This window comes from Somniosus microcephalus, chromosome 6 (genome assembly GCF_052327205.1).
Source record: "Somniosus microcephalus isolate GS21.2 chromosome 6, FLI_Smic_1.0, whole genome shotgun sequence".
Taxonomy (NCBI): domain Eukaryota; kingdom Metazoa; phylum Chordata; class Chondrichthyes; order Squaliformes; family Somniosidae; genus Somniosus; species Somniosus microcephalus.
Genome location: NC_140992.1, coordinates 170,285,294 through 170,429,472, shown reverse-complemented (window position 1 = coordinate 170,429,472; position 144,179 = coordinate 170,285,294). Strand labels below are relative to the sequence as shown.

Below are 144,179 nucleotides of genomic sequence, written 5' to 3'. Positions count from 1 at the left end.
CTTCGAATAGTAAAGTCCTGTTAAAGTTTACTCTTGTGGTCTGTGTAGTAATTCGCAATATACACACACAGATTTTACACCTTCTTCGGATTAAAAATGGAGACAAGAGGCTGGTGATCAGTCAGCAAGGTGAATTTCTGCCCGTGATTGAACTTTTTCACTCCCCACACTAGGCTGAGGGCCTCCCTGTCAATCTGGGCGTAGTTACACTCGGCTGAGGTTAGTGATCGTAACGCAAAGGCTATTGGCCTCTCTGAGCCGTCCGAGAATTAGTGCGACAGCACCGCTCCAATGCCATAGGGTGACGCATCACATGCCAACCGAATTGGTAATGCCGGGTTGTAATGGGCCAATACCTCTTTCGATGTGATTAGTGATTTGCTCTTCTGGAAAGCTCGTCTACATTCGTCACTCCACTTCCATGGCACCCCAGTTTGCAGTAGGGTGTTCAGTGGGTGTAGTATTGTAGACAAATTTGGCAAGAACTTATGGTAGTAGTTTACCAGCCCGAGGAACGACCTCAGTTGTGACACATTTTCCGGTGCTGGGGCCTTGACTACTGCCTCAATCTTCTCTGGGGACTTATGTAACCCCTCTTTATCGATAACATGGCCACAATACGAGATCTGTTTTCTAAAAACTCGCATTTGGGGCGGTTAGCTCGGAGCCCATATTCCTGCAATCTAGTGAGCACCTGCTCCAGGTTGGCAAGGTGATCACTGTCATTTTCGCCCGTGACCAGGATGTCGTCCAAATAACACTGGGTCCCTGGGATCCCTTGCAGGACTTGTTCCATTGCCCTCTGCCAAATAGCCGGAGCTGATGCTACCCCGAATACCAGCCGGTTGTATTGGTAGAGACCTTTATGGGTGTTGATTGTGAGGTATTTTTTTGATGCTTCTTCTACCTCCATTTGCAGATACGCCTGGGCTAGATCAATCTTAGTGAAGCGTTTCCCTCCAGATAGCAAGGCGAAAATATCTTCAATCCGCGGAAGTGGATATTGTACGGTGTGATGGACCGGGTTCACTGTTACCTTAAAGTCCCCACAGATGCGAACCTTCCTTGGTTCCCCAGGCTTGCTGCTCAACGACTTTTTCATCACAGGGACGATGGGTGTAGCCCACTCGCTCCAGTCTACCTTGGACAGTACACCTGAACGTTCCAGACACTCCAGCTCTGCTTCGACGGCTGGGCGGATCGCATAAGGTACCGGTCTGGCCTTAAAAAATTTTGGGCTTGCGTTTTCTTCAATTTTAATCATCGCTGTCATGCCTTTTAATGTTCCGAGTCCTTGCTGGAACATTTCTTTCGTGTCAGTTAGGATCTTTGACAGTCGCCCAGGTGTGACGTCGTCATCCTTTTTGTCAGCCACAGTCAGTGCCTGTATGGAATGCCAATCCAGTTGTATTTTCCGGATCCATTCACGTCCCAGTAATGGTGGTCCTCCATCTTGCAATACATACAGGTCTAGTTTTGGTGTTTCCTTACCGTTATATATAATGGTTGATATGCCTATCAATTAGTCCAATAAAAGGCGACGAGTTAAGAACGTAACTGAAGGTTTTTATTGGCTAAATAACAGAGCCCACCCTCGTGGGTGATCCGATCCAACAGGGAGGAATACTAGCCAGTCAGCTACCTTTATACCTGGGCAGGTAATGGGCGGAGTCGGAGGTGGTCAGCCCAGGTATAACAGTGCGACAAGAGGCGACCTCGTGTAGTGATGTGACAGTGAGAACAGTGAGAACAATATACAGTGATAACTATAACAGTGGTTTACCACATTCACCCCTTGTTTAGATTAGAGTCCGGCGGGGTGAAGTGTATTACCAGCTCTGGTATGTCAGTCTGTCCGGAGGCTTCGTTAGCCTCTCCGATCGTCGCAGCGGCGGTGTTACATTATCCGGTGTTAAAGCTGGTGTCTGCGTAGTCGGCAAAGGCTCGTGGGGTTCCGGCATGCCGTCTACCTCGGCTGGACTCGGGGGGTTGGGAGGGGGGGGTGAGGGTGCGAGGTCTCGTAAGGAGACAGTGTCCTCCCGTCCGTCTGGGTAAGCCACATAGGCGTACTGGGGGTTGGCGTGCAGGAGGTTCACCTTCTCGACCAGGGGGTCCGTTTTATGGGCCCTCACGTGCTTTCGCAGCAAGACGGGTCCCGGAGAGGTCAGCCAGGTTGGTAGGGTGGTTCCCGTAGTCGACTTCCTGGGGAAGACAAACATTCGAGCATGGGGGGTGGTGTTAATGGCAGTGCAAAGTAGTGACCGGATGGAGTGCAGCGCAATCGGGAGGACCTCTTGCCAGCGGGAGGTTGGGAGGCCCTTAGACTTTAAGGCTAAGAGGGTGGCCTTCCATACCGTCGCGTTCTCTCTTTCCACCTGGCCGTTCCCTCGGGGGTTGTAGCTGGTGGTCCTGCTTGCTGCAATACCCCTCTCCAATAGGAACTGACGGAGTTCCTCGCTCATGAAGGAGGCGCCCCGGTCACTATGTATATAGTTCGGGAACCCGAACAAGGCGAAGAGTTTGTTCAGGCATTTAATGACCGTGTTACTGGTCATGTCTGGGCAGGGGAAGGCAAAGGGGAAACGGGAGTACTCATCAACGATGTTGAGGAAGTACACATTACGGTCGGATGACGGTAGGGGCCCCTTGAAGTCGATGCTCAGACGCTCGAAGGGGCGGGTGGCCTTGATCAGGCTTGCTCTGTCCGGCTTATAGAAGTGCGGTTTGCACTCAGCACAGATCTGGCAGTTCCTGGTCATGGTCCTGACCTCCTCGATGGAGTATGGCAGGTTGCGGGCCTTAATGAAATGGTAGAGTCTGGTGACTCCGGGGTGGCAGAGGTCATTGTGGAGGGTCTGAAGTCTATCACTTTGCGCGCTGGCGCATGTAATGCGTGAAAGAGCATCAGGGGGGTCGTTCAGTTTACCGGGCCGGTACAAGATCTCATAATCATAGGTGGAAAGCTCGATTCTCCACCTCAAGATTTTGTCGTTCTTGATCTTGCCCCTCAGCTTGTTATTAAACATGAAGGCAACCGAGCGTTGGTCGGTGAGGAGGGTAAATCGTTTGCCTGCCAAGTAGTGCCTCCAGCGCCGTACTGCCTCCACAATTGCCTGGGCTTCCTTCTCGACCGACGAGTGTCGGGTCTCGGGGCCCTGTAGGGTCCTTGAGAAGAAGGCTACCGGCCTACCCTCCTGGTTAAGGGTAGCGGCTAGGGCGAAGTCGGATGCATCGCTCTCCACTTGGAAGGGGATTGACTCATCCACTGCGTGCATTGTGGCCTTGGCTATGTCTCCCTTAATGAGGGAGAAGGCCGCGCACGCCTCTTCCGTGAGGGGGAAGGATGTGGTTTTCAGGAGGGGTCTGGCTTTGTCCGCATAATTGGGTACCCATTGGGCATAGTAGGCGAAAAGCCCCAGGGTTCTCCTAAGTGCTTTTGGACAGTGGGGGAGGGGTAGCTCCATGAGGGGGCGCATTCTTTCGGGGTCGGGGCCGATGACTCCGTTCTCTACTACACAGCCAAGGATGGCAAGGCGCGCTGTGTTAAACACGCATTTCTCCTTATTGTAGGTGAGGTTCAGCCGTTGGGCCATACGGAGGAATTTCTCCAGATTCACGTCATGGTCCTGCCGGTTGCGGCCGCAGATGGTGACGTTATCGAGATAGGGGAAAGTGGCCTGTAGTCCGTTCTGGTCAACCATCCGGTCCATCTCCCGTTGGAAAACCGAGACCCCGTTGGTGACACCAAAGGGGATCCTAAGGAATTGGTAGAGGCGGCCATTCGCCTCGAAGGCGGTGTACTGGCTGTCCTCCGGGCTGATGGGGAGTTGGTGGTAGGCCGACTTGAGGTCGATGGTCGAGAATACGCGGTATTGTGCAATCTCATTGACCATGTCCGATATGCGGGGGAGGGGGTATGCGTCCAGCTGGGTGTATCTGTTTATGGTCTGGCTGTAGTCGATAACCAGGCGATTTTTGTCGCCGGTCTTGACTACCACCACCTGGGCACGCCAGGGGCTGCTGCTCCCCTCAATAATGCCCTCTTTCAGGAGTCGCTGCACCTCAGAGCTAATGAAGGCTCTGTCCCCAGCGCTGTACCGCCTGCTCTTAGTAGCGACAGGTTTGCAGTCGGGGGTGAGGTTAGCGAACAGGGAAGGTGGCGGTACCTTGAGGGTGGATAGGCTGCAGGTGTTACGCGGTGGGCGGTTTAACTTTCGCTGGTTGTCGACTGTGAGTGGGGGGAGGGGTCCACCGTATGCTAGGGTTACACTTTGGAGGTGGGATTGGAAGTCCAGCCCTAGTATGACGGCAGCGCACAGCTGGGGGAGTACGAGGAGTTTAAAATTTTTATACTCTGTCCCTTTAACCGACAATGTCACGACACAGTAGCCGCTGATGTCTGTGGTGTGCGACCTCGATGCCATCGAGATGCGGCTGCGCGTTGGCAGGACGGGGTGGGAGTAGTGGCTCACCGTGTCTGGGTGGATGAAGCTCTCCGTGCTTCCGCTGTCGAACAGGCAGGTCGTGGCGTGGCCGTTGACTTTGATGTCCATCATTGAGCTGGCCAGGTGGTGCGGGCGGGCTTGATCCAGGGTCACGGAAGCTAGGGTGTAGATGAGCGCGTCGTTGTCATGACAAGATGGCGGCGAAGATGGCGGCCCCCGTAGTTCACATGAGGCTCTGTTTAAATCGTTTGCCCCGCACAAAGATGGCCGCCCCTGCTGTTCCCATGAGGCTCTGCAGGCTTCGGCTGCCCCGCACAAAGATGGCCGCCCCTGGTTTTCCCATGAGGCTCTGCAGGCTTCGGCTGCCCCGCACAAAGATGGCCGCCCCTGGTTTTCCCATGAGGCTCTGCAGGCTTCGGCTGCCCCGCACAAAGATGGCCGCCCCCAGGGTTCGCATGAGGCACTGCTGGCTTCTGAGGATTTGCTTCTGCAGGCCTTGGAGAAGTGGCCTTTCTTGAGGCAGGTTTTGCAGGTCGAGTTTTTGGCTGGGCAGCGCGACCTCGGATGCTTCTCCTGGCCGCAAAAGAAGCAGCCAGCGGCCCGATCGGGGTTGCCTGATGTCGGGGCCGGTACCGGGGCTAGCGGGCCCGGTCGGATCCGTGATGCAGACGCTGAGGTAGGTCCCGGGGGCAGCGCTGTGAAGGGTGGTGGGGTGGGGGTCGGGCCCGAGTCCCAGGGTCGCGAATAGTACCTGGCAAACGCTTCCTGGTCTTGCTGGGTGGCCTCTAGGGTGAGGGCGAGGGCTTCGGCCTTGTCCAGGTCTATGTCCTTAGCTTCAAGCAGTCTTTGCCGTGTGTAGTCGGAACGTAGGCCTCTCACCAAGGCGTCGCGGACATTGTCTTCCATGTTCGCAGTAGCCGTCACCGCTTTAAAGTCACAGTTCCTGCCGAGTTGTCTCAGCGCTCGTGAAAATTCAGCTATCGATTCTCCTGGCTGTTGCTGGCGAGATCTTAAGAGATGCCTAGTGTACATGTAGTTTACCGGGCTCCGGTACTGCTGTTTCAGTAGGTTGATGGCGTCGTCGTACGTAGTCATGTCCTGGATGAGTGTATATACTCTCGGGCTCGCTTGGGCTTTCAGGACTCTTAGTTTGGATCTCTGAGGGACGACGGCTTCCTCCAGGTACGATTCGAAGCAGTCCAGCCAGTGTTTGAAGTCGTTGGCTGAGTTTGGTGCCTGTGGGTTTAGATCCAGGTATGGTGGTTTCAAGGCTTGCAGCCAAGCCGGCTGGTGTGGCCCGTTGTCTGGAGGCTGCTGTTGCTGTGCTGCTGGGTGAGCTCCTTGCTGTTGCTGTTCATTATCAGACATCTTTAAAATTTAGCCAATAAAATTGATATGCCTATCAATTAGTCCAATAAAAGGCGACGAGTTAAGAACGTAACTGAAGGTTTTTATTGGCTAAATAACAGAGCCCACCCTCGTGGGTGATCCGATCCAACAGGGAGGAATACTAGCCAGTCAGCTACCTTTATACCTGGGCAGGTAATGGGCGGAGTCGGAGGTGGTCAGCCCAGGTATAACAGTGCGACAAGAGGCGACCTCGTGTAGTGATGTGACAGTGAGAACAGTGAGAACAATATACAGTGATAACTATAACAGTGGTTTACCACAATGGTCACCCTTATTTTTCCTTTGGGGTAGACTTTTTGCCCCGTGTACGTCTTCAAAATAATTTTTGTGTCTCTCAAGGGTATGTGTGAGAATAGCCGCTCGTAGTCCCATCGGTTTATGACTGTTAGGGCTGATCCTGTGTCCAATTCCATCTTTATCTGGACTCCTGCTATCTTGAGAGTGACCCAAATGGTTCGGTGATCCTCCATTGTGATCACATTATGTAGTTTCAGACAACTCAGTTCCCTGCTTTCGGAGTCGTTATCACTCTTTTGTTCATCTGAACTATTCTCCGTCATCTTATGTACCTTCTTGTACTTTTCTTTGGTAGGTTTCTTATTGCTGGTTTTCTTTCCTGACCTGCAGACTCATGCTATGTGTCCTACTTTTCCACACTGTCTACACACTTTGTCTTTGAACCAGCAATCATTCTGGTAGTGTGTTGTTCTGCCGCAGCGATAGCACTTCACTGTTCTATATGACATTTCGTTTGTGCCATATTCTTGCGGTCTCTGTTGTATCTCTGCAGCGCCCCGTGCTGCTGCTTCATATGATACCGCAATGCTGAAAGCCTTTTCCAGCGTAAGGTCCTTTTCAGATAAAAGCCGTTTCTGGGTTCCTTCACTTTGAAGCCCACACACAAACTTGTCCCTTAAGGTATCTGCCAGTCCCGCTCCAAACTGGCAGTGTTTCGATAGTTTGCGCAGTTCTGTTAAATAATCAGCATTGCTTTCATCCTTATGCTGGTTCCCTTTGTGAAACTTGAATCTTTCTGCTATCAGCAGCGGTGTGGGGTTTAAATGTTCCTGTAGTATCGTTACTATGTCTTCAAAACTCTTTTCCATTGGCTTCGTTGGGGTTACTAGATTTCGTAATAAACCATATGTCTTTGCACCCATTAAATTTAACAATACCAACGCTTTCTTGTCATCTGACACCTCATTTGCCTTACAGAATACCTCTATTCGTTCGACATATGTAGTCCAATCTTCGACTTCATTGTCAAATGCGGTCATACTGCCACTCTTCGGCATTTTGGGTGTGGTTTAAAATGGCTTAAAATGGCATCTCCCGCGCTTTCCTTCCTCCCCCGCTGCTGCCAACGCCGCTCTCGGCGGTCCTCGTGGCAATGGCGGCGCCCTGTAGGTTTTGCGCGCTTCTCCTGTGCTGCTGCCAACGCCGCTCTCGGCGGTCCTCGTGGTAATGGCGGTGCCTCGCGGGTTTCTGCGCGTCTCTCTCCCTCTCCTCGACGCTGCTTGGCCCCTGAACACCAGCTGTGCCCTGTGCGCTCTGCCCTCTCTCTCTCTCTCCCGTCGACGCTGCTCGGCCCTTTGCTGTGCCGCTCGGTCGGGCTCTAGCCCGCCGCTGTCCGGGAAGGGTCTGTGCACTACCTGTTGCCAGCCCATTTCGCTGGACCACCTCGACTGGAAAGCCAAGCCTGGCTCTCAACAGCCTCCCCCGCAATTACCGAGTCTCTGCTGGATGACTGGGCGGTTGCCCGTGGTCGATGCCCGAGTCTCTGGCCTTGACCTCCAATCCACTGATCTCCAGGAACAAATCCCCGGGAGGTGATGCAGAGTTACAGGTAGGTTCGAACTTGCCTTGTCGCCAATGTTGTGTCTGTGTATAATAAGACACAGACTGCAGGAGAACGGTACAACAGGTGTTTACTCAACATGGCTCACAATGGAACTGATCTGTACAGATTACTACTCAGTGCTATATACAGGTGTGGTCACTGCCGGTACTGCAGTGTACATGAGCTGTAAAAGATAGTTCCCCCCTTAAAGGTATATACATTACAAGAATGTTTCCAGGAATGAGGGACTTCAGTTACGTTGATAGACTGGAGAAGCTGGGATTGTTCTCCTGGGAGCAGAGAAGATTGAGAGGAGATTTGATAGAAGTTGTAGGGGGTGGCGTGTGGTGGTGTTGTTTGGCGCGTACATATGCCCAGTCAGTTATGCCCCTGACTGTTTTGTGAGCGGTTCGAATCGCTCCCATGCCCCTGGGTTCTAGACACCAGACTTAGGTACAAGGCGGCAGTACAGAGAAGACTCGAGTAGACAGGTGGTTGGATGTAAACAAAAAACAAGATTTTATTCACAGAAATCACAGAAACCCCACAGTGCAGATAAAGGCCATTTTGGCCCATCGAGCCTGCACCGACACATATTCCACCCGATCCCCGTAACCCCTGCACCAACACATATCCCACCCTATCCCCGTAACCCCACGTATTTAATCCCCCTAACACTAAGGGTCAATTTATCATAGCCAATCAACCTAACCTGCACATCTTTGGACTGTGGGAGGAAACCGGAGCACCCGGAGAAAACCCACGCAAACACGGGGAGAATGTGCAAACTCCACACAGACAGTCACCCGAGGCCGGATTCGAACCCGGGTCCCTGGCGCTGTGAGGCAACAGTGCTAACCACTATGCCACCGCAAAACTTGATACAATCTTATGGGAAAAGTTACTAGTGTACACTTCTACAGGCAAAAATACAAATGCAAAAGAATAATAACTATACTTATACAGGGAATGGGGAACGCACGGCACATCGAGGGAAAACAACTATCTTAACAATCCCCTTATCCTTATCCACCCACTATACCTAACTAGATTAAGCTATGAGGGGTCAGAAATTCATACTCACCAATAAAAAAGGTTTGTTAGACTCAAAACAGCGGTTGGGTTCGGGGTTCGCTCTTGCTGCTCTCTGGAGCTTGTCGTCGTCACGTGGCCTCCAGGCGCTGCAAGGGCATTGTCCAGGTTCGAGTACCCCAAAGTTAAAGTCTCTGTTTGGGTACTTTACCTTGCAGGGATGATTCTTCGTCGACACCCGCCAGATTGAGTTGGTGTGCAGTTATTCGAAGATCGGCCGAGGCTGAAGGCCCGATAATTCAAAGCCTCCCCTCAGTTCATCTTCTCAGTTGGTCTTCCTCGGTTGGTCTTCTTCAGGTGGCCTTCCCTCCGGTGGTCTTCCCTCCTCCCCTTGTCGCGTCCCGCCTCGCCTGGCCTGAATTGTCCGTGTCCGCCCGACCCGGTGCCGGGGCTAGTTCCAGATGGTGTGGGAAAAGGGCACTGGCAAAGGCCAGGGGGTAAGCGCGGGACGGGGGAAGAGCGGCAGCCACGAGGGCGAGGGGCCGAAGAGCAGCACCAGCACACCAACCAACACGATCACCTGACTGAAAACTTGAACTCACCTCCTTGCTACCCAAGGGGGCCTTCAATTATACCTTCGTCGAAAACCCTTATCTGTGCGCCAAATCAGGTTAGTTCTTTGTTTTAATCTTGGCGGGCTATTTTAAATAATGGTAGCAATCCATACTAACTGGTTTTAGATGGCCAGTGATAATTGACTTGTATTGTCCTGAAAGTTCCTTGATGGGCCTTGTCCGGCCTCGATGGCTCTGTTGATCTGTTTCCGATAATATATGCATACTGCTCGATGGCCTTAACTATCGGCCTAAACTGAATTTAGATTTGCCTCCAATTCGGTCTAATGCATAATTCAGAGTCCTGTCTGGTTCCAAAATACAAAGTCTCTCTTCACAGAAGCCTGCAGCTTGGTTTTGATTTCTCCAAGCTGTCCGCGTTGCAGAGTCCATTTTAAAATCTCACAGGCTTGCTGCCACGAGGCACGGATGCCATTTTGCGTACCCTTTTTGATTTTCACGCAGAGTCCCGTTTATTAATAACAGCCTTCGGGGAAATGCAGAAATTTTGCAAATCTTACAAGGTGTTCAAAATCATGAGGGGTCTGGACAAAGTAGATAGAGGGAAATTGTTCCCATTGGCAGAAGGGTCGAGAACCACAGGACACAGATTTAAGGTGATTGGCAAAAGAACCAAAGGCGACGTAAGAAAAACCTTTTTACGCAGCGAGTGGTTAAGATCTGGAATGCACTGCCTGAAAGGGTGGTGGAGGCAGACTCAATCACTGCTTTCAAAAGGGAGTTGGATAAATATCTGAAAGAAAAAAATTTGCAGGGCTACGGGGAAAGGGCGGGGGAGTGGGACTAGCTGAGAGTCGGCACGGGCTCGACGGGCCGAATGGCCTTCTTCCATGCTTTAACCATTCTATGATTCTATGAGCACAGCACAGTCTTTCACTTAGGCCTCGTGGGTTGCCGTAGCATCATTTCTCTGTCCATCATACCCATACTATATAAATTTTAAAGACTTTAAAAGTGCCCATGGCAACATAAATCTGTTCTGTTTTTCTGATTCCCTTTACCACTGTCTGCGCCCAACACTCTCAAACTTCTATCTTCTCTGTCAACTCACTGAGTAATACCATGGATCTACGAGTGTGTCTGTCTGTGTGTGCGTGTTTCTGTATGTGTGTTAGTGTGTGGGTGTGTCTGTGGGTGTTAGTGTGTGGGTGTGTCTGTGGGTGTTAGTGTGTGGGTGTGTCTGTGGGTGTTAGTGTGTGGGTGTGTCTGTGGGTGTAACGTGACCCGAGCCCATCACATCTATTTCCCTTTATTCCCCCCGTTCTTTTGCTTCTTTTCTCTTTACCACTTCTAGGCTCCTCAATCCTGTCGTCCTGCCTCTTTTCACTTCTCCCCTCTCGGGTAGTCTGCCCTCCCTGCCCCAACCCTTCAGTACTCCTCATCCTTCCTACTCTCCTGCCGCTGTCCCAGGCTTGACTCCCTCTTAGATAAGTCTACAGCTTTCCTCTGTGCCTCTCTTGGCATCCTCCAAACGGCCCATCGAGGCACTCGTCACGGCCGCCTTACGAGTAGAAACCCCAACTGGCCCATCCTACTCTCTCACTGACCTCCTTGCCCAGCGTGCCCGCTGGGGGCTAATCTTTCCAACCTCCTTCCTGTCCCACTCACCCCTCCCCTGTGGACCCTGCCAGCAGATCAGCTATCACCGCCTCTCTCCGCATCTCCCTCCAGAATGTCCGTTCAGTTGTGAACAAGGCCCTTGACATCCATGACCTTATAGTGGATGATTGCATCGATATCATGGCCATGACGGAAACCTGGCTGAGGGTTGATGATACTTTCCCCCCGATGAAGCCTTCCTGCCTGGCTGTACCTTCCACCACTTGCCCCGCCCAAACTGCCGTGGTGGCGGTGTGGCTATCACCAAATCACACCTTGGTCTGTCTCCCAATTCCTCTGGCATCTTTTCCTCCTTGTTCCACCCTCTCACCTCTCATTTAAAATCTTCGTTCTCTACCGCCCACCCAAGTACCACGCCAAGTTTCTCACCGAGATATCTTCACTGCTTTCCTCCCTCAATCTCTGCACCGAACAACTTCTCATCCTCAGTGATTTTACCCTCCATCTCAAATCATCGTGCTCTCTCTCCTACCCTCCCTTAATCTCTCCCTCCATATAAACTCCCCTACCCATAATCACGGCCACCCCTTAGACCTTGTCATCTCACGGGGCCTCTCTTCTCCCATCGTGTCAATCACAGATAAGGCCATTTCTCATCACTTCCTTGTATTCCTCTCCAAAAATTTCCCCCTTCCCCCTACCAATCCCACTTCCTTCTGTATCCACCCCTGGAAAATAACTCTCCCCCAAGTAACTTACAACTGCACTTTCAAATTCCCAACTGTCCAGGCTTTGGCCCTCCATTCACCACAACATTTTAGCAGCTACTGATCTGCTCAACCACACCCTCACCTCAACCTTTGATGCCCTCATCCCCATTAAAACTATTACTCTCTCTCACCCTGGCCGGTCCCCCTGGTACAGCCCTCATATCTCCACTCCCTTAAGTCCAAGGGATGCAGACTTGAACGTTTATGGCGAACAACTGGTTTAGCCATTCATCGCCAGATCTGGCTGGACCACATAAAGCATTATTGGGTTCTGTTCTTCGCTGCCCAAACTGCTCACTATTGCAGGATCATTCTGGAATCCAAAGATAACCCCTGGCTTCTCTTCACTGCAAACAGTTTTCTTAAATCCCTCCCGTGTCTCCACCACCCTCACCTCCAACAATAAGTGTGAGGACTTTGGAGAGGAAAGGGAGGTTGAAGATGGGGCGGTAGTTTGCAAAGACAGAGGGTTGATGGGTGGGTTTTTGAGGGGAGGGGGACAATGCCTGAGGAGAGGGAACCGTTAACTTCTTTGTCACAAAGATTGAGGACATCCGTTCAGCTGCTTCCCGACCTCCTCCTAGCCCACCGGCCCAAACTTCCCCTAATGTTCCCTCCTGCCCCAGCCCTGAACACGCATCTTTCTCTAGTTTCTCTCCTATCTCTACTCAGGCTCTCTTCGAGCTCAACTTCTGCTCCTCAACCCTAATCCCACCAAACTGCTGACCACCCAACTTGCCTTCCTGGCCCCCACGTTAGCTGATATTGTTAACAGTTCCCTCTCCTCAGGTATTATCCCCCTCCCCTCAAAAACCCACCCATCAACCCTCTGTCTTTGCAAACTACCGCTCCATCTCCAACCTCCCTTTCCTCTCCAAAGTCCATGAACGTGCTTTTGCCTCCTAAATCCGTGCCCAGCTTTCCCGAAACTCCATATTTAAATCCCTTCAATCTCTGCCACAGTACTGAAATGGCCCTTATCAAAGTCACAAATGACATCCTATGTGACTGTGACAAAGGTAAACTATCCCTCTTCGTCTTTCTTGACTTGTCTGCATCCTTTGACACAGTTGACCACTCCATCCTCCTCCAATGCCTCTCCACTGTCGTCCAGCTGGGTGGGACTGCACTCGCCTGGTTCCATTCTTATCTATTTAATCGTAACCAAAGAATCACCTGCAATGGCTTCTCTTCCCACTCCCGCATTATTACCTCTGGTGTCCCCCAAGGATACAACCTTGGCCCCCTTCTATTTTTAATCTACACGCTGCCCCTCGGCGACATCATCCGAAAACATGTCAGGTTCCACATGTATGTTGACGACACCCAGCTCTACCTCACCACCACCTCTCCCGAACCCTCCACTATCTTGAAATTGTCAGACTGCTTGTCAGACGTCCAGTACTAGATGAGCAGAAATTTCCTTCAACTGAATATTGGGGAGACCAAAGTCATTGTTTTCGATCCCCGCTGTAATGATCAATAACATGTCATTCTATAGTGGACACTAGGTGGAGCTGTAGAGCTGTGTAGAGCTGTATATAGCTGTATGTATAAGACTACACTACCCAGCTGTATGTATATTAAGACTACATTACCCATGAGGCACTAGGCTACCCACAAGGCAGCAGTCAAGATGGAAGCCGCTACAGATACTGTACCTAGTCCACATGTGCTCAATAAAAGTGTCTAGCAAAAGCTAGCTGTGTTCATAATAAGAGTGTCTATTTATTAATGAACATAAGATGGTACCAGGATGGTGAAGATCTGCTGAAAATTGTGAAAAGCGACATGGAGAATTTGAAGCCACCAGAGCGTTTGAAACTTACAGGAAAAATCGACTACAATTGGCAGACTTTTAAACAACAATTCGAACTCTACATTGCAGCCATCGGATTCGGTACGAAGCCAGATGCAAGGAAGATAGCGTTGCTGCTTACGGTTGCAGGCCCACAGGCGATAGAGGTATTTAATACATTTGTATTTAATCCAGAGGAGAACAGAGAAAAATTAGAAGATGTGCTAAAAAAATTTGATGCACATTGTTCTCCCAAAAAGAATGAGACCTATGAAAGATACATCTTCCGTTCTCGGACACAGCAGCAAAATGAGACTTTTGATAGCTTTATAACTGATCTGAAATTGAAAGCACAGACATGTAATTTCTCTGAGCTGAAATCATCCATGATTCGTGACCAGATTGTGTTTGGTATTCATGATAAAAAAGTCAGGGAACGTCTGTTGAGAGAAACCGAACTAAATTTGGAAAATGCAGTGAAAATATGCCAAGCCAGTGAGCTAGCTCGAAAGCACGGGAAGACTTTCAGTGAAATCAATAATGATGCGATTGTAATGAGTGATAATGCTGCTGTCGGTGCTGTGTCCTACAAGGGGAAGAAACATGGACAGAACAGAAATGAAAAGCAATCGGAGGATGAAATTTTTAATTGTAAACGCTGTGGTTACAAACACCAGTTAAGACAATGCCCAGCATTTGGAAAAATGTGCACAAAGTGTAATGGAAAGAATCACTTTGCCAAACAATGCTTTTCAAAAGTAAAAACAATGAAAGGGCAATGAGTTAATGTGATTGAGGACACTGATTTAAGTGAGACATTTTTTGTACGAATGGTGCCATGTGACGATATCAAAAAAGATACAGAAAATGTGCAGCCCTCAGATATGGACAATGCTGAACATAACGTCAATGCAGTAAAAGTGGACAAATGGATGATCCCACTGCAGATAAATGGAGCATTAGTTACATTGAAACTGGACACTGGGGCAAAAGCAAACTTAATCAGTATGAGTGACATAAAAAATATGAAAGAAAAGCCCAAAATACAGAAAAAGTCAGTACTACTGAAGGACTATAATGGACAGAAAATAGATAGCTTAGGTGTATGCAGACTTAAAGTGACAGTCAAAGACAAAGTGCATCATCTCATGTTTTCTGTTGTGGCTGAAAGACTTGATTCGATACTAGGTGACAAAGCTTGTGAAGACTTAGAACTGGTCAAGAGAGTTTACCGTATAAACTGTGCCATAAGCAGACCAGATGACTCAGGCGATGAAGCAGAGAGCCCATCAAGGATGAAAAGGCCAAAGGGTATCCATGTCTTCAAAAAGCCTAGTTTCTCCAAGAAGAAAGAAAAAGACTTTAAGGTCAAAGAGAAGCCAAAGGAAGAAAAGCACAAAGAGGAAAAACACAAGGAGAAAAAGTCCAAAGATATAACCGCAGCAGATGTTGTTAAGCAGTGGAAAGAGAAAAAGAAAAAGAAGAAGCCTGCACCAGAGCAGGAAGCAGTTCCGGTGGATACTCCTTCTTCCCTCAGGCCAATCTTTGGTGTTCCATTAGCCAAGGCTGCTGAGAGGACTATGCTGTATGATGGGATCCAGCTGCCAGCAGTTTTTTGAGAGTGCATTGACTACATTGAGAGTTATGGCATGAAGAGTGAAGGAAACACTGAAACCCTCTCCAAGCAAAGATCGCAAGGAGACCTCGATCTATACAAGAGCAGATTGATGACAATGCCGCAACTGCATCTTGTCATTCACCGCCAGAACAATCTCATGAAGACACATCAGACTTACCCGTGTTGAGAAGATCCACACGTGAAGTAAAAGAGCATGATAGACTTAATCTTTGAGTACAATGTAAAGCTTTGAAAATGTGTTGACTGTTTTGAAAATGTTTATGTTTATAGAGCACTAACAAAAGTGTTACTGATATTATCTTTATTGTTTTCTTGAAAGTTGATTGATATTGATTTTGTTAAACCTCAAAGAAAGGGGGATGTAATGATCAATAACATGTCATTCTATAGTGGACACTAGGTGGAGCCGTAGAGCTGTGTAGAGCTGTGTAGAGCTGTATGTATAAGACTACACTACCCAGCTGTATGTATATTAAGACTACATTACCCATGAGGCACTAGGCTACCCACAAGGCAGCAGTCAAGATGGAAGCCTCTACAGATACTGTACCTAGTCCACATCTGCTCAATAAAAGTGTCTAGCAAAAGCTAGCTGTGTTCATAATAAGAATGTCTATTTATTAATGAACATAAGACCCGCCACAAACTCCGTTCCCTAGCCACTGGCTCCACTCCTCTCCCTGGCAACTGTCTGAGGCTGAACCAGACTGTTCTCAACCTTGGTGTTCCATTTAACCCCGAGGTGAGCTTCCGACCACATACCTGCTCCAACACCAAGACCATCTACCTCCATCTCCATAAAATCTCCCATCTCCACCCTTGCCTCAGCCCACCTGCAGTTGAAACCCTCATTCATGCTTTTGTTAATTCTACACTTGACTCTTCCAATGCACTCTTGGTTGACCTCCCATCTTCCACCCTCCATAAACTTGAGCTCATCCAAAACTCTGCTGCCCGTGTCCTAACGTGCACCAAGTCTCGTTCACCCATCATCCCTGTGCTCGCTGACCTATATTGGTTCCCGGCAGCGCCTCGATTTTAAAATTCTCATCCTTTATTTCAAATCCTCCATGGCTTTGCCCCTCTCTATCTCTGTAATCTCCTCCAGCCCTACAACCCTCCAAGATCTCTGCGCTCCTCTAATTCTGGCCTCTTGAGCATCCCCAATTTTCATCGCTCCACCATTGGTGGCCGTGCCTTCAGCTGCCGAGACCTTAAGCTCTGGAGTTCCCTCCCTAAACCTCTCTGCCTCTCTACCTCTCTCTCCTCCTTTAAGATGCTCCTTAAAACTTACCTCTTTGACCAAGCTTTTGGTCATCTGTCTTAATACCTCGTGGCTCAGTGTTGAATTTTGTTTGATAACGCTCCTGTGAAGCGCCTTGGGATATTTTACTATGTTAAAGGAGCTACAGAAATGCAAGTTGTTGTTGTTGTAGTACTTCCTGTAACACTTTCCCTCTTGCACTCCTCTGACTCACTGCGCAACACCATGAGAGACCCATAAGAGTTTGTGAGTTTCTGTCTGTGTCTTTGTGTATGTGTATATTTCTGTGTATATTTTTGTGTGTGTGTACCTTGTTATGGTTTGTGCTCCCCGGACGGGTACTTCCTGTAACATTTTCCCTGTTGCACTTTTCTGACTGAGCAACATTGGGGAAAATCTGCTAGTGTAACACGCACGCACATACATCTCCGAGAGGAGTGAGGTTAAAAGGTGGCACTCCTGTTGAAACAGTTTTTATTTGTGGGAACGGCGCGGGATAGGTGGTGGGGGTGGGGGTGGTGGGCGTGGAGAAGGGAGATAGAAGAGGACACGCACGGACATCTTTAGTCTATCGTTCCGAGACTATGGAAAGCAAACACTCGATTAGGCCGTGGTTCCGGCTGTAAACTATCAAACAGGATTATTGGTAATAACTGGTCACTAGCACCAGGGAGCGCTCTCTCAACCACAGCTAGGAATTGATTAACTGGACATTCACCTGGCTTGCTGTCTTTGGCACCTTGCTGTACACAAATTGGCTGCCGTGTTTGCCGACATAACAGCAGTGACTGCACTTGAAATGCAATCCATTGATCATGCCCTGCTTTATCCTGTCCTGAGGGTGTGATTGGTGCTCTGTATTAATGTAAATCCTTTCCTTTCACTGTAGGAGGCTGCCTGGACTGGACTGTGCCACAGCGGCCCAGGTGGAAATTGGGATCTCAGTGTGCGGGGATTGTGGGTGCAAACCTATGACCCACTGCCATGTGACATGACGATATTGCCCCGCCCCGTCGCCTGCACCCCACTTTTAACGGGCTACATCTTTTTTTTCTCTCACCAATTTTCACCCTCCTCTCCGGAAGGAGATAAGACTTGCCAGTGTATGATTCTACTGTTGCCAGTTGCCCTCAGTACCTTGCCATGTTTGAGCCTTGGTCCGGAGTCTCAGCAGGCTTTTCAACAATGGGAGGCATCAGAGCCAAGCCTGATCCTGCCCTCACTCAGACACTGGCTAATTTTACCACTAAAGAAGGGCGGCTCTAACCAGCTGCACTCACACACCCACTCTGGGAATAGGGGTTGCCAACCCTCCAGGAATGTCCTGGAGTCTCCAGGAATTGAAGATTAATCTCCTGGAAACTGCTACGGGCAACCTGGGAGAAAAATCATAGCTGCATTGAAAAATAAATTGTGCTTTTTCAAAATTTTCTTTGAAAACTTTTGTTTATTAGTTATAAAAATATTGGAGATGGGGAAAGAAGGTTGTTTGACTGACAGTCGAGAATCATCCAATCAGGTAATGAAGAGTCTGCTCGCTTTTCAATTGACGCTGGGAGGCAGGGTGCCGCAAGGATTGACGTGTCGGGTGACCAATGGCGGGAGTGTGGGGGCGGGGTGGTTGGAGGTCATGTGATGATACCTCCAGGAATTTGTCCAACCAGAGTTGGCGACGCTGACTGGGAACCGGGGCCATTTCAGGCCTGTGTGCTTCTGCTGCTCACTGGATAAACTCTCAGTGCCATTAGAGTGCTCACATTATGTTTTATTTAAAATTTATATGTTTAATATTTAGTTTTTAAGTTTATCCTGAAACATTCGGCAACCAGGCAACTGCTCTAAACCATTGGTGCTTTCCTTACCTGATCCCGCCGACAATTACCAAGCCTTTGTTCCAGAGCTCCCTCTGGTGGCTTGGCAGAATTGTGGGCAATGCAGGTTAGATCCAAAATATGAGCACAACACAGCAGTCCTACAACAAGAACTTACATTTATATAGCGCCTTTAATGTAGTAAAACGTCCCAAGATGCTTCACAGGGGCATTAACAAACAAAATTTGACACCGAGCCACATAAGGAAATATTCGGACAGGTGACAAGAGGTAGGTTTTAAGGAGCGTCTTAAAGGAGGAGGGAGGAGTAGAGAGGTTTAGGGAGGGAATTCCAGAGCTTAGGGCCTAGGCAGCCAATGGTGGAGTGATTAAAATCAGGGATGCGCAAGAGGCCAGAATTGAAGGAATGCAGAGATCTTGGAGGGCTGGAGGAGGTTACAGAGGTAGGGAGGGGCGAGGCCAGGGATGGATTTGAAAAGAAGGATGAGAATTTTAAATTCAAGGTGTTGCTAGACCGGGAGGCAATGTAGGTCAGCGAGCACAGGGGTGATGGGTGAACGGGACTTCACAGGCAGTAAAGAAGACCGTAATCATTTTCTGATTAAAAATATACTGATATGAGCATTCATGTATAAAAATAATTTTTTTAAAGCCCCGATCGCAGAAGAATGCGCCAGTAACACTTTGATTTCTCACAGCTGCTGTCCTTTTGGCCCTTGAGGTCGAACTGTAGAAGTTTGTATCGCAGAAAGAGGCCTGTGCTGGTTCTTTGCTGGAGCAATATAAAAACGAATCCCACTGCCCCACTTTCTGCATATAACCCTTTATCTTCCACTGCATCAAATATTTATCCAGCGTTCTCGCAACAGATGGTCTCCGCCTCAACCACTCCCTGCAGCAAAACATTACCTGCTCCAACAGCCCTCTGTGGAAGGACATTTCTCTTCATTCTCTTGGTGACAAATTTAAATTGATGACCTCTTGTCACTGACTCCCCAACCAGAGGAAATAGACTTCCCCTATTCACCCCATCAAAACACTTCATAATTTTGCATAGTCAAATATATACTTGATAGAAGCTAAGATACTTGAAAAGGAAACATTTGCAGGGTTATGGGAAAAGAGCATCCCTGATTTTCAGCACTGCGGCTGTGCCTTCAGCTGCCTAGGCCCTAAGCTCAGGAATAGCTCTTTCAAAGAGCCGGCGGCACAGGCATGATGGGATGAACGGCCTCCTTTTGTGCTGTCAGATTCTATGAGATCTCCTACTTGCCTCCAGTGTTTGAGTCCCATTATCTCAAGTTTCTCTTGCTCACTATAGCTTTTTTATTCTGGTGAATCTACACTGTATACTCTCTATAGCTTCAATGTCCTTTCTATACTGGAGTGCCCAAAACCGAGCATGGTACTCTTAACTGTGGGCTAACCATCTTGAACAAGTTTATCGTTACTGCCTTACTCTTGTACTCTATGCCTCTACTTAGAAAAGCCAAAATTAGTTGGCCTTTTTAGTGGCTCTATCTACCTGCACTTGCACGGTCAGGGTATTGAAACCACTAGGTCTCTCAGTCCATCCACACCCTTTAACAACCTGTATTTATATAGCGACTTTAATACAGTAAAATGCCTCAAGGCACTTCACAGGAGCATTATAAAACAAAATTTGACACCAAGCCACATGAGATGTTAGGACAGATGACCAAAAGTGTGGTCAAAGAGGTAGATTTTCAGGAGTGACTTAAAGGAGAAGAGAAGGGTAGAGGGGGCTTAGGGCCTAAACAGTTGAAGACACGGCCACCAATGGTGGGGTGAAGGAAATTGTGGATGCACAAGAGGCCAGAATTGGAGAAGCGCAGAGATCTCGGAAGGTTATAGGGCTGGAGATGGTTACAGAGCAGCAATTTTCATTGAGTGTATGCTCCCTCCAGAAATGTATTACCTCACACTTCTCCACATTAAATTGCATCTGCCACCTGTCTGCCCATTCTACTAACCTGCCTGTGCACTCCTGAAGTCTTTCACAGCCCTCATCAGTCTCCTCGCCCCTTACTTTTGGGATGGTCGATTCAGTTGGAGCTTAAGGCTGTGAGCCTGCTCCGCCATTCAATGAGATTATGGCTGAGCTTCTACCTCAACTCCACCTTCCCACACTATCCTCATATCCCTTGATTCCCTTAGTATCCAAAAATCTATTGATCTCTGTCTTGAATATACTCAACGACTGAGCATCCATAGCCCTCTGGGTTAGAGAATTCCAAAGATTCACAACCCTTTTAGTGAAGAATTTTCTCCTCATCTCAGTCCTAAATGGCCGATCACTTATTCTGAGACTGTGACCCCTAGTTCTAGACACCCCAGCCATTTAAACTGGGTTTAAACTGCTCAGGCTCACGAAGTCACCTCAAGAACGGACAGAAGAGGCTCCCATCCTATCAGCCTGGGTCGCGTTTGAATCCAAGTTGCATGGTGGAAGGTCCAGCACATTACCTTATAGCAACACCCAGAGGCTCAACCTTTTAAAACGTAACCTTTTCCCTCTTTTTGGAAACACTCTTGCCTCTGAGTCAACAGGTTGTGGGTTTGAGTCCCACGCCAGAGATTTGGGCACATAACCAAGGCTGATGCTCCCAGTGTAGTGCTGAGGGAGTGCTGCACTGTCAGAGGTGCCGTCTTTCGGATGAGACGTTAAACCGAGGCAGCATCGGCCCTTTCAGATGGACGTAAAAGATCCCAATGTAGGATTATTATTACTAATTTGTGCCAATGTTTAGGGAAATAACCCAGTTACTAGTTCTAACCTTGAGCGGAGACCACAACCACAAAATCTGGGGCTAAGATTATGAAACACTTTATTCGATTGCTGGACAACAATGAACAATAGATCCACACAATACTCACAACTGCGGCATATGGTTCAGAACACGAATTGAACAGATTGTTGTTCTGGGGAGGGCCAGGAGTGTCTACCGAAGCGATTCTTCCCTGTCTTCTACATCTTGCCTCTCCTCCCGATAGCACAGTCCATTCTCTTTTTATACAGTTGTGAGGATTTGTCTTCTGGTTTCCGACTCCCATAAAAGGGTCTCTTTGTCACTGTTACTTTTTGGTTTAGTGTCCAAAGTTGCAACCTTTCCTGTTCTGTGTCTGTTGTTTTCCTCAGCAGTAGACAAAATGTCTTGGTTCGTTGTTGTTCCGGTGTACCTTTCTCAGTTTTCTGCCTTACTTAGCAGTAGACAAAAGTTTGCTGTTTGTGGTTAACTTACAGGCTGGGTTTTCCATTAACCAAAGTCAAAAAGTTCATGACACTTAAATGACCCAAAACCATCCTGTACCCTACATCATGTCATTATTTTGAAGAAGAGCAGGGGAGTTCTCCCCGGTGTCCTGGTCAATATTTATCCCTCAATCAACATCACTAAAAATAGATGAGCTGGTCATTATCACATTGCTGTTTGTGGGAGCTTGCTGTGCGCATTTTGGCTGCCGTGTTTCCTCCATTCTTCTTCTTTGGCAGTCCCTCGGAATCGAGGATGATTTGGTTCCACACTAAAAATGAGTTCTCAGGTGACTAATGAGTCCAATGCAGGACCTACAGTCTCTGTCACAGGTGGGGCAGACGGTGGTTGAACGGGTGGGTGGGGTGCTTGAGTTGACATGCGTTCCTTCCGCTGTTTGCGCTTGACTTCCGCTTGCTCCTGGCGAAGAGACTCGAGGTGTTCGGCACCTTCCGGATGCTTCTCCTCCACTTTGTGCGGTCTTGGGCCAGGGATTCCCAGGTGTCGGTGGGGATGTTGCACTTTTTCAAGGAGGCTTTGAGGGTGTCCTTGAAGCATTTCCTCTGCCCACCTGGGGCTCTCTTGCCGTGTCGGAGCTCCGAGTAGAGTGCTTGTTTTGGGAGTCTCGTATCGGGCATGCAGACAATGTGGCCCGTCCATCGGAGCTGATCGAGCGTGGTCAAAGCTTCGATGCTGGGGATGTTGGCCTGAGCGAGAACACTGACGTTGGTGCGCCTATCCTGCCAATGGATTTGCAGGATCTTGCGGAGGCAGCGTTGGTGGTACCTCTCTAGTGCTTTGAGGTGCCTGCTGTACATGGTCCATGTCTCTGTAGCATACAGGAGGGCGGGTATCACTGCTGCTCTGTAGACCATGAGCTTGGTGCTGGGTTTGAGGTCCTGGGGTTTGAGCTTCCTCCATTACAACAGTGACTCCACTTCAAAAGTACTTCACTGGATGTAAAGCGCTTTGGGCTGTCCTGAGGTGATGTAAGATGCTGTAGAAATGCAAGTTTTTTATTTTCTTTTTCAGAGTGCAACAAACTACTGCACCTGCTTTAACAAATCCTTTGTAACAACACTCCACTATGATCAATTGAAAAGCCACACAGGGAATTACTGAGCACATTCTTGGCAGCCTGAGCTCCGTGAAATGAAAAGGAGCTTTCACAGGATGTGCATGAAGCACTGGGACTGAATCTACATATGAATCCATCCTACATAAAGAGGTGTGGTGCCCCCTCGTATTCCCAATGCTGCTTAATCCATATTTTTAACAAAGCTTCTATTAGGCTATCCTCATCTGCGTAGGTCTGTATGTGTGGAAAGTGGGATGTCTGATGCAAATATCACTTCAAATTTGCTAAAGGTTAGTCAGCTGCCTGTGTTTTTATATTTGCCTTTCTAAAAGAAATTCTGTAATTTGGCCACTAGGATATTCACCCTCAGAGCCACGGCTTTTCGCTGAATGAATAACCCATGTCCCATTTTTACGACCATTCAACCTCCCTGCTCATTATCTTCCTATGTTTATTTAAACTCTCCCAGGGCAGGTACAGCATGGGTTAGATACAGAGTAAAGCTCTCTCTACACTGTCCCATCAAGCACTCCCAGGGCAGGGACAGCACCGGTTAGAGACAGAGTAAAGCTCCCTCAACACTGTCCCATCACACACTCCCAGGGCAGGGACAGCACGGGTTAGATACAGAGTAAAGCTCCCTCAACACTGTCCCATCACACACTCCCAGGGCAGGTACAGCATGGGTTAGGTACAGAGTAAAACTCCCTCTACACTATCCCATCAAACACTCCCAGGGCAGGTACAGCACGGGTTAGATACAGGGTAAAGCTCCCTCTACACTGCCCCATCATATTATTCAAGAGGCCATGTTTCAGAGTTCGTTCTCCTGATCTCTATCCAGGGACTCTGTTAGAGAGTTAGCATCACATTGCACAATTCAGTTTGCTTTCATCAGAAAATTGAAACCCAATGGCCTCACGTATGACATATGAAAAGTACTTACAATGTGAGTGTAGTGGGATGCCAACTTATCATGACTTAAGCTGCAGCTATACCCAATTCTCAGTTGCATCAATCCCCCCCACCCTTGGAGTTTATGTTGGTGCTCTCCCTCCCCATTCCTGCCATCCAGCTCCCCTTTGTTTTCCCTCTTCCCTATCTCCATTATTGCCATCCATTTCTCTCGCTCCGTGCCATCCACTCTCTCACTCCCCTCCGTTCTCAGTCAAGCTGCCCATCCGACATCTATTCTCCCCCCTTCCCAACCCGAGTCCAATGGCTAATGCATTGGAACAGCTCCCAGCTTCCCCCTCCATGCCACGCCCAGTGCTAATGGCTGGGATTGCGGACTCTATACCGTGGGGAGGAATCCCTATTCCCACAAAGGTGGTAGCACTTTTGTCTGTGAGTTGGAGGTTATGGGTTCAAGCCCCCACTCACAGACTTGAGCACAAAATCTAAGCTGATAGTCCAAGTGCAGTACTGTGGGAGTGCTGCACTGTCTGAGGTGCCGTATTTCAGATGTTAAACCAAGGCTACATCTGCCCTCTCAGGCGAACGTAAACGATTCCACGGCACTATTCGAAGAAAAACAGAGGAGTTCTCCCGGTGTCCTGATCAAAATTCATCCTTCAACCAATGTCATTAAAGAAACCGATGGTCTGGTCATTTATCTCACTGCTATTTGTGGGATCTTGCTGTGCGAAATTGCCTGCTATGTTTCTTACATTACAAATGGACTTCATTAGTTGTGAAGCACTTTGCAATGTCCTGAGGTTGTAAAAGGTGCTATATCAATGCAAGTTCTTTCTTTCATTAGCCATCGGACTCAGGAGGAGCAGGTGCTGGAGGAGTCAGAAGCCCGGCTGTGCTGATTATTCACCAGTAAATTCTCTCTGCATTGCATCGACAGCATGCAGTATTTCAAAAATCTGATTTTACAATTTAAGATTGACTTTCCCTCAATTAGTTCTGCTTTACAGTTAGGCGCACGTATAAATATACAACAGGTAAGAGAATCTAAAATTGACATTTATAATGGCCAACTCTAGCAGCTAGGGAATAATGAGGCGTTAGCTTGATCCATTCATAGGAACTATTAACATATCTGACATTTGCTAAAATGAGAAGTGAGGCTGCTGACGGGTGCAGTGTTTGCTGAAAAGGGCAAGTGTGCTTTCCATTGACTGAGCTCAGTAATGGAAGCACCAGGCAGCTGTGGATTCAATTCAATTCAATTTCAATTTTATTTGTCACATAACCAAATACAACAAATGAAATCCAGTCAGTGAAATGCTTTTTTCTTATCGAGCCGAGCGCACCAAGCAGCAAAGGACACTTAGCTGCCTGGTACGCACGGAGCCCGCAAGGACGGCAGCCATCTTCATCGGCGCCAGGTGATGCAGCACTTTCTGCAGGCACTGATGATGAGACTCTTCCGTACATTCGACCTTCACACCAACGCTGGGACCGGTGTGCACGCATGTGTTGATGCGCACAAGCAACTTTTGGGGGGATTCTGGGGCGAGACTTGGTTAGAGGAGCTGGGACAGCGGGCATCCATCAGAAACTGCTGACCCACACACATCTCTCCAAAATCACAAACTTGTTTACTCAAACGTTTCCTGGTCCTCCATCATTCCTGGTTCATCATTCCTGGTCCATCATTCCTGGTCCTCACCAGTTCCTGGTTCTCCACTGCTCCTGGACTACTGCTCCTGGTCCTCACCGGTTCCTGGTTCTCCACTGCTCCTGGTCCTCACCGGTTCCTGGTCCTCACCAGTTCCTGATTCTCCACTGCTCCTGGTCCACTGCTCCTGATCCTCACCAGTTCCTGCTTCTCCACTGCTCCTGGCCCACCATCACTCCTGGCCCACCATTCCTTGTCCATCATTCCTGGTTCTCCACTGCTCATAGTCCTCACCTGTTCCTGGTCTACCATTGCTCCTGGTCCTCAATCATCCCTGGTCCACCACTGCTCCTGGTTGGCATTCATTCCTGGTCCCCCACCTTTCCTGGTCCCCCACTGCTCATGGTCCCTCATCGCTCATGGTCCCTCACCACTCATGGTCCCTCACCCATTCCTGGTACCTCACCCATTCCTGGTCCATCACCGCTCATGGTCCCTCACCCATTCCTGGTCCCTCACCCATTCCTGGTCCCTCATCGCTTGTGGTCCCTCACCCATTCCTGGTCCCTCACCCATTCCTGGTCCCTCACCCATTCCTGGCCCCCCACCACTCATGGTCCCTCACTGCTCGTACTCCCTCACCCATTCCTGGTCCCCCACTGCTTATGGTCCCTCACCGCTCATGGTTCTCCACCTTTCCTGGTCCTCTCTCTCTGTGATTGTGCGCTACCTTATCCATCATCCCTGCAATAATGGTGAGTGATGTTGCTGGCTACCATTTAGGACCGTGAAACATAGAAACATAGAAACATAGAAGATAGGAGCAGGAGTAGGCCATTCGGCCCTTCGAGTCTGCTCCGCCATTCAATGAGATCATGGCTGATCATCCAAATTCAGTACCCTGTCCCTGCCTTCTCCTCATATCCCTTGATCCCTTTAGCCTCAAGAAATATATCCAACTCTTTCTTGAATATATTTAATGAACTGGCCTCCACCGCCCTCTGTGGCAGAGAATTCCACAGGTTCACCACTCTCTGGGTGAAGAAATTCCTCCTCATTTCAGTCCTAAATGGCTTACCCCTTATCCTTAGACTATGACCCCTGGTTCTGGACTCCCCGGCCATCAGAAACATCCTTTCTGCATCTAGTCTGTCCAGACCTGACAGAATTTTATAGGTTTCGATGAGATCCCCTCTCAATCTTCTAAACTCCAGTGAGTATAAGCCCAATTGACACAATCTCTCCTCGTACGTCATTCCTGCCATCCCAGGTATCAGCCTGGTGAATCTTCGCTGCACTCCCTCCATGGCAAGAACGTCCTTCCTCAGGTAAGGTGACCAAAACTGCACACAATACTCAAGGTGCGGTCTCACCAAGGCCCTGTACAACTGCAGCAAGACATCCTTGTTCTTGTTCTCGAACCCTCTTGCTACGAAGGCCAACATACCATTTGCCTTCTTAACCGCCTGCTGCACCTGCATGCTTACCTTCAGCGACTGGTACACAAGAACACCCAGGTCTCTTTGCACTTCCCCTTCTCCCAATCTATTGCCATTCAAATAATAATCTGCCTTCCTGTTTTTGCCACCAAAGTGGATAAACTCACATTTATCCACATTATAGTGCATTTGCCATGTTTCTGCCCAATCACCCAACCTGTCCAAATCGTACTGGAGTTTCACGACATCCTCCTCACAGCATACCCTCCCACCCAGCTTTGTGTCATCTGCAAATTTGGAGATATTACATCCAATTCCCTCGTCCAGATCATTAATATATATTGTGAACAGCTGGGGTCCTAGGACCGATCCTTGCGGTACCCCACTAGTCACTGCCTACCACTCGGAAAACGACCCGTTTATTCCAACTCTTTGCTTTCTGTCCGCCAACCAGTTCTCTATCCAAGTCAATACCTTGCCCCCAATCCCATGTGCCTTAATTTTGCACGCTAACCTCTTATGCGGGACTTTATCGAAAGCCTTCTGAAAGTCCAAATACACCACATCCACTGGTTCTCCCTTATCTATTTTACCAGTTACATCCTCAAAAAATTCCAGTAGATTAGTCAAGCATGATTTACCTTTTGTAAATCCATGTTGACTTTGTCTGATCCTGTCACTGCTTTCCAAGTGCTCTGCTATTACATCTTTTATAATGGACTCTAGCATTTTCCCCACTACTGATGTCAGGCTTACTGGTCTATAATTCCCCGCTTTTTCTCTGCCACCTTTTTTGAATAGTGGGGTAACATTAGCTACCCTCCAATCCATGGGTACTGTTCCAGAGTCTATCGAGTTCTGGAAGATGACCAGCAATGCAGCAATTAAGGCATATGAAAATACTGAGAGCGTAGGATTCAATCTCTAGTTGGAAGGAGATCGGAACCATATGTCAGATATTTACTTGCGCCAAAAGTGAGCTGTGTTTTCTACTCATTTGCCAAGGTACTTTAAATCCATATTAATGATGCTTAACTCATCTGCAAACCTAGCTCTCCTTCATAGTTTGGTAGCTTCCACAGAGCAATTATTCCTGCATAATCAGAAGCTTTAGATTCTGTGGCCCAGAAATTCAGTGCCCTTAGCACCGATTTTGCGGCGCTAGAGGGCCTAGCGCTGCAATTGGCGCCGGTTCCTAAATTGCCTGGCGCCCTTCCGCGGCGGTAGACCGGTAGCGCTGCGCCGGCACCGATGACGTCATCGGTGTGCGCAGCGTCCCGGTTGCCGTGGTAACCCAGCCCCAAGCCGAAATTCAGTTGCGGCCGCCTCGCCAGTGGCAGCCGCAACTAAGACTCCGGCAAACGAGTGTTGCCGGAGTCTGCGCCGGCGCTTTAAGGAGGCGCGGCGGCCGGCCGCTTTCCCGCCGGCCGCCTGCCCGCAGCTCCCTCCCCGGACTTCTCCGCCCCCCCCCCGGAACAGATGCAAGCCCGGCACTTGTCCGAGGTGCCGGGCTCATTTTTGATGAGATTTGCGCGGGCCGCGGCCGGGTGCAGGCAGCTCCTCCTTAACGGAAGGAGGAGGCCTGCACTTCCCGAGCCTGCCGCACCGCAGCGGGCGCCGCAGCGCTGGAATAGCGCCGCAATGCGGCGCGTTGCGCCAGTTTTCAGGCGCTAAAACCCTTCAGTAGCGCCGGCAGCCATTTGGGCGCGGCGCTACTGAATTTTTGGCGCGCGCAAAGGGCTTTAGCGCCGGCGCTAACTTCCGGCGCTAAAGCCCTGGCGCAGCGCAAACTCAATTTCTAGGCCTGTGAGTGATCACTAATCACACAGCTCGGCTTCAATGCACACTGATGACATCCAGCACTACCTTTCCACCTGATGTATTGAGCCCCTATTTGGCCCTTCCCCACAGTTCTTCAACTGCCCATGAAATTGGTGGAGTGAAGCATTGTGTGTGCAAATCCAGCTGTGCTACCTTTGGTAATTTGTGCCAGTGTTGCTTTGTGATTTTGGGCAGCACATCCTATAATTTCCCCTTTTGCTTTTTGTTTTAATGCGAGGGTGTGTGGATCCAGATTGGCTTCCACTTTGGTATGGTAATGAGCTACTTGTATCAAAGGAAAAAAGCACTGACTGAGAAATGATGAAAGATAATTTCATCAAACATTTGTAAACATTTTCAAAGGTAAATGTGGATTTAAGTTGTGTAACGTGAAAGTATTTATTACATTAAAATAAATTCTATAGTCAGAAAATAATATATTAATATACAAAGTATAATCTACAAATTTTGAAATTGTACTTCTGACTCCCAAGTCCAAATCTTTTATGTAAATAGAGAACAACAATGGTCCCAGCACCGATCCTTGTGGAACACCACTTCCCACCTTTCACCAGTCTGAGTAACTAAATACCATCCCCTATTCTCTGTTTTGTAGCCAGCTTGCTTTCCATTCTGCTACTTGTCCCCTGACTCCACACGCTCTAACCTTAGTCACGAGTCTACGAAACTTAACAAAGCCCTTTTGATAATCCAAGTATATTACATCTACTAAATTACCCTTGTCTACTCTTTTTATTACTTCTTCAAAGAGTTCAATAAAGTTGGTCAAACATGATCTTCCCTTTTGAAATCTATATTGACTATTATTTACTATATTTTCAGTTTCTAGATGTTTTTCTATTACATCTTTGAGTGAGGATTCCATTATCTATCCTACCACCAATGATAAGCTAACTGGTCTACAGTTCCCTGGATTTGTTTCATCTCCCTTTTTAAATATAGGTATAACACTAACTGTCCACCAGTCCTCTGGCACTATTCCCTTTTCTAATGAATTTTTATAAATATATAATAGTGCCTCTGCTAGCTCTTCCCTAGCTTCTTTTAGTATGTACGGATGTAATCCATCCGGACCGTGGTTTTATCCTCTCTAAGTTTAACTAGTTTATCAATTATCTTCCCCTTTCTATCATAAATGTCTTTATATCTTTTCGATCTCTTCTTCTAGTGTCATGTACACTTTGTTAGTCTCCCTGGTAAATACCCAGGCAAAGTAATTATTTCATATTTCTGCCACTTTGCTGTCATTACCTGTGAGTTTATCTTGTGCGTCCCTTAGTGGCCCTATCCCTATCCTGATGTTCCTTTTGTTATTTATGTGTCTGTAGAATACTTTACTATTTCTTTTTATATTCCTTGATAATTTAATTTCGTAGATCCTCTTTGCTTTCGTAATTATTTTTTTACTTCTTGTCTAACCTCTTCACATTCCCTTTTGTCATCCTCTCCTTTGTTGTCTATGTACTCAGTGTATGCCTTTTTCTTTAGTTTCAATTTTGCCATGTTTATTCACCATGGTGTTTCATTATTGGCTAGTTTTTTCATGCTTTGTAGCAGAATATATTTCTCCTGAACTCTATTGATCACCCTTTTAAATATTTCCCACTGCTGTTCTATTTCTTTGTCTGTGAATATTTTTTCCAGTTTATCTTCCCTAGTTCTATTCTCATCCCCTCAAAATTAACTGTTTTTCAATCTATTACTTTGGTACAATAGCAAAATACTACGGATGCTGGAAATCTGAAATAACAACAGAAAGTGCTGGAAATGCTCAGCAGGTCAGGCAGCACCAAAGAGAGGAGAAATGGAGTCAACGTTTCAGGTCGAACCTTTCGTCATTACTTGGTCTTTGTTTTACTTATGTCTTTCTCAATCATTATTTTGAACCTTATTATGTTGTGATAGCTAATACCTAGATGTTCCCCTACACTTACTTCCCTTATCTGCTCTGTATATTTCCCAAGACTAGATATAGCAATGATTCCTCCCTTGTTGGGCTTCTTATTAAGAAAGGAGTCCTGTACACACTATAAAAACACCATTCCCTTTTCCCCTTTCCTTACCTCTTGCCAGTTTATTTGGAGGCAGTTGAAATCTCCCATGATTATTATTCTATGGCCTAGAAATTCATTGTAGCCACTTTTGGGGCGGTAAAGTCGGGCGGCCGGTAAAGTTTGCGCCCGGCGCAAAATCAAGGCCACTTCTCCGATATTCATTAGCTTCGCCCTAAGAGTTTGCTCGAGCGCTAAAACTGGCGCTGCACGCCTCTCTTTAGGCGCTAAGCCGGAGGTGCTGAGCGAGAGCGCCGAGGCCGGGCGCAGCGCAGGTGCGGCCATCTCGTGATTGACAGCAGACACCCTGGCGCCGGCCAGCTCTTAAGGGGGAAGGGTCGACTTGGTCTGCTGCCACACCCTGGATAGTGGAGCCCTCCAGCTAGGCCTGAACACTGCTGCTGGACCCAAATAGCGCCTGAAGCCATGCAGAAGGCCCGTGAACGAGCGCAGCACTTCTCAGAGCTTGATCTGAGTGTGCTGGTTGGTGGTGTGGAGAAGAGGCGCCATCTTTTGTACCCGGACAATGGCAGGAAGGCGCCGGTCCGCGTCTACCGGAGAGCCTGGAGGCATGTCGCCGGCAAGGTGTCAGCCAACAGCGAAGTCCCCAGGACCGGTGTCCAATGCCGCAAAAAGTTTAATGACCTCACTCGGATTGTCAGGGTGAGTACCCTTTCCAGTGTCCTCCTCATCCTTGCATGTGCACCTCACATTATGGGCAAAGGGACCTGAAAGCCCAAATGGCCAGCCCTCATCCAGCAGCTATGGGACAGGCATGAACATCAATTGCACATTCTGCACTTAACACACTGGCCAAGCTATTCCACCATGGGAGGCAGTGCACACAAGATCAGGGCTACACACTGGCCAAGCTATTCCACCATGGGAGGCAGTGCACACAAGATCAGGGCGACACACTGGCCAGGCTATTCCACCATGGGAGGCAGTGCACACAAGATCAGGGCGACACACTGGCCAGGCTATTCCACCATGGGAGGCAGTGCACACAAGATCAGGGTGACACACTGGCCAGGCTATTCCACCATGGGAGGCAGTGCACACAAGATCAGGGCTACACACTGTACTTAGAGGCCGTCCTTTCTCTTGCAGGCCAAGCTGGCCAATAATAGGAAGAGCCGGACTGCGACCGGGGGAGGCCGACCCCAGATCCAGCCGCTGACCGAGCTGCAACATCGCGTGGAGCACATCATGGGTGGCCGGGTGATTGGCCCCGTTGCATGTGGAGATGCCGACCCTGTTCTGGCACCAATGGTAAGGACATCAACGTTTGGACCTCTCTCATCCCACTTGCGCATCAGATCTACATCCTTTGCCACTGTCCGACCAATGCGCTGAATGCCACCACTCATGCATCCCTCGCTGACGCCCTCTCCTCACTCTAAAGCTACTCTTGTGCTTTGCTGCTTTCAGATGGTGAGGAGGAAGTCCCTGAACTTGCCAGTGACAGCCCCCCAGAAGAGGAGGAGGAGGAGGAACAAGAGGAAGGCGGCCCATCAGGGGAACCCTCATCTGTGGCAACCCATGCGAATGTAGGGGACACGTCTTCCCTGGAGGGGAGCATGGCGGAAGTGTCGGAGGGGAGGGGAGCTCATGGGACCTGCGGCCTGCAGAAATGCGGGAGGGGGGTGGAAGCTCAGCGGCCTTCTCCCCAGAGGGGGGAAGGGTCGGAGGGGAGTCCAATTGCTGGGCCCAGCGGCGTCCAGCAACGCAGGAAGGGTCGGCCAGCTCAGCGGCCTTCTCCCCAGAGGGAGAGTCCGGCCTCCAGTCCGGAGATGGTCTTCGCCGAGGAGATGGAACGCCTCGAGGACTTGTCCGCGGACTCGGAGCGCCGGCACACGGAGCTCATGGGGGTAGTGGCACGGTTGCCTGAGGCCATCGAGTCCCTCTCTCGGAGTGTCACCGACGTCGGGGCCTCACAGGCCATCAGTTTGGCGGAATTCGGGGCAGAGCAGGCAGCGAGTCGGGCAGCATTCGGGGCAGCTCAGGCAGCGAGTGGGCAGCTGATCAGTGGTGCCGTGCAGTCACTGGGTGCTCTGATGAGGTCACTGAACAGGTCAACACGGGCACTCACTGCTGCCGCACTCGCTGTGTCAGCCAGGCATCGCCAGGGCACCCGGCGCGCTGCAGCAGCACAGCGGTCTGTCCCTCGGCAGATTGGTGCGCATGCTGCAGTGCTGGCCCGAGTGAGTGCCAGTGTCTCAGGTGACCAGCGAGCGCCTGCCATCCGCCAGCTTGCCCCCATTCCTCCAGCCGCCACTGCCACTCCCCCAGTGGAGCTGCCAGGAGCTGCTGCAGCGACTGATGCTGGCCAGCCACAGCTGCAGCATTCAACAGCCGCCCGCTCGACGGCCAGACCTCGACTAGGCCGACCCCCAAGGGCATCTGCCGTCACGGCATGTGCCCCTCTGGAGCCTGCCCCCAGCCTTGCAGCAGCCAATGGCCTTACTTTGAGGAGGAGCAGCAGGGCGGGCAGGGGCCACACAAAGATGGCCAAGGCATCGCCCTAGCGGGCCAAAAAGTCGAATGTGTAGCCAGTTGTGTTTGTTTTTTGAGGCCGAGAATTGGATGTTTGTTTTTTGAGGCCGAGAATTGGATGTTTGTTTTTTGAAGGCCGAGGATGTGATGTTTGTTTTTTACGAAGGCCGAGGATGACGGCCATTTTAGTTGCACTGTTTTGTTAATCCTCTCCAGGTTGTGGGAGCGAGTAATGTGTTTGAGTGTTTTTTGGGGGTTTCGTCTGTTTTTGGTTTTCATGTGGGAAGGGCCCTGAGTTTGTACAATAAAGCATTTTATTTATTAACATTGTCCATGTTTGATCTTTGAAGTGTTTGTTGCCTTAACCGGCTGAGGGCTTGCGGAGCGGCTGCAATCATGTTCTTTCATTGGCACAAGCCATTCCCTGACAGGGGGCCTAGAAGTGACATTCAATAAGCCGCCGACGGGCGGCCCTTGGACCTTCTGCCTCCCTCCTGGGCTGGTACTCCTCGTCCTCCTCCTCCTCATGCTCCTTCTCCTGAGGTGGTGGTCCAACGTGAGGTGGCAGTGCCTGAGTCCTGCGGATAGCCAGGTTGTGCAGCATGCAGCAAACGACGATGAATTGGGAGACTCGGTCCTGCGAATACTGGAGGGCTCCCCCGGAGCGATCGAGACAGCGGAACCGTTGCTTGAGGACGCCGATTGTTTGTTCTATGATGTTCCTAGTCGCTTGATGGCTCTCGTTGTATGCCTCTTCAGCAGGGGTCGTGGGCGCGCGGAGCGGGGTCATGAGCCAGGTACACAAAGGATAGCCTTTGTCTCCGATAAGCCATCCTCTTGGGTGAGGCTGTGCCTGGAACATGTCAGCCACAGTTGTCTGTCGCAGGGTAAAGGCATCGTGGCTGCTGCCTGGAAAGCGGGCATTGACAGCTAGGATGCGCTGCCTGTGGTCACACACCAGCTGTACGTTGAGGGAATGGTAGCCCTTCCGGTTGCGGTAATCCTCGGCATGCTCCAGAGGTGCCCGCAAAGCCACATGCGTGCAGTCAATGGTGCCCTGCACCATGGGGAAGCCCGCTATTCTTGCAAATCCCACTGCACGCTGCTGCTGCTTGTCCAGGGTCATGGGGAAGGAGATGAATTGATGTCTCCTTCTGAAAAGGGCATCGGTCACCTGGCGGATGCAGCAATGCACGGCGAACTGGGAGATGTTAGCGATGTCCCCAGCAGCGGATTGGAAGGAGCCGGTGGCATAGAAGTTGAGAGCCACCGTCACCTTCACTGCCACCGACAGAGACGTCCTGCGCATCAGCTGTGGCTGCAGATCTCTGTGAAGCAGCTGGCAGATGTCTGCAACCACCTCCCTTCTGAATCGCAGCCTCCTAACACACATCGCGGCAGACATGGTCAGATAGGAGGACTGCTTGCCGTATACCCTGGGTGGGTAAGGCCTCAGTTGGCGACGCCTGTTGCCCCCTCTGCGTCTAGCCAGGGCTGCCACTCTCTCACGGCGTCTGTAAGCCCTTCTGGCATAAGGCTGAAAGTCAGCGTTGGCACCCAATGCAGCCCCCATTATATGCTGGCAAACACTGAGCTCTCAATGAAGGCAAAGATAATTGCTAAGCTCTGGCCTGAGCCAAAAATACCTGTCCTAGTGTTGGTCCAAACCAGTAAGCTCTCCTCCTTGGTCTCTCTCCAAAAAACCGTTGCACAAGAGTGAATGCTGCAAAATGGCTGGCCTTTATAGTGCAGGGTAAGTGCCCTTTAATTAGCGCTCCCCGCGGCCCGCCTCGGCTGTGTACCGTTCCACTTCACAGTCGTTAGGGCCGCCCGGCGCACAAAAGGCCGGCGCGAGTGAAGTTCCGGTTCGGGGCGCACAAAGGGCGTTGCACTAGTAAATGACGTCATGATCTGCGCGCGCAGCAGGGCGCGCGCTAAGACTTTGCGCCAGCGCTAAATGTGTACTGAAGTTGGGGCGAGGCGCAGATCGCGCTGCGCCTGGGCGCTAAGCGCCTAGCGCTCCAGATCTACTCCTCCAAAGGCGCTAACGGCTGGCGTGCCCAACTGAATTTCTAGGCCTATATCTTTTACTCATTTCAAAAATATGCTGACATATTTTTTGCTCCACTTCCCTTCCACTATAAGGTGGTTTGTAGAATATCCCTATTAGCGTGATCGATCCCTTCTTATCCATTATCTCAATCCATATGGATTTTGTTTCTATCTTAATGTTAGTTAGGTCCCCTTTTTCTACTTCCATTATGTTGTCTCTAATTAGTATAGCTACCTTACCCCTCTCCTTCCTTCCCTATCCTTCAATGGATTTGTTTCCATGGGTGCTCTCACTCGCCAATGCCAATCCCAAATGGCAGTCCATCATCCAGGAGCTGAGACATTGAGTGTTGGCAGATTATTGGACTGGGGCATTGCAGCCGAATCCTATGCTGTCCGTACACATTGCTCTTTCCAACAAGAGCCACTTGACAATGATTGTGAGTGGGAACCCTGGCTCACTTTCCCCCTCCATAGCCCAGTGACACTGTGGCCAATGGCTGCTCCAGATGCAATCCGCTAATTCACCAGAGACTGAGGATTGGTCAGACTGGAGATTGCAGCGGCTGTAAGTTTGGTCAAATCAGGGGTGGGGGGGGCGGGGGGAGCAGCGACTGCAGAGTCTGAAGCACACAATCTCCTCAGCATCACAAATTCCCATAAAAAGTTGGAGGAGTAGATTTCCCTTTTATTGCGTTTGGTGTAAAGGGTCTCCTGGTCGCAGTGCACAAAGGAAAATTGGGTGTGCAGAGTTACTGGTTTACAATCCTCCTGCCCGATCCTTTATGTGAAGCACAATAACATCACTGTATTAAATAAAAAAAGGTTGGCATCGCTGCTGTGAGTGGGCAAAACTATGGTAGATGGAGCTCACTGTGGGGGAGTGTGAGCTCACTGTGGGAGAGTGTGAGGTCACTGTGGGGGAGTGTGAGCTCACTGTGGGAGAGTGTGAGGTCACTGTGGGGGAGTGTGAGGTCACTGTGGGGGAGTGTGAGCTCACTGTGGGGGAGTGTGAGCTCACTGTGGGGGAGTGTGAGCTCACTGTGGGAGAGTGTGAAGTCACTGTGGGGGAGTGTGAGCTCACTGTGGGAGAGTGTGAGCTCACTGTGGGGGAGTGTGAGGTCACTGTGGGGGAGTGTGAGCTCACTGTGGGGGAGTGTGAGCTCACTGTGGGGGAGTGTGAGCTCACTGTGGGAGAGTGTGAAGTCACTGTGGGGGAGTGTGAGGTCACTGTGGGGGAGTGTGAGCTCACTGTGGGGGAGTGTGAGCTCACTGTGGGGGAGTGTGAGCTCACTGTGGGAGAGTGTGAGGTCACTGTGGGGGAGTGTGAGCTCACTGTGGGGGAGTGTGAGCTCACTGTGGAGGAGTGTGAGGTCACTGTGGGGGAGTGTGAGGTCACTGTGGGGGAGTGTGAGCTCACTGTGGGGGAGTGTGGGGTCACTGTGGGGGAGTGTGAGCTCACTGTGGGAGAGTGTGAGCTCACTGTGGGGGAGTGTGAGCTCACTGTGGGGGAGTGTGAGGTCACTGTGGGGGAGTGTGAGCTCACTGTGGGGGAGTGTGGGGTATTCCACTTTGGCTCTGAGAAAGACAAATCGGAATATTTTCTTACTGGTGAGAAACTAAGAGCTGTGAAGGACCAATGAGATTTAGGTGTCCATGTACACAGATCACTAAAAGCTAGTGCACAGGCACAAAAAACAATCAAAAATGCTAATGAAATGTTGGCCTTTATCTCAAGGGAGCGAGAAAACAAAAAGTTATGAGGCTCTGCTTCAGTTGTACAGAGCCTTGGTCAGACCCCAGTATTATGTCCGTGTATAATTGAGACACGGGCTGCAGGAGTTGATTATAACAAGTCTTTACTGAATGGAGACAACCTGGAAACTGAAACTACAGAAGCCTGCTAGGGCCTTTTATACAGGTGTGGTCACTGCCGGTACTGCAGTCTGAGACCAGTTATTCCCTTAAAGGTACATACACAACAATTCCTCCCCTTTTAGATAAACAGTACATAACATTCATTTAACAACTAAGTAATAATTAATTACAATTACGGTTGCTAGATACATTGGTTGAAGTTAAGCAATTATAAGTTCAGTCTTTGAGGAGGCTTCCTGATTCTGTCTGGATAACGCCTCTTTGGGATATCAGGTTCTTCTGGCAAGGTTGAGTCGGGATCAATGTCGTTGTTTGGTTCGTCGGCTTCCAATATCACCGATTCTGCGGAAGATGCAATTGGTACTTCGGCTTGATCGCCAGGTGTATCAGATCGTGGTGTGGAGTTGATGTTTTCCAGTGACTCTAGAATCTGGTCAGCATGGCGTCTTACAATGCTCTCTCCAACGTCCACGGTATACATTAGAGGTCCTTGCCGTGTACAGATCGTTCCTGGCTGCCATTTCTCTGTGCGGTAGTCCCGGGCCAAAACTGGTTGACCTATCTTAAAACTCCTGGTCGGCCTTTCATTCATATTCTGAAACTGCCTGTTCTCCACATCTCTTCTGACGTTTGGCTTAACCAAATCCAAGCGGCATCGTAGTCTTCGATTGAAGAACATCATGGCTGGAGTTTGGTTGGTAAGCGCATGTGTCGCATTCCGGTAGGCAAACAAGAAGTTATCCACCTTGTGTTGCAGGGGTATATCTTCATTACACATTGCCTTGATAGCCTTCTTGAATGTTTGAACAAACCTCTCGGCCAATCCATTAGTGGCTGGATGATATGGGGCGGATGTGTAATGCTTAACACCATTGTTCTTTAAGAACCTCTGGAACTCTTCAGACACAAACTGTGGCCCATTGTCAGAGCAAATCTGTTCAGGCAGCCCATTCCTGGTGAATATGGTTCGTAAGACTGTGATAGTTTTTTCTGTGGTGGTTGAGGACATTTTTGTTACCTCTGGCCACTTTGAATGTGCATCCACCGCAATTAAAAACATCGAGTCCATAAAGGGACCAGCAAAATCAATGTGCACACTTTGCCATGGAGATGAGGGCCACTCCCATGGATGTAGCGGGGCTTGTGGTGGGGCGTTTTGGACCTTCTGGCATCCTGTACAGCTCTTGGTCATCTCTTCAATTTCTCTATCGATTCCCGGCCACCACACAAACGCTCTGGCTAAGTTCTTCATTTTTACCCCTCCCAGATGACCCTCATGAAGCTCATTGAGCACTCTATCCTTCAATTTGGGTGGAATTACTACTCTGGATCCACACATCAAGGTTCCTCTGCACACTGACAGCTGTTCTCTTCTCGGCGAGAATGCTGGCAGCAGTGGTTCACCATGTGCTGGCCATCCCTTCACCGTTAAGTCATAGACCCAGGAGAGTGTCGGGTCATTTCGTGTTTCCTTTTCTATGTTTGCATTCGTCACAGGGAGACATTCGACTATAGTCGAGTGGAATAACTCCACTGGATCCACTGCCAGTTCTTCTTCCACCATCGGCAACGGTAGGCGCGACAATCCATCAGCATTCCCATGCTGTTTAGTTCCTTTGTACTCGATGTCATATTGGTGTGCCCCTAGGAAAAGGGACCACCTCTGTAGCCGTTGTGCCGTCATTATCGGTACGCCCTTCTGAGGGTTGAAAATTGAGACAAGAGGTTGATGATCAGTTATTAGAGTAAATTTCTGACCGTGCAGGTAGTGATTGAACTTCTTCACCCCCCACACCAGGCTGAGGGCCTCTCTGTCAATCTGGGCGTAGTTACGCTCGGCTGAAGTTAACGAGCGTGACGCAAAAGCTATCGGCCTCTCTGAACCATCAAGGAATTTATGTGACAGTACCGCCCCAACACCGTAGGGAGACGCATCACACGCCAGTCTTATCGGTAGTGATGGGTTGTAGTGAGCCAATACTTCTCTTGAAGTGATTAGGTCCTTACTCTTCTGAAAGGCCCGCTTACATTCATCGCTCCATTTCCATGCTACTCCCGTTCGTAGTAGGGCGTTCAGTGGATGCAGAATTGTGGACAAATTCGGCAAAAACTTATGGTAGTAATTCACCAATCCGAGGAATGACCTCAGTTGCGACACATTTTCAGGTGCTGGAGCCTTAACTACCGCTTCAATTTTGTCAGGGGACTTATGCAACCCCTCTTCATCAATCACGTGGCCACAATACGATATCTGTTTCTTAAAAAACTCGCACTTAGGGCGATTGGCTCGTAGCCCATGTTCACGTAGTCTAGTGAGCACCTGCTCTAGGTTGGCAAGGTGTTCACTGTCATCTTCACCTGTCACTAGGATGTCGTCCAAGTAACACTGAGACCCGGAATCCCTTGCAGGACTTGTTCCATCGCTCTTTGCCATATCGCCGGAGCTGATGCTACTCCGAATACCAGTCGATTATACTGGTAAAGACCTTTGTGAGTGTTTATCGTGAGATACTTCCTAGAGGATTCTTCAACCTCCATCTGCAAATATGCTTGTGCTAGGTCAATTTTTGTAAAAAGCTTCCCTCCAGATAGTGGGGCGAAGATATCTTCTATCCTTGGAAGAGGATATTGTACTGTGTGAAGGACTGGGTTCACCGTCACCTTGAAGTCCCCACAGATGCAAACCTTCCTTGGCTCCTCAGACTTATTGTTTAACGTTTTCTTCATGACAGGAACGATGGGTGTCGCCCACTCGCTCCAGTCTACCTTAGATAACACGCCTGCCTTCTCCAGATTCTCCAGCTCTGCCTCGACGGCTGGGTGAATTGCATATGGTACCGGTCTTGCTTTGAAAAACTTGGGAATTGCATTCCCCTCTATTTTTATCGAGGCGGTTACGCCTTTAAGAGTGCCCAGTTCTTGTTGAAATATCTCTTTGGCGTCAGCTAAGATTGTTGACAATCGTCCAGGAGTGACGTCGTCATCCTTTTTACCAGCCACCGTCAGTGCCTGAATGGAGTGCCAGTCTAAACTTATCTTTCTGATCCATTCACGTCCCAATAACGGTGGTCCACCATCTTGCAGAATGTAGAGATACAATTTCCGTATTTTCTTGCCGTTGTATTCGACAGGCACCCTTATTTTTCCTCTGGGGTATACTTTTTGCCCCGTATACGTCCTCAAGACAATGGATGTCTCTCTCAAGGGTATGTGTGAGAATAGCCGCTCGTAGTCTCGTCGATTCATGACGGTTAGAGCTGATCCTGTATCCAATTCCATTTTGACTTGGGACCCTGCTATCGTGAGGGTGACCCAAATGGTTCGGTGATCCTCTTTTGTGATTACGTTGTGAAGTTTGAGACAGCTTAGTCTCTTGTTCCTGGATTCACTATCGCTCATCTGGTCTTCGGAACTACTGTCCGTCATCTTTTGTACTTTCCTGTACGGTTCCTTAGTAGCCTTTTTGTTGTCGTTGGTCTTCTTCCCAGACCTGCAAACTCATGCAATGTGTCCCATCTTTCCGCATTGCCTGCATATTTTGTCCTTGGACCTGCAGTCCTTCTGGTCATGGTTTGTTCTGCCGCAGCGATAACATTTTGCAAATCCCCGTGTCATTTCGTGGGTTCCGTATTCCTGTGGCTTTTGTTGTATTTCCACAGCTTCCCTTGCTGCTGCTTCGTACGATACTGCCACGCTGAAAGCCTTATCTAGCGTCAGCTCTTTCTCTGAGAGTAACCTCTTCTGGGTTCCTTCACTCAGGAGTCCACAGACAAATTTGTCCCGTAAGGTATCTGCCAGTCCTGCTCCGAACTGGCAGTGCTTTGATAGCTTGCGTAGTTCCGTAAGGTAATCAGCATTGCTCTCATTTTTATGCTGATTTCTCCTGTGGAATTTAAATCTTTCTGCTATCAGCAGCAGTGTAGGATTTAGGTGTTCCTGTAGGATAGCAACAATTTCGTTAAAACTCTTCGCCTTCGGTTTGGCTGGAGTAATCAGGTCCCGCAATAGGCCGTACGTTCTTGCGCCCATTAAATTTAGCAATACCGATGCCTTTTTCTCATCGGCTATTTCGTTTGCCTCGCAATATACCTCGACTCTTTCCACATACGTGGTCCAGTCTTCTATTGCATTATCGAAGGCAGTGATATCGCCAGTCTTTGGCATCTTGAAAATCTAAGATGGCGCCTCCCGCGCTTTGCCTTCGTCCCCGATGGATCAAAATGGCGCCTCCCACGCTTTTCCTTCTTCCCCGCCGAGTTAAGATGGCGCCTCCCGCGCTTTCCCGCCGCTGCTGCCAACGCCGCTCTCCGCGGTATTTTTATTTTTCTATCGTGCTTCAATATTTGCTCCGTTAATTGAAGAACCATTCCCATCGTGGAGCGGACCCTCTGGGACACTTCCCTCCCACTTCTTAGGTCCGAACGCTGCCCGGCTGCGAAGCACCAGCCGCGCCCTGTGTGCTCCACCCTCTCTCTCTCTCTTTGCTTCCCAACTCGCTGCCCGGCCCCGTTGCAGAGCCACCCGATCAAGCTCTAGCCCGCCGCAGCCCAGGAAGGATCAGTGCACCTCCTGCCACCAGCCCGATTCGCTGGGAAACCACAGACTAGAGACCAAGCCTGGCTCTCGACAGTCTCTCCTGCACTTTTCAATTCGATGATTTGGAGGGCGGTTGCCCACAGTCAACGCCCGTTTCTCGAGTTTCTTCGGATTATAATTTTTTTTCTTTCTGGCTTCGACCTTCAATAACGTCGTCTGAGGTGCATCGAGTTGCAGGTAAGTTCGTTTCTTACTCGTCGCCAGTATTATGTCCGTGTATAATAGAGACACGGACTGCAGGAGTTGATTATAACAAGTCTTTACTGAATGGAGGCAACCTGGAAACTGAAACTACAGAAGCCTGCTAGGGCCTTTTATACAGGGGTGGTCACTGCTGGTACTGCAGTCTGAGACCAGTTATTCCCTTAAAGGCACATACACAACACCCAGCGTTCAGTTTTGGGCACCACACCTCAGGAAAGATATATTGGCCTTGGAGAAGGGGCAGCGTAGATTCACCAGATACATTTGGTTGTATTCCCTAGAAGGATGAGGGGTGATCCAATCTAGGTATTTAAAATGATGAAGAGATCTGATAGGGTAGATACAAAGAAACTATTTTCTCTGGTTGGGGGAATCCAGAATAAGGGGGCATAATCTTAAAATTAGAGCTAGGCCAGTTGGGAGTGAAATCAGGAAGCATTCTTTTCACCAAAAAGCTGTGGCTGCTGGGTCAATTGAAAAATTCAAGGCTGAAATCGATAGATTTTTGTTAGGTTAGGGTGTCAAGGGATATGGAAAAGAGGTGACTAAATGGAGTTGTGGTACAGAGCAACCATGATCGAATAGAATGGCGGAACAGACTGGAGGGGCTGAATGGCCTCCTCCTGTTACTATCTTTCTGTGCTGTATGTTCTCACTCACCTCAGTCTGAATCTTTTTTCTATGTAGCATGTGATATGATGACTAGTGGCATCTCTTTTTTTGCACATGGTGGAGAAAGGTGTGACTGGCTGGGTTAGCAGTGTGTTACAGCAACTGTATTAAAAATAAAATAAAACAGACGTCACTCAGGAAGAATGATTATAATATCCTTTCCCTTTCTTCCTCCTCAGAAGATCACATTTGTTGGGTAGAGTCTATGATAATGCAGATTGTACGTGGGATGTGAAAGAAATAGGCTTGATGAGTCAAAGTACCTTTTATTCTGTACTTTCTTAGATTCTTGAAATATATAAGGTAAATATAATTGAGGATATGAGTAAAGGTTTTCTACCTGTCCAGGTTTGCAATGGACAATCCATTTAAATGGACTATCGTAAAATTTTTAAGATGTACTAACATTTTTAAATGATACAATTTTATAGGGGGTGCAGGAACAGAGAGACCTGGGGGTGTATGTACACAAATCTTTGAAAGTGGCAGGACAAGTTGAGAAGGCTGTTAAAAAAGCATACAGGCTCCTTGGCTTTATAAACAAAGGCGCAGAGCACAAACGCAAGGAAGTTATGCTAAACCTTTATAAATCCTTAGTTAGGCCCCGGCTGGAGTTTGTGTTCAATTCTGGACACCACACTTTAAGAAAGATGCCAATGCCTTAGAGAGGGTGCAGAGGAGATTTACTAGAATGGTACCAAGGATAAGGGACTTCAGTTATGTGGCGAGACTGGAAAGGCTGGGGTTGTTCTCCTTAGAGCAGAGAAGGTTAAGGGGAGATTAAATAGAGGTGATCAAAATCATGAAGGGTTTTGATAGAGTAAATAAGGAAAAACTGTTTCCACTGGCAGGAAGGTCAGTAACCAGAGGACACAGATTTAAGGCAATTGACAAAAGAACCAGAAGCGAGATGAGGGGAAATTTTTTTTTACGCAGTGAGTTGTTGTGATCTGGAATGTACTGCCTGAAAGGGCGGTGGAAGCAGATTCAGTAAAAATTTTCAAAGGTGAATTAGATAAATACTTGAAGGGGAAGTATTTGTGGTACTATTATTACGAGCACAGGAGTGGAACTAATTGGATAGCTGTTTCAAAGATGAGCCAAATGGTTTCCTTCTGTGTCATAACATTCTATGGTTTCTATGTAAACGACACCAAAGTAGAATCCTAATCCGCCTTGAGCACCAACTGGAAAACCACAGGTATGTCTTCCAAAACATTGATTTCAATGGATGGAAAATTGTTTGTCCATGATTTACTGCAAATGCAGAAAATCCACCTTCAAAAGTCTTGCTTTAAAAATAGAAGTGTTTTCTCCCCCTCCCAATTATTTCTGCATCTTATAATGTGAAAGCATTAGTCATTAAGGTCTTTGATGAATTTTAATTACCGTGCTAGCTGAGAAAACATCAGAGCCCCAAAGCTGCTGTGATCAGGGAACTGCTGGAAGTTGAGATTTATGATCAAAAAAAAGCGAGACAGGTCACAAAGCTATTGAAACACATGGAGCTATGTTCATTATTGAGCGAGGTACATCAAAGTAAGACACATGTCTAAATTGGGTTTCCAACTCTGGTTGGATCTATTCCTGGAGATTTCAACACATAACCTCCTGCCTCCAACTGCCCAGCCAAGTCAGTTTGTTGTCCCCATTTGCAATATTTTAATAATTAATAAATTTAAGTATTCTCAGAAAATGAAAAAAACCCACAATTTTTTTGTAATTCTCTCATGATTTTTCTCAAGTTGCTTGCATCAGTGTTCAGGTGATTAATCTTTAATTACTGGAGACTCCAGGAAGATGCAGGAGGGTAGTCGGCCCTTGGAAAAAGTGAGACTCATTCCAAATAGGGTTGTCAACCCTCCAGAATGAGTCTCCAAGACTTAAATATTAATCTCCAAACACTGCTATCAGCAACCCAGGAGAAAGATCATAGGGGCAACAGAAAATAGTGCTATAAAAACATTATTTGAACACTTTTTTTACTAGTTATAAAAATATTGGACATGGGGGGAAAAAAGCAGTGAAGAATCATCTGATTGAGTCATCTCCAACCTCCCTTTCCTCTCCAAAGTCCTTGACCGTGTTGTTGCCTCCCAAATCCATGCCCATCTTTCCCGCAACTCCATGTTTGAATCCCTCCAATCAGGTTTCCGCCCTTGCCACAGTACCGAAATGGCTTTCATCAAAGTCACAAATGACATCTCTCCACCGTTGTCCAGCTGGGTGGGACTGCATTCGCCTGGTTCCATTCTTGTCTACCTAATCGTAGCCAGTGAATCACCTACAATAGCTTCTCTTCCCGCTCCTGCATCGTTACCTCTGGTGTCCCCTAAGGATCTATCCTTGGCCCCCTCCTATTTCTCATCTACATGCTGCCCCTTGGCGACATCATCCGAAAACACAGCATCAGTTTCCACATGTACGCTGACGACACCCAGCTCTACCTCACCACCACTTATCTCGACCCCTCCACGGTCTCCAAATTGTCAGACTGCGTGTCTGACATCCAGTTCTGGACGAGCAGAAATTTTCTCCAATTAAATATTGGGAAAACCGATGCCACTGTTTTCGGTCCCTGTCACAAACTCCGTTCCCTAGCTACTAACTCCATTGCTCTCCCTAACATCTGTCTGAGGCTGAACCACACTGTTCGCAACCTTGGTGTCATATTTGACCCTGAAATGAGCTTCCGACCACATATCCATGGCATAACTAGGACTGCCTATTTCCACCTCCGTAACATCGCCCGTCTTCGCCCCTGCCTCAGCTCATCTGCTGCCAAAATGCTCATCCATGCCTTTGTTACCTCTAGACTTGACTGTTCCAATGCACTATTGGCTGGCCTCCCATGTTCTACTCTATGTAAACTTGAGGTCATCCAAAATTCGGCTGCCTGAATCCTAACTCGCACCAAGTTCCGTTCATCCATCACCCCTGTGCTTGCTGACCTACATTGGCTCCCGGTTAAGCAACACCTCGATTTCAAAATTCTCATCCTTGTTTTCAAATCCCTCCAGGGCCTTGCCCCTCCCTATCTCTGTAATCTCCTTAAGCCCCACAACGCCTCCCCCCCTCCCCCGAGATATCTGCGCTCCTCTAATTATGCCCTCTTGAGGATGCCTGATTATAATCGCTCAACCATTGGTGGCTGTGCCTTCTGTTGCCTAGGCCCCAAGCTCTGGAATTCCCTGCCTAAGCCTCTCTGCCTAGCTATTCCTCCTTTAAGACACTCCTTGAAACCTACCTCTTTGACCAAGCTGCCCTAATTTCTCCTTATGTGGCTTGGTGTCAAATTTTTTGTCTTACAGCACTCTTGTGAACCGCCTTGGGACGTTTTACTATGTTAAAGGTGCTATATAAATATAAGTTGTTGTTGTTGTTGAAGAGTCTGTGCACTTTCCCATTGGGAAGGCAGTGCTCTGTGGGAATTGACTTGTCGGGCGACCAATTTTGCGGTGGGGGGGAAACAAGGCTGTTGGAGGCAGGAGGTCATGTGCTGAAACGCCCAGGAATATGTCCAAGCAGAGTTGGCAACACTAATTCCAAAAGGAGCAAGAGTTGGCAGGTGTTGAACTCCAGGCAGAGGCCCAAAGCCACAGGGCAGGCTTGATGCACGAACAGGGCGCCGCGTTTCCTTTCCACCCAGAGCCCAAGCCTCAGGCACTGAAAGGCCAGGCAGCCAGGGCCCAGTCTGCACTGAAAGGCCAGGCAGCCAGGGCCCAGTCTGCACTGAAAGGTCAAGCAGCCAGGGCCCAGTCTGCACTGAAAGGCCAGGCAGCCAGGGCCCAGTCTGCACTGAAAGGTCAAGCAGCCAGAGCCCAGTCTGCACTGAAAGGCCAGGCAGCCAGAGCCCATTCTGCACTGAAAGGTGATGTGCCTCAATAATTCCGAGACTCGAAGTTAGCAGAACAAAACAAGGATTTTATTAACTTAGAACGTAACACGTAAGCGAGAGAGATGTCTTCCTTCTGGAGGCTGAGGCCAGACTGAGCCAGCCTACAAACGGGGCCAGGTATGGGCGGAGCCCTACACACAGCACATTCCAGCACATTCCAGTATACAATACAGCACATTCCAGTACACAATACAATGAGGTCTGGGGGAAGGGAAATGGCACTGAAACTGATCTCAGTCACAGGCAGTGATGATGATGAATATTTCATCACAAAAGGCCAAGCAGCCAGGGCCCAGTCTGCACTGAAAGGCCAAGCAGCCAGAGCCCAGTCTGCACTGAAAGGCCAAGCAGCCAGGGCCCAGTCTGCACTGAAAGGCCAAGCAGCCAGAGCCCAATCTGCACTGAAAGGCCAAGCAGCCAGGGCCCAGTCTGCACTGAAAGGCCAAGCAACCAGAGCCCAGTGTGCACTGAAAGGCCAATCAGCCAGAGCCCAGTCTGCACTGAAAAACCAAGCAGCCAGGGCCCAGTCTGCGCTGACAGGCCAAGCAGCCTGGGCTCAGTCTGCACTGAAAGGCCAGGCAGCCAGCATCCAGTCTGCACTGAAAGGCCAGGCAGCCAGCATCCAGTCTGCACTGAATGGCCAGGCAGCCAGGGCCCAGTCTGCACTGAATGGCCAGGCAGCCAGGGCCCAGTCTGCACTGAATGGCCAGGCAGCCAGGGCCCAGTCATCACTGAATGGCCAGGCAGCCAGAGCCCAGTCTGCACTGAAAGGCCAGGCAGCCAGGGCCCAGTCTGCATTGAAAGGCCAAGCATCCAGGGCCCAGTCTGCATTGAAAGGCAAGACAGCCAGGGCCCAGTCTGCACTGTGTTGTGTATGTACCTTTAAGAGAAGAACTGATTCTATACTGCAGTACCGGCAGTGACCACCCTGTATATAAAGCCATAGCAGGCTTCTGTATTTCAGTCTTAAGTGACCCTCTGTTCAGTACCTCATTCACAGCATTGCTGGCTGTAAGCAGAAGGAACAGCCAGACTAGGAGAGTGGACTAAAGTGGTGATCCCCTGACCAGGAAGAGGAGGAGAACGCTGAACCACCACGACCACCAACTCCACCATCATAACATCAACTGAGGTGCCTGGAGAGAGAGGACAGAGGAGGAGAAGGAGAGAGGAGGCCAGCAACAACACCAACCAGGGGAGAGGCCTTTCCCATTACTGCCTCCCCAAATTGGCCTCCATTCCAGGAGAGAGGGGAGAGAAACAACCAACACACCACCAACTGTTTGGAAGGAGGGAAGAACAACATCATCTTTCAGGTGGGTGTTATTTGGTGCACTCTCCCAAAGACTTTGTATTTTAGGTGGGGGGAGAAAAGAAGAAAAAAGGGCCGGATCATCAAGGGGTGTGTGTGTGTGTGTCTCTTGTAAAACACTAGGCCACACACACCACTAATTAAGCACCCCTTCCTATTGCCTGACCTGGGATAGCTGGAGCTGCCTAGGTGAACAGCCCAATTGTACATCGTTAAGACCTGGTGTGGGACTGAGCCTGGGGCATCTCCAGCTTTCCCAGGTGAAGACATCTTCTCCCCCTGCTAGAAGACCACCTTCAAAGACTTTAATTTTTCATCAGAGAGTGCACCCCTGCTGACACCCACCCACCCACCATCCTGAGTGGCGACCCTGCCTTTGCGGCCTCCCTCCTTCCCACCCCCCCTCTCTCTCTCTCTTTGTCTTTCTCTGCCTTTCTCTCTGAGGCACCTCATTTCATTTTTATTTATTAATTGCCCATTGAGCAGAGGGGAGAAGGCCCCTCTCCCAATTACAATCAATAAGGGGGAGAGGTCTGCCTTCAATTTAAATAGCTCCCTCTGCTCAATAGAGGACCAAAAAAAAATACCTGAGGCCATTAACACTTTCAGGCCTGTGACTTGGGGTGAGTGTAGCCCTTATAAAAACACCCCATAATGGTGACTGCATCTTCGCCGGTGGCGGGGCCAGCCAGGACTTATGCGGGAGTGGCAGCCACAGCCACAGCTGCTCCCGCTACCTCTGCTGCCCCGTCACCCTTTAAACTTATAACAAAAAAGCTTGGGGTGAAGAGCTACACTCACCCCACTATGACCATTGAGGCCTGCGTTAAAGCCATGGCTGGGGTTGTCGGCCCCTCAGCCATCGTCGCGGCCTCAAAAATGTATGGGAAGGCTGTGTTCTTCCTGGGGTCGGAGCAGGCGGTGTCCCTGGCCATCGCCAAGGGGCTCACCGTGGGCGGGACCTTCCTGCCGGTGGATCCTCTCGAGGCCACCGCGCAGAGGATCGTCGTTTCTAACGTCCCGCCCTATGTTCCTGGTGAGCTCCTCCTTCCCCATTTACGCCAACTTGGGGAGGTGAGGTCGGGGATCACACCCATCCCGCTCGGCTTCTGGGAGGCCAGCCTTCGCCATGTCTTCTCCTTCCGGCGCCAGCTGTTTATCCAGCTGGCGCGGGAGGAGGACACCGACGGGGTGTTCATCGTCCACCACGAGGGGACCGCCTATCGCGTCTTCTGGATGTCGGACGGTGTGCGGTGCAACGCCTACAAGGAGGTGGGGCACATCAGGAAAAACTGCCCCGCCTCCAAGGCCGCCAGATCATCTCGTGCGGCCGAGGCTGGCGCCGCCGCCGCTCCTCCCCCTGGATCTGCCCGCGCGTCGGGAACGTCTGATGCGCGTCGACGTCGGGGGCCGATGCCACCAAGGCCTCCGGCGGGGGGGAGGGAGCGTGTCCGGCCGGAAAGAAGGCGCGGTGAAAAAATAAACACCTTAGGGCGGGTCCCCACGTGGATGGCCAGCCCTTGCCCCTTGCGCCCCTTACACCCGCGCTCCTCGCGGAGTTAATCGGGGCAGACGCGAGCGGGAGGGGCCTCGTGCCCGAGCCTGTGGCCGCAACTGCTGCAGCGGTAACGCCAATACTTGCGGCCGGGCTCGGGCCCGAGGAACCCGACAAACCTGCTCAGCCAGAGGGAGCAGAGGAGGAGGCCTCTGCAGACATGGAGGCCTCCCTCGCTCCATCCGTGCTAAAAAGAAGGCGCGACCCCCTGGAAGAGGAGGAGGACCGGGAGGAGGAAGGTCCCTCCGAGCAGGGGGAGTCATCGCCCGCCGCGGGTACTGCGCCCCCCCCCCACCGCTGTCGTCATCACCAGCGATCGGCAGGGGTCGGCTGTCCCTCGGGAGGCTGAGGCAGATGTGTCTGTCTGGCGCATACCTCCCGGGGCTGGGGACGAGACCCTGCCCATGGGGGGGGTCGCGGAACAACCCGCGGCAGAAATTGACATTCTTTTGGTGCCGTTACCCCTCGCCGGGTCGGGTGGCCTGGGGTCTGGGTCGGGCGAGCTCGAGGATAATGAGCTCGCCCAATGCGACCCGGACATCTCCCAGGGGCTGCTCGACCTGGTAGAGGTTTTAATTCAAAACACCCCATCCGCTGGGTCGGAGGTTGGTGGCGGGGAGGAGGATGGCCCCCTGGCTGCGTCTCTGGTGCTGGACGTACTGGAGGAGCTGGGAATTGTTCTCTCCCCAGTTTCTCCGGTCGTTCTGGCGTCTGGGGCGGAGGGGGGCTCTGAACTGCCACCGTCTTCTGGCCCAGCACCCCAGAGGAGCCCAGGGAGGAATCCTCTGCCACCGATCCTGGGGGTGGGATCCGGGCGGAGGCGGGGCTGGCTGGTGCGGCCGAGCCATTCGCTGCGCACTGCGTGGCGGACGGGTCGGCCGCTGGTGACGACCCCCTGGAGGAGGATGGGGACTTGGTGATGGGCACGGAGGACGATTTGGACTCCAGCGCCGACGAGGTGATGGATGACCTCATGCCCCTTGCCGAGTCTCCCTTCATTCCCGCAAGGGAACTCCGGGATTTTATGGCCACGTGCCTGGGTCGGCGCAATAAGGTCCGGCTGGCCCTCGACAGGTGGTCGGAGCTGGCCCTGCTCATCGTGTCCGTCCGCGCCGCCGTTAAGATCATGGGCGCGGACGAGGGTGTGAACCCGCTCGAGCTGTGTCGGCTCAGAACGTTTCTCACTGGGCTGCTGAGGAAGTGGCAGCTGACCAGCGGCTGCGCTTCCTCCCCCCGTTAGGTGTAGGTAGAGGTTGCACTATGCTTCTGACATGAAGATAACCATAGCCAGCCTCAACATCAACGGCAGCAGGGAGGCGCGCCGTAGATTCAATAACTTCTCTGTCCTTCGGGACGGGAAGTATGCGGTGTGCTTCCTGCAAGAAACCCACACCGTTCCGGGAGACGAAGCCACGTGGCTCCTGGAGTGGCAAGGAGGGGTCAACATGAGTCACCTCTCCAACAATTCCAGCGGGGTGGCTATCTTGCTGGCCCCGCATTTTCAGCCGGAGATCTTGGGGGTCAAGGAGCACGTGCCGGGCCGCTTGCTCCAGGTCACTGTTTGCCTGGGGGGCGTGCCGCTCCATCTAGTGAACGTGTACGCCCCTCAGACCGGTGCGCAGCAAGTGCACTTCTTCGAAGAAGTGTCCGCTCTTTTGGGCTCCGTCGACGTGGGCGAGTACGTCATCCTCGGGGGGGGATTTTAACTGCACCCTCGAGGCGAGGGACCGTTCGGGTCCCCCGCGAAGCCCGACGGCGATGGAGAAGTTGAGGGACCTGGTCGGGTCCTTCGACTTGGTGGACGTCTGGCAAAATCTCCATCCTGACTCCAGCGCCTTCACTAGCGTGATGTCTGGGGGAGGTAGGTCCAGAATTGACCGCCTTTACATTTCCTGGGCGTACGTCTCCTGCGTTCCGGCGGCTTCCATGCGGCCGGTGCCGTGCACGGACCACCACCTGGTGTGGGCGGAGCTCGCTCCGCTGCACGCGCAGGGAAGGTCCGCGTACTGGCATTTTAACAACCTGCTGCTGGAGGACGCGCGGTTCCGGGATTCGTTTCGTCGGTTCTGGGCCGACTGGAGAAGGAAGCGGGGGGGCTTCCCCTCCTTGAGGCTATGGTGGGATGTGGACAAGGCTCACATCCATCTCTTCTGTCAGGAGTACGCGAAGGGGTCGACCAAGAGGCGGGAGGCCCGGGTCGGGCGGTTGGAGAAGGAGGTGCTCGACCTGGAGTCCCGTCTCGGTCAGGTCGTCGAGAACCCGGCCCTGCAGATGGTGTACGAAGAGAAGAAGGGCGCGCTGAAGGACCTGCAGCTCATCGGGTCCCGAGGCGCGTACGTGAGGTCGCGGATCCAGCTCCTGCGGGACCTGGACCGCGGCTCCCCCTTCTTCTACTCGCTGGAAAAAAGACGAGGGGTCCGTAAGCAGCTCTTGGGGCTGCTGGCCGACGATGGATCTCTGGTCTCAGATCTGGAGGGAATCAGCGCAGAGACCCGCGCCTACTACGGGGCTCTGTTCTCTCCGGATCCATCCAGCGAGGATGCGCGCAGAGTTTTGTGGGAGGACCTGCCGAAGGTCGGCCCGGAGGGCGCCGAAAAATTGGACGCTCCGCTAAGCCTGGCGGAGCTGACCGGCGCCCTCCGCCAGCTCTCTAGGGGAAAGTCCCTGGGGCTGGACGGGCTGACCGTGGAGTTCCACAGGATGTTCTGGGACGTCTTGGGGGGCAACTACGCGCGGGTCCTGGGGGAAAGTTTGGCGACCGGGGAGATGCCCCTCTCTTGGCGCAGGGCGGTCATTGTCCTGCTGCCTAAGAAGGGCGATCTCCGCCTCCTTAAGAACTGGCGCCCGGTCTCCCTCCTCAGCACGGACTATAAAATCTTTGCCAGGGCCATGTCTGCTCGCCTTGGCACCGTGCTGGCCCACATGATCCACCCCGACCAGTCCTACACGGTCCCGGGCCGGACCATCCACGATAACATCCATCTGGTCCAGGACCTGGTCCACCACTCCCAGAGGGCTGGTCTGTCGGTTGCCTTCCTTTCCCTGGATCAGGAGAAGGCGTTCGACAGGGTGGATCACGAGTATCTCTTCGGGACTCTGCGCGCATTCGGGTTCAGGACGCATTTCGTCGCCCGGATACGACTTCTGTACGCTGCCGCGGAGTGTCTGATTAAAGTTAACGGGTCCTTGATGGCGCCCCTTTGCTTCGGGAGGTGGGTGCGTCAGGGATGCCCCATGTCCGGTCAGTTATACGCCGTTTGCGTGGAGCCATTCCTGCGCCTCTTGCGGAAGAGGTTGACGGGACTGGCTCTGCAAGGGCCGGGCGTGGAGGTGGTCCTCTCGGCTTACGCCGATGACGTGCTCCTCAGGGTCATGGATCCCGCTGACTTGCAGAGGATGCGGGAATGCCAGCAGATTTACTCGGACGCATCCTCCGCCAAGATCAACTGGGAGAAATGTTCCGGACTCCTGGTGGGTCAGTGGCGGGTGGACTCCCTGCCGGAGGAGTTCAGGCCTTTTGCCTGGAGCACCACGCACCTCCTCTATTTGGGAGTCTACCTTAGCCCTGCCGAGGACGCCTGGCCGGCGAACTGGCAAGAGCTGGAGGCCAAAGTCACCGCTCGCCTAGGACGCTGGACAGGACTGCTCCGAGTGTTGTCCTACAGGGGTTGAGCGCTGGTCATAAACCAGCTGGTGGCCGCCATGTTGTGGTGCCAGTTGGTCACTTTGATCCCTCCCCCTGCGTTTGTCGCCAAGATGCAGAAGAAGCTCATCGACTTCTTCTGGGACAAAAGGAAGCACTGGGTCTCTGCCGCGGTTCTGTGTCTTCCGCTTAGGCAGGGCGGTCAGGCGCTGGTGTGCCTTCGCACCCAGGCTGCGACTTTCCGTCTTCAGACGCTGCAGAGATACCTGTACGTCGAGAATCCTCCGAGATGGTGTGCGCTGGCGACGTTTTTCTTCCGCCAGCTGCACGGCCTCAATTACGACACGCAGCTCCTGTTTGCGAAAGTGGGCAGCAGGCGTGCCGGCCTGCGGGAGCTGCCTGTCTTCTACCAGGAACTACTATGGGTTTGGAACTACGTCGCTTCCAGGCGGAGCTCTCCCCCGTCAGGAGCGGCGGCTCTCTTTCGGGAGCCGCTGCTCAGAAATCCGCACCTCCACGAACGCGGGTTCGGGCGGCTGGCAGAGGGCAGGGCTGTGCCTGGCAAGGTGACCAGAGTTGGGGACCTGCTCGATGGCGGAGGAGCGGGCTGGATGGCGCCGGAGGAGCTGGCGCGGCGCCTGTCCTGGGCCAACGTCCGGCTCGCGGTCGAAGCCATCGAATCGGTGAAAGCGGCACTGGGCCCCAACTCCACTAGGTGTATCGAGGCGGCTCAAGCACGTGGGGCAATCCCGCCCGAGCTTACCCCCGTTCGGACGGAATTCCTCCGGCGCCTGGCCCCGAAACTCCCCTCGGGAACCGGCGCCTCACAACTTGAGCCGTCTCGAGGAAATACCCTGCATGCCTTTTCATTCCGCGCGGAGGGGTTTCCTGTACGGGCTGCTCCTGCACACTCTCCACTTTGCCATCTTCGTCTACCGTCCGGACACGCCTTGGCGTGGCGTCTTGCCGACTGGCGGTGGCGGAGGTCCCCAATGGAGGGCTCTCTATGCGGGAGTCCTCCCTTGTTCCATCGGGGACTTGGCCTGGAGGATGTTGCACGGAGCGGTCCCGTGCAATAAGGTTTTAAGTAGGTTCACGGACTCCCAGGCCACCTGCATTTTTTGCGGCCTGGAGGAGTCCGTGTTTCACGTTTATATGGAGTGTGAGCGGTTGCAGCCCCTCTTTCACTACTTGAAGGGGCTGCTCCTCGATTTTTGGTTGCACTTCAGTCCCACGCTCTTGATCTACGGTCACCCGGTGCGGAGGGGAGCGGACAGGTTGGAGGACCTCCTTGTGGGCCTGCTCCTGGGCCTGGCTAAAAGAGCCATCAATTGGTCCAGGCAGTGGGCGGTCGAGGGGGTCGTCCAGCCGGATTGCCTGCCTCTCTTCCGCGGCGATGTTTGCGCCCGGGTGGCCCTGGAGATGGAGCACGCGGTGTCCGCCGGTGCGCTTGAGTATTTCCGCGACCGGTGGGCGCCGCGGGGACTGGAGTGCATCATCAACCCGGAAAACCAAATTTTAATTTGATTTGTTAAGTTTTAGTTGAACTTTTGTTTATTTACAGTTCAATTGTTTTTTTTTGGGTCCAAACAAAAAAAGAGTCCCCTCTGTTCAGTAAATACCTGTTATTATTGTTCTCCTGCAGTCCGTGTATTATTTATACTCGGACACTACACACTGAAAGGCCAGGCATCCAGGGCCCAGTCTGCACTGAAAGGCCAGGCAGCCAGGGCCCAGTCTGCACTGAAAGGCCAGGCAGCCAGGGCCCAGTCTGCACTGAAAGGCCAGGCAGCCAGGGCCCAGTCTGCACTGAAAGGCCAGGCAGCCAGGGCCCAGTCTGCACTGAAAGGCCAGGCAGCCAGGGCCCAGTCTGCACTGAAAGGCCAGGCAGCCAGGGCCCAGTCTGCATTAAAAAGCCACGGCCCAGTCTGTACTTGTCCTGAGCCACAAACTCTGTGTCTTGCTGCGTTGCCGTGGTGACGGTTGGGGTGGGGATGGCACGAAGCCTCAGCCGGCCAATGGAACAGCCTGATGTTGGCGAGTGGAGGCGCCGGATTCCAAGCGGCGCGGCGTTGCTATGGCGACGGGTAACAGCGGCTGCTGCCGAACTGCGGGGCAAAGCCGACCGGAGGAGCGCTAAAAACCCGCAAAATAAGTGAAATAGGCCGTGGCATAACTTCCCACCCGAGTTTATTTAATCTCCTGACTTTCGAGGGTGTGACTGTCACCAGAAGGCCGGTGGGGCCTGGGCCTGACGGTGACCCCCGGCCCGCTTGTAACCCCACATGATAAATGACCAGTTCCCCGATGTATTATTGTTGTTGTTTCTTACTTTATAGGGGCCGGCTGTGGGCAAATAGAAAAGGGAATTTCTGCACTGGGTGCATCAGTCACAGTGAACAGGTAAGAAATAAAAGAAAGACTTGCATTTCTACAGCGCCTTTCACATCCTCAGACCGTCCCAAAGCGCTTTACAGTCAATTTTGAAGTGCAGGCACTGTTGTGATGTAGGAAACACAACAGCCAATTTGTGCACAGCAAGCTCCCACAAACAGCAATGTGATAATGACCAGGTAATCTGTTTTAGTGATTTGGTTGAGGGATAAATATTGGCCAGGACTCTGGGGAGAACTCCTCTGCTCTTCTTTGAAATAGTGCCATGGGATCTTTTGTGTCCGCCTGAGAGAGCAGTGAGTGCTAAAACTGGAGACCCTGAACTGGACCAGAGACAGACTGCAAGGTTTTATAAAAAGGGTGAGAATAGGGGTCAGCGCTGACACCAAGCGAGCAGGGCAGTCTGCTCTTTAAAAGAGACAAGGACAGGAGAGGCACACTGAGGTATGCGGGTCCTAATTATTTATACTTTGTTTCCATTTTACTTCTGAAACTACCAGCTTTTTATTGGGAAAGGAAAATGTATAAATATCCAAGAAATAAACCTGTAATGGAAGAAGTGACTAGCTTCATTTTGGAAGTGTTGCAGTAACTGTGTGAAGTAGTACTGTTGAGGAGGGGTGGACATATGGGGGGGGAAAATTTGGTTGATTTGCGCCTCCCGCTAACGGGGCGCAAATCAACTAGCGCCAGGGCACGGAGCCGCTAACGCCTCCTATTAAATCCGTGTGTTAATGGAGACACGGAATGCAGGAGTTGGTTTAACAAGTCTTTACTGAATGGAGACAATCGGGAACTGAAACTACAGAAGGCTGCGAGCGCCTTTTTATACAGGGGTGGTCACTGCCGGTACTGCAGTCTGAGACCAGTTATTCTCTTAAAGGTACACATACACAACAATTCCTCCCCTTTTAGATAAACAGTACATAACATTCATTTAACAACTAAATGATAACTAATTACAATCACAATTACGGTTGCTAGATACATTGGTTGAGGTTAATCAATTATAAGTTCAGTCTTTGAGGAGGCTTCCTGATTCTGTCTGGATAACGCCTCTTTGGGGTATCAGGTTCTTCTGGCAAGGTTGAGTCGGGATCAATGTCGTTGTTTGGTTCGTCTGCTTCCAATATCACCGATTCTGCGGTAGATGCAATTGGTACGTCGGTTTCATCGCCAGGTGTATCAGATCGTGGTGTGGAGTTGACGTTTTCCCGTGACTCTAGAATCTGGTCAGCATGGCGTCTTACAATGCTCTCTCCAACGTCCACGGTATACATTAGAGGTCCTTGCCGTGTACAAATCGTTCCTGGCTGCCATTTCTCTGTGCGGTAGTCCCGGGCCAAAACTGGTTGACCTATCTTAAAACTCCTGGTCGGTCTTTCATTTAGATTCTGAAACTGCCTGTTCTCCACATCTCTTCTGATGTTCGGCTTAACCAAATCCAAGCGGCATCGTAGTCTTCGATTGAAGAACATCATGGCAGGCGTTTGGTTGGTAACCGCATGTGTCGCATTCCGGTAGGCAAACAAGAAGTTGTCCACCTTGTGTTGTAGGGGTATATCTTCATTACACATTGCCTTGATAGCCTTCTTGAATGTTTGAACAAACCTCTCGGCCAATCCATTAGTGGCTGGATGATATGGGGCAGATGTGTAATGCTTAACACCATTGTTCTTTAAGAACCTCCGGAACTCTTCAGACACAAACTGTGGTCCATTGTCAGAGCAAATCTATTCAGGCAGCCCATTCCTGGCGAATATGGTTCGTAAGGCTGTAATAGTTTTTTCTGTGGTGGTTGAGGACATTTTTATTACCTCTGGCCACTTTGAATGTGCATCCACCGCAATTAAAAACATCGAGTCCATGAAGGGACCAGCAAAATCAATGTGCACCCTTTGCCATGGAGATGAGGGCCACTCCCATGGATGTAGAGGGGCTTGTGGTGGGGCGTTTTGGACTTTCTGGCATCCTGTACAGCTCTTGGTCATCTCTTCGATTTCTCTATTGATTCCCGGCCACCACACAAACGCTCTACCAAGTTCTTCATTTTTACCCCTCCCAGATGGCCCTCATGAAGCTCATTGAGCACTCTATCCTTTAGTTTGGTTGGAATTACCACTCTGGATCCACAATTCAAGGTTCCACTGCACACTGACAGCTGTTCTCTTCTCGGCGAGAATGCTGGCAGCAGTGGTTCGCCATGTGCTGGCCATCCCTTCACCGTTAAATCATAGACCCAGGAGAGTGTCGGGTCATTTCGTGTTTCCTTTTCTATGTTTGCATTCGTAACAGGGAGACATTCGACTATGGTCGAGTGGAATATCTCCACTGGATCCACTGCAAGTTCTTCTTCCACTGTCGGCAACGGTAGGCGCGACAATCCATCAGCATTTCCATGCTGTTTAGTTCCTTCGTACTCAATGTCATATTGGTGTGCCCCTAGGAAAAGGGACCACCTCTGTAGCCGTTATGCTGTCATTATCGGTACGCCCTTCTGAGGGTTGAAAATGGAGACAAGAGGTTGATGATCAGTTATTAGAGTAAATTTTTGACCGTGCAGGTAGTGATTGAACTTCTTCACCCCCCACACTAGGCTGAGGGCCTCTCTGTCAATCTGGGCGTAGTTACACTCGGCTGAAGTTAACGAGCGTGACGCAAAAGCTATCGGCCTCTCTAAACCATCAAGGAATTTATGTGACAGTACCGCCCCAATGCCGTAGGGAGACACATCACACGCCAGTCATATTGGTAGTGATGGGTTGTAGTGAGCCAATACTTCTCTTGAAGTGATTAAGTCCTTACTCTTCTGAAAGGCCCGCTTACAGTCATTGCTCCATTTCCATGCTACTCCCGTTCGTAGTAGGGCGTTCAGTGGGTGCAGAATTGTGGACAAATTCGGTAAAAACTTACGGTAGTAATTCACCAATCCGAGGAATGACCTCAGTTGCGACACATTTTCAGGCGCTGGGGCCTTAACAACCGCTTCAACTTTGTCAGGGGACTTATGTAACCCCTCTTCATCAATCACGTGGCCACAATACGATGTCTGTTTCTTAAAAAACTCGCACTTGGGGCGGTTGGCTCGTAGCCCATGTTCCCGTAGTCTAGTGAGCACCTGTTCTAGGTTGTTAAGGTGTTCACTGTCATCTTCACCTGTCACAAGGATGTCGTCCAAGTAACACTGAGTCCCCGGAATCCCTTGCAGGACTTGTTCCATCGCTCTTTGCCATATCGCCGAAGCTGATGCTACTCCGAATACCAATCGATGATACTGGTAAAGACCTTTGTGAGTGTTTATCGTGAGATACTTCCTAGAGGATTCTTCAACCTCCATCTGCAAATATGCTTGTGCCAGGTCAATTTTTGTAAAACGCTTCCCTCTAGATAGTGAGGCGAAGATGTCTTCTATCCTTGGAAGAGGATATTGTACTGTGTGAAGGACTGGGTTCACCATCACCTTGAAGTCCCCACAGATGCGAACCTTCCTTGGCTCCTCAGACTTATTGTTTAACGTTTTCTTCATGACAGGAACGATGGGTGTCGCCCACTCGCTCCAGTCTACCTTAGACAACACGCCTGCATTCTCCAGATTCTCCAGCTCTGCCTCGACGGCTGGGCGAATTGCATATGGTACCGGTCTTGCTTTGAAAAACTTGGGAGTTGCATTCTCTATTTTTATCGAGGCGGTTACGCCTTTAAGAGTGCCCAGTTCTTGTTGAAATACCTCTTTGGCGTCAGCTAAGATTGTTGACAATCGTCCAGGAGTGACGTCGTCATACTTTTTACCAGCCACCGTCGGTGCCTGAATGGAGTGCCAGTCTAAACTTATCTTTCTGATCCATTCACGTCCCAATAACGGTGGTCCACCATCTTGCAGAATGTAGAGATACAATTTCCGTATTTTCTTGCCGTTGTATTCGACAGGCACCCTTATTTTTCCTCTGGGGTATACTTTTTGCCCCGTATACGTCCTCAAGACAATGGATGTCTCTCTCAAGGGTATGTGTGAGAATAGCCGCTCGTAGTCTCGTCGATTCATGACGGTTAGAGCTGATCCTGTATCCAATTCCATTTTGACTTGGGACCCTGCTATCGTGAGGGTGACCCAAATGGTTCGGTGATCCTCTTTTGCGATTACGTTGTGAAGTTTGAGACAACTTAGTCTCTTGTTCCCGGATTCACTATCGCTCATCTGGTCTTCGGAACTACTGTCCGTCATCTTTTGTACTTTCCTGTACTGTTCCTTAGTAGCCTTTTTGTTGTCGTTGGTCTTCTTCCCAGACCTGCAAACTCGTGCAATGTGTCCCATCTTTCCGCATTGCCTGCATATTTTGTCCTTGGACCAGCAGTCCTTCTGGTCATGGTTTGTTCTGCCGCAGCGATAACATTTTGCAAATCCCCGTGTCATTTCGTGGGTGCCGTATTCGTGTGGCTTTTGTTGTATTTCCGCAGCTCCCCTTGCTGCTGCTTCGTACGATACTGCCACGCTGAAAGCCTTATCTAGCGTCAGCTCTTTCTCTGAGAGTAACCTCTTCTAGGTTCCTTCACTCAGGAGTCCACAGACAAATTTGTCCCGTAGGGTATCTGCCAGTCCTGCTCCGAACTGGCAGTGCTTTGATAGCTTGCGTAGTTCCGTAAGGTAATCAGCATTGCTCTCATTTTTATGCTGATTTCTCCTGTGGAATTTAAATCTTTCTGCTATCAGCAGCGGTGTAGGATTTGGGTGTTCCTGTAGGATAGCAACAATTCCGTTAAAACTCTTCGCCTTCGGTTTGGCTGGAGTAATCAGGTCCCGCAATAGGCCATACGTTCTTGCGCCCATTCAATTCAGCAATATCGATGCCTTTTTCTCCTCGGCTATTTCGTTTGCCTCGCAATATACCTCGACTCTTTCCACATACGTGGTCCAGTCTTCTATTGCATTATCAAAGGCAGTGATATCACCAGTCTTTGGCATCTTGAAAATCTAAGATGGCGCCTCCCGCGCTTTGCCTTGTCCCCGATTTAACAAAATGGCGCCTCCCGCGCTTTTCCTTCTTCCCCGCCGAGTTAAGATGGCGCCTGCCACGCTTTCCCGCCGCTGCTGTCAACGCCGCTCTCCGCGGTATTTTTATTTTTAACCATTCCCGTCGTGGAGCGGACCCTCTGGGACACTTCCCTCCTTCTTCTTCTTAGGTCCGAACGCTGCCCGGCTGCGAAGCACCAGCCGCGCCCTGTGTGCTCCACCCTCTCTCTCTCTCTTTGCTTTCCGACTCGCTGCCCGGCCCCGTTGCAGAGCCACCCGATCGAGCTCTAGCCTGCCGCAGCCCAGGAAGGATCAGTGCACTACCTGCCACCAGCCCGATTGGCTGGGAAACCACAGACTGGAGACCAAGCCTGGCTCTCGACAGTCTCTCCTGCACTTTTCAAGTCGATGATTTGGAGGGCGGTTGCCCACGGTCGACGCCCGTTTCTCGAGTTTCTGTGGATTATTTTTTTTATTTTTCTCTCTTCTGGCTTCGACCGTCAATAACGTCGTCTGATGTGCTGCCGAGTTGCAGGTAAGTTCGTTTCTTACTCGTCGCCAGTATTAAATCCGTGTGTTAATGGAGACACGGAATGCAGGAGTTGGTTTAACAAGTCTTTACTGAATGGAGACAATCGGGAACTGAAACTACAGAAGGCTGCTAGTGCCTTTTTATACAGGGGTGGTCACTGCCGGTACTGCAGCCTGAGACCAGTTATTCTCTTAAAGGTACACATACACAACACCTCCTGCGAAATTCAGCAGGAGAGTAGCGGCGGCGCTAACCGTTAGCGCCCCGTGGCGCAACGCCTCCGCGATCTTCGGTAGCGCCCCCTGACTTACTCCGGACGCTATGTCTGACAGGGTGAAGGGAGCCTATCTGCGGCCAGGACAGTGCAAATTAAAGGGGAGGTGCCGGGCGGCCATTTTTGTTGCTGGCCGCCTGCCAGCACCTGCCCCCGTTGCTGTCCCTGGCATCCTGTGCAGCCCCCCGCGGGGTGCCAGCTACGCTCAGTGAGCCTGGCACTTTTCTTGAGTGCCAGGCTCTTTTGCCAGCACTTCGGTCACTGGTGGCCCAGCTGGGGAGGAAGGCCTGCAGTACTGCGGCACGTAGCGCCGCGATATTCACTCGCCTCAAGATGGAGGCGGAATGCTTCCAGTAGTGCCCCGCCACCCTCTTGGGGTGCTACCAGTGAATTTTGGGCGCGGGGGCGGCGAAGTTAGCGCCCCAAAGGGGGCACGACCCAATTTTGCCCCCATGGTGTTGAGGGGTGCAAGGAGCAGAGGGGTGTTGCAGTCTGTGAACATTGAGAAAGGGGATCCTTGGATGTGGGAGTAGTGGCAGGTGGGGAGGTTGAAGCCTGAGAGTAGTAGTGTGTTTGGGTGGACCATGGTGGGATGGCGATTCTCGGTTTTGGCAGTGCCAGGAACATTGTTATGGTGTTCGATCAGGGGAGATGTCCTGGATCGTGGTAGTATTGGGGAGGTCAGAATCTTGGAGCTTTGGCAATGGTGGTAGTGGTGATCATGTGGTGGGTTGGGGGAGTGGTCATGTGGTGTATGAGTATTAGGGAGTGCAAGGTTATGAAAGACCTGGGAGGGGGTTTGAGAGATCTGGGATTGCAATGGGGCATTGATGTTTGGGAGCATTAGGAAGAGGGTTCGAGGGTCTGGCGGAAGTGTGTGGGTAATATTGGTGTATAGGACCATTGATGAGGGGGGAGGTCTTGAGTGGGAGAGGGCTCCTGGGTTGTAGGAGTGTGAGAGGAGCAGTGGGGGGGCCTGCTACTGAGAGAAGCTATAGGGGTTTTGCCAGGGATGGTTTAGCACTAGGTGGGATAGGATGGTGCTTGGTATAGGCTGGGTGCAGGTAGGAAAGGCAGGGATGCTTGGGTTGGAGTTGATGTAAGCGCTGGAGAAGCTGTTTTGGAAATCCTGTCCCTGCTGTGAAAAGCTGCATTCCTGGCTGTGACTGGAAGCTGCCTATAAGTTGTTGGAGGGAGTGGTCTTGAAATTTGCAGATGATGCCAAAATAGGAGGTTCAGGTAATTCTTTAGAAGTCCAAAGGAAACTGCAAGAGATATTGATGAGATGAGGAATGGTCTATAAAGTTTCTGTTAGAATTCAATATCAGTAAGTGTGAGGTGATACATCTTGATTAAAAAAAACCTAACAGCAGTAATTATACTCTGAACTAAAATAGGTTTGGTGCTGTGGAAGAGCAGAGGGGTTTGTGGGGTATAAATTCACAGGACATTATAGGTAGCACCTCGGGTTGTTAAAAACTAATAGAATTCTAAGTTTTAACTTAGTGGTAATAATGAGCCTATAATGAGACCTTAAGACCTCAGTTAGAGTGTTGTATGCAGCATTAAGCTGCACATTCTAGGAAGCATATTGAGGCATTAGAGAGGGTACAAAGTAGACTCACTAAGACACTGCCTGGTACAAGGAAATAGAAATATGAACGAAAGGTTGGGTCTTTTGGTTAGAACAATACAGATTATGGGGCTATATGATAGAAGTTTTTAAAATTATGGGGCAAGGTTGATGGAATCGGACTGTTTCCAGTAGTTGAGGGGCCAAACATTCAAAATTAAATGTAAGAGGTTTAGAACTGAGTGAGGAGAAACTTCTTCACACACAGTTGTAAGGCTGTGGAATTCACTTCCAGGGTTAGTGGTTCATAGAGGTCCTGGTTGAGGCAGAAACTATGTCAGTACTCAAGATTAGATTAGATAGATGGATGGATGAAGGAAACAGGGTTAAAGGAATATAGGAACAGCGTGAGTAGATATGATTAGAACTATTTGATTGTGTGGCGGGTGAACACTGACACGGACTGATTAGGCCCAGTGACAGGTTTCTGTGTTGCAACTTCTATGTGTTAAAATTTATGAAGGTTTTGATGAAGTGAATAAGGAAACACTATTTTGTCTGGTTGGGGAGTCAGTGGCAAAGGGTCATCATAGAGTCATAACGGCACAGAAGGAGGCCATTCGGCCCATCGAGTCCGTGCCGGCTCTCTGTAGAGCAATCCAGTCAGTCCCATTCCCCCGCTCTATCCCCGTAGCCCTGCAAGTTTATTTCCCTCAAGTGCCTATCCAATCTCCCCTTGAAAACATTGAGTGTGTCCGCTTCCACCACTTCCGTCGGCAGCGAATTCCAGATCTTCACCACTTGCTGCGTAAAAATTTTTTTTCCTCACATCCCCCCGTATCTCTTGCCCAAAACTTTAAATCTGTGTCCCCTAGTCCTTGTACCATCAACTAGTGGAAACAGCTTTTCCCCGTCTAGCCTATCCAAACCCGTCATAATCTTGTACACCTCTATCAAATCACCCCTCGACCTCCTTTGTTCTAATGAAAACAAATCCAGCTTCTACAACCTGTCCTTGTAGCTAAGATCCCCCATCCCCAGAACCATTCTGGTAAATCTCCTCTGCACCCTCTCAAGGGCCTTCACATCCTTCCTAAAGTGTGGTGACCAGAACTAAGCGCAATACTCCAGTTGTGGCCTAACCAGCGCTTTATAAAGGTTCAGCATAACTTCTCTATATTTGTACTCAATATCTCTATTTATGAAGCCCAAGATCCCATATGCTTTGCTAACCACTCTCTCAATATGTCCTGCCACCTTCAGGGACCTATGTACATTAACTCCCAGGCCCCTCTGTCCCTGCACACTCTTTAAAACTGTGCCATTAAGTGTATATTGCCTCTCCTTGTTCCTTCTGCCAAAATGCATCACCTCACACTTCTCTGTATTAAATTCCATCTGCCCATTCTGCTAGCCTTTCTATGTCCTGTTGCAGTCAATTGGTATTATCCTCACTGTTTGCCACACCCCCAAGTTTGGTGTCATCGGCAAATTTAGAAATTCTACTCTGATTTCCAATATCCAGGTCATTTTTATACATCTATATCAAAAAAAGCAGTGGCCCCAGCACTGACCCTTGGGGAACACCACTGTCTACCATCCTCCAGTCTGAAAAACAGCCATTTACCACAATTCGCTGTTTTCTGTCCTTAAGCTAGTTCCTTATCCAAGCTGCCACTGACCCACCTATTTCATGAGCCTCAATTTTATTAACCAGCCTTCTATGTGGTACTTTGTCAATCGCCTTCCTAAAATCCATGTAGACAACATCCATTGCATTCCCTTCATCAATCCTCCCTGTTACTTCATCAAAAAATTCAATTAGATTAGTGAAACACGATCTGCCTTTTACAAATCCATGTTGGCTCTCCGTAATCAGCTTAAACCTCACCAAGTTCTAAAACTTTACCCACCACTGTTTTTAAACTGACTGGCCTGTAGTCATTACACCCTTTCTTAAACAATGGTGTCACATTTGCCACTTTCCAATCCTCAGGCACCTCCCCAGCATCTAGTGAAGATTGGAAAATTATGACAAGCCCTTCTGCTATCTCCTCCCCTAATTGCCTGGGATGCAAGCCATCTGGACCAGGCGACTTATCCACTCTAAGCATACCCAGCCTTTCTAGTACATCCTGTCTATCAATTTTCACCCCTTTCATTGCTTCTACCTTTTCCACTTCTACTGACATTTTGTCAGCATCCACCTCCTTAGTAAACACTGATGCAAAGTACTCATTGAGTATTCTAGTCTTGCCCTGCGCCTCTAAGCATATATCACCTTCTTTGTCTCTAATAGGTCCCACCCCACCTCTTACCACCTGCTTACTGTTTACATGCCAGTAGAAGATTTTTGGGTTCCCTTTTATGTTAACCGCCATTCTACTCTCATATTCTCTCTTTGCCAATCTTATTTTCATCTTCACTTCCCCTCTCAACTTATTGTATTTGGTCTGGTTCTCCCTTGAAGAATTCACCTGACATTCATCATACACCCTCTTTTTTTGTTTCATCATCTTCTCTCTCTCTCCCTCGTCATCCAAGGAGCCCTTGCTTTGGTTCCCTTACCCTTCCCGCTTGTTGGAGTGAACCTAGCCTGTACTTGGAACATCTCCTCCTTAAAGATCACCCATTGTTCCATTACAGTTTTTCCTGTCAGTCTTTGGTTCCATTTTACCCTGGCTAGATCCTTTCGCATCCCATTGAAGTTAGCCCTATTCCAGTTTCGAAGTTCCACTCTAGATTGTTCCCTGCTTCTCTCCATTGCGAATCTAAATCTTATGATTTGGTGATCACTCGTACCCAAGTGTTCTCCCACAGACACTTGGTCGACCTGGCCCACCTCATTCCCCAGCACCAGATCCAGCAATGCTTCCTTCCTAGTTGGGCCAAGAACATACAGGTCAAGGAAATTCACCTGATCACATTTCAGAAATTCCTCCCCCTCCGTTCCCTTTACCCTAACATTTTACCATTCGATATTTGGGTAATTAAAGTCCCCAATATCACCACTCTATAGCTCTTGCATATCTCTGCGATTTCCCTGCAGATTTGCTCCTCCACCTCCCTCTCACTATTTGGAGGCCTGTAGAATACCCCCAATAGTGTGATCATACCCTTTTTGTTGCTCAACTGTAACCAAATGGATTCTGTCCTTGTCCCCTCAAGAACATCTCCCTTTCCAACACTACAATATCTTCCTGAATTAGCACTGCCACCCCATCTCCCTTTTTTCCTTCCCTATCTTTTCTGAACACCTTGTACCCTTGAATATTAAGTGCCCAGTCCTCACCGTTTTTAAGCCACGTTTCCGTTATTGTCACATCATATTGCCACATGGCTAATTGTGCTTGTAGTTCACCAACCTTATTCACCGCACTTTGTGCGTTTACGTACATGCATTCTAAACCAATTTTTGAATTTTTCATAGTCTTTCTTAGTCTTCTCCTATCTAATATGGTACTACTTCCGCCTCTAGTGCTACTTTCTTCTCTAGTAGTATCCAACACACACACTTTTTTATGCACCTTATTCCTCTTTTCTGCTCCTATATGCTGGTACCCATCCCCCTGCCAAGCTAGTTTAAACCCTCCCCAACAGCACCAGCAAATTTCCTCGCGAGAATATTGGTCCTGGCTCTGTTGAGGTGCAATACATCCGGCTTGTACACGTCCCACCTTCCCCAAAAATGGTCCCAATGCCTCAGGAATCTAAAGGCCTCCCTCCTGCACCACCTCTCCAGCCACGCATTCATCTGCTCTATTCTCCTATTCTGTACTCACTAGCACATGGCACCGGGAGTAATCTGGAGATTACTACCTTTTGCGGTCCTGCTATTTAATCTCTTTCCTAGCTCCCTATAGTCTGCCTGCAGGACCTCATCCCTCTTTCTGCATATGTCGTTGGTACCAATATTTAAAATAGTCACCAGGAGAGTGAGGTGTGAGGTTAGGAGAATTTTTTTATGCAGGCAGTTTTAGAGCTTTGAATACTTTACCACAGGGCGTGATTGACATAGAAACCACTGCATCTTTTAAAGGGAAAGTGGATAAACATTTGAAGCAGAGCAAGATACAGGATGTGGGGTAGAGCAGGACAGAGGTACTGTATTCGTTTTGGATTCCTCTAGCCAAGAGCCAGCACAGACAGAATAGGCAAAGTGGCTTCTTTTTGTGCTGTAAATATTTTTTATGACAAACTAGGTAATGACCACTCCACCCCCCAACCACCTGAAACCTCTGTTACTCCCACTCGAGCCTTCATCCCAGCATTGGCGGCCGTGCCTTCAGGTGTCCAAACCCCATTTTCTAGAATTCCCTCCCTAAACCCCTTTGCCTTTTCGCCTGCCTTTCCTACCTCCTTAACCCCCACCCCCTTTATCTTTCCTAATGTCTCCTTTGTCTTGGCATATATTTTGTTTGCTTACACCTCTGTGAAGTGCCTCGGGGAATTTTTCTACGTGTATGTGTTTTTTTGATATATATAATCATGCAAATTGGTTTGGTTTATTAGTCGCTTGTAAGCTCTCTCCCGACACCTAACGCTGTCCTGCACTGTTGGATTTCTTGTATATATTGCTTGCTTCTGTAAATAATTCTATTTTGCAAATAAATCTGACTAATAGATTAACCTGTTGGGGAAAGTATCTTGTGTAGATGATATATGTCATCTGAGGTGATGTGCAATGCAGTAGAATCATACGTACCATCCAATGGCAAGTTTACACTTAAAAGAGTAGATTGTTTGCCCGGTGACCTGCTACATCCCACTCTCCTAATGCACCAAGGTTAAGTTTCAGTTCATAGCAAGCATGGAATTGTGTGTGGACACTGCCTGTTGTAGTGACTATAAGTAAGGAGTGTTGGGAAAGAGTATGGGTTTGTTTCCACATCACCACTTCCGGGTTAAATTTTGTATTGCCTTCTAGACATAAAAACATTCAACCTTTTACTGATGCCAAAACAAATTACATTACAAGTTATCGCAGGCGGTATAGAACACTCAGTGGCAGTAGTAGTGGTAACGGTTTTCTGTCATCAGTAAACCAATAACCGAAGCCAAGTGATGATGGATTCCCAGTCAGTTCAGTTTGCTATGCAATGCACATCTGCTGTGAGACAGTGAAATAGCTCATTCTGTCTTCATTTTAAAATAAGCATCTTTCACTATCATTTTGAAACAAGAAAAGGAGAACAAGTAATATTTCCACACAGCTTTTGATATCAGATTTTATTTTTAAAAAATGCTACTTTGTAGTGGATATAAATAAACATCAAGAGGAGAAAGAGGTTGGAGAAGGACAGCGTCATAGTGGGCGAGAGGACAGACAGATTACCAAATGGGAAAATTTAAAGGGAAGGTTTGAGACCTTGCTGCTTGTATTTGCAGTGACACTGGTACACCAAAGCTTGCAGCAGCCTGAGTCACTGAAACTGTTGGATAGGGCAAAACCATTCACTGAGCGTGCCACATAACCTGCAGAGCACCCATATGCTCACCAGATACAAGGACCACAGGTAAACGGCTCCAATCTCCCTCTCTGCAGACAGATTGGGACAGTGTGATTAAAAACGTACTGTGTACTCCTGATTAAAGGTTTCAATCCACAATTGGAGTCCGTTTGAGGGGGGAAAAACCACAGCAGTGCCTATGAACAGCCAGCCAGGTGGCAGCTTTGGCTGTGTTAAGGATGGTACAATTTACCTCAGTGACCTTGCGCTAGTGAAGGGAAACATCAGGTAGGGGTTCTTGCTCTTGTACAGCACTGTATTTGACTTACAGCAGGACTGACATTTTTTTCACTCTCTTACAGATGAGCTGAGTGCTGGTGAAGAGACTACAACATGGCTGCAGGCAATGTGGAAGCAACTGATCGAGCAATGCGGAGCACCTTCCTCAAGTTGCTGGAAGGATTTAAAAGCAAGGTGGTGGAACCTGGCAATCCAAAAATGATCAAAAGAGAGGTGACAAATGTTAAGGTATGAATAAAAGTGAGCACTTTTTTCTGACAAATGCATGTGCTGTGCTAAGATGGTGATCACACCTCCACATGGGTCCTGGAGTGGATTTCATTATCCCACCAGGATCAGTTGGAGGAGAGAGGTTCCAGGTTCAGCGGGGAGGTCTGATAATGGCTTAAGAGTAGATACTATCAGCGTTGTCATTGCCGGCAATCTCTCCACCAACTGCATTGCCGATCGGACTCGGTAACTCTACATTGGCAGCTGGCTGGGCTGACAGTTTTGAATGCTTCTTTCTTCGGTAGTGTTTATTTCAGCACTGCACTGACCCAGCCTGGCAACTTCCCCTCCTACCAACACCTATGATCAGCTCTTGGCAGGAATCTGAGACAGTGGAGAGATAATAGAGTCGTTTCGGGTGAAAACCCTTTGTCAAGACTAAAGAAGCACAGGAAATGAAATAGATTAAGAGGCCAGGCTGGGAGAGAACAAAAGAGAAGAGACATTAAGAGCTATTCAAAACGAGACGAGACGGTGATAGGACAAGTGGAGACAAAAGACGGCTCTAGATTAGGTGTAAAATGCGCTGGCAGAATGGGAGACAGCTGCCATGTGGGAGAGAGAGAAAAAAAAAGAAAGGGCGGGGGGGAAAGGCCAAAACAAAGGTGTGGATAAAAAAAATAAGTAAAAATGTAATAGGGGCCGAGGTTATGATCTGAAATTGTTGAACTCGAAAGTGCCTAATCGGAAGATGAGGTGCTGTTCCTCAAGTTTACGGTGAGCTTCCGTGGAACAATGCAAGAGGCCAAGGACGGTGAGGTCCGAGTGGGAATGGGGCGGTGAATTAAAATGACAGGCGACCGGAAGCTCGGGGTCACCCTTACGGACTGAACGGAGGCGTTCCGCAAAGCCTTTCTGTTGTTATTTCGGATTTCCAGCATCTGCAGTATTTTGCTATCATAATTCTCTGCCTAACTGCTATCATTTCCTCCTCTGACCTCAACACACCTTCATTTATGAAGCCTATCACCTACTCCCTAGACCCTCTCCCCTCCTGACCACTCAACTTCGCTTCGTCAGCCCATGCTTGCTGATATCATCAACCTGTCTATATTCTCCAGCACTGTCCCCAACTCTTTCCAACCTGCTGTTATCATCATGAGTGTCAGATGTGGCTCCGTGGTAGCACTTTTTTAATTATTCGCTCATGGGATGTGGGCGTCGCTGGCAAGACCATTATTGCCCATTCCTAGTTGTCCTTGAGAAGGTGATGATGAGCCGCCTTCTGCACTGTGCTGTTGGGGAGGGATTCCAGGATTTTGACCCAGCGACGATGAAGGAATGGCAATATACTTCCAACTCAGGATGGTGTGTGACTTGGAATGGGAACTTGAAGGTGGTGGTGTTCCCATGTGCCTGCTGCCCTTGTCCTTCTAGGTGGTAGAGGTCGCGGGTTGGGAAGGTGCTGCTGAAGAAACCTTGGTGAGTTGCTGCAGTGCATCTTGTAGAAGGTACACACTGCAGCCATGGTACGCCGGTGGTGGAGGGAGTGAATGTTTAAGGTAGTGGCTGGGGTGCCAATCAAGTGGGCTGCTTTGTCTTGGATGGTGTCGAGCTTCTTGAGTGTTGTTGGAGCTGCACTCATCCAGGCAAGTGGAGAGTATTCCATCACACTCCTGACTTGTGCCTTGTAGATGGTGGAAAGGCTTCGGGGAGTCAGGAGGTGAGACACTCGTCACAGAATACCCAGCCTCTGATCTGCTCTTGTTGCCACAGTATTTATGTGGCTGGTCCAGTTCAGCTTCTGGTCAATGGTGACCCCCAGGATATTGATGGTGGGGGATGCGGCGATGGTAATGCCGTTGAATGTCAAGGGGCGGTGGTTAGATGCTCGCTTGTTGGAGATAGTCATTGCCTACCACTTGTGTGGCGTGAATGTTACCTGCCACTTATCAGCCCAAGCCTGAGTGTCGTCCAGATCTTGTTGCATGTGAGCATAGACTGCTTCGTTATTTGAGGAGTTGTGAATTGCGCTGCACACTGTGCAGTCATCAGCAAACATCCCCACTTCTGACCTTATGTTGGAGGGAAGGTCATTGATGAAGCAGCTGAAGATGGTTGGGCCTAGGACACTGCCGTGAGGAACTCTTGCTGCGATGCCCTGAGGCTGTGATGACTGACCTCCAACCACCACAACCATCTTCCTTTGTGCTAGGTATGACTCCAGCCAGTGGAGCGTTTTCCCCCCGATTCCCATTGACTTCAGTTTTACTGGGGCTCCTTGATGCAACACTTGGTCAAATGCTGCCTTGATGTCAAGGGCAGTCACTCTCGCCTCACCTCTGGAATTCAGCTCTTTTGTCCATGTTTGGACCAAGGCTGTAATGAGGTCTGGAGCCGAGTGGTCCTGGCAGAACCCAAACTGAGCATCAGTGAGCAGGTTATTGGTGAGTAAGTGCTGCTTGATAGCACTATTGACAACTCCTTCCATCACTTTGCTGATGATTGAGAGTCGACTGATGTGGCGGTAATTGGCTGGATTGGATTTGTCCTGCTTTTTGTGGACAGGATATACCTGGGCAGTTTCCCATATTGTTGGATTGATGCCAGTATTATAGCTGTACTGGAACAGTTTGGCTAGAGGCGCGGCTAGTTCTGGAGCACAAGTCTTCAGCATGACATCCGGGATGTTGTCGGGGCCCACAGCCTTTGCTGTATCCAGTGCGCTCAGCCATTTCTTGATATCACATGGAGTGAATCGAATTGACTGAAGACTGGTTTCTGTCGTGGTGGGGACCTTAGGAGGAGGCTGATATGGATTATCCATGCAGCACTTCTGGCTGAAGATGGTTGCAAACGCTTCAGTTTTGTCTTTTGCACTCATGTGCTGGGCTCCACCATAATTGAGGATGGGGGTATTCATGGAGCCTCCTCCTCCCATTAGTTGTTTAATGGTCCACCACCATTCACGACTGGATGTGGTAGGACTGCAGAGCTTTGATCTGATCCGTTGATTGTGGGATCGCTTAGCTCTGTCTATAGCATGCTGCTTCCACATACATGTAGTCCTGTGTTGCAGCTTCCCCAGGTTGGCACCGCATTTTCTTTAGGTATGCCTGGTGCTGCTCCTGGCATGTTCTTCTACACTCCTTATTGAACCAGGGTTGGTTTCCTGGCTTGATGGTAATGGTAGAGTGAGGGATATGCTGGGCCATGAGGTTACAGATTGTGGTGGAATACAATTCTGCTGCTGCTGATGGTCCACAGTGCCTCATGGATGCCCAGTTTTGAGCTGCTAGATCTGTTCTGAATCTATTCCATTTAGCACAGTGGTCGTGCCACACAACACAATGGAGGGTTGAAGACACCCTCCATCTTGTTTGAGTCAGAAGGTTGTGGGTTATAATCCCACTCCAGAGACTTGAGCACAAAATCTAGGCTGAGACTCCAGTGCAGTACTAAGGGAGTGCTGCACTGTCCGGAGGTGCCGTCTTTCAAATGAGATCTCAACACGAGGCCCTGTCTGTCCCCTCAGATGGATGTGAAAGATCCCACGGCACTATTCGAAGAAGAGCAGGGGAGTTCTCCCAGTATTCTGGCCAATATTTGTTCCTCAACCAACATCACTAAAAACAGATGATCTGGTCATTATCGCATTACTGTTTGTGGGACCTTGCTGTGTGAAAATTGGCTGGTGCGTTTCTTGCATCACAATGCTTTCCTCACTGGCTTCCCTATCTCAGCCCTTAACAACCTACAACTTAAATGTTGTAGCCCCTGCCCTCATCTGTGCCAAGTCCTGCACTGCCATTCATGGTAATCCCCAAGCTACGCTGGTTCCCTGTACCCTGTAGATTTGGCTTCAAAATACACGTCTTCACTTTTAAATCCCTCCATGACCTCAACCCGCCCTGCCATGGTGATCTCCAGCCTTGCGTCCCCACTTGTGTGCTTTACTCCTTCACTACTGGGGTCTGCTTTCCCCCTCATGCCACCATTGATGGCTGCTTGTTCAGCTACAACGCCCCTGCCCTCTGGAACTCCTGCCCCATTCCTTTCACCATGCCACAAAAATATACGCTGGGTTTAGAAATTAAAGACAAACTGATCGGTTGCAGACTGATTTAGATAGTTAGATAAACAGACCCGTGTGGAGATGTTATTTAATATAGTATCATACACTTGGGTGAGATAACTCCAGACATGTTTATACCACTTAGTGGCTCCTGTTAAAGGATCAGGGAGAGACCTGGGGGTAATCATTGGTCGCTCATTGAAAGTAAACATAGAAACATAAAAGATAGGAGCAGGAGTAGGCCATTCGGCCTCTCGAGCCTGTTCCGCCATTTAATGAGATCATGGCTGATCATCCAAATTCAGTACCCTGTCCCTGCTTTCTCCCCATATCCATTGATCCCTTTAGCCTTAAGAAATATATCCAACTCCTTCTTGAATATATTTAATAAGTTGGCCTCAACTGCCTTCTGTGGTAGAGAATTCCACAGGTTCACCACTCACTGGGTGAAGAAATTCCTCCTCATCTCTGTCCTAAATGGCTTACCCCTTAGACTGTGACCCCTGGTTCTGGACTCCCCCGCCATCGGGAACATCCTTCCTGCATCTAGTCTGTCTAGTCCTGTTAGAATTTTATAAGTTTCAATGAGATCCCCTCTCATTCTTCTGAACTCTAGCGAATATAAGCCTAATCGACTCAATCTCTCTTCATACGTCATTCCTGCCATCCCAGGTATCAGTCTGGTGAATCTTCGCTGCACTCTCTCCATGGCAAGAGCACCCTTCCTAAGATAAGGCGACCAAAACTGCACACAATACCCAAAACTGCATACAATACCCAAGGTGTGGTCTCGCCAAGGCCCTGTACAACTGCAGCAAGACATCCTTGCTCCTGTAGTCGAATCCTCTCGCTATGAAGGCCAACATACCATGTGCCTTCTTAACTGCCTGCTGCACCTGCATGCTTACTTTCAGTGACTGGTGCACAAGGACACCCAGGTCTCGTTGCACTTCCCCTTCTCCCAATCTATTGCCATTCAGATAATAATCTGCCTTCCTGTTTTTGCCACCAAAGTGGATAACCTCGCATTTATCCACATTATACTGCATCTGCCATGCATCTGCCCAATCACCCAACCTGTCCGAATCATACTGGAGTTTCTCTGCATCCTCCTCACAGCACACACGCCCACCCAGCTTTGTGTCGTCTGCAAACTTGGAGATATTACATCTACAGGAAACTTTGGTTTATCCGGAGGTTGTATGTCTGGAAACCTCGATCTAACGACAGAAATCAGCAGCCGTTTTGGTTAGGTTTTTTTGCTTCTCCTAGCATTTTTTTTTAACAGCCAGGCTCTGGAAAGCGTCTCTGTAGCTTAGCAACAGCTTCAGAGACGCTTCCAAGGTACGGGCCGAGTGTTTACAAGCTGTTGCTAAGCAACAGTGTTTGTTGTCAGATACGGAGATGAAAACCTCCGTATCCTTCAACATTAGCGCTGGTCTATCCGGAAGTTTTGATAGATCGGCAGCAGCTCGGTCCCATCGGTGCCGGATATCGCGAAGTTTCCTGTAGTTCCCTCGTCTAGATCATTAATATATATTGTGAATAGCTAGGGTCCTAGCACCGATCCCTGCAGTACCTGCCACTTGGAAAAAGACCCGTTTATTCCAACTCTTTGCTTTCTGTCTGCCAACCAGTTCTCTATCCAAGTCAGTACCTTACCCCCAATCCCATGTGCTTTAACTTTGCACGCCAATCTCTTATGCGGGACCTTATCAAAAGCCTTCTGAAAGTCCAAATACACCACATCCACTGGTTCTCCCTTATCTATTCTACCAGTTACATCCTCAAAAAATTCCAGTAGATTAGTCAAGCATGATTTACCTTTTGTAAATCCATATGTTGACTTTGTCCGATCCTGTCACTGTTTTCCAAGTGCTCTGCTATTACATCTTTTATAATGGACTCTAGCATTTTCCCCACTACCGATGTCAGGCTTACTTGTAATTATGCAGACTTATAATTCCCTGTTTTCTCTCTACCACCTTTTTTAAATAGTGGGGTTACATTAGCTACCCTCCAATCCATGGGAACTATTCCAGAGCCTATAGAATTTTGGAAGATGACCGGCAATGCATCTACTATTTCTAGGGCCACTTCCTTCAGTATCCTAGGATGTAAATTATGAGGCCCTGGGGATTTATCGGCCTTCAATCCTGTCAATTTCCCTAACACCATTTCCCTACAAATACTGATTTCATTCCATTCCTCCCTCTCATTAGACCCTATGTTCCCCGAAATCTCTGGAAGGTTATTTGTGTCCTCCTTTGTGAAGACGGAACCAAAGTATGTATTTAATTGGTCCGCCATTTCTTTGTTCCCCATTATAAATTCACCTGATTGACCTATGCTTGACTTCACCAATGTTTTTCTCTTCACATATCTATAGACGCTTTTACAGTCAGTTTTTATGTTCCCTGCAAGCTTACTCTCATATATTCTATTTCCCCCCTCTTAATTAATCCCTTTGTCCCCCTTTGCTGAATGATAAACTGCTCCCAATCCTCAGTTTTGCTGCTTTTTCTGGCCAATTTATATGTCCTCTCCTTGGATCTTATGCTATCCCTAATTTCCCTTGTTAGCCACGGTTGAGTCACCTTTTTTGTTTTATTTTTATGCTGAACAATGATGAACAAATTCTGTAGTTCATCCATGCGATCTTTAAATGTTTGCCATTGCCTATCCGCCGTCAACCCTTTAAGTAACATTCCCCAATCCATCCTAGTCAACTCACGCCTCATACCATCGTAGTTTCCTTTATTTAAATTCAGAAGCCTAGTCTCTGAGTCAACTACTTCACTCTCCATCTTTATGAAGAATTCTATGATCACTTCTCCCCAAGGCGCCTCGCACAACATTGCTAATTAATCCTTTCTCATTACATAATACCCAGTCTAAGATGGCCTGATCTCTAGTTGGTTCCTCGACATATTGGTCCAGGAAACCATCCCGTAAACACTCCAGGAATTCCTCCTCCACAGTATTGTTACTAATTTGGTTGGCCCAATCTATATGTAGATTCAAGTCACCCATGATAACTGCGGTGCCCTTATTGCACGCGTCTCTAATTTCCCGTTTAATGCCATCCCCAACCTCAGCATTACTGTTTGGTGGTCTGTATACAACTCCCACTAATGTTTTCTGCCCCTTGGTATTTCTCAGCTCTACCCATACAGATTCCACATCATCAGAGCTAATATCCTTCCTTACTATTGTGTTAATCTCCTCTTTAACCAGCAATGCTACCCACCTCCTTTTCCTTTTTGCCTGTCCTTCCTGAATATTGAATACCCCTGGATGTTGAATTCCCAGTGTTGGTCACCCTGGAGCCATGTCTCCATAATTCCAATTACATCATATCCGTTTACATCTATTTGCGCAGCTATTTCATCCACCTTATTACTCCTCGGATAAAGACACAAAACCTTCAGGCTTGTTTTTTTAACACTCTTAGTCCTTTTAGAATTATTTACTGTAGCCCTGTTTGATTTACACCCTTGATTTCTCTGCCTTCCACTTTTGCTTTTCTCCTTCCTGTCTTTTGTTTCTATCCTTGCTTCCCTTTCCTCTGTCTCCCTGCACAGGTTCCCAACCCCCTGCCATTTTAGTTTAAACCCTCCCCAACAGCACTAGCAAACACAAGTACACAAACAGGGCGAGTTACTCTAGGGAAAGCAAATAGAATTTTGGGTTGTATTGCTAGGACCATTGTGTAGAAAACAGTGAGAATCACTTGGGTTATATAAGGCTCTGGTGTATTCCCTGTTGTGCCAGTTTTGATCCCAACAAATGTTGATGTTCCAGAGAAGGTGCAGAGGGGACAACCAGAATGAAACCAAATGTTTGAGCTCTTAGCTTTGACGAAAGTTAGGGTGTTTTGGAGAAACACTGGCTTAGAGGGGATATGCTTAACAGTTTTAAAATGAAGGGATTGGACATAGACTGGTTAGGTACTTTAAATGAATAGAGATTGTAGGACTAGAGGTCATGCATATAAAATCTATGGACGTTTATGCTGGAATTTGATTGAATACCATTAGGGATCAAGGAACATTTATTGAAAAGATTTCTCTCTCTCTCCATGACTGTGGTTCCACAATTCTCAACCTGTGGCACAGTACACCAACATGGTGCTCCACAGTTATCATTGGTATTTTGTTTCTTGTACAGAAGAACAGCTTTAACTCACCTAGAGAAAGATTCTCTGTGTAAACTTTGACCGCCAGGTAGAAACAAGCAATCTGTTATTTCTTGTGTACATGCTGTGTCGATAATGATTATGCAAACTGTAAACTAGGTAAGTTATGTACCATCCCACAACTGAGGAGCTGATATCTGAAAGCATGACATATTGTGGTGTTTTAATTATTTAGGTTTTACATTTATGAATTCCCGGCCTCCTAGATTTGAGTTTGGGACAAATAACGCAATCTTTTTGCCCCCAATATTTTTGAGATTCGTACTGTATTAAGTGTATGTTCAGCTGGAGCTAGGCCTGAATTCACTGTAATGGCTGTTTTTATAGAAACAAAACCCTTCTTTATTGTGTTGGTAACACTTGAGGCCTTCATTAAAGATGGTTGCCAAATGGAACTGCTAATGAAGAGGAAGTAGAGGAGAGCTATGTGCCATTCAATAATATCAGTGCGGTGAATTGTGATACAATGGAAGCCAAACCTCGGGCTGAGACATTTCAACATAACCGAAAACAGACATGGAAATAATTGTGAGAAGAGAGTGAAGGAAAAAATAAAATATCTGAGAGTGAGGAAATATCATAATGGAATACTTCAGGTCAGAAAACCATGTGACACCGTGTTGGGTCTACGGAACACCTTGCTGCTTTTAGTTTGTCTCTCCTCATTATCCCTTGAAATCCTAATATTTATCTGAAGCTGGGAGTGTTTGATAAGGATGTGGGTGCTCTTTACAGCATTAGTCATGAAGTGGTTGGTTGCAGGTTTGTGGCCTTAACTGGTCAAATCTACAGGTTCCTAATCATCCGGTTTGGAGGTGAAGGGCCCTCCAAGGCTAAGTCTGAATTATCTTTGAGTTATATAGCGTAAATCTGCTTTGGTAATCGCTCACAAAAATAGTTTATTATTTTAAATAATCTTTAAAAGGTTTTGCTATGTTGAATTTTTAAATATAATTTCCAAACACATTTCAATTTATATTGAGCTATACAATTCACCTGACGTCATGGCCAGGGAAGATAAGGTTCCAGCTGTTAATGTTGCTGCCTGGAATTAGCGATAAGCTGAATACATCAATTTTCAGTCAAAATAATGTTATCATTGTCCAGATAGAATGATAAAGTCAAATTAATGCCAGTGAGGAGTGCTCAGCAGCAAGTAGCTCTTTTCTCACCCTTGCTTTTCCTTTAATTGCTGCCCATCAATGACGATGCTATATTGTTCTGGTGCCCTAATATGAATTTGAGATCACAATGTCAAGGATTTGGAAAGTATTCTTCGAGTTGCAAGTCCTAAATTTCTTAACTTTCCTCTCTTGTTCCTCCTAAACTCCAAATAATCCATCCCACATACTCTTCCTCCTTCCCACATCCTCACTACAGTATGTTGAAATCAGAACTCGGTGCACACTATTCTAACTCGTTGTTTTCCAGGACCGTTCACTCTGCAACTCCTTACCTCCCTTGGTCTTCCCTTCTGCTTGAAATCCATAGGCTTTTAAAATCCAAGTTTGCAATCATCCAATTGCTACTTCCTGATTTATTTTGTCTTTTATTCTTTTCAATCTCCTGCACAATGGTCTTGGTTTCTAAATTTAAAAAAAACGCCCAAATGAGGAAAAGCAATATAAATTAATGGCAACATTTTAAAGGGGGATGCAGGAACAGAAAAAGACCTTGGGGTTCACGTACACACATTTTTGAAGGTGGCAGGACAAGTCGATGTTGCTGTAGTTTTTTTTTAAAAAGCATACGTACTCCTTGGCTTTAGAAATAGAGGCATAGAGCACAAAAGCAAGGAAGTTATGGTAAACCTTTATAAATCACTGGTTAGACCTCAACTAGACTATTGTGTCCAATTATGGGCACCACATTTTAGAAAGGATGGGTGCAGAGGGTGCAGAGGAGATTTACCAGAATGCTACCAGGGATGAGGGAATTCAGTTCTGTAGAGAGACTAGAAAAGCTGGGATTGTTCTCCTTTAGAGCAGAGAAAGTTAAGGGGAGATTTAATAGAGGTGTTCAAAATCATGAAGGATTTTGATAGAGTAAATAAGGAGAAACTGATTTGAAGGTAATTGGCAAAAGAACCAGAGGGGAGATGAGGAGAATTTCTTTTATGCAGCGAGTTGTTGTGATCTGGAATGCATTGCTTGAAAGGGCAATGGAAGCAGAATTAACAGTATCTTTCAAAAAATAATTGGATATATATTTAAAAAGGAAAACATTTTCAGGGCTATGGGGAAAGATCAGGGCGAGTGGGATTAATTGGTAGATCTTTGAGAGCTGGCACAGGCATGATGGGCTGTGTGATTCTATGACTGTTTCACAGACTGACGTCATGCCTGTTAAGGCTCCAAAGTAATTTCAAATCCAGACTGCTATTTATTCAGTGTATTCAAAGAACACACAAACATTCTTCTTGAAAGCTCTCTGCACTTCCACAGGGAAGAGTAGATGGCTACATTGGGATAGGTGCTGATGACCCATTATAACATGGGTCACCTGCCCAATGTCATGGATAGTGATAGTTTGTGGTGCAGGGTGACAAACTGTACTGAAAAGAAAGAACATTGGTTTTTGGTGGGATTATTTTGCTGTGATTTTTTTTTTCAGTTCTACGTTGATTGCAATTTTCCAAAGCGACAGGCATTTTACAAAGGACATTCGACACTGCAACTTAGCTTTATGCAGGGAAACTTCAGGGAAAATTTCTTACTTTGTACTGAGTTAGAACTGAGCCATAATAAAAACAGAAAATGCTGGAGATACTCAGCAGGTCAGGCAGCATCTGTGAAGAGAGAAACCGAGTTTGCGGAACACCTCCGTTCAGTCCGTAAGGGGGACCCCGAGCTTCCGGTCGCCTGTCACTTTAATTCTTTGCACCACTCCCACTCAGACCTCACCATCCTCGGCCTCTTGCATTGTTCCACGGAAGCTCAGCGGAAGCTCGAGGAACAGCACCTCATCTTTCGATTAGGCACTTTACAGTCTTCTGGACTCAACATAGAGTTCAACAATTTCAGATCATAACCTCGGCCCCTATCATATATATATTTTTCATCCACACTTTTTGTCTGTCTTTATTTCTTCTCTCCCACATGGCAGCTGTCTTTCATTCTGCCAGCGCAATTCACACTTCATCTAGAGCCATCCTTTGTTTCTTAACGTGTCCCATTACCATCTCCTTTTGCCTTGAATATCTCTTAATGTCCCTTAACTTCTCCTGCCTTCTATCTTATCACAGAACTTCCCTTTTGTTCTTTCATCCCCTCCTCCCTTTCCCAGCCCCTGCACTTGCTAAAAAATCTATTCCATTTCCTGCTTTTTTCCAGTTCTGACGAAAGGTCATCGTCCTGAAATGTTAGCTGTGTTTCTCTTTTTTCTCTGCCTGACCTGCTGAGTATCTTCAGCATTTTCTGTTTTTATTTCAGATTTCCAGCATCTGCAGTATTTTCTTTTTGTTTTAGAATTGAGCCATGTCTCCCGAAGCTTTGTTGCCACTGTCAGCGCTCCACATTATTGGTAAAACATTAATTTGGGTTAGTTATGATGCCCAATTTGAAGGAACCTACTTTAGAAAATTCTACAGTAATTAATTCATGCCCTCACCACTTTATCTTTTTAAAATTTTGGTTTGCTTTCTTCTTCCCTAATCTTAGTGAGATAACTTGCTCTCCAATTTTCTTCCTCCCTTCTTGAGGGAACCACATAGCCTACAATCATTGGGGGAAAATTTGGGTCGCACCCCCTTTGGGGCGCTAACTTTGCCGGGGCGCTACTTTTAGCTCCCCAACAAAATTAGCACCACCGCAGCCGAAATTCACCGATAGCACCCCAAGAGGGAGGCGGGGCACTACTGGAAGCGCCCCGCCTCCTTGGGGCATTGCGAGTGAATATGGCACTGCGGCACGTCTTGCTGCGGTACTGCAGGCCTTCCTCCCCTTTATTAAAGAGGAGAAGCCTAGCGCAGCGCGACCCAGGGCCCAGCTGGGCCACCAGGGATTGGAGTGCCGGCAAAAGAGCCCGGCACTCAAGAAAAGTGCCGAGCTCACGAAGCGCAGCCGGCACTCCGTGGGGGGGCTGCTCAGGAAGCCGGGGATGACAGAGGGGGCAGCTGCTGGCAGGTGGCCAGCAACAAAAATGGCCGCCCGGCACCTCCCCTTTAATTTGCACTGCCCCGGCCACAGGCAGGCCCCCCCCCCTCTCCCCCCGACCCCGTCGGACATAGCATCCGGCGGTAAGTAAGGGGGTGCTACCGAAGATCGCGGCCGGGGTGCGAGCGGGGCGCTATCATGGCGATGACGTCCTTGCCGGTGGTGCAGGGCCGCGGGGCGCTAACGGTTACCGCCGCCGCTAACATTCTGCTGACTTTCGCGGGAGGCGTTGGCAGCACCACGCCCAGGCGCCAGTTGCTTTGTGCCCCATTAGCTAACGGGAGGCGCAAAGCAACGGAATTTTTAGGCCATTGTCTCTTCGAAGCCTGATGGCACAGCGAAGCATGGGAAAATGTGGGCAGAAACCTGCATTCAACTACCATGTGATTGCTGCTGGATGAATGTGCTCTGCCACTGGATCTCATTGAATACATTCTCCAAGTAAGCTATTGTTAATGCGACAGGAATTAAAGCACAAAACATTAGTGATTACACTGACAGTTTTCTCTACATTTTTGAATTTGTGGAATCATTGCAGCTGATTATTAGATGAAGAATCATTGCACCGATGGTATTTTAAATTGGGGAGGTCATATGTATTTGCAGCTTATTATTGAAATGTAATTTTGGCTAACAGTACTTTTAGCTGAATGGACTGAGATAAACAAGATGTCCTTTACCTGGCCAGACACGTGGATTAGATGATTGTTTTCATTAGGAGTTTTATTAGTCAATCGTGCTTTGGCAACTTGTCAGCAGTAGGGTAATTCAGGAAAGAAGAAGCGGACCTTTGGCTGGCTTTCCTCGTTAAGCGGGTCAGTGCTTGCCGATGCATAACATCTGTCTCATGGACACAGCAGGATTTTTATTAAATGCTCATTACTGTGACAAATGGCAGTTCATAAACACTTAAATGTTTTTCAATGTTTTAAAGTGTCCTTTGTAAAAATGTACTAATTTAAGATAAATTACATTTTTCCCCCTGTATTGTATCCAACGATGATGCTGAGAAAGCAAATATATTGAGGGCAAGTATGGAGAGCATCTCCTCCCTCACCCATCCCTGCACCCTGTCTAGGTAATGGGCATGATAGTACTCAGCTGAATTTTAACCAAATGTTTCATAGAATCGTGGAATCCTACAAAAGTACAGCACAGAAGGAGGCCATTCAGACCATCGAGTGTGTGCCGGCTCTTTTGAAAAGCAATCTAGTTAGTCCCGCTCTTTCCCCATATCCCTGCAATTTTTTTCCCTTCAAGTATTTATCCAATTCCCTTTTGAAAGCTACTATTGAAGCTGTATCCACCGCCCTATCTGTGCATTCCAAATCCTAACCACTCGTGTTAAAACGTTTTTCCTCATGTTGCTTCTGGTTCTTTTGCCAATCGCCTTAAGGAGAAGGAGCTTTACTTTACTTGTGCTATACCTGGCTTGGGAATGCTTGATGTTGATGCTGGGTGCCCGAGATAGGAAATGTTCCATTCTCAACACGAATAGCACTCACCTTGAATGCAATAATTTAAAAAAAATAGATGAGAAGAGAATACTAATACACGAGAATTTGATTCTATGGGGGAGAAATTCGGTATCGCCCCATTTGGGGCGCAATTATCGGCCAGGCACTAAGATTAGCGCCTGGCGCTAATTATCGCCTCCAACTGCAAACTTGGCTTTTATCGCCCCTGGAGGTGATTGGAGCGCTAAATCAGGCTCTACACACCTGTCTTAAGGCACATAGGCCGAGGAGCGAGGCGCTACCTCAGAGTGCTGGCGAAGCTCATGTGATGTCAGTTCGCAATGGAACACAGACACACTGGCGCCGACCAGTTCTTAAAGGGGAGGGTCAATCTTGCTCTCCATCCACACTCTGCTCATTGCGGTCTTGAATCTCGGCCTGGAGAGACCTGTACATCAAATCTGTTGGAAAGAACAATGGAGAGGCCCAGCGAAAGAGATCAGAGTGCAGCCCTCATATTCTCTTCTAAATCAATGCAAGGAAGATCAAATCAGAAAGAACCTGCAAAGTGCTGCTCAGTACCCAAAACTCCTCAACACAGCTTTGAATATCTCCTGCAGTCTCTCTCTCTCACTCAGAATGCGTGGTGCAAAAATTTCGTTGACAAAAAAAGGCAGGAAGCGGTCGCCTTTAAATAGCGCTCCCCCAGTCCCTTCCCGACTGCAAAACGCTCCCCTCAACCTGTCGTTGCTAGTGGCAGGCGGTAAGACAGGGGGCGCCACTCAATATCCGGTCCGGGGCGTTGTACTCTCAACTGACGTCACGATCTGCCGGTGTAGGAGATCGTGGCGGTAGTGTTTAATGCCGCCGCAAAATGTCTAGTTAATTTCGTGAGCGGCACAAACATCGCTGCGCATGGGTGCTAGTTGCTTTGCGCCCCATTAGCGCCCTCTTAAGGCGCTAACGGGAGGCGCAAACCAACCGAATTTTTCCCCCTATGTTTTTTAACAGTAGATGTGTGAAAGTACTTTATACTGAATGCTTCTCCCAACTTATCCTTTTCTTCTTTTTAAGTAGCCCTGCTGTGTTCTAGGACAGTATTGGTTTACTTCACATCCTTTGCCCTGAAAGTCAACCATTGACCTTACCAGTTATGTGCAGTTCACTGGCTGTTTTTTCCAATGCAAACTATAAACTGTATCTGATATCTTGTCTTGTTTTTATTTTTGTTTTGAAGCATGCTTACAGTAACCATGTGTTATGATGGATTTCATGTTTCAATAATTAATACATTTTTGCCTGTAATGTACAGCTGCGAGTGGTACATGGACAACCCTTACATCTTGTGTTTGTTATGGTTGCCTGGATATTGGCAAGATGTTTTATTTTAGTAAGTGATTGGCCTGTACTTTCAAATTCTTCTCTCCAGCCACTGGGTGGGTTGCTGTGAGCCTTATTATTTTCATGCTAGTGCTATTGAGCAGACTAGGCCTATACTCTCCAGAGTTTAGAAGAATGAGAGGCGATCTCATTGACACATACAAAATTCTTACAGGGCTCAACAGGGTAGATGCAGGGAGGATGTTTCCCCTGTCTGGGGAGTTTAGAACCAGGGGTCATAGTCTCAGAATAAGGGGTCGGCCATTTAGGTCTGAGATGAGGAGAAATTTCTTCACTAAAAGGGTGGTGAATCTTTGGAATTCTCTACCCCAGAGGGCTATGGATTCTCAATCCTTGAGTATATTCAAGACAGATCAATAGATTTTTGAATATTAAGGGAATCAAGGGATATGGGGATAATGCAGGAAAGTGGAGTTGAGGTAGAAGATCAGCCATGATCTTATTGAATGGCGGAGCAGGCTCACTGGGCCAAATGGCCGACTCCTGCTCCTATTTCTTATGCTCTTATGTTCTAATGTGGCAGTGACACTGTTATCTGTTGCTCATAGTAGGCCATGAATAGAAATGAGGGCCGGACTTTTCTGGGGTCTGTGCAGACACGATTGGAGGCGGGTCTGGTGGGAAATTTGAAATAAGTTGGAGCGGGTCGGGAACCTGCCGTCATCCCGCCTCCATGTACCTTTCCCTTGGGCGTGTTTGCCGGTGCAGCAGCGACCTCAACAGCAGAGGCGGGCGACCTAATTCAAATCATTATCAGCTTGTTGTCAGACCATTTAAGTGCCTTTTTTAGCCTACCTTTCAAATTTCCCTGGCTGACCACGGGATTCATGCAGCTCGGGAACCACATCTGACAGCCTGAGGCGGGAGATGAGTGGCAATTGCTCCGGCTGATTAGTTGACAGCATGAAATGTACTATAAAAGCTCCCACCTGACAGCTAGTCACTTTCCTCAGGCAGAAGCTGTTGCTGACTGCATTCCCAACACAGATTTAGCTTTCTACATGCTGCAGGTGTTTACAGTAAAGTCACCATCCAGTCTTCCCTCATTGGTAGAACCTATTAAACCATTGACCGATTACTTCTCTCATCTCTACTTGACTTGTCATCTATTCCATCAGAATGGGTGCCGTTTTTACTGTCTCACCTTGGTCCTCAGAACCAGACCATGATAAGCCCCAACACCAACAACACCACCACCACCTTCTCAAGGGCAATTAGGGGTGGGCAATAAATGCTGGCCTTGCCAGTGACGCCCACATCCCAGGAATGAATTTTTAAAAACCCATATGGCTGCCACAGGCCGAGCCAGGTTGGCACCACCCCACAGCAACACCATAAAGGATCCCTACAATGACCAAGCCATTCCTTTCACACTGACCACCATTGCTGGAGGTAATGTTATGTCTCACCATTCACTGCAACTCACTAAGCCACTTCCAAAGGTGCACGCAAATTTGTCCAAGACTGGAAAGTGGTGAAAAATAAAGATTTTTATGCTTGACCTCACATTAACAGAAACTTGACATTAGCGTTGAATGAAACACCCAAGTAGCTATCCTTGTGAATCTACTTATGTGTCATCTTTCTCTTGCGCTTGCTTCTATGAGGTGCTACTCCTGAACATTTGCGGACATCGCGGTCGCAAAACCTGTCTGAGCCGGCTGCACCTCCAGGATCGCCCTCTTTCTGGATGGCCCCTGAGGCTCAGCGTCTGCATGAGCCTGAGCAGAGCTGGGAGCATCCTGTGCCCTCCGGCGAGGAGTCTCCACTGCTGTCCCTGTCTTCACCATCTACTCTTGCTCACTTGTGACAGACCAGGTGACAACACTACTCTATCTCGCGTGGGACCCACTGAGATGTGCGTCTCTGTGCTGGTGCTGGGTGCACGCATGTCTGGTGACACTGCGCCCTCAGAGGCTGGAGGCTCCTCTGAGGGTCGTCTTCCTCTTCCTCCTCGACAGTGGTGCGGGAGCTCTTGATGGACCTGTGGGAGAGTAAAGCGATAAGTTTGATATGCCATATGAAGAATGGGTACAGATACCATCATGCACATGATGACCATTCAGTGGCTGATGACATCAGTTCCCATACGAGTGACTGATGTATGACATGTGGCTGTATGATATGTAATTCTGTCACCGGATTGCTGAGATGTCCCCCTCTCTCTGTCTCCTTCCTCGAGCTGGTCGGCCACTCCCAATACTTCTAACGCAGCCTCCTCTGCTGTTGTGAGGGTGGCAAATGATGGAGGGCCACTTCCAGTTCTCTTCCTCTCCCTCTTATTGTGGGCTCTCTTTTCCTGCAAGGAGGGAAAGAAGAGAAGGTTGAGAGAGAGTGATGGAATGAGTGTAAGGAATGGATGGGTTACATCTTTAGAGGGAGTCTATGTTGGAGTGGCCTTGTGTGTTGTTAGTTGGTGTGATTGCATTAGGATGAGGGTGCGTGTGAGGGGTGGCTAGTAAGTTGGGGATATGATCATGTAGATCGCAAGAGAGGGATGGGTGGACGTGCAAGGTATGTTGGTGTGAGTAAGGTTGTGCAGGAGCAGGGTTGGGAAGGCAGCGTGATGGGGATGTGATGAGAGGCACAGCAGGATGAAGTTGAGTGTGGCTTTGCACTCGCCTTTCCTGATCTAATGAGATCATTGAAACGCTTCCGGCGCTGCACCCAGGTTCTCCTGAACACATCCCTGCTGTTCACCTCTACAATTTGGAGCCAGGCTACCTCTGTCTCCTGGGGAGGTCTCTCCCGCCCATTGGAAGGGAAGAGAACCTCCCTGCATGCTCTGGCTCCCTCCACAAGCATATGGAGGGAGTCATCGGAGAACCTGGGTGCAGCCCTCTGCCTCTGTGCAGCCATGTTTCCAAGTGTTTGGAACTATCAAAAGTTCCAGTGCAGTGACTGCACACTCCTAGATGAAACTTCAAATGCAATGTGGCCATGGCTCCTTTAAATATCCCAGCTGAAAACACGTCATCGATGATGTCCTCAGACCCGCACCATTTAATAGGGCTGGGTAACGCGCAGGGCGGGCTTAATAGGCCCCATTAACGCAAAGTCGATTTCTGCAGCGGGGTGGAAGCAAAAACGGGTTCGCTGACCGCCCGCCCGCACCTGACTCGCCTAGGTAAAGAAACATAGAAACATAGAAGATAGGAGCAAGAGTAGGCCATTCGGCCCCTCGAGCCTGCTCCGCCATTCAATGCGATCATGGCTGATCATTCAAATTCAGTACCCTGTCCCTGCTTTCTCCCACATCCCTTGATCCCTTTAGCCTTAAGAAATATATCCAACTCCTTCTTGAATATATTTAATGAATTGGCCTCTACTGCCTTCTGTGGTAGAGAATTCCACAGGTTCACCACTCTCTGGGTGAAGAAATTCCTTCTCATCTCTGTCCTAAATGGCTTACCTCTTATCCTTAGACTGTGACCCCTGGTTCTGGACTCCCCGACCATCAGGAACATCCTTCCTGCATCTAGTCTGTCTAGTCCTGTTAGAATTTTATCAGTTTCAATGAGATCCCCTCTCATTCTTCTAAACTCCAGCGAGTACAAGCCCAATCGACCCAATCTCTCCTCATATGTCATTCGTGCCATCCCAGGTATCAGCCTGGTGAATCTTCGCTGCACTCCTTCCATGGCAAAAACATCCTTCCTCAGATAAGGTGACCAAAACTGCACACAATATTCAAGATGTGGTCTCACCAAGGCCCTGTACAACTGCAGCAAGACATCCTTGTTCCTGTACTCAAACCCTCTCGCTACGAAGGCCAACATACCATTTGCCTTCTTAACTGCCTGCTGCACCTGCATGCTTACCTTCAGCGACTGTTGCACAAGGACGCCCAGGTCTCGTTGCACTTCCCCTTCTCCCAATCTATTGCCATTCAGATAATAATCTGCCGCCTTGTTTTTGACACCAAAGTGGATAACCTTGCATTTATCCACGTTATATTGCATCTGCCATGCATCTGCCCAATCACCCAACCTGTCCAAATCATCCTGGAGTTTCTCGGCATCCTCCTCACAGCACACACGCCCACCCAGCTTTGTGTCGTCTGCATACTTGGAGATATTACATCTAGTTCCCTCGTCCAGATCATTAATATATATTGTGAATAGCTGGGGTCGAAGGACGGATCCCTGCGGTACCCCACTAGTCACTGCCTGCCACTCGGAAAAAGAGCTGTTTATTCCAACTCTTTGCTTTCTGTCTGCCAACCAGTTCTCTATCCAAGTCAATACCTTGCCCCCAATCCCATGTGCCTTAACTTTACACGCTAATCTCCTATGCGGGACCTTATCGAAAGCCTTTTGAAAGTCCAAATACACCACATCCACTGGTTCTCCCTTATCTATTTTACCAGTTACATCCTCAAAAAATTTCAGTAGATTAGTCAAGCATGATTTACCTTTTGTAAATCCATGTTGACTTTGTCCGATCCTGTCACTGTTTTCCAAGTGCTCTGCTATTACATCTTTTATAATGGACTCTAGCATTTTCCCAACTACCGATGTCAGGCTTACCGGACTGTAATTCCCCGTTTTTCTCTCTACCACCTTTTTTGAACAGTGGGGTAACATTAGCTACCCGCCAATCCATGGGTACTGTTCCAGAGTCTATCGGGAAAATTCCGGCCTAGGTCTTGAATTGCTCCTGGTTCAGCTGAAGTGGACCATCTTTCACGACGTTTCTATCCACATTACTTTGGTGGCCAATTCTGTCTGCTGCCGCTTCAGTGGGATTTAGCGAAGGGCTACTGTAGGGAGAAAGTCCAGATGATTACCTATTCTGGGGTTTATTGAGATCACTATGGAAATCCCAGAACGTAATGTACTTGGCATGGCTATGTGGCAAGTTGCATGATTGGCATAGTATGCTATAGCAAATTGAATACATAAGTAGTTGCTTATGTGAATTGTAAATTAACTTGACATTTTACAAATTCTTGTGGGTGTTCAGGCCAACCTATCATCTTTAGTATGTCTTTCAGCCTCGAGCAATCCTGATATCCCAGCCGCACTTACACCAAAACTTCATATTTATGACGAGGTGTTGCAGCTATGCCTCATCATTCTATTTCACTCCAAAATAACAGCAGTGAGATTTATTATGCATTGGTTCTTGAACTTGTGGTACAAAGATCATGGGCTAGATTTTCAGTTGCTTGCGCCAGCAGTTAGCGCCTTAAGAGAAGTGATTTCCGGGCGCTATGCGTGTAGCGCCCGGGCGCAGCGCAGTTTGCGCCCCGCCCCAAATTAAGTTGCCCGTTAGCGCCGGCGCAAAGTTTAGCGCCCGCCCGGATGCGCGCGCAGAAAATGACGTCACATCCTCGTGCAACGCCCTTTGGCCGCCCCGATTGCAAACTTCAGTCGGACCGCCCCATTGTGCGGCGGGCGGCCGGAGCGTTTGGAAAAAGGAACGCAACACAACCAGCGCGGGCCCCGGGGGGCGCTAATTAAAGGGAATGTCCTCTCCAGTATAAAGGCCATCCTTTTTTCAGAAAACAGTCTTGTGCAACGCATTTCTGGAGACACAACAAGGAGGATAGCTAACTGGTTTCAAGCAGCAAGAGGCAGGTATTTTTGGACTCAGGCAACAGCGCTGCAAGTGGCCATTTGGAAATTAGAGTGTTTGCCAGGATTTGATGGGGGTTGCATGGGGTGCCAACGCGGAGCTGCAGCTCCATGTCCGTAGGGCTCGCAGACGCATTGTGAGAGGGGCAGCCCTGGCTAGAGGCAGAGGGGGCTACAGGCGTCGGCCACGTAGGCCTTACCCAGTCAGGCTATACCGCCAGCAGCGCTCCTACCTAAACATGAGTGCCGCGCGATGTGTTAAAAGGCTCCGATTCCGAAAGGGGGTGATTGCAGAGATCTGCCACCTGCTTCGCCGAGATCTGCGGCCAAAGCTCAGGTGCAGGACGTCTCTGTCGGTGGAAGTGAAGGTGACGGTGGCATTGAACTTCTATGCCACCGGCTCCTTCCAATACGCTGCTGGGGACATAGCAAACATCTCCCAGTACGGCGCGCATCGCTGCATCCGCCAGGTGACCGAAGCACTGTTCAGAAGGAGAAGCCAATTCATCTCCTTCCCCATGGCCCTGGAGAGCCAGCATCAGCGCGCATTGGGATTTTCCAGACTCGGGGAATTCCCCTTGGTGCAGGGCGCCATTGACTGTACGCATGTGGCTTTGCGGGCCCCTCTGGAGCATGGCGAGCAGTATCGCAACAGGAAGGGCTACCATTCTCTGAATGTGCAGCTGGTCTGTGACCACAAGCAGCGCATCATGGCAGTCAATGCCAGCTTCCCAGGCAGCAGCCACGATGCCTTTATCCTGCGGCAGAGTACTGTGCATGACATGTTCCAGGCACAGCCTCCCCCAAGAGGATGGCTACTCGGGGACAAAGGCTATCCTTTGTGCACCTGGCTCATGACCCCGCTCCGCGCGCCCAGGACCGCTGCTGAAGAGGCCTACAACGAGAGCCATCAAACCACCCGCAACATCATCGAGCTAACTATTGGGGTCCTCAAGCAGCGGTTCCGCTGCCTTGATCGCTCCGGAGGAGCTCTCCAGTATTCGCCGGACCGGGTCTCCCAATTTGTGGTGGTTTGCTGCATGCTACACAACCTGGCTATCCGCAGGACTCAGGCACTGCCACCTGACGTTGGACCAGCACCTCAGGAGGAGGAGCAGGAGGAGCATGAGGAGGAGGAGGAGGAGGAGGAGGAGGAGCAGGAGTACGTTCCCAGGAGGGAGCGACCAGGGCCAAGGGCCGCACGATGCCACCTTATTACACGGTACTTCTAAGCCCCCTGTCAGGGAATGGCCAGGGGCCATGAGGGAAGATGAATGCAGCCGCTCCGCAAGCCCTCAGCCGGCGAAGCCAACAAACACTAAGAAGAACAACCATGGAGACTGCATGAATAAAGATAATTTTTTATTAAACAAAAATGAAAAGCCCTTCCCACATGAATCCCCAAAAACAATAAACGGGCCCCACAAAAAGCCCAACAAATGACTCACTCCCACAAACTGGGGAGGAGCCACTCCACCTTTATTGAAACCGGGCCTCAACGTCGGCCTAACGCAAAAAAAAAGCCCTCCAAAAGCACAACCATGGGCAAAATAAAGATGGCCACCGCCATATTAAAGGAAAGCTGGCCACACCCTCTACTGAGTGGCCCGCGAGGGCGAGACCTTGGCCAGCATTTTGCCTCCCCTGCCCTGCCTGCTGCTCCTTCGCAAGCTCTGCCCAGTGGCTGCTGCGAGGCTGGGGGAAGGCGCCTGAGGCTCAGATGCCCTTCCGCCAGATGCCGCTGGGGGGCGGCCTACACGGCGTTTGGGCCTCGAGGGGCCGTCTCCTGAGTGGCGCACCTGAGCCTGGCCACCATCAGCTGCAGCCGCTTGCCCTTGACGCCCCAGAGGGGGAATGGCGGCGACGGATGGCGCAATGTGGGCCAGCTGGCGTCTGGGATGCGCTGGCTGGTGCTGTGGCGCGGTGGCACTCGGCCGGGCCCGCACTGCAGGATCCGCAGCAATCAGCCGACGGCCGGCTTGCTGGGATGGTCCAGCGCGGCGCCTGCCCTGGCGATGCCTGCCTGAGACAGCGCGTGTGGCAGCAGTGAGTGGCCCTGTGGTCCTGGTGTGCGCGCGCATCACATCCGCCAGGGTCTTGACGGCATCAGTTAGCATGCGGCCAGTCGCGGCAGTTGCTGCCCCGAACTCGCGCACACTGGTCGCCAGCGACTCGATGGCCTCAGGCATGCGCCCCACCACGCTCATGAGCTCCGTGTGGCGCCGGTCCGAGTCGTCGGCCATCTGATCGAGCTTCCGCACCTCCTCCGAAGTGAAGGTGTCCGGACTGGAGTTGCGACTCTCCCGCTGGGGAGGAGGGGGCCGAACTAGGGGACCCTTGCCGCGTTGGTGACGGCGAGTGTGCCGAGCAGCAGCACTCCCCTCTGATCCTTCCCCCCTTTGGGGGGAAGGCCGCGGGCCACGCGCACGGCTGCTGGGTGGCTGGACGCCACTGGTCCCAGAAGCTGCATTGCCCTGCGACAGTTCCTCCAGGCACTCGTCCAGTGAGGAGGTGTCGAGCATTTCCTCCTCTCCTGCGGGACGTGACTGTTCCCCCGAAGGTCCGGCTTGCTCCTCCTCCTCCTCCTGGTTGGAGGTGCTGTCACTGGCAGCCTCAGGGTCCTGGTCGTCACCAGCTGAAAGCAGGAATGCACAAGAGTAGCTTCAGAGTGAGGAGACGGCGTCAGCGAGGGAGTTAGGACTGGTGGGATTCAGCGCATTGGTGGGACAGTGGCAAAGGAGGTAGCTCGGATGGGCCAGTGCGACGCGAGAGGGCCAAAAGGCGAGGTCCTTACCATTGCCGGGCAGTGGAGGGTCGGATACACCGCACGCTGTGGGGACAATCACACGTGCTCCCATGAGCACACACACGCGCTCCTCCAGCCGAGTGAGCTTCTGCAGCTTGGCGCGGCCACCCCTGGCACGGGCCTGGCGATTAAACGCTACTTTAGCCTGCAAGAGAAAGGACGGGCTGTAAGTGCGCAGTGAAGCCCTGATGTAGTGTGCACTGCCTCCCATGGTGGAATAGCTTGGACAGAGTGAAGCCCTGATGTAGTGTGCACTGCCTCCCATGGTGGAATAGCTTGGACAGAGTGAAGCCCTGATGTACTGTCCACTGCCTCCCATGGTGGAATAGCTTGGCCAAAGTGTAGAGTGCCGAATGGCCATTTGATGCTCATGACTGTCCCAATGCTGCTGGCTGAGGGCTGGCCAAAAGGACTTTCAGGTCCCTTTGCCCATCATGTCAGGTGTACATGCAAGAATGAGGAGGAGACTGGAAAGGCTACTCACCCTCACAATCCTGGTCAGATCGTTGTATTTCTTACGGCATTGTGTGTGGGTCCTGGGGGCCTCGCCGGTGAACGTCACCCTCTGGGCGATCTGCTTCCAGGCTTTGGTGTAGTCGTGGTGGGTTGGATTCCTCCCACTCTCTGGGAACAAGATCTTGCGCCTCACCTCCAGAGCTGTGACCATTATGTCCAGATCACCCTCTGAGAAGCGCAGGGCACGCTGACGGGCCTTCTCTGGCGTTGCCATGACTCCCTGGGGCTGAGCAGTAGTGTTGAGGCCTCTTTGCAAGGCTGCAGTGTGCAGGGCGTGGCAGCAGACCAATTCGTCCCTTCCCCCTTTAAGAGCTGGTCGGCACCACGGGGTCTGCTGTCAGTGCAAAAATGACCGCACCCGTGCTGCGCCCCGCCTGGGCGCTATCCCTCTGGACCGCCGGCTTAGCGCCTAAAGAGAGTAGTGGAACGCCTCTTTTAGCGCTCCACCAACCTCTTAGGGCGAAGCCACTGAATTCCCGGCAACGGGGCGCTACTTTGGGGCGGGCGCTAAGGTTAGCGCCCCAAAACTGCCTATACTGAAAATTTAGCCCCATGTCTTCATGTGGAACTGTGTCCCTTGTAAGCACAAGTTCAAATGTGGAATTAAACAGCGTTGTTGGAGTATGTGTTAGTCTATGGAAAATCAGTAGCTTGATTTCTTGAAGGTTCCCACTAATTGTCAGTATTTATGAGCTGCCCATCTTGTTTACAATTGTATCTGGTTGCACCCTATTGATTTTTCATCTAATGCATCAACGTTTAAAAAAAAACGCCTTGCCTGTGCTCAACTGCTTTGCAAGCACAAGATTGCATCTATAATTTTTGAAAATTCAGTTTTCAAGGATGAATAATTGGCAGGGCTGTTTTGGTGCAAATTAGGAATAAGTTACTATGAAGAGCCATTGATGTGGACAGTTTAAAGACAATTAGATACATTTCTGGTGAGAAAAGTGATTTGATGGATAAGAGGGTTTGATCTGTTGAAGCTCATGGCCTTGTGACCTTTCCCTGTTCTTGTTCTAAAAATTCTTTGTATTGCAGTATTTATGTTAGCAGGGTTTATTTATTCAAAAACGGTGTGTTTTGATGAACTTTACTTGCACCAGGTGAAAGACAATAGTGGTGAGAAATAGAAATTTATGTGTTTTTCCAGTTTTTGCACCTGATGCCAGCATCAAGTAATCCAAGGTTATAACCTTGCTATGTTGTGCTCTCATGAGTCTGCAACACTGTGATGTTTTTGTTAGCCAGAGGGATGGCATGGTGCTTTTAAAATCTGACTTGTTGCCCATGAAGAACCAGCTGGAGTCTATTTTCTGGCTCAAGCCTAAAATTGATTTGTTGAACTTGGCAAATCTCAAGCATCAATCGATCTTCACTTGTCACAAAAAGCTGGATCTTCCAGGGTAACAGCTGTAATACTTCTATATAATTACTGTTGTGTTTTTTTTTAAATAACACCATTTCTGACTTTTTTTCAGCTGACTCCCTCAGCATTCATGAAGGAGATGTCCCTTGACACAAAACAGAAGCTAGCAAATACTCATGAGATGTATCTTCCTCCCATTATTGAGCTTCTAGATATGACTGAAACCACACTCCAGAAGGTACAGTCCATTATTTCCATCAAATTCTTTTGAGTGATTCAAAACAATTAGATGCTCAACTTTACAGTGCAGTCCTTTTCACAATGAAAAGACTTTCCTTAATTTTTGTTCACCGCACTTAAGCATAATGCATGCTACGATTTATTTACAAATGATGTTGGGCTAAACCACGCTTTGCTGGACTTATTGGTACAGTACAGCTCTGTATAGTAGTGCCTAGGAACAGGTGTTCAGTTCTACTAGTTAATTACACTGCTTATGGGGAGAGGGAGGGTAGTGAATATGAGCTCCATTCGCTATTGCCGAAGACCAATTTCACCCCGAAAATGTGTAATATAACAGGGGCACGCAATGAAATTTGTAGGGAAGAGCTCAGCCATTGCTCAGTTGGTAGCACCCTCGCCTCTGAGTCAGAAGGTTGTAGATTCAAGTCCCACTCCAGAGACTTGAGCACAAAAATCTAAGCTGACACTGCAGTGCAGTACTGAGGGAGTGCTGCACTGTCTGAGGTGCCATCTTTCCAATGAGACGTTAAACCGAGGCCCCGTCTGCTCTCTCTCTCTCTCTCTCTCGAGTGGACGTAAAAGATCCCATTGTAGGTATTCGTGTTGACCTCTCGGGACGAATGCCTACTAAATAATTTAGTTCGAGTTCGGATGAATAATCACTAAGTTGTTTATTAACTGGAACTGACGAAATACAACAGGTAAGCTGGCTTTATACAGGAGCAATGCAAGATAGGTCTTACCCCGGCAGGGACTCCACGAGGACTCAGTCCGTAGTCCTCGGGAGAGCGTGATGACGTCATCACGCTTAGTCGTGTTTTCCTGCTCTTCGGATGTCATGTGACTGCGTCCTGACGCTAGCGCGTTGGCCCGCGCTTGGGGCGGTCACGTGACCTGCGCCGATACGTTGGCGCATTCACCCGGTGCAGAGGCTGGCCGTTGAGGCCGAAGTCACGACCGCGGTAGCAGGAGCTGGAGGCCGAGCTGAGCCGGCGCTTGCCGCGGGGGATCGCGTCGCTCATGTCTGCCGGCCGATGCGGCCGAAGTCGCGGTAGGCCGGGCTGTGCCAGCGGCTGTCGCGCGTCAATGCGTGACGTGACGTCAGCGCGCTAGGGCGCGTCTTAAAGGGGCAACGGCCCCCACAGGTAAATTAAAGGGGCAATGGCCCAAACAGGTAAGTAATACACGTACAGCTAGGTTAAAGTGAATTATATACATTATATGTGTAAGGGACACCCGGTGGAACCGCCACACCATGGCACTATTTCGAAGAAGAGCAGGGAAGTTATCCCTGGTGTTGCGGCCAATATTTATCCGTCAATCAACATCACCAAACAGATTATCTGTTCATTATCACATTGCTGTCTGTGGGAGCTTGCTGCGTGCAGATTGGCTGTCGCGTTTCCTACATTACAACAGTGACTACACTTCAAAAAGTACTTTATCGGCTGTAGAGTGCTGTGGGACGTCTGGTGGCCGTGATAGACGCTATATAAATGCAAGTCTTTCTTTCAAAATTATATTTGTTGGCCTCTCTGTATGAACTGTCAGATATCAAGGTCACAGATTAGATTTTAACTTGTCCTGGATAAATTAATATATTGCAGCAATCCAGTGAATGTCCCATTTGTTGAAATGGATGCAGTCATTAACCTGTTCCTGCATTCAAAATGCCATGCCATGACATGGTGCTCTGCACTGTTGACCTTAGTGCTGAGCTGGCCATTCAGGAACAATACAATTTTATTACAAGTCTATCCTACCCTCCCACCAGGCAGTATTCTTACACTCTCGGAAGTTTATGTGAATGGCAGGGCATTACCCAAGCTGTAAAAGGTAAGAGAGAAGATGAGTAAACCGGGACCTAGTGATTTGGTGTTGCCAAACTTGAGTTATAAAAGCCTACAGATTGTAGGAGAGAAGGATTGAGATTTTGAGGTCCTGGAAAAGAATGAATCAGGGTTGTGTGGTAAGTCTTGATTTGAACATAGTGAGAATCAGGGAGGAAAAAGAGTGTAGGACAGTGAGGAACAGGAGAGGAAAGATCACAGAAGCAATGACCGTAGTAAAGAAAAAAATATAAAATGAAATGTGTTACATAGTTATGTTGGGACTACATTGTACAAGTGTACTAACACTCAAATCAAGTGTAGCAGCACTACGATGCTGGGAAAGTAGTGCGCAGGCGCCGCACAGTGCACTTGGAAATATCACCCCGCACCATGCGGCAGGCAGCCATTACAACTCAAATAAAACAGTAGTTTATAATTACAAACTACCGAGTCCAGAGGCGTCTTTACAAAGCACTACGAGCGGTAGAAGACATAACATGGTGGCAGCGGTATAAGTGAGTAAAACTTACGCAAATAAAAATGATATCAGATTGAAGAAAGAAATTTAAAAGTAAACTCTGCAGCGTTTTAACTGCGAATCGTACGGGCAGCTAAAATGGTGGCGTCCAATGCACTGACGCGAATATGCTCCCCATCATGAACTGGGAAGCCGACGATATCGTGGAAGCTTTCTGGAAATTTAAGCAAAAATGCGAGCTTACATTTAAAAGTTTCCTGAAAGGCTCCTCCGATGAGGAAAAAGTCAGCTACATTCTACTGTGGGCAGGAGAAAAAGGCTTAGATCTCTATAACAGCTGGAGTTTATCCGAAGAGGATAAAACGAACCCTACGGAGATTTATGAAAAGTTCAGTAACCATCTCGAGCCTAAATCAAACCACCGCATACACAGGTATAAATTCCAAAGCTTAAGACAGGAACTTGGTGAAACGGCTGACAATTTCCTGACGAGATTAAAAAACGAAGCCAGCAAATGCAAGTTTACGGAACTAGAAGAAAGGCTGGTAGACCAACTAATATGGGGATCAGCACATACAGAAGTGCAAAAAGAACTAATAGGAAAAGAAAAGCTCGGAATATCAGAAGCCATAGATACAGCGAGGGCTCACGAAGCCACAAAACAACGGATGAAAACGCTGAATACTCATACGGCTGACGTGCAGACAACTCCCGAACCGGATCACAGAGTAGATGCAGTGCGCGAAAAACACAGCACACAAAAACAAGTATATGACAGCGGGAAGAATACGTGTAGAAAATGCGGAAGACAACACGACTACACAGACAGAAGAAAATGCCCAGCGTATGGAACAAGCTGCAACACGTGTGGTAAAGCAAACCACTGGCAAAAGATGTGCAGAGCTAAAAGAGAGGGGCTACACACCAAAAGCAGAGGTGGACAGCAGAACCAACAAAAGAAAAACAAAATCCATACCATGGGTGAGCAAGATGACGAAGACTGCGGGTACGACAAAGCTCTGAACATTGAAACCATAAAGGTTCTCTTACACGAAACGTCCAGAGCGGAAAGCACCCCAAAGAAAGAATGGCACACTATCATCCAGATTAAAAAGAGGATCGAAGGACAGCCCACAACCGTCAATCTAAAAGTAAAGTTGGACACAGGAGCTCAGAGCAACAACCTTCCACTGAGGCTATACCAGAGGATCTTCCCCGAAAACTTGAGCGAAGATAGATACCCGAAAAGAGGATGTTTAAAAGCAAACAACGTCACGCTGACAGCGTATGGGGGGAGCGAGATCAGACAACTCGGAAAAACCTATATAAAAGGAACACACAAAAGCAGAAACATCAACTGCATGTTCTATGTGACCGACTCCGAGGGACCGGCGATCCTGGGATTAAACAGCTGCGAGAAGCTGGGGTTAATCTCGGTAAACCACGAACTAACAAAAACATCACTGAAAGTCGACAGCAACACCCCACTGGAAAATCGTCCACAAATCATGGACACGAAACATTTGATGGACGTGTATCCAGAGTGTTTTGATGACACTGTAGGATGCTTCGGGGAGTTCAAGTACCATATAACAATAGATCCAGAGGTAAAACCCGTCATCCACACTCCAAGAAAAATACCCATCGAGCTAAAAGAAAAATTATATACCGAACTAAAAGAAATGGAAGAGAAAGAAATAATCGCAAAGGTCACTGAACCCACAGACTGGGTAAACTCGATTGTGGTACGGGAAAAGCCGAACGGGTGGCTCAGAATCTGTCTGGACCCCAAAGACTTAAACCAGGCAATAAAGCGGGACCACTACCCCACACCAACATTAGAAGAAATCACACCAGTACTGGCAGGAGCCAAAGTCTTCTCCAAACTGGATGCCAGAAACCGCTACTGGAACGTAAAACTGGACGAAGAATCAACTAACCTGACAACTTTTAATACACCATTGGGGCATTATAAATTCCTGCGGCTGCCATTCGGGTTGAAAGTCAGCCAAGTCATCTTCCAACAAAAGATCGATGAAACATACAAAGGCTGTGAAGGAGCCATTGGAATCGCTGATGACATCCAAGTTTACGGAACAAATGAAAGAGACCACGACGTGCACTTGCACGAGGCCATGGAGCGCACCAGAACGGCTGGCATCAAGCTGAATGCCAAGAAGTGCATCGTTAAAAGTACGAAATGCAAATTTTTTGGCATGATCTACACACCGGAGGGTGTCGAGCCTAATCCCGAAAAGGTCGAGGCGATAGCAGAGATGAAACCTCCAAACGACAAGAAGGAGCTGAGAAGCTACCTCGGCTTGGTCCAGTATATGAGCTCTTTCATCCCGAACATGTCAGACTACACAGCGAACCTAAGAGAATTACTAAAAGAAGACACCGAATACCAATGGTCAGAATCCCATGAGAGGAACTTCAAACACCTAAAGGAATTATTATGTAAAGAAACCAGCCTGTCTTATTACGATAGAAAAAAACCTGTCACCCTACAGGTAGATGCCTCTACCAGGGGGCTAGGGTCAGCCCTCGTGCAGGAAGGAAAACCAACAGCTTTCGCATCGAAGGCATTGACATCAACAGAGACAAGATACGCAAACATCGAAAGAGAGCTATTGGCAGTAGTATACGGATGCGAAAAGTTCCACACCTACTTATATGGAAGAAAATTCGAGGTAGAGAGTGACCATCGTCCACTCGAACAAATTTACAAGAAAAACCTAAGCAAGGCCCCAGCAAGACTGCAAAGGTTACTGTTAAGACTCCAAAGTTACGACTTTGAATTAAAATACCGGCCAGGAAAAGAAATGGCACTGGCAGATGCATTGTCTCGATTGTCACCACACGAAAAACACGAGATGAAGGGCCTGACAGTAAAAATACACCACCTCGTAAATGTTACTCCCACAAAGCTTAGCCAAATTCAAGAGGAGACTGGTAAAGAAGAGGAGTTGCTACTACTCATGCAACAGGTAATACAGGGGTGGCCGGAGAAGATCCAGCAGGTCCAAAACCAAATCCGACAGTACTGGACAATCAGAGACGACATCTCGGTGGAGGACGGTGTTCTCCTTGCTGGCTCAAGAATCATAATACCAAAAACGATGCAAACGGAACTTCTCCGCTTAATACACCAAGGCCATATGGGGATGGAGAAATGTAAACTAAGAGCCAGATCAGCTGTGTACTAGATAGGCATGTACAAAAGCAATGGTCTCCACATGCTGCATATGCCAGAAATACCGAAACACACAGCAGAAGGAGGAGATGATTCAAATGGAAGTACCCCCCGAGACCATGGCACACGGCTGGAAGAGATCTGTTCCTGTGCAACCAGGAGTGGTACATCATAGTAGCAGACTACTCAAAATTTCCTTTTGTCAGAAGGATAAACGACATGAGAGCCACAACAATCACAAAAATTGCGAAAAACTTATTCGCAGAACAAGGCATCCCAGAGAAGGTCATCTGCGACAATGGGACACAATTCACCTCCAGCGAATTCAGAGCACTGGCTGGAAAATACGGATTTAAAATAATTACCTCATCCCCACATTACCCAAGGGGACACGGATTTATTGAAAGACAGATCCAAACAGTCAAAAGAGCTCTCAATAAAAGCAAGGAGATGGGAGAAGACCAAGACCTCGCCCTTTTGGCAATCAGATCAACACCTTTGAGAGCAGACTCGAAATCACCAGTAGTCACCAGCAGAACTACTAAACGGTAGAAAATACAAAACAACTCTACCAGCAAAGATATATCCTTCCCAGGACCAAGAAGACGTTCGGCAGAAGCTGATGGAAACACAAGCTACGGGGAGCACACACTATAACAAGCATGCAAAACCACTACCGGAGCTGCTAAATGGGAAATTAGTGCATATACAAGATCCGTTGTTGAGAACATGGAGTCCAGCCAAGGTTATTGGAAAAGCTGATACTCCAAGATCTTACTTGGTAGAGACAGAACCTGGAAACCAATACAGGCGAAACAGGATCCATATCAGACCCTCACCTGAAGCTGTCAAACAGCGGACAACATTAACAGCAGTTACGGTACCAGACACGGAAAACAATATAACGCCAGAAACAAACACCTCAAATACAACAACTGCAAATATGCACTCTCCAGAGCCAAACATGACAGCACCAGCAACAAGAAATGAACACACCAAAACACCGCAGAAAGGAATAGTTACAGCCAAGTCCACAAGATGGAGGAGCAACATATAACCACCTGAGCGGTATCGTGAATAATTATAAAGACAATTATAATTCGCACAGAACAGTAAAACAACATGGACAAATATCTGTATATAAATTGAGCAAAGAAAGCTCACGTTCTGTATTTTGTTAACGTTATTCAACTGGAAACATTGTAAAATAGAAAAATTGATGTAATTAGTTTTGTTGGGAAAGAGGGATGTTACATAGTTATATTGGGACTACATTGTACAAGTGTACTAACACTCAAATCAAGTGTAGCAGCAGTACGATGCTGGGAAAGTAGTGCGCAGGCGCCGCACAATGCACTTGGAAATATCACCCCGCACCATGCGGCAGGCAGCCATTACAACTCAAATAAAACAGTAGTTTATAATTACAAACTACCGAGTCCAGAGGCGTCTTTACAAAGCACTATGAGCGCTAGAAGACATAACAAAATGACTCTTAAAAAGAATGAAAAGGGTAATGCATTTCTGTGATTAAAATCAAGTGCTTGGCTCAGCACCGAAGTTAGAGAGTGCTGCATTAAAGGTCTAGCACTCCTCTGTTACTGCAAGAAATGTGGTGCTCTGAAAATAGGCACAGGTATAAGCTGGTTGCTGCAGCCCTGGACAGCTGTCACTGTTTTAAACTCTCAAAAGTTGAAATTTCATTTTTGATCTTGGTGTCTGTCAGCTGCCGATAGACGCTTGCAAATGTGATTTTTGTTTAATTATGGCATTTGCCTTGGCTAGACTCATAATTAATGAATAATGAGATGTTTAATTGCGGATTAGCATTTTTGCAGGGTAAGAACTGGGTCTGTTCGGCTCTGTTGGTAGCGCTTTTGCCTCCGAGTCAAGGTTGTGGATTGAACACAACCTAGGATGGCTCTGTAGTGCAGTACTACAGGTGTGTTGCATTGCCGGAGGTTCGGTCCTTTGGATGTATTAAATTGAAGTTCTAAATGCTTGTTTAGGCAGACATCATGGGGGAATTTTAATATATTCAGAAGCCTGACCCTAAACCACCTCCAATATCCAGTTTTAATGGAGGTGGTTTAGGGTCACATTTGTATGGAATGCAGGACAGCAGTATCTTCTCAAGTTCAGTACAAACTTGAGGGTGGGGGTGGGGGGAGATGGGCGACGAAGCTGCTCTCGGGATGCGGGTCCATCCCTAAAATATTTTAGAGGTTCTTTGCAATCTCAGACCTTTCCCTGAACAGAAACAGTACTGATGATGCCTGCCCCTTTATGTTCTTTGTTTCCTTTTCCTTGGGACCAAAATGTAATTGGTGAATAATACCCAGCATAGATCATTTGTACTGAACTTGAGAAGATACTGCTGTCCTGCATCCCATACAAATGTGCATATTCATGTTGACTGTTAGAATTGTGCAACAAATGCCATAGATTATTTCCCAGAGAAAGAAAAAAAATATTCTTGAGCATATTGAGGAGGAGGTAAATCCTGAATTCATTAAAAGTGTTGTGAGAGATATTATAATAAAGAAAAGGAAAGTATTAGAGAAGTTAGTTAAGTTAAAGGAAGGCAAATTGCCAGGACCTGACAGAACACATCCAAGGATCCTGAGGGAAATGGGGGAAGAATTAGCCGATGCGAACTCAGGTAATTACAGGTCAGTTAGTTTAACATCTGTGGTGGGGGAAATTTTAGAATCTTTAATTAAAGATGAAATTACAAAATAGTGTCAGATGGAGTTCAATGTCAATGAATGTGAGGTGGTGCATTTAAAAAAAAAAAGTAATAATTATACTTTGGGGAAAAAAGCTGGGTGCTGTGGAAGAGGAGAGGGATTTAGGAGTTTCAGGTTCACAAGACATAAATTGAACTTCAAGCGGATAAGGCCATAAAAAAGGCTTATGCAATATTGGGTTTTATGGCAAGAAGTACAGAATAGAAAAGCCATGGCATAATGGTGAATCTATATAAAACTGTACTAAGACCACAGTTGGAGTACTGTGTGCAGTTTTGGGCTGCACACTATAGGAAGGACATTGAGGCAATAGCGATTCAATAGGCTAAGCTCGCCAATTTATAAGATTCTAGAGGATCCCTGGTTCCAAATGATTTGAGGTTGACCCGTATTGGGGACAGTGCTTTAATTTTATTCAGCACAAGCAAGTCTTCATACATTACAGTATTAAAGCAGCAGTTTACAGAGTATAATTGAGACTTATGTTACCACTCATACTCTGGGTACAAGCCGCAAGTGTGAGTAAGCTGCACCCTGTGCCTCTTGTCTCTCATCTCTTCTCGTCTCCTGGGTGTCTCCTTGATTCTTCCTGAAATCTTCTACCCCTGAAATCTTCTACAATTTGTGGCTGTTAAGATCTCCTTCTTATACCCTTACTCTCATTCAAAACCTATGGAGTCCTCTTGAACTAATCACTGGCTGACACCCAAACCCAAAATCCAATCATTAAGATGTCACGTTGGTAGCACCCTGGCTTTCACAGGCTTTTGGTCTGATGACTCTCTTACATCATCTGTTTTTGACCATCAAGACTCTTTTTAAAAAGAAATTCGTTCATGGCATGTGGACATCGCCAGCAAGGCCAAAATTTATTGCCCATCCCTAATTGCCCTTGAGATGCTGGTGGTGAGCTGCCTTCTTGAACCACTGCAGTCCGTGTGGTGAAGGTACTCCCACAGTGCTGTTAGGGAGGTAGTTGCAGGATTTTGACGCAGTGATGATTAAGAAATGGCGATGTATTTCCAAGTCAGGATGGTAAGTGACTTGGGTGGTAACTTGGAGGTGATAGTTTTCCCATGTGCCTGCTGCCCTTGTCCTTCTAGGTGATAGAGGTCGCGAGTTTGGGAGGTGCTGCCGAATAAGCCTTGGCGAGTTGCTGCAGTGCTTATTGCAGATGGCACACACTGCAGCCACGGTACGCCGGTGGTTGGGGGAGTGAATGTTAAGTTTCTGGTCAATGGTGACACTTAGGATGTTGGTGCTGTGGGGATTTGGTGATGGTAATGCCGTTGAACGTCAAGGGGCGGTGGTTAGACTCTCGCTTGTTGGAGATGGTCATTCTCTGGCACTTGCGAAGCGCGAATGTTACCTGCCACTTATCAGCCCAAGCCTGAATGTCGTCCAGGTTTTGCTGCATCCGGCATGGACTGCTTCATTATCTGAGGAGTTGCGATTGGCACTGAACACTGTGCAGTCATCAGCGAATATCCCTATTTCTGACCTTATGATGGAGGGAAGGTCATTGATGAAGGAGCTGCAGATGCCCTGACGAGCTCCTGCAGCAATGTCCTGGGGCTGTGATGATTGCCCTTCAACCACAACAACCATCTTCCTTTTGTGCTAGGTATGACTCCAGCCAGTGGCGTTTCCGCCCTCCCCCTCCCCCGCCGCCCCCCCCCCCCGATTCCCATTGGCATCAGTTTTACTAGGCCTCCTTGATGCCACACTTGATCAAAAGCTGCATTGATATCAAGGGCAGTCACTCTCACCTCAACTCTGTAATTCAGCTCCTTTGTCCATGTTTGGACTAAGGCTGCAATGAGGTCTGGAGCAGAGTGGTCCGGGCGGAACCCAAACTGGGCATCAGTGAGCAGGTTATTGGTGTGTAAGTGCCGCTTGATAACACTGTCGATGACACCTTCCATCACTTTGCTGATGATTGATAGTAGACTGATGGGGCGGTAATTGGCCAGATTGGGTTTAGAATCATAGATCATAGAAAATTACAGCACGGAAGGAGGCCATTTCGGCCCATCATGTCCACGCCGGCCAACAAAGAGCTCTCCAGCCTAATCCCACTTTCCAGCTTTTGGTCCATAGCCTTGCAGGTTGGAGCATCCCAAGAGCACATCCAAGTACTTTTTAAACGTGGTTAGGGTTCCTGCCTCTACCACCCTTTCAGGCAGTGAGTTCCAGACCCCCACAACCCTCTGGGTGAAGAAATTTCCCCTCAAATCCCCTCTAAACCTTCCACCAATTACTTTATATCTGTGCCCCCTGGTTTTTGACCCCTCTGCTAAGGGAAATAGGTCCTTTCTATCTACTTTATCTATGCCCCTCATAATTTTATACACCTCAATAAGGTCTCCCCTCAGCCTCCTCTGTTCCAAGGAAAAAAGACCCAGCCTATGCAGTCTTTCCTCATAGCTAAGATTCTCTACACCCGGCAACATCCTTGTAAATCTCCTCTGTACCCTCTCTAGTGCAATCACAACTGTCCTGTAATGTGGTGACCAGTACTGCACGCAGTACTCTAGCTGAGGCTTAACTGGTGTTTTATACAGTTGAAGCATAACCCCCCTGCTCTTGTATTCTGTGCCACGGCTAATAAAGGCATGCATTCCGTATGCCTTCTTAACCACCTTATCTACTTGGCCTGCTACCCTCGGGGATCTGTGGACATGCACTCCAAGGTCCCTTTGTTCCTCTACACTACTCCGTGTCCTACCATTTAATGTGTATTCCCTTTCCTTGTTCGCCCTCCCCAAATGCATTACCTCACACTTCTCCGGATTGAATTCCATTTGCCACTGTTCTGCCCACCTGACCAATTTATTGATATCTTCCTGCAGTCTACAGCTTCCTTCTTCAGTATCAACCACTCAGCCGATTTTAGTATCATCTGCAAACTTCTTAATCATACCCCCTATATTCAAGTCAAGATCATTGATATATACCACAAAAAGCAAGGGACCTAGTACTGAGCCCTGCGGAACCCCACTGGAAACAGCCTTCCAGTCACAAAAACACCCATCAACCATTACCCTCTGCTTCCTGTCTCCGAGCCAGTTTTGAATCCAACTTGACACTTTGCCCTGGATTCCATGGGCTTTTAACTTCGTGACCAGTCTGCCATGTGGAACCTTATCAAAAGCCTTGCTAAATTCCATCTACACTACATCAAACGCACTACCCTCACCTACCCTCCTTGTTACCTCCTCAAAAAATTCAATCAAGTTTGTCAGACACGACCTTCCCGTAACAAATCCGTGCTGACTATCCTTGATTAATCCGTGTCTTTCTAAATGATAGTTTATCCTGTCCTTCAGAATTCTTTCCAATAATTTTCCCACCACCGAGGTTAGGCTGACTGGCCTGTAATTACTCGGTCTATCCTTTTCTCCTTTTTTAAACAAGGGTACCACATTAGCAGTCCTCCAGTCCTCCGGCACCACACCTGAAGCCAGAGAGGATTGAAAAATGATGGTCAGGGCCTCTGCTATTTCCTCTTTTGCTTCGCTTAACAGCCTGGGATACATTTCATCCGGGCCTGGGGATTTATCCACTTTTAGAGCTGCTAAACCCCTTAATACTTCCTCTCACTATGTTTATTTCATCTAATATTTCACACTGCTCCCCCCCCGATAGCAATGTCTGCTTCGCCCCTCTCCTTTGTGAAAACAGACGCAAAGTATTCATTAAGAACCCTACTGATGTCTCCCGCCTCCACACACAGATTAGCCTCATGATCTCTAATAGGCCCTACCCTTTCTTTAGTTATCCTCTTACTCTTGATGGGCCAGAAATTCGCGGCCAGAAGCGTGCGTACGTTCGGGTTACTCACGCATCTGGCCGTTGGAAATGCCGGCGTTCAGCAGGAACAGCGCATGCGGGGAATGCCGGCATTTCCAGACCCGAGGTCTATTCACAGCGCGTGCGACTGCACAGGCAGCGCTTGCGCAGTGAACTTTGTGGATTTCAATGATGGATTCAGTGAGGGTAAGTCCTTAGAAGTTACACTTGAAAAAAGCAAGTGTAAAGTTGTTCATTGGCTGCGGAGGAAGATATATTTTATCGTGGAGCTTTTGAAATGCAATATTTTTGTTTGGGAAAGGGAGGGAAGTTATTTTAAGAAATTTTAAGTAAGTTTTAAAGTTTAAATTTTTTTCTTTTAAAGGGTTTTCAGAACGGTAGGTAGAAGGAGCAATTGTGGCTGTGTGAATGGAATGTGAGTGAGTTATGTATGTATGTCCACATATATTCCTTTACGTATATGTATGTATGTTTTATATTCCTTTACTAATGTGTATGAATGTATGTTTTTAATTATGATTTTCCAATAAGTTACTTTCTCTGAAAGTCATAATTAAATAATACATTCATACACATAAGTAAAGGAATATATACATCCACGATAAGAAATATCTTCCTCCGCAGCCTCTGCAGCAACTGTACCCATGATTTTTTCATGTGTAAGTTGTAATGACTTGACCTCACTGAAAGCATTAATGAAAGCGGCGAATTATACTGCGCACGCGCTGCCTGTGCAGTCGCACGCGTTCTGCCTCTGAACACCTTCGTTCAGAGGACAGGAAATGCCGGTTTTCCCCACATGCACTGTGCATGCTGAAAACCGGCATTTCATCCGGCCAGATGCGTAAGTACCCCGACCGTACTAGCGCATTTGGAAGGGAATTACTGGGCCAACATATTACATGTCAATAAAATTAAAAATTTAACAATTGCACGACTTGCCCCCTCGCATCTGCGACTGAGGGTCCAAGGAGGTGCATTGCGCAATAGGTCATCATCGTACGTATCCTCACACTGTTCCCTTTGGGGAACTGTTTGAAGTGGTGGAAGGATTTATGGCCGTGATTAACGCTCATTCCGTGACCGTAACCATCTTTGAACCAGCCATTAGGGTGGTTAGTCCTATGGCGGGAGGGTTTTACGGGCTCCCACAACCCATCTGAGGAGGGGGGGGGGGGGCCACCAACACCCACGGACGCAAGTGTCCCGCTGGATGTCCACCCGGAATTTAAAGTTGGAGCTCCGACTGCACTTGCCGGGACTGTCTGGAGTGGGGTTCAAAACCCTACTCCTTCTGGCCCAGCGGCAGGGATGCTTACTGCTACGCAAAAGGCCCACTCCGCACAAAAGGTGACACCCATACGTTTCCTGCGCCTTTTCCCTCCCCGTGACTGGAGCCCTATGCTGCCATTTTAAGTTGCTAATCGGATTGGGCCTTTGTCATAGCGGTAGGATCCCCGCCGCTGGGCCAGATCAGGGTAGGGTTTCGAACCCCGCTCCAGACAGTCCCGGCAAGTGGAGTCGGAGCTCCGGCTCTAAATTCTGGGTTGACATCCAGTGGGATATTTGCGTCTGTGGGTGTGCGTGGCCCCCCCTCCTTGTATAGCTTGTGGGAGCCCGTAAAACCCTCCCGCCATAGGACTAACCGCCCTAATGGCTGGTTCAAAGATGGTTACGTTCACGGAATGAGCGTTAATCATGGCCATAAATCCTTCCACCACTTCATACAGTTCCCCAAAGGGAACAGTGTGAAGACACGTATGACGACGACATTGCTATATAAATAAATGGAATTAAAAAAATTCTTTTAGGGCTTTTAAAAGTCTTTAAATTGCTTTAATTCTCTTTAAAACTACTTCAGATTACTCAAAATAATGTAAACTTTTTAAAAAGTTTATAAAAGTTACCAAAATCGTCAAAAAACTTCCAAAAACCTATTTAAACTGCTGCTTTGCATGTAAAAATGCTTAGCAGCTTGACAGATACATTGGGGGCGTGTCCAGTGAAACTGAGACCTCAAGGGGCGTGTCTCACTTGCACTGCACGCTCCTGGCTTCACGCTGGCTGCACTCCTGGGCGGCGTGACGTCACACGCTGCCCGGGAATCTTCTTTTTCAAACACCAAGTCCAGGCGTCCCTGGAGCTGATCTGCAGTAGCGCGGGGTAAGTGCAAATACGGGGCTTGCACGCGCTGCAAGCCCCGTTTAGGAATTTCTGGCCCAATATATTTATAAAACATCTTTGGGTTTTCCTTGATTTTGCTTGCCAAGAATTTTTCATGCTCTCTCTTTGCTTTCCTAATATCATTTTTAATTGCACTTTCTGTACTCCTCTAAAAATTCTGGAGTATTTAGCCCTCGGTATCTGTCATACGCCTCCCTTTTTATCTTTATCCTACCCTGTATGTCTCTAGACATCCAGAGGGACTCTAGATTTGTTAGTCCCACCTTTTTTCTTTAAGGGCACATGTTTGGTCTGAACCCTCCGGATCTCCTCCTTGAATGCCTCCCACTGCTCTGACACTGATTTACCTTCAAGTAGCTGTTTCCAGTCCACTATGGCTAAATCCCCTCTGAGCTTAGCAAAATTTGCTTTGCCCCAATTTAGAATTTTTATTCCTGGTCTATTCTTGTCCTTTTCCATAGCTACCTTAAATCTAACAGAATTATGGTCACTAGCACCAAAATGCTCCCCCACTGATGTGCCTTCTACCTGCCCAGCTTCATTCCCTAAAACTAAGGCCAGAACCATCCCCTCCCTTGTTGGGCTTGCTACATACTGGCTAAAAAAGTTCTCCTGGATGCATTTTAGGAATTCTGCACCTTCTATAACCTTCACACTAATTTTATCCCAGTTAATATTGGGGTAGTTGAAATCCCCATCTATTACTGCCCTATAGTTTTTGCACTTCTCAGAAATTTGTCTACATATTTATTCTTCTATCTCCCTCTCACTGTTTGGGGGTCTGTAGTACACTCCCAGCAGTGTGATCACCCCTTTTTTGTTTTTCAATTCGACCCATATGGCCTCGTTTGATGATCCCTCCAACATATCATACCTCCTCACAGCTGTAATAGTTTCTTTAATCAATACCGCGACCCCCCCTCCCTTTTTACCCCCCTCTCTATCCCGTCTGAAAATCCTGTCACCAGGGATGTTGAGCTGCCATACCTGCCCCTCTTTCAGCCACGTCTCTGTAATAGCTATAATATCATAGTCCCAAGTATCTACCTGTGCCCTCAACTCATCTGCTCTGTTTGCTATACTCCCTGCATTGAAGTATATACCATTTAGTACAGGTAAACCTCCTTGCTGACTACTATCTAGCCGTTGATTCCTCTGTCCTTCCAATTTACTTTCTACGTTTTTGTTTTCCAATTCTAGTTTTTCTTCCCTCCCTATTGACTCTATACTTAGGTTCCCATCTCCCTGCCAAGCTAGTTTAAACCCTCCCCAACAGCACTAGCAAACCCTCCCGCAAGGATATTGGTCCCATTCCCGTTGAGGTGCAACCCATCTGGCTTATAGAGGTCCCACCTCCCCCAGAAACGGTTCCAATGCCTCAGGAATCTAAAGCCCTCCCTCCTACACCATCTCTCCAGCCACGCATTCATCTGCTCTTTCTTCCTATTTCTGAACTCACTAGCATGTGGCACTGGTAGTAATCCAGAGATTACTATCTTTGAGGTCCTACTTTTCAACCTCTTTCCTAGCTCCCTAAACTCTGCCTGCAGGACCTCGTCCCTCTTCCTACCTATGTCGTTGGTATCGATATGGACCATGACCTTTGGCTGTTCACCCTCCCCCCTCAGAATGCCCTGCAGCCGTTCAGTGACATCCTTGACACTGGAACCAGGGAGGCAACATACCATCCTGGAGTCACGTCTGCGGCTGCAGAAACGCCTGTCCATATGACAATCTATATGAAAGTTAAAATCCCCCATTAAAACCACTCTGCCTTTGTTACACGCTTGTCTAATCTCTGCAGTTATACAATCTAGCACTTCGGAGCTGCTACCAGGGGGCCTAGACACAACTCCCACTATAGTCTTAGATCCTTTCCTATTTCTTAATTCAACCCATAAGGTCTCAACTGGCTGCTTACCTCTCTTTAAATCCTCTCTTATCACTGAAGTGATTTCATCCTTAATCACTAAGGCTAGTCGCCCCCCTCTGCCATTATCCCTATCTTTCCTGTAGACCTTATTGTAGTGTCCGTGTGTAGATAAAGACACTGAAGACAGGAGTTGGTTCATAGGTATTTACTAAGCAAGTCTGGGGGGGGAGTTTCTAAAGGATATACACAATACACAGGCTTATATAGCCCAAGTGGCAATTACCGGCATTACGCACACCTGGGGCTCTTAAAGGCACATACACCACAATTCCTCCCCTTCTAGCTAACTAGTACATCATATTTTAAGTAATGATTAATTACATGTGATATGCAAAATAATATACATTGCTGTATTAATTAATTATAAGTTAGTCTCTCAGGAGGCTTCCTGACTCGGTCCGGATAACGCCTCGGGGGGTGTAGTAGTTTCTGGTGGTGTAGTAGGTTCTTCTGGCAAGGCTGATTCGGCTTGAAGGCCAGTGTCGGGTTCATCGGGCTCCAGTATCACCGGATCGGAGGTAGATATGGGTATCTCTACTTCATCGTTAGATGTATAGAGTGGTGGTGTAGGTTGTCCCTTTTCGGATGACTTGATGATTTGGTCAGCATGGCGCCTTATTATGCTGTCTCCGATGTCCACGGTATACATCAGTGGTCCTAATCGTGTGCAGATAGTTCCAGGCTGCCATTTCTCGGTACGGTAGTCCCGGGCCAAAACCGGTTGGCCTATCTGGAAGGCCCTAGTTGGCCTTTCATTCATGCCCTGAAACTGCCGGTTCTCCACGTCCCTTCGGATGTTGGGCTTGACCAAATCCAGCCGGCATCTTAGGTTTCTATTGTAGAACATCATGGCGGGAGTTTGGTTAGTAACCATATGCGTTGCATTCCTATATGCAAATAAGAAGTTATCCACCTTGTGCTGAAGTTTTATGTCTTCATTACCCATGGCCTTGATGGCCTTCTTGAAGGTCTGGACAAACCTTTCAGCCAATCCATTGGTGGCGGGATGGTATGGGGCGGACGTGTAGTGCTTTACCCCATTGTTCTTTAAGAACTTTCTGAATTCTTCGGACACAAATTGCGGTCCATTATCAGAACATATCTGCTCCGGCAGCCCATTCCTGGCAAATATGGTCCTTAATACTGTGATGGTTTTTTCCATGGTGGTGGAGGACATCTTTATTACCTCCGGCCACTTGGAGTGTGCATCAACTGCGATTAAGAACATTGAGTCCATAAATGGACCAGCAAAGTCGATGTGCACCCTTTGCCAGGGAGATGAGGGCCACTCCCATGGATGTAGAGGGGCCTGTGGCGGAGCATTTTGGACCTTCTGGCATCCTAGGCAGCTCTTGGTCATGTCTTCGATGTCTCCATCGATACCTGGCCACCATACAAACGCCCTAGCTAGGTTCTTCATTTTCACTCCACCCAGATGCCCCTCGTGAAGCTCCTTTAGCGCTTTTTCCTGGAGTTTGGGTGGAATCACCACTCTGGATCCACACATCAAGGTTCCTCGGCACACTGACAGCTGTTCTCTTCTTTGAATGCTGGCAACAGTGGTTCGCCATGTGCTGGCCATCCCTTCACTGTTAAATCATAGACCCGTGAGAGAGTAGGGTCATTTCTTGTCTCCCTTTCAATGGCAGAATTTGTCACCGGTAGACATTCTACTATGGTAGAGTGGAATATCTCTACTGGGTCTACTGTAGGTGCCTCTTCTATCGTTGGCAACGGTAGGTGTGATAAACCGTCAGCATTCCCATGCTGTTTTGACCCTTTGTATTCAATGTTGTATTGGTGTGCCCCTAGAAAAAGGGACCACCTCTGTAGTCTTTGTGCCGTCATAATGGGGACACCTTTTTTAGGGTTGAATATGGAGATGAGGGGTTGGTGGTCAGTCAGCAAGGTAAATTTTTGTCCGTGTAGGTAATGGTTGAATTTCTTCACTCCCCATACCAGGCTGAGTGCTTCCCTGTCTATCTGGGCATAGTTACGCTCAGCTGAGTTCAATGAGCGTGACGCAAAAGCTATCGGCCGTTCCGAGCCATCAGGGAATCTATGGGACAATACCGCTCCTATGCCGTAAGGGGATGCATCGCACGCCAGTCTGATTGGTAGTGATGGGTTGTAATGAGCCAAAATTTTCTCGGATGTGATTAAGTCTTTACATTTATGGAAGGCACGTTTACAGTCTTCGTTCCATTTCCAAATCACTCCTGTCTGTAGAAGACCATTAAGAGGGTGTAGAATAGTTGATAAGTTCGGTAAAAATTTATGATAGTAATTTATTAATCCCAGGAATGACCTTAATTGTGAAACATTTTCAGGTGCTGGGGCTTTTATAACTGCTTCAATTTTTTCAGGTGACTTATGCAACCCTTCCTTATTAATTATGTGGCCACAATATGATATCTGATTTTGGAAAAATTCGCACTTGGGGCGATTTGCTCGTAGGCCCTGTTCTTTCAGCCTAGTGAGCACCTGCTCCAAATTGGCAAGGTGCTCGTTGTCGTTTTCTCCTGTTATAAGGATGTCGTCTAGGTAGCATTGAGTCCCCGGAATCCCTTGCAGGACTTGCTCCATAGCTCTTTGCCAGATAGCTGGAGCTGATGCTATTCCAAAAACCAGTCGATTGTACTGGTACAGGCCTTTGTGTGTGTTTATTGTGAGATACTTTTTAGAGGTCTCCTCAACCTCCATCTGTAGATATGCCTGTGCCAAGTCAATTTTTGTGAAACGTTTCCCTCCGGATAGTGAGGCGAAAATATCTTCTATCCTCGGAAGAGGATACTGTACCGTGTGAAGGACCGGGTTTACAGTCACCTTAAAGTCCCCGCAGATGCGAATTTTTTTCTGTTCCTCAGAGTTATTTTTCAATGTTTTTTTCATGACTGGAACGATGGGTGTTGCCCATTCGCTCCAATCTATTTTGGATAATACGCCTGCCTTTTCCAAATTCTTCAGCTCTGCCTCGACTGCCGGACGTATTGCGTATGGCACCGGTCTTGCCTTAAAAAATTTTGGAATTGCTGTATCTTCCACTTTTATTGAGGCGGTGATGCCTTTCAAGGTTCCTAGTTTCTCTTGAAACACTTCTTTGGCGTTGGCCAAGATGTCTTTTAATCGTTCAGGTATGATGTCATCATTGTTTTTTTCCTTACTGGTCACCGTCAGTGCCTGAATGGAGTGCCAGTCTAAACGTATCTTCCTTATCCATTCACGTCCCAACAACGGTGGACCACCATTTTATAGAATGTATAAATACAACTTTTGTATTTCTTTGCCGTTGTATACCACAGGCACCCTTATTTTTCCTTTGGGGTAGACTTTCTGCCCCGTATATGTTTTTAAGATAATGGATGTGTCTTTTAGAGGTATATGCGAAAATAGCCTCTCGTAATCTCGTCGATTTATTACGGTTAGAGCTGATCCTGTATCTAGCTCCATTTTAACTGGAGACCCTGCTATTGTGAGGGTAACCCAAATGGTTTGGTAATCCTCTTTGGCAAGTACATTATGTAATTTGAGACAGCTTAGTCTCTTGTTTCCGGAGTCGCTATCGCTATTCTGGTCTTCGGAGCTATTGTCCGTCATCATTTGTACCTTCCTGTACTTTTCTTTATTGATTTTTTGTTTTCTGTTAGTGGATTTATTTTGTCCAGATTGGCATACCCGTGCAATGTGTCCAATCTTACCACATTGCCTGCATGCTTTGCCCTTGAACCAGCAGTCCCTCTGGTTATGGGTGGATCTGCCGCAGCGATAACATCTTGCGAACTCCTGTGTCATTTTATGGGTGCCGAAGTCCTGTGTCTCTTGTTGTATTTCTGCAGCTCCTTTTGCTGCTGCTTCGTATGATACAGCCATACTGAAAGCTTTGTCCAATGTTAAATCTTTTTCAGAAAGCAGTCTTTTTTGTGTTCCTTCACTTAAGAGACCGCAAACAAATTTGTCTCGAAGATAATCCGATAGTCCTGCTCCGAATTGGCAGTACTTTGATAGCTTTCTTAATTCGGTTAGGTAATCAGCGTTACTTTCATTCTTGTGTTGATTTCTCTTGAAGAACTTGAATCGTTCCGCTATCAGCAGCGGTGTTGGGTTTAAATGCTCCTGCAGGGTATCAACAATTTCTTTAAAAGTCTTGTCCTTTGGTTTGGCTGGAGTGATTAAATTTCGTAACAGCCCGTATGTCTTCGCGCCCATTAAGTTCAGAAGTACTGAAGCTTTTTTTTCATCTGTTATTCCATTTGCAGTGCAATAAACCTCTACTCTTTCCACGTATGTGGTCCAATCTTCTATTTCGCCATCAAAAGCCTCAATATTACCAGATTTAGGCATTTCAGAAAAGATATGGCGCTTCCTGCGCTTTCCCGCCGCTGCTACCGATAACAACGCTGTTTTACTGTGGTTTCCGTTTATTCACTGTTGGAGACTTGTTCCCGACGGAGGTCTAAACGCTGACCTGCTTGCCGCGCCGGCCGTCTCTCGAGTGCACCCTCCCAGTCCGTTATTGCTTGCCTCCGATTTCGCTGCCTGTCTCAGCTGTAGAGCCCGCCGCTGGAGCTCCAGCCTGACGCCCAGGAAGGATTAGCGCAGTACCTGTCACCAGCTTGGCCAGCTGGTGAAACCACTGTTTCTCTTACTTCCTTGAGTCTTCTGGACGCTGGAGGAATCGATGTCCTTGAGGTGCTGCCGAATTGCAGGTAAGTCCGTTTCCACTTCGTCGCCACTGTAGTGTCCGTGTGTAGATAAAGACACTGAAGACAGGAGTTGGTTCATAGGTATTTACTAAGCAAGTCTGGGGGGGAGTTTCTAAAGGATATACACAATACACAGGCTTATATAGCCCAAGTGGCAATTACCGGCATTACGCACACCTGGGGCTCTTAAAGGCACATACACCACACTTATAACCTGGTATATTTAGTTCCCAGTCCTGACTGTCTTGCAGCCATGTCTCAGTAATGGCTACCATGTCATACCCTCCAATTTGAATTTGTGGATGCAGTTCATTCAATTTATTCCTTATACTCTGTGCATTTGTATATAGAACGCTTAAATGGGCCACACACCCTAGCCTGTCCTCAACATGATATCAAGAAACGGCTGAGCACACTGGATACAGCAAAGGCTATGGGCCCCGACAACATTCTGGCTGTCGTGCTGAAGACTTGTGCTCCAGAACTAGCTGCACCTCTAGCCAAGCTGTTCCAGTATAACTACAACACTGGCATCTACCCAATAACGTGAAAAACTGCCCAGGTATGTCCTGTCGACAAAAAGCAGGACAAATCCAATCCGACCAATTACCGCCCCATCAGTCAACTCTTAATCATCAGCAAAGTGATGGAAGGTGTTATCGACAGTGCTATCAAGCAGCACTTAATCACCAGTAACCCGCTCACTGATGCTCAGTTTGAGTTCTGCCAGGACCTCTCGGCTACAGACCTCATTACAGCCTTGGTTCAAACATGGATAAAAAAGCTGAATTTTAGACGTGAGATGAGAGTGACTGCCCTTGACATCAAGGCAGCATTTCACCGAGTGTGGCATCAAGGAGCCCTAGTAAAATTGAAGTAAATGGGAATCCGGGGGAAAGCTCTCCACTGGCTGGAGTCATACCTAGCACAAAGGAAGATGGCTGTGGTTGTTGGGGGCCAATCATCACAGCCCCAGGACATCGCTGCAGTAGTTCCTCAGGCCACTGTCCTATGCCTAACCATCTTCAGCTACTTCATCAATGACCCTCCCTCCATCATAAGGTCAGAAGTGGGGATGTTCGCTGATGATTGCACAGTGTTCAGTGCCATTCGCAGCTCCTTAGTTAATGAAGCAGTCTTTGCCCGCATGCAGCAAGACCTGGATGACATTCAGGCTTTGGCTGATAACTGGCAAGTAACAGTCGCACCACACAAGTGCCAGGCAATGACTATCTCCAACAAGAGCGAGTCTAATCATGACCCCATGACATTCAATGGCATTACCATCGCCAAATCCCTCACCATCAACATCCAGGGGGTGGTCAGCATTGACCAGAAACTTAACTGGACCAGTCACATAAACACTGTGGCTACAAGAGCAGGTCAGAGGCTGGGTATTCTCGACGAGTGTCTCACCTCCTGACTCCCCAAAGCCTTTCCGCCATCTACAAGGCACGAGTCAGGAGTGTGATGAAATACTGTCTACTTGCCTGGAATAGTGCAGCTCCAACAACACTCAAGAAGCTCGACACCATCCAGGATAAATCAGCCCACTTGATTGGCACCCCATCCACCACCTTAAACATTCACTCCCTCCACCACTGGCGCACCGTGGCTGCAGTGTGTACTATCTACAAGATGCACTATAGCAACTCGCTAAGGCTTCTTCGATAGCACCTCCCAAACCCTACCACCTAGAAGGACAAAGGCAGCAAGCGCATGGGAACACCATCACCTCCAAGTTCCCCTTCAAGTCACACAACATCCTGACTTGGAAATATATTACTGTTCCTTCATCATCGCTGGGCCAAAATCTTGGACCGACCTCCCAAACAGCACTGTGGGAGTACGTTCACTACAAGGACTGCAGCGGTTCAAGAAGGCGGCTCACCACCACCTTCTCAACTAGGGATGGGCAATAAATGCTGGCCTTGCCAGTGACGCCCACATCCCAGGAACGAATAAAAACAGATTAAAAAAAAAATTATTACTTGAGATGGGACGTGGCTTCTTTCAGAGACCAAACAATAGGGCATTTATTAGTCATTCAGGAAGACTAGTACCTTGAGGGTGACCAACTCCTTCTGATCTGTGGGTCAGGGTGGAGAGGCTTTTAAAAATGAGGACACGGGCACCAGTAAGTCAGTCAAGTAGCAGAAGGATGCAAAAGGAGCGAACCGCTGTCCTGGGTGGAGGAACAGTGTACGCAGAGATTGTTCTTTTTATTAGACGATCCACTGGTGTGGGCTAGCGTGCGTGTATTCCTTATCTTTGTAATAGTATATGAACAGATTTTTTGCTGATTGCGCCAAGTGTTTCTTATCATACTTGGTGTTCTGTAATAAAGCTGTGGAATAAAGCAATGGGATTGAAGGAGGGAGTTTTGTTGTTCCGTTCCCAGGTCTCGCTAATGAACTTGTAGATGCAGGGCAGTGGGAGTCAGCTTCTGTAAGAAACAGATGAGTAGACCACTTTAGAAGTGACTGACACCCTTGTATATCTGTGGCAGACCCAAATTCGTAACAGCTACTCAGAAAAGATTCTGCAAACTGCCATTCAGCAGTTTAAGGCAGGGAAATTCTTTGTTTTTCACTCTTCTCTCATGGAGTCCTTACCATGGCACCATATATGTTCTTATGATGGAGGCAGAAAAGGAGCACAAGGAAGAGGAAATGACAAAGGCACACAGGATAATGTTACACAAAAGGAGAAGACCAACTGAAAGTAACCCTCCACCAGGGCTTACAGACCACACCACTGCCTTGATGATATCTGAGAGGAGTCCTGCTTAAGGATGCATGGAAGGAATTGTGTGTTCCGTTGCAAACTGGCCTCAAACATCCTCCTAAACACAAAACCAACAAAAGAAGACCTATCTTGGAATACTAGACTTCATATCAAAGTGGTTTTATATATACCTGTATATTGATATCCATTGCTTCTTTTTACCACCATGCTTACCTCTGTTGCCTCTTGTGTGCTGTTCTTAAATCTATTCAGGTACTTCCTGAGGGCCGGGGATACCAGTGGTGATTGGCTACGCTATGAGCTTGTGGGGTCCAAGGGGGCCTCATTTTGAGTCTCAGGAGGACTCTTCAGTGGGCTGCATGGTCACTGCAAATACATAGATAACCTGGCCCTATATCCCGGCACCAACAATGAACAGGTATCTGAGGCAATTGAGCTCTCATTAGGAAGAATGACATTGTGAAGGCAGATTCTAGTTATGCCTGCTGTACTGGGTGCTGGATCTTTGTGCCCACTGACCAGTGAGAGGGCAGACCTGATATCAGTTCGGCTCTGGAGACCGTGAGAGGTACCTTGAATTTCTTTGATATCTGGTGTCCATTGTTCTCCCTGGATAGTCCCCCAAGGCCTTGAAGGCCTATGGTCAAAGCACCCTTGCCATCTGTCTTGGATCCTCCCAAGATGCTCCCAATGCTTCCATGTGACTGGTCATCCACAATCCTTTTTAGAACAGAACTCCTGAGATATGAGCCTGCAGGCTCTGGAGCTCAGGGGCTGAGCCTCTGGTCCCCACTGACCAATCCCACTTTGACCTCCGGCTCCTCTGGCACTCTCGTGTGCTGTGTTGCACCTAATGAAAAACCCTTATTGGACCTATTTACATCCCTTTCAGGTAGATTTCTTTGTGCTGATGTGTGAGAGAAAGGGTGATTTAACAATGTGGACCGGGATGCAGCTGTTTGAGCAGAGGTAGAAGGATGCTCACCTCTTTTTCTCCTTCCCCGTGGCATCTTAGTTATCCAGAGGAAAATAAAATTGAGATTTTGCAGCTACAGTGGTGGTTCTTCTGTAGCTTTTGAAAATGTTCGACTGTTTCTTGCTGCTGTGTTTGCATTTCCAAGTCATTGTACAGAAAGCTGCAGATGGTCTAGAAAAACCAGCAGCTGCTACTGGCCAACCTCTATTTACTTCTCCAACAGGCTCTCCAAGTCGTCTTCATCCTCCTGAGATGGTTTGGTGGGGGGGCGGGAGGGGGCGCTCCTACCCATGGCCTGAGATTCATAGTGGTTATGGGCCAACTTCATCTGTGAGTGGGAAGAGAAGACATGAGTACTACAGTGAAGGCTGGCCACTCTGTTTGTTACAATAATTTGACACACCAGGCTATCTGAGGGGCAACAATCAAGACGGGACAGGTGTGGTGAGTTAGGTACACTGAGGAAAGTGCAGTTGTCAATATCAGGTGTCACAGAAGAGGAGATAAGAATCAGAGGCTCAGAGTACAGTCCTAGGGCACCATGAGGGTAATGACCACACATATATAGATGATGAATGAGCAAGTAGCTCACCTTGGCTAATCTTGTGAGGTAATTAAACTCCTCCCAAAACTGCAAAAGAGTTCTGGGGAGAGGGGGGGTTAAGGATGTGGCACTCACTGCCACTGCAACCTCCCTCCACAAAGTGCGAATGACATTCTTCATGGGTCTCTTGGCCCCGATTCCTAACAACCCGTTCCTGCTGCTGCCCATCTTTGCTGTCAGCCTCCCTTGAGTGGGCTGCTGTATTTTTGTTCTTGCTGCAATCACTGTCTTCTAGATTACTTGCTTCTGCCAGTGTTGCCACTGCCACTGCCCCTTCCCCTTCCATGCTTTCAGAAGCCACCCAAAGACTTTTCTCTTTTTACCATGCCGCTTAACACCATTCTTCCTATTTTCTTTCGTGCTTAGTCCGGTCGGAGAATGAAAAGTCTTGTCGAATGGAGAATGAAAAGTCTTTCCAATGTGAGGAATGCTATATAAATACTTCTTGTTGTTGTCATTCCACTGTTGGGACTGGTAGTGCAAGGAAAAGCTGTCACATTCACTCAGCAAGCAGGAAACCATGAATTTGAAGTTTCCAGTGGCTGGTTGGCTGCTTTTTAAGAAATGCAATTATACTGCTGTGCTTACTGCGAGTGATGAAAATACAGATGATTCAGAGGAAGTTGAGATGAAATGGAAGAAGATATTTTTTCCATATTTAGTGGTTGTGATTCATGTAATATTTTTAACATGAATTAAACTGGTGTGATCTTTCATGTGGCTTCGCTTTTAAAGAAGAACACTACAAAGATCAGGATAACCAAGGGACACTTAAGGCATGAGTTCTGTGCAACACAGCAGGAGAGAAGGAAATAAAAACTGCTGTGATTGTAATAATTGAGAATTTTTGTTGCTTCAAAAACCTGGACACACACAAATGTTGTTGATCTACTATGCAAGCAAAAAAGCACAAAACTGGGGAAGTTTCTAACGCATACATAAATATATTGATTGCAAATTTGCACTGGCGAGGGTCCCACAACACTATAAAAATCAGATTGAAAGATGATGAGATGGAACTCCGCAAGTTTTTTTGTTGATCATGTTTGCCATCCTGCAATAGAGGCATTTAAAATTTGGAATGTTGGAACCAAGTTCTTCCCAGCGAACACCCCTTCAAAATTTCAACCATAAAGTGTGTGAAAGTTGTCAATAAAAAGTTTCTGTTGAGGTCATTGCTTTCCTAGATTGTGATGTGCTGACGTGCATTATAGTCCCCAAAAACCATTTACTGGATTAAGCAAGCATAGGATTAGGTCAAACCAGAGACTATTATCAAATGCTTCTGGGATTCTGGATTTCTAGTTGTTGAGGATGACTGTGTTCCCGAGGTAGAAGATAACAATCATGAGCTGTCTTGAGTTGGTGAATGAAGCTGTCCGAGCACGATCAATCAATGGGTCCTGGCCAATGGATTCGCATGTGATCTCCATTCTGACTTCTTTACTCTGATGTGCTGACAGCAGATGACTTTCAATCAGAGGATTGGGACAACGACCTTGTGGATAAGCATCACATGAATAAGCAGCCAATGCTTGGAGCATACTGACAGTGAATCAGAAGAAGGTACCATCCTGTGCAGGCTGTGACCATATAACTCAATAATTAAAAGACTTCATGATTGAGAGGGGCAAAACTTCAACGTCAGTAACTGTTACAAACTATGATGGATTTCATTCTTATTAAGTTATAGTTATGTTAAATTTACAGTTATAGTACAAATAAGTTAAAAGTAAAGTAACTTTTAGATTTTAGTGAAAGTTAAGATGATCGTGCAATATGTTAATTTTGTTTAGCAGTTAGTTCGATACACTGGTTGCACTGCAAACAAACAACATCAACATGATTGCCTTCTTATTCTAGCATGTCTGCACCCTTTTAGGCACCCAGATTTATAGACTGGCCACTTGAATACTGCAGCTCATCAGGCTGATCCCATGGGTGAGGGTAATGGGTAGGTTGCACTATGTATAGAATAGTGGATACCCAGGCGTGAATTCTAGGCTTTGCAGAGTGACTTTGTTTAATTTTAGGCCCTCTACCCTACACAGCAGTGAGCTCAGTGTCACAATGAAGTATTAATGACTTATGATCTAATTACTGCAGATTTATTGAAAAATACTTTGCAGTTATTAATTGGCAAACAGTGGTTGTGTGTTTGTGTTGTATTATCATCCCTATACTTTGATAGCTACGCCTTGGAAAAGGCTATTAAACCAAATTCATTCTGTCTGTCAGAATGATGTGTAAGCTGTGGGGGGGGGGTAATGCACTGCAGGTCTGAAAATCATTTAAAATAAAATATATATTATTCCTTAAAGATATGTCAACGATTTCCATGCCATACCCTCCAGATTTCAGAAAGATGTGACTTGCAGATTTTGAGTACAGGGGAAAGGCAATATTCTTGGTCAATTTGCATAAATCAGATTGGATTAACATTATCCCAATGACAATAATTCGACTGTCAAATGTTTTGAAAAGGCAGGATATATTTTTTAAATATTAATGATTTGAAAATATTCATGTGGAGGCTGCTCTTTTTCCTCCTTTATTCACACAAAGTGAACAAGAAAGACTAGACTTTGTCTGCATAAGCACTATAGTAAATATGGGTTCTGCTATTACTCCATAACCTACAGTGAAATGTTACAACAACTTGCACTTATGCAGTGCTAGCAACATAGCGAAGCATCGCAGTGCTTCACAAAGGGTGGGAATGGACACTCAGTAGGATTAACAACAACAACAACAACTTGTATTATTATAGCACCTTTAATGTAGTAAAACATCCCAAGGCGATGCACAGGCGTATTTTAAGGCAAAAAATTTGACACCGAGCCACATAAGGATAAATTAGGGTAAGTGACCAAAAGCTTGGTCAAAGAGGTAGGTTTTAAGGAGCGTCTTAAAGGAGGAAAGAGAGGTAGCGAGACAGAGAGGTTTAGGCAGGGAATTTCAGAGTTTAGGGCCTAGGCAACAGAAGGCACGGCCACCAAAGGTTGAGCGATTAGAATCAGGGATCCTCAAGAGGGCAGAATTAGAGGAGCGCAGATATCTTGGGGGTTGGGGGGGGGGCGCGGGGGTGGCTGAAGGAGATTACAGAGATAGGAAGGGGCGAGGCCATGGAGGGATTTGAAAACAATGATGAGAATTAAGTAAAAGAGGAGGTGACCAAAGGCATAATTAAAGAGCTAGGTTCTCGAGGCTTTTGTAGGCGCTTAGAGATAAGGCAAGGGTGAGAATTGCAATGTGTATGACCACATTGGCTAAAATCATTGTTATCAATGGTGACATGGAGGGCTCGAGACATACAGAGGAGACTGAAATCAGAAGACCAGAAGGGTGCAAGCTGGGAATAAGGCTGGATGAGGTTATGGAAGTAGGGTGGTACAAAGCCTTGCAGGGATATATGGATAAGGACAAGGATTTTGAAGTCAGTGGTGATGAATAGGGTGTGGGGTTTAAAGCCCAGCTTGGGATCAAACAGGATACCAAAGTTATCCTGAATATTAATTGAATTCAGTCTGAGCGAGTGGCTGGGAAGGGAATGAAATGAAGGACTAGAGGATGGAGTTTCTGTCGTGAGTCAAACAGAATGGCTTTGGTCATGACACAATTAAGATAGATAGAGAATGTTTTGCTCATGGGCAATTTAATATTGGACAGCACAGTGACAGTTGAGTTGTGGATGGTGATGGAGAGGTAAAGCTAGGCGCCGTGAGTGTGCGTATGAAAGCTGATGCTATGCTTATGGATTATGTTTCTAAAAGGCATTGTGAATGAGGAATAGGAAGGGCCAGGGATGGAACCTTTGGGCATGCTGGAGGTAACCTTGTATATGTAGGAGAAGAAGCAATTTCAGGAGCTGTGCTGACCATGTTGGGACAAGCTGAAATGAAGCCATGAGAATACAGTACCATGAAGGAAAAGAGGTGGAGGAGGATTGAATGGTTCACCCTGTCAGAGGTCACAAAGTTTGAGAGGGCAAGAAGAGATAATATTATAGTTGCAGTAATCAAGCAGGTCATTGGTGACTTTGACCAGGGTGGTCTCAGTGCTGTGGAAAGGATGAAGAGCAGACAGTGAGTGGTGGGAGAGCTCTGCACAGAGCTGGCTAGTGAGTGTGTCCCAGCACCTTAAAGAGAAAACAAAGCTTAGAGATAGTGGCCCAAAAATTGTGGTCGGTGGTGTAGCTACGGAGTACGCCGCCAACCTCCGAAAAGAATATAAAAATGGCCTTGTGCGAGGCCCCACATGTAGACTTGCTGTTCGGCGTTGCAGAGTTGTGTACAGTGTATTACATTACTGAGGCCAGGAGCGCAGCGTACAGCCTATGCGTAAGGGAAGACACGCCCACAAAATCTGTCAAAACTAACCCACACAAACTTCTTTCAGTCTCTTGCATTGAAATTACATTTTAAAAACTTAAATAATTAAAAAAATGTTTTAACTAAACTGCTCCTTAAACTTATTTCATATATCAGAATTTTGTTAAAATTATGTAACAAAATACCAACATGTTGATTTTTGAAATGCAGTATCTGTCTAAGCCAAAAAGCTCCCGCTAGGTTTTTGGAAACAAAACATGCTTCGGTGAGAGTGGGTGCAGAAAATTAGCCCAACTCTGCACCAGCAATGAGTATTTCCCTGTTGGTGCGGATCATTTGTCAAGGCGAAACATAGAAGATAGGAGCAGGAGTAGGCCATTCGGCCCCTCGAGCCTGCTCCGCCATTCAATGCAATCATGGCTGATCATCCAAATTCAGTACCCTGTCCCTGCTTTTTCCCCATATCCCATGATCCCTTTAGCCTTAAGAAATATATCCAACTCCTTCTTGAATATATTTAATGAATTGGCCTCTACTGCCTTCTGTGGTAGAGAATTCCACAGGTTCACCACTCTCTGGGTGAAGAAATTCCTCCTCATCTCTGTCCTAAATGGCTTACCCCTTATCCTTAGACTGTGACCCCTGGTTCTGGACTCCCCGACCATCGGGAACATCCTTCCTGCATCTAGTCTGTCTAGTCCTGTTAGACTTTTATATGTTTCAATGAGATCCCCTCTTGTAGTGTCCGCGTATCAATAACACACGGATTGCAGGAGAACGGTAATAACAGGTGTTTACTGAACAGAGGGTATGCTGGAACTGAAAGTACAGAAGCCTGCTACGGCTTTATATACAGGTGTGGTCACTGCCGGTACTACAGTATAAAAGCAGTTCTCTCTTAAAGGTACATACACAACAATTCCTCCCCTTTTAGATAAACAGTACATAACATTCATTTAACAATTAAATAATAACTAATTACAATTACAATTTTCTCTGTACTATATACATCAATTGAAGTAATCATTTATAAATTCAGTCTTTGAGGAGGCTTCCTGATCCTGTCTGGATAGCGCCTTTCTCGAGTATCCTGATCTTGCGGCGGAGTCGATGCTGGCTCATTGTCATTGGTTGGTTCGTCAGCTTCCAATACCACTGATTCTGAGGTAGACGCAATCTGTACTTCGGGTTCATCACCAGGTGCGCATGCTCGTGGTATGGGTTTGACTTATTCCTGTGACTCTAGAATCTGGTCAGCATGGCGTCTCACGATGCTCTCTCCAACGTCCACTGTGTACATTAGTGGTCCCTGCTGTGTGCATATCGTTCCTGGCTGCCATTTTTCTGTTCGGTAGTCGCGGGCCAAGACTGGTTGCCCGATCTTGAAGCTCCTGGTTGGCTTCTCATTGATGTGCTGGAATTGCTTATCCTCAACATCTCGTCTTATGTTTGGTTTGAGCAAATCCAGGCGACATCTTAACCTTCGGTTAAAGAACATTATGGCTGGAGCTTGGTTGGTGACTGCATGTGTCGCATTCCGGTAAGCAAACAAGAAATTATCCGCCTTGTGTTGTAGTGGTATGTTGTCGTTATACATCGCCTTTATTGCTTTTTTAAAGGTCTGAACAAACCTCTCAGCCAATCCATTTGTGGCTGGATGATATGGGGCAGATGTGTAATGTTTTACCCCATTATTCCTCAAAAACCTCCGGAAATCCTCGGACACAAACTGTGGTCCGTTGTCGGAGCAAATCTGTTCTGGCAAGCCATCCCTGGCGAAGATGGTCCGTATGACTGCAATAGTTTTCTCCGTGATGGTGGAGGACATTTTGATGACCTCTGGCCATTTCGAATGTGCATCCACGGCGATTAGAAACATTGAGTCCATAAATGGACCAGCAAAATCAATGTGTACCCATTGCCATGGAGATGAGGGCCACTCCCATGGGTGTAGCGGGGCCTGTGGTGGAGCGTTTTGGACTTTCTGGCATCCTGTGCATCTCTTGGTCATATCCTCGATTTCTTTATCGATTCCCGGCCACCACACAAACGCCCTGGCTAGGCTCTTCATTTTTACTCCTCCCAGATGACCCTCATGAAGCTCATTGAGCACTCTATCTCTCAACTTGGGTGGAATTACCACTCGGGATCCACACATCAAGGTCCCCCGGCACACTGACAGCTGTTCTCTCCTTGGCGAGAATGCTGGCAACAGTGAGTCGCCATGTGCTGGCCATCCCTTCACCGTCAAATCATAGACCCGAGAGAGTGTCGGGTCATTTCGTGTTTCCTTCTCTATACTTGAGTTTGTAACAGGTAGACATTCGACTATGGTCGAATGGAATATCTCAACAGGGTCCACAGCAGGTGCTTCCTCCACCGTAGGCAACGGCAGGCGCGACAGCCCATCAGCATTTCCATGCTGTTTCGTACCCTTGTACTCTGTCGTATTGATGTGCCCCTAGAAAAAGGGACCATCTTTGCAGCCGTTGCGCCGTCATCACTGGAACGCCCTTTGGGTTAAAAATGGAGACAAGAGGCTGGTGATCAGTCAGTAGGGTGAATTTCTGCCCGTGCAGATAGTGATTGAACTTCTTCACCCCCCACACCAGGCTGAGGGCCTCCCTGTCAATCTGGGCGTAATTACGCTCGGCTGAGGTTAACGAGTGCGACGCAAAGGCTATTGGCCTCTCTGAACCGTCAAGGAATTTGTGTGACAGCACCGCTCCAATGCCGTAGGGAGACGCATCACATGCCAACCGAATCGGTAGTGTTGGATTGTAGTGGGCCAATACTTCTTTTGAAGTGATTAGGCATTTACATTTCTGAAAGGCACGCTTACACTCATCACTCCATTTCCATGCTACTCCAGTTTGCAGCAGGGCGTTCAGTGGGTGCAGAATTGTAGATAAATTTGGCAAGAACTTATGGTAGTAGTTCACCAATCCGAGGAACGACCTCAGTTGCGACACATTTTCTGGTGCTGGAGCCTTGACTCCTGCCTCAATCTTGTCTGGGGACTTATGTAACCCCTCTTCATCAATCATGTGGCCACAATACGAGATTTGTTTCCTGAAAAACTCGCATTTGGGGCGGTTGGCTCATAGCCCATATTCTTGTAATCTAGTGAGCACCTGCTCCAGGTTGGCAAGGTGTTCACTGTCATTTTCGCCCGTAACCAGGATGTCGTCCAAATTACACTGGGTCCCCGGGATCCCTTGCAGGACTTGTTCCATCGCCCTCTGCCAAATAGCCGGAGCTGATGCTACCCCGAATACCAGTCGGTTGTACTGGTAAAGACCTTTGTGAGTGTTTATCGTGAGGTATTTTCTAGATGCTTCTTCTACCTCCATTTGTAGATACGCTTGGGCCAGATCAATCTTCGTAAAGCGTTTCCCTCCAGATAGTGAGGCGAAAATATCTTCTATCCGCGGAAGTGGATATTGTACTGAGTGCAGGACTGGGTTCACAGTTACCTTGAAGTCCCCACAGATGCGAACCTTCTTCGGCTCCCCAGGCGCTGCTCAATGAGTTCTTCATTACAGGAACGATGGGTGTGACCCACTCGCTCCATGTCCACTTTGGACAGCACACCCGAAGCTCCAGACTCTCCAGCTCTGCTTCGACGGCTGGGTGGATCGCGTACGGTACCGGTCTGGCCTTAAAAAATTTTGGGTTTGCGTTATATTCAATTTTTATCGTTGCCGTTACTCCTTTTAGAGTCCCAAGTCCTTGCTGGAACACCTCTTTCGCGTCAGTTAGAATTTTTGACAGTCGTCCAGGTGTGACGTCGTCATCCTTTTTGTCAGCCACAGTTAGCGCCTGAATGGAATGCCAATCCAATTGTATTTTTCGGATCCATTCACGTCCCAATAATGGTGGTCCTCCATCTTGTAGTATATATAGATACAGTTCCTGTGTTTCCTTGCCGTTGTATTTAACGGGCACCCTTATTTTTCCTCTGGGGTAGACTTTTTGCCCCGTATATGTCTTCAATATAATGGACGTGCCCTTCAAGGATATGTGTGAGAATAGCCGCTCATAGTCTCGTCGATTCATGACTGTTAGGGCTGACCCTGTGTCCAATTCCATCTTTACTTGGGACCCTGCTATCATGAGGGTGACCCAAATGGTTCGGTGATCCTCCTTTGCGATCACGTTGTGTAACTTTAGACAACTTAGTCTCCTGCTCCCTGAGTCATTATCACTCTCCTGATCTTCTGAACTACTGTCTGTCATTTTTTTTACTTTCTTGTACTTTTCCTTAGTAGTTCTTTTAGTGTTGGTTTTCTTTCCCGACCTGCAGACTCGTGCTATGTGTCCCACTTTTCCACATTGCCTGCATACTTTGTCCTTAAACCAGCAGTCCTTCTGATCATGGGTTGTTCTGCCGCAGCGATAGCACTTTTCTGCTCCATATGCCATTTCGTTGGTGCTATATTCTTGCGGTTTCTGTTGTATTTCCGCAGCTCCCCGTGCTGCTGCTTCGTAGGATACTGCCATGCTGAAAGCCTTTTCTAGCGTAAGGTCCTTTTCCGAAAGTAGTCGTTTCTGGGTTCCTTCACTCTGGAGCCTGCAGACAAACTTATCCCTTAAGGTATCTGCCAGTCCTGCTCCGAACTGGCAGTGCTTCGATAACTTGCATAGTTCCATAAGATAGTCAGCATTACTCTCATCTTTGTGCTGGTTTCTTTTATGGAACTTGAATCTTTCTGCTATCAGCAGCGGTGTAGGGTTTAGATGTTCCTGTAAGATACTGACAATCTCTTCAAAGCTTTTCTCCATTGGTTTAGCTGGGGTAATTAAATTCCGCAATAGGCCGTACGTTCTCGCGCCCATCAAATTTAATAATACCGATGCCTTCTTTTCATCGGCCACCCCATTTGCCTTGCAGTACACTTCAATTCTTTCCACATACGTGGTCCAGTCTTCTATTTCATTGTCGAAAGCAGTGATACTGCCACTCTTCGGCATCTTGGGTGGTTTAAAATGGCGCCTCCCGCGCTTTTCCTTCTTCCCCAATGGATTAAAATGGCGCCTCCCGCGCTTTTCCTTCTTCCCCTTGCTGCCAATGCTGCTCCTAGCGTTCTAAATAGTAATGGTGGCGCCCCGCGGCTTCGGCGCGTCTCTCTTTTGTTAGCTAAATTCCTTAGTTTTATTCTTCTTCTACGCTGTCCACTGCGCGTCTCTTTTCCTTCCCCTCTTTTATTTTCTCTAACGCTGTCCGGCTCTTGAGCACCGACCGCGCCCTGTGCGCTCCACCCTCTCTCTTTTCCTTCCCGACGACGCTGCATGGCCCCCTTGCAGAGCCGCTCGATCGAGCTCAAGCCCGCCGCAGTCCGGAAGGGTCAGCGCACTATCTGCTACCAGCACGATTTGCTGGAACACCTTGACTGGGGAGCCAAGCCCAGCTCTCCACAGCTTCCCCTGCGATTCACTGAACTCTGATGGATCACTGGGCGGTTGCCCACGGTCGACGCCCATTGCTCTGGCTTCGACCTCCAAGAAGCTTCTTTTCAGGGATGGATCCCCGTGAGGTGATGCAGTATTGCAGGTGAGTTCGAACCTGCTCGTCGCCACTGTAGTGTCCGCGTATCAATAACACACGGACTGCAGGAGAACGGTAATAACAGGTGTTTACTGAACAGAGGGTATGCTGGAACTGAAAGTACAGAAGCTTGCTACGGCTTTATATACAGGTGTGGTCACTGCCGGTTCTACAGTATAAAAGCAGTTCTCTCTTAAAGGTACATACACAACACCTCTCATTCTTCTAAACTCCAGCGAGTACAAGCCCAATCGACCCAATCTCTCCTCATACATCATTCCTGCCATCCCAGGTATCAGCCTGGTGAATCTTCGCTGCACTCCTTCCATGGCAAGAACATCCTTCCTCAGATAAGGCGACCAAAACTGCACACAATATTCAAGATGTGGTCTCACCAAGGCCATGTACAACTGCAGCATGACATCCTTGTTCCTGTACTCAAACCCTCTCGCTACGAAGGATGAACCTTTCATTAGAATAGCTAAATGAGAGTCTGAAAGAAGTTACAGCAAGAAAGTTCCCATGTTCCTTTATGAAGAAAATGTGCTACTGGAGTTGACATAAAAATGCTTGAGCTCAAATCATGTGGTTTTGTTGTAGAACCCATTATTATATGCCACAACACTCAATGCTGTGCAGAAAATGTAATAAAATAATCTGCATAAAGGGAACTTTTATAATTACTCCACTTTTCCTCTAACAAGGCAGTAACATTCCAGGTATGTGTAACGGGCATTCACTTACTTTCGGCTAAGGGCTGTAGTTCCAGGCATTGACTTGCTCAAGGCCAATCTTGCAAATCCACCATAAGATGGTGGCAGTAGTAGATTCAGGGCTAGTGTTAACACTTTTGCCAAGCCCAAAGCTATCTGGGCACATCGTTTAGGAATGATGCCAGTGAACCATTTGCAGTCCCATACTCCACTGCATTGTTAGCCAACTGACCACAAGTTTGTCAACTTTAGTTAACAATATTTTTTTTTATTGGCCTCTAAAGCAAATTGTAATGTTTTCTCCCAAACCCAATTCCTGTCCACAAATTCTTTTCTTTGCTTTAACATTGCCCAACAAGCACATGACAAGAGTGCCCCAACTCAAAATAAAACCCTTCCTTATTCTTTATTTATTGATTGCTTTGTGCTGTCTGGCCTGAACTGGGATAATTCAGTTGTTCGAATTAAATATATTGATTCCAAATTTGGACTGACCTTGCAAAGGTCTCGCATTTGATTGCACCCCCCGGCAATATCAGAATCACATGACATGGTATGTAGTGTCTGCTGGTGAGCCGTGCGAGGAAATAATCTAAATGCTGCCAGATAGGAGAGTTTTTTCAAGCCATATCATCAGCTTTTGATACCTAGGGGGGAATTGGGTTTGGTTCGGGTGGGAGGTTGAAAAGCTAAAATTTGAAACGGGAACTCCGCCTGCCTCAAACCTGCCCACTTGCAGTTTTAACGGAGGCGGGATGAGGGGCGGGTGACCAATCCGCTCGCAGGAGGCAGGTTGGTTATTTAAATATTTAAGTCCGCCTGTGTGCCTTCATTTTAACACTGATTTTATTTTTAACCACAGTCGGCTGGGTTTCCCAGGCCTCAGGAAACCCAGCAGGTGAAAGGAGATGAGAAGGGCTGAATCCATAAAGTAAGTGCCTTTACAGCACTGCTTGTGGGCCAGGAGGTGCAGGAATGTTTCCTCCAGGCCCAACAAGCTCCTACCAACCCCCTCCCCCCCAGCTAGACCTACCTGCTCTCTGCCCAGCTCGTCTGTGGCCTTGTTCCAGGCTTTCCCGCCTGACAAGCATGGCTGTGGGTGGGAAACCTACAGAAAATATTTTACATTTGTCGTGCAGTTAAAAATTGCATAATGTTCGGGAAACCCGTATTTCCAGGTTTCCCAACCTCAAAACAGCTCCCTCCCCGCCTCCGAGCTAAAATCCAGCCCCGGTACCAAATTGAACAAATTGCATTCAATTCAAATCTGGACTGGCAGCAGAAGCAGATTGGGACGGCTTGGGTGGGAGTGGACTAATGACCCGACACACAGAACTCTTCCAGGAGTTCCAAAGGAGGCTTGTGAGGATCACTGCCTAGAATCCTTTGGCCATACAATGCGTGTGTAAACTGCAATATTTTCTTATTTCATACAATGTTATAACAGACAGAGGCCGCCAATCAGTCTCTGCCAGTATTTTTCTCCATGAGCCACTCGGTCTAATCCCGCTTATGTTTGCTCCCTTTAATATTCCTCTTTTAAAGCAACTATCAAATTTCTTTGAAAAGAATTTATGGACTCTATCTCAACAATGGATTGCAGCATTCTTGCCCCTCTCTGTGCAAATATTTTCCATCCATCTCTTTTGTTTTATTTGGTTGTTTATTACACACAAAACCAATGTAGGGCAGTCACTGTTTTATAGTGAAGCTAGCAGTGTATCAGATATTCATCAATATCCTCTACATGTCTGGCAGAAGGAAAAATATCAGAATTGATTAAACACCAGTTAGCACAAAAAATATCCCAAATATGCCATTAGTTATACTCATTACTAACAAGGAGGAAAACAGAAAGAAGCAAGCTAAATTGCAGAAACAAAGATTTGTGGGCATGTGATTGGAATATTAATATTATTAGTTTTTGATCAAATTGCAGATTCAATTTATACATAGCTGGAATGTCGACTAAGTGCTGTATTTTAAAGCTATGTGATATTGGTGTTTAACAAACACGTTTTCTTTGGTGAAATCACATTATGAATGAGTGAAGCATAAAGTATTGGACATTGGCTTTCAGCAAGTCGGTGTTTAATGATAGATTGCGCTGGATACACTGAGCTGTTCTGAACCACCACCTTAACACTCGGATGCACAAAGCATCCAAAGACCTTCGTATTCTCGTCACGTTGTGCAGTTTAGACTACTGTATGTGGCTGTGCTGGGTGAGTTAGATAAAGATAAATGGTAGAACTGACTTCCAGACTGAAGCACAAGATACTCCACAGGCAAGCACTCTGAATATAAAACTTGAGAATGCCAGCTAATGCCAATGCCTAGCTGCTGAGATAAGGATGTTGCACTCTGTAACACTCTCGGATAAATTTTAAGAATGTATGCTGCTGGAGCAGGGCCTCACCTAGAAATTGCAGACACAGTACTGACAATTTTCCATCCATTAAAATTAAAATTTCTGTGTGGAATATCGTGGAGAGCATGCCCGATATGCATTCCGACTGGCTCTGCTGGGAACATACGTTCATAAAAATAACCCTTTGTTACGTTGTCTTGGCCTGCTTTTTTTAAATGGTTTTCTTCCCTCCACTTCTGAAGGTGCTGACTCTTGCTACAGTATCTGCCTAAAATTACTGGCAGTCAGTTCTCCTGTGTCATCGCAGACAGTGAGCGCTGTTTGGTGAACCTACCATGAAATGAATCATGGCCATCACCAATCTTGCTCGCATGTGTGTTTTTCAGCAGGAGTTACTGGATTGTGATCAGGAGTGGGAACCCTGGCTGTTTTTTTTTTTTAACCCTCTCACTAGCCCAGGGTAGCTGAGGCCAGTTGCAAGCCTCCCAGCTGCAGCCCCAGTTGATATCAACAAGCTCAGCACAGACTGCAGTTTGATTCTGGGCCACCTCGGCTGTACTGCACCGGGCAGCGCTTTACCCACTTGAGCCATCAGGGGGTGGCCTGGATATATGGCTTTTCATTGGTCGTGGGATGTCAGTCTGAGGATAGTAATTCTCTGTTTGAGACATATCCAAACCTTTGACTTGGTATTCCAGAATGTGGTTACTTTGCCACATTGGTCATTTCAAGTTCCAAGTGAGACTTTTTTTAAAATTTAATGTATTTTTTTGGAATTCCATATTTCAAGAGCTCCACCATAGATATCCATTTCCTTTGTAATTAAGTCAAGAGAACCTGCTTTATTACTATATACAAGCCAGGGATTGGCTGCATCGTCTGCTCCTCGACCAACAGTCTCCTTTTCTTCCCTGCTCTCATACTTCTCAACTGTCCTGGGTTTATCAGGATGCCCTAAAACTCCAGGCCAATAATATTCCCAAATTTTAAAATGTTTCTGGGACTATTTCAGTTCTTAGAATTCCTGGCGTCGGGACATGCAGGCATGTGTTAATTTGTTTCTGTTTACACTATTCTCGGTCTACAGGATTAACACCATATTGTATGTTGATCATCTATATATATAAAGCGGCTCTTCTGTCTGTCTCGATGTCTGTCTGTCCGCCTGGTCTCTATACGTTTGGAAGTTACAGAGCGTACTGACGCGCGCGTCGCCTCAAAAGAAAGCTTGCGATTCTGGACCGGTCATAGGCCTATTTATGTTTCGGCCGGACAAAAATCCCGCCCGCGGTATCCCAAAAACGTTCAGCGTTCCGCTCATTAGCATCTCATTAGCGACCGTGTGACGTCGAGGTCTTCCTACAGTTGAGTGTCGAGTGACTCGACGATTGACCAATCCTACGCTTCGGTGACCTGACCGGTCGACCAATCGGTGCGTGTGTGGGCGGGCCTTATCCTTCTGAACCGAGGTGAGTGGCCGCCATCTTGATTTTCCACGATTTTTTCCCCCACACTTTCTGTGTGTTAGGGAACTAAGGTAAATATTTCAATTATGTGTTAGGCAATTAATTAACAATTTATTTGAGTTTTATATTGTGTTTAGCAACCCCCCCCCCCCTCCTCCTCACCCTCGCGCAGGGGGGACTCGGGGCCTGAAGCTGAAAAAATTTCTCTCTCTCTCTCTCTCTCTTCCCTCTCTCTCTCTCCTTCTCCTCTTCCCTCTCTCTCCTTCTCCTCTTCCCTCTCTCCTCTTCCCTCTCTCTCCTTCTCCTCTTCCCTCTCTGTCTCTCTCTACTTCCCCCTCTCAGGTGTCGCGGACGGAGCGCGGGCGCGCCGCCCGAAGTTTCCCGCTCGCTAACGGCCTTGCCGGCTCCCGCGGGCCGCTCGCACTGACCGCGCATGCGCCGCCCGCACTCACCGCGCATGCGCCGCCCACACTCACCGCGCATGCGCCGCCCACACTCACCGCGCATGCGCTGCCCGCCCGCCCGCAGCGGCCGTCCATCAGTCGCGCGATACGCGGGGGACCTCAGCAACGGCACCGGACCTCAGGCGCTAGGCAGGGGGAGGGGCCAGAGAGAGGGACAGAGGGGAGTGGGGGAGAGGGAGACAGGGGAGGGGAGGGGAGGGAGGGAGGGAGGGAGAGAGGGGAGGGGAGGGAGAGGGGAGGGAGGGATAGGGGAGGGAGAGGACATGACAGGGAGAGGGGGGACACACAGGGGCAGGGAGACCAAACGCCCCAAAATTGCCCTCGCGCCCCAAAATTGCCCTCGCAACGCGGGGCTCGCTAGGCAGGGGGAGGGGCCGGAGAGAGGGACAGAGGGGAGTGGGGGAGCGGGGGAGGGAGAGGGAGACAGGGGAGGGAGGGGAGGGGAGGGAGAGAGGGGGGGAGGGGAGGGAGGGAGAGAGGGGAGGGGAGGGAGAGAGGGGAGGGAGGGATAGGACAGGGAGAGGACATGACAGGGAGAGGGGGGACACACAGGGGCAGGGAGACCAAACGCCCCAAAATTGCCCTCGCGCCCCAAAATTGCCCTCGCAACGCGGGGCTCCCCAGCTAGTATCTAATAAAGCTAACATTATGTAACAACATTTTAATTGAGAACTGGAAAAAATATTCATTACAAACCAGTATAAAACTCCCTTAATTTGTATTTGTGGACACCGTAACAATGCATTAAACTTATTAAAATGCATAAATAATAATGGAGCAATATGTGAAACTATTGTGTTACTTATATGGTGCTACATATAGTAAAATGAAATAGCCTTCATTTTGGTCAGTTCGTCCTCATTTTTACTGCCACTGTCCCTGGTTTTCAAGTTTGCAGGTTTGCTTCACCCAACTGGATCACCGGGGATGCAATATTCCCTTTTCTTCCCACCACAGAGTCAAGGTAGCCAACTGATGCCACTATTAATGATGGGAGCTATGAAAGGTCACAAACAAAATGTTATCACATGTGAAGAGACATGTGCCATTTATTTTAAAAGGACAGGCATCAGCAGGGTGTCCTTTTTGAGCAAGGTTCAGGTCTTTGTGAAGAGAACTGAATTAACTCAGTTGAGTTCAAGAGAAGGGGCCATATTTTGTGGTAGCAGGGCATCTAACTGCATCTGCTGTTAGGTAGACTTGCTCTTGCACGATTAGGTTTTTTAATTTTTACGTGACAAGTTGCTGAAAGCGCGAGCTGATAACGTCGCAGCGAGGGAAACCGAGCATCTGGGATCTGAGTGAACAGGGCAAGCAACTGTGTATCTCCTTAACCAATCAGATTGAAGGATTGTGAAATTAACAGTGCAAGGACTGAGAAGGAAATGTAAATTAGAGTGGGTGAATTCAATGTCAAATCAGGTACAGAAAGAGAAATAAAGAGAGTGAAAGAAAGATTGGATTAAGAGAAAGAGAAAAAAGAGACAGAAAAAGTAAAACTTTTTTTTTACATTTTAAAAATCTCCAACAACAATTAAAACCTGAAGGAATGCGACTCCACGCTTGTAATAGTTGATTTTCTGTGCCCGAAAGGTTGATTGGCAGTAATTAACACTTATCACATCGTTAAAAGGGTACTTAGACTTGAAATTACTTGACTTAACTTTCTGTGGTGGATTTACTTTGTATCTACTGTGCAAGTACAGGAACTTCATGTCGCTCATTGCATTTGAATGGTGAGGCTGACAGCGAAATGCTGTTTTTTGCAACGCTAATGGTGGAGTGGTGCACCTCAGACACCAACTTTTGGGATTCTGAGTTTAACCGCGCATCTGCCCCTCGCCTGAAGTTGCTGTACCATTTGCGCATAAATAACGGCGAGCACCATTAGCCTCACCGTTATTTTGACAGGAAAATTTGAGCTATGATTTACTGCTTTACTCATGTATGTGGATCTCTAGAATGCTTGTTTTCTTGTGGAGTGTTGGTTTTTATTCCCTGTTGACAAGTTTAAAAAAATAATTTGGTATAAAGGAAAGAAATGTTGAGACAACATGGTGTGTATGGGATAGATTCGATAGATAAATATTTCTGTTATGTTTTTCCTGCCTCCTGTTTTCATCAATTTCTCCCCTGGCCCTTCTCCTTGCTTGGGGTATGGTTCCATAGCTACTGGTTGATCTCCGTTAACTATTCTAAATGTGTGACCCTAAACAGTGAGTGCTGACATGTCATTCAGTAGCTGGAACATCAGAGTTGAGACCCATCCTGTCCTCTCCCCTCATTCACACAAGTGAACTTGCAGCAGGGTGAGAAATAGGAATTCTGGCTAACTTTCCCCTCCCTAATCCAGGGGCACGGGCACTGACACCGACACCAATTGTATTGCCTTTTTCATTGCCATGAGTGAAGTCAGTTAAATTAACGTAGACTCGTGATCGAACTTGGAACCACCCTTCATTGCTGAAGCATCCCGGTAACCTAGATCTTTGTATTGTTATCTCTAGCAAGAACAAGCACGAACTAGATGGTATTTTAAAATTCTCATCCTTGTTTTCAAATACCTCCATGGCCTTGCCCCTCCCTATCTCTGTAATCTCCTCCAGCAACCCCCCACCCCCAAGATATCTGTGCTCCTCCAATTCTACCCTCTTGAATAGCCCTGATTTTAATCGCTCCACCATTGGCGGCCGTGCCTTCAGCTGCCAAGGCCCTAAGCTCTGGAATTCCCTCCCTAAACCTCTCCGCCTCTCCACTTCTCTTTCCTCCTTTAAGATGCTCCTTAAAACCCACCTCTATAACCAAGCTTTTGGTCATCTACCCTAATATCTCATGTGCCTCAGTGTCAAATTTTGTTAAAGGCACTATATAATTACAAGTGGGTGGTGGCGGTGGTGTCATGGAGCACTTGGGCCAAATGGCCTGTTTCTGTGCCGTACATTCTATGTAATTTATCTTAAGGAATGAGGAAAAATTCAAATGAGAGCCATCCCCCTTTCCAAAGAAATGATCTGCCAGTAGCTCTTGGTGGTTCAGGGGGGACTTGTGGAGGGAAATCTGTTCTTATCAATTTCTTAATCACGAGTGAATGCCATCTAAGGCACACTTGTAATTGGTAGAGCTACCAGACAAATTTCACCCCACTTTCCAACTGCTACTAGCTTCCTAATAAACTTCTCTTGCTAAACTTTTAGGTTTGACCTAGCTTTCCCTTGGCCTACTAGTTATATGTACTGTGTGCTGTGGTATCAAGCCATGCAACTTGAAAAGTCCAAGGTTCAGTCCCTGGATTGTGTTGAGTTAACTAATCTTAGTTGGGTCCAACAGCGGCCCTCAGCATCTCTAGGCAAGGGAGTGGATAAATTAACCAGGGTTCCAACCTCTGCTGGAAAGTGTACGTATGTGGACATAACATGACAGAATTTGGCTCAACTATGATGCACTCCACAGTAGAATGACAGGACTGACTGCCTAGGCTCATTTAAAAATGGTGGTCACTTGGGTGAGGTACCAGAGGGCTGCCTGCTTTTGTAAAACTGTAACCCAGCCAAGGCCAGTGTCTTGAGGAGTGTGGGGTGGGGAGGTGGAATTGGGGAAAAAGATTAATGGGTAAAAATTGGGTGGGGGCGCTACCTTCGCCGGCCTGAAAAAGTTAGCGCCCCCGCGGCCGAGTTTCCCAGGTAGCGCCCCGAGACGGAGGAGGGGCGCTACTGTAAGCACCCCGCATCCCTCTAGGGGCAGCGCTGCAGCACGTCGCGCCGTGGTACTGCAGGCCTTCCTCCCCTTATTAATGTAAGAAGTCACACAACACCAGGTTATAGTCCAACAGCTTTATTTGAAATCACAAGCTTTCAGAGCGCTGCTCCTTCGTCAGGTGAAGTGAAGAGATGCATAGACACACAGCATATATAGTCAGAGAATACTGCCAGATGATTACAGGTAATCTTTCTAACTGCCCTTTATCACACCTCGGCAGAGAGATAATCACAGCAATCAAAGGTGTGAATGGTGTCCAAACAGGTCAGTCAGGAAAACATTACATCAAAGAACAATGAGGTGGGGTCACAAGGGGTCAAATGTTTCAGATGCTGGGGTCTGTATGAAAAACAAGAAACAGACAAAAAACATTTTTTTTGCTGGAAATCACAGCAGGTCCGGCCGCATCTGTGTAGAGGGAACAAGCCTTATTAAAGGGGAGGGGCCTGGCGCAGCGCATCCCGGTGCCCAGCTGGGTCACCAGGGATCGGGAGTTCCTGCAAACGGGTTACCGGAGTGCAGCCGGCACCCCGCGGGGGGGCTTCATGGGGGCCGGGGACAGCAACGGGGGCAGGTGCTGGCAGATGGCCAGCAACAAAAATGGCCGCCCGCCACCTCCCCTTTAACTAGCACCGCCCCGGCCGCAGGTAGGTCCCCCTGATCCCGGCGGACATAGCGTCCGGAGGTAAGTTGGGGGTTGCCACCCAATATTACAGCCGGGGTGTTGTGCACGGCGATTATGTCATCGCCGGTGGCGCCGCGCTGTGCGGCGCCGCTGCTAACTTTCCACTGAATTTCGTGGGAGGCGTTAGCAGCGCTGCGCCCAGGCGCTAGTTGATTAGCGCCCTCTTAGGGCGCTAATGGGAGGCGCAAATCAACCGAATTTAGCCCCCTAAGACTTTAGTTGAAATACCATAAAGCTATCTTGGCCTTTATGTGTTTTGTCTAACTTTTATCTTTTCTACAAATGAAAACTGATGTATATAATTATTTTACATTTCAGCTAAAAATAATGTTTTTTGATCTTAATGTACAGTTTGGTATTTAGAAACAAAATCTATGAACTGCAAGTACATATGAGCCTGTACTATACAGTTCAGGTGTCACTTCTGTCTCTTTCAGCTGAAACAAATTCCATCTCTTCCATGTGTCTTTGAGCACTTTGCATTTTACTTGTATCTGACTGTAAAGCCTTGCAGAAACCTGAAGCCTGACATCAAAAGTGTGGGATTTGTGAATATTTACAATGTTTAGTGAGTGTGTTTGTCTGTTTGTATTGATCCCTTTGTATTGAAAACAGAATGAAAGATTGGCAAAGTCTCTTGTGATCCCATTTTGAGTGAAAGACCTTTACAAAGTATAGTTTAATGTTTGTTTTGTTTTCTTCTTCAGTACTCTATCCTGGACACTGACCAGCCAATGTTTCAGCCATTCCCCTCAGAAATTATCTTTCAGAACTACAAACCTTGTGAAACCTATGAGGTACCGCTGATTCTGCGAAACCATGACCGGGTAAGTAAACTCGGGGAGGATCTGGAAAGACATTGGGGAAGTTCTGTTTATTGGTTGCATGAAAGCACATAACTAGGAAAGATCTCGTGATCTGTTCGATCATGAACTTCCCCAATGTCATGATGTATTTTATCTCTTGAGGGAAAGCTGTGCATAAGTACTTTCTCATCCCTAAAGTAAATGAAGCAAAATCACAGAATGTTTCTCCAATCTCACACGTTCTATATTCAACCGTGATCTGCTACCCTCAACTGACAGCAATCCACTTAACCCCACCAGCATAGGAAATATCATTTTCCATGGAGGATTTGTTCATTTTTGCTCATACCCACATTTATATCCTCCATTCCCATTCTCAGATATTTATCCATCTCCTTTTTGAAGGAATTTATTGATTCAGCATTAGTTTCATTGTTGACACATTCATTTCCCTTGGGTTGAGGGGGGGCATATTTCTTCTAATCCCTAGTCTCATTAGGCTTGTTAATTTTGAATATATATATCGTCATGTTTGTGCTCATGGTTAACTAGCCTGCTTACATCTACATCATGAAGGAGTTAGTTGGTGCAACACCAATTTCTAGGAGTCTGCTCCACGTACCCACTTTTCTGTTGTTAAGTAATATGGCATAATGGTTTCGCTAAACTAAATTAAATGCTAACATTAAACCTACTGTAGGTTAATCCACTAGCTTGGAAAATATAAAAACTCATCCTTAATTTGATCTCTCTCTTCATTAACTATGGAATTGATGTAAGATTTCTCCAAATGAATGAAAATCATGACAGTAATAGGTAGTGGAACAAGGAGCTCTTCACCTGCCTTACTGTTGGATCTGAACTCTGTCCTTAACATCGCACCCAATCCTTCACATGACACAAATGTATGTTAGGTGGCATAAAAACAGGCTGGCGGTGATGTTAATGAGGATAGATGTCCCTGAAAATTGGCACTGGTGTTTGTTGGATGTGCTTAGTAGTATAATTTAAGCAAATTTGGGATCAATCTGAATGAGAGCAATTCTTTAATTGATTCCTTTAACACTTTTCCTCTTCCATTCCTTTGATAAATAAGATCAATAATCCTATGTGTTTCTCAATGTGCTCTATGTCCTAACCATTTTTTAGAAATATTAATATTTAGGTTAATGTATTAATCATTAACCTTTCCACCCCGGTGAAATACTATTGGGGAAAACCTGGACTTGCAAAGATGATTAAAAGGAGGAAAGAAAGAACTTGAATTTATATTGTGCCTTCACGACCTCCAGATGTCCCAAAGCACAATTAAGTACCTATTGAAGTGTAGTCACTGTTGTAGTCTAGGGAAATGCGGCAGCCAATTTGCACAGAGCAAGGTCCCACAAACAGCAACCAGATAATGATTGGATAATCTGTATTTATTGTGTTTTTTAAAATTCATTCCTGGGATGTGGGCGTCGCTGGCAAGGCCAGCATTTATTGCCCATCCCCAGTTGCCCTTGAGAAGGTGGTGGTGAGCCACCGCCTTGAACCGCTGCAGTCTGTGTGGTGAAGGTACTCCCACAGTGCTGTTGGGAAATAAGTTCCAGGATTTTGACCCAGCAACGATGAAGGAACAGCGATATACTTCCAAGTCAGGATGATGTGTGACTTGGAGGGGAACTTGGAGGTGATGGTGTTCCCATGCACCTGCTGCCCTTGTCCTTCTAGGTGGTAGAGGTTACGGGTTTGGAAGGTGCAGTCGAAGAAACCTTGCCGAGTTGCTGCAGTGCATCTTGTAGATGGAACACACTGCAGCCACGGTCTGCCGGTGTTGGAGGGGTGAATGTTTAAGGTGGTGAATGGGGTGCCAATCAAGCAGGCTGCTTTGTCCTGGATGGTATCGAGTTTCTTGAGTGTTGTTGGAGCTGCACTCATCCAGGCAAGTGGAGAGTATTCCATCACACTCCTTACTTGTGCCTTGTAGATGGTGGAAAACCTTTGGGGAGTTAGAGGTGAGACACTCGCCGCAGAATACCCAGCCTCTGACCTGCTCTTGTTGCCACAGTATTTATGTGGCTGGTCCAGTTAAGTTTCTGGTCAATGGTGACCCCCGCAGGATGTTGATGGTGGGGGATTCGGCGATGGTAATGCCGTTAAATGTCAAGGGGTGGTGGTTAGACTCTCGCTTGTTGGAGATAGTCATTGCCTGGCACTTGTGTGGCGCGAATATTACCTGCCACTTATCAGCCCAAGCCTGAAAGACTTCCAGGTCTTGTTGCATGTGGGCATGGACTGCCTCATTATCTGAGGAGTTGCGAATGGCACTGAACACTATGCAGTCATCAGCGAACATCCCCATTTCTGACCTGATGTTGGTTGAAGAATAAATGTTGGTCAGGATACCGGGAGAACTCCCCTGCTCTTTGAATAGTGGGATATTTTATGTCCATGTGAGAGGGCAGTTGGAACCCCAGTTTAACGTCTGATCTGACAGTGTAGCTCTCCCTCAGTATGGAACTGAAGTGTCAGCCTAGATTACATGCTCAAGTGGCTGGAGTGTGGTTTGAACCCACGGTCTTCTGACTCTGAGGTGACTAAGTCAAAACTGACAAAAGATCAGAGAAGTGCAGATATGGCCATTATTGTGAGGATATTGTGGGCTGAAGGGACTTTGGCATCATAGTGTTGCTGTCTGCCATATCTTGTAAGGAGAAGCTGTACTGTAAAGCTGTACTGTAAAGTTTTCTATTAAACCACCATGACGGCCTTTGACAACATCAGACAGGATTAGTGGAGAATCAAGGCTTTAAGCATTGATAAGTGTCTCTAGTTTTCTGGGACTGCAGGGCAATCTCATTCTCTATTGTAACAGTTTCCTGCTGTTAAATAATCCCAACTCTGCTTTACCTGAAAAATGAGATGCTGAAAATGGGAGAGTTACACTGAATGTAATATTACTAGGCATCATGTAAAAAAAATTACTAGCTGTGGAACTCCTGTAAGATTCAACAAAGGGAATGGAGTATAAAAGTAGGAAAGTCCTGTTACAACTGTACAGGGCATTGGTGAGACCACACCTGGAGTACTGCGTACAGTTTTGGTCTCCTTATTTAAGGAAGGATATACTTGCATTGGAGGCAGTTCAGAGAAGGTTCACGAGGTTGATTCCGGAGATAAAGGGGATGTCTTATGAAGAAAGGTTAAACAGGTTGGGCCTATACTCGTTGGAATTTAGAAGAATGAGAGGGAATATTATTGAAACATATAAGATTCTGAAGGGGCTTGACAGGGTAGATGCAGCAAGGATGTTTCCCCTCGTGGGGGAATCTAGAACTAGGGGGCATAATTTCAGAATAAGGGGGCACCCTTTTAAATCGGAAATGAGGAGGAATTTCTTCTCTCAGAAGTTCGTGGATCTTTGAAATTCTCTTCCCCAGAGAGCTGTGGCGGCTGGGTCATTGAATATATTCAAGGTGGAGATAGACAGATTTTTGAAAGGTAAGGGAGTCAAGGGTTATGGGGAGCAGGCAGGGGAGTGGAGTTGAGGCCAAGATCACATCAGTCATGATCTTATTGAATGGCGGAGCAGGCTCGAGAGGCCAAATGACCTTCTCCTGCTCCGACGTCTTATGTTCTTATGTTATGTTCTTCCAAATGAATGTAAACAGTATCTGGCAACACTAGGGCCCAGTGACTCCTGTCCAAATGATTGAACATTGTGATTTTAACGCTAGACAGAGAAGCTGTGGTAAGACCCCCCGCCCCGCCCCCCAGCCCATGCCCTGCAAGAAAGAAAACTTGCAACTGTAGTGGGGAAGTTTGCTGTGGGTGGAAAGCAACCAGGTTTTCAGCAACATGTTCTTCGACTGCCGACGATTCCTAGCAGTCTTTTTTCTCTCTGATAAATGGGGCAATTTCAGTGGCAGAAGAGAAAAACTTTCCAAAGGGGCTCTGTATTATAAAAATGGTGCTAATTGAACTGTTCCAGAATTATCGTTGCAGGTGGGACAAGGTGTGGCTTCTTAAATGATGGCCTGAAGCTGACATTTGAAATTGGTGGTAGCTTTAATAGTTTTCTAAACATCTCGGGCAAGAGTTTCGCCAGGTTGTGTTGTTTTTTTCAATGCAATTCACCCAAAATCAGCCAAACCAGCACAAAAGATCGCAGAATTTTAAGCACAAATCGAGTTTCCGCAATCTTTTGCAGTAGTTTTAAAAAACATTGCTTGGGAAGCTGGCCCCGCCCACCAAACTAGCCACGCCCCCAAATTGAATTAATCACCATTGGGAGTTTCTGCTCATTGCGGCTGTTCGCGGGCCTTTGAAGAGGCTTTTAAAATAAGGAGTTTTTAGGTGCAAGGACACTAATAGGCGTGTTTTGAATATAATTTATAAAAATTTACTGAAACTGAATACAGTACTGTACACTAATGTAACGAGTAAGTGGTTCTGTATAATTTTTTTAAGTAATTTTCAGTTATTTAAAATCGGGTTAATCACAGGTGGTGAA

The 144,179-nt window shown here is 47.9% G+C and overlaps 1 protein-coding gene across 2 annotated transcripts; it reads left to right on the top strand.

Moving 5' to 3' along the window:
• Positions 1–22,537: 22,537 nt before the first annotated feature.
• LOC147116199 (axonemal central pair apparatus protein HYDIN-like) lies at positions 22,538–143,209 on the top strand. 2 transcript variants are annotated; one of them, XM_085990924.1, is made up of 6 exons: positions 22,538–22,728; positions 30,148–30,253; positions 55,128–55,191; positions 68,382–68,547; positions 94,197–94,322; positions 139,586–143,209. In XM_085990924.1, the coding sequence occupies exons 4-6, from the start codon at positions 68,413–68,415 to the stop codon at positions 139,775–139,777; spliced, it is 453 nt and encodes a 150-aa protein (XP_085847050.1). In that variant the 5' UTR covers positions 22,538–22,728; positions 30,148–30,253; positions 55,128–55,191; positions 68,382–68,412; the 3' UTR covers positions 139,778–143,209. The 2 variants fall into 2 exon arrangements, with proteins under 2 accessions (XP_085847050.1, XP_085847049.1); XM_085990923.1 differs by lacking the exons at positions 22,538–22,728; positions 30,148–30,253 and having other exon boundaries at positions 54,845–55,191.
• Positions 143,210–144,179: the final 970 nt, after the last annotated feature.

Excerpts from the sequence above, each read along its gene's own strand:
- LOC147116199 (XM_085990924.1), top strand. The coding sequence starts at position 68,413 with ATGGCTGCAGGCAATGTGGAAGCAACTGATCGAGCAATGCGGAGCACC. Across the intron at positions 68,548-94,196 it reads GAGAGGTGACAAATGTTAAG|CTGACTCCCTCAGCATTCAT; the intron begins GTATGAATAAAA and ends ACTTTTTTTCAG. Across the intron at positions 94,323-139,585 it reads CTGAAACCACACTCCAGAAG|TACTCTATCCTGGACACTGA; the intron begins GTACAGTCCATT and ends TTTCTTCTTCAG.